This window comes from Muscardinus avellanarius (assembly GCF_963383645.1).
Source record: "Muscardinus avellanarius genome assembly, chromosome: 8".
In the NCBI taxonomy this organism is placed as follows: Eukaryota; Metazoa; Chordata; class Mammalia; order Rodentia; family Gliridae; genus Muscardinus; species Muscardinus avellanarius.
The window spans coordinates 5,824,558-5,968,736 of record NC_137794.1 but is presented as its reverse complement, the minus strand read 5'-3'; the positions used below and the strand labels follow the sequence as shown (position 1 = coordinate 5,968,736).

General features: G+C 42.5%; 3 protein-coding genes across 3 annotated transcripts; 1 reads left to right on the top strand and 2 right to left on the bottom strand.

Annotated features, from left to right (window-relative positions):
- Positions 1-212: 212 nt before the first annotated feature.
- TDRD6 (tudor domain containing 6) lies at positions 213-14,832 on the bottom strand (the record flags this gene model as incomplete). Its single annotated transcript, XM_080700048.1, has 4 exons — positions 213-260; positions 4,675-4,764; positions 6,258-6,382; positions 8,733-14,832. The coding sequence occupies 4 exons, from the start codon at positions 14,830-14,832 to the stop codon at positions 213-215; spliced, it is 6,363 nt and encodes a 2,120-aa protein (XP_080556174.1).
- A 10,042-nt stretch (positions 14,833-24,874) lies between these two features.
- SLC25A27 (solute carrier family 25 member 27) lies at positions 24,875-45,471 on the bottom strand (the record flags this gene model as incomplete). The annotated part of the gene is made up of 9 exons (XM_080699843.1): positions 24,875-24,946; positions 30,223-30,325; positions 31,262-31,354; positions 32,564-32,648; positions 34,832-34,944; positions 36,163-36,285; positions 40,257-40,341; positions 42,762-42,953; positions 45,369-45,471. The coding sequence occupies 9 exons, from the start codon at positions 45,469-45,471 to the stop codon at positions 24,875-24,877; spliced, it is 969 nt and encodes a 322-aa protein (XP_080555969.1).
- A 572-nt stretch (positions 45,472-46,043) lies between these two features.
- CYP39A1 (cytochrome P450 family 39 subfamily A member 1) lies at positions 46,044-125,854 on the top strand (the record flags this gene model as incomplete). Its single annotated transcript, XM_080700047.1, has 13 exons — positions 46,044-46,229; positions 58,167-58,302; positions 61,213-61,387; positions 62,973-63,122; positions 65,036-65,129; positions 68,768-68,872; positions 76,608-76,698; positions 96,588-96,721; positions 106,421-106,516; positions 107,324-107,412; positions 120,969-121,056; positions 125,623-125,690; positions 125,776-125,854. The coding sequence occupies 13 exons, from the start codon at positions 46,044-46,046 to the stop codon at positions 125,852-125,854; spliced, it is 1,491 nt and encodes a 496-aa protein (XP_080556173.1).
- Between the last annotated feature and the right edge of the window lie 18,325 nt (positions 125,855-144,179).

The following is a 144,179-nucleotide window of genomic DNA, read 5'->3' as shown; positions in this document are numbered from 1 at the left end:
TTCCTCAGACATTTCATTTCGTAACATCTTGCTTGTGGCTATTTACCGCCAGAGGCACATTTAAACATTTTTACCCTCAATTAAAAAAAAAAAAATTCATATGACTCTTGTCCCGGGAAACTGACATCTTGTTTGGGAGATTCCAAGTAATGGTCTCAGACGTGGCGTGTCTGGGTGATAAGAGGACTTTTCTTTCCAAACCCGAGTTACCTTTAAATGTCATCCGAGCACAGATCTTTTCCCAGCGCTTGAAATGACGCCTATCAAAAGGAACCTTTGGGTTACTATCATTTTTTAAAGACTGTAAGCACAAAGTCGTTTCTATCGGAAACAGGAGCACCGATAAGGCAGCGAGGAAGCGCAAAGCGTATTCCTGCTGAAATGACGACAGTCTGGCTAGGGTAGAAAATTCACTTCCGGTACATTTCTTTTTTTTTTTTTTTTTTTTTTCGGTGGTACTGGGGTTCCTGGAAGCCCTTCTACCTCCGGGCTACACTCCCAGACCTATGTTTACATTTTTATTTGGAAACAGGGTCTCTTAAGCCATCGCGGCTGGCTTCGAACCTGCGCGATCCTCCTGTCTCTGCCTCCCAAGGGCTGGGATGACAAGCGTGCGCCACCACGCCCGGCTACTTCCGGTACATTTCTATTTTTCAAATATTCGCGTCTCTGGAATATCTCCCCCTAAGCGATTTGCACAGGGGGTAAAGTCTCCCTTCTCCAAGCTTGGGCTCATAGTCCAAGCTTGTTGTGACCTTCCAAGGAGCTGCTGCCCAGATACACTGTCTCTTGTAAGCCACAGGTCATTCATTAAAGACTCGGTGAAGGGCAAGCGTTTCTCCTGCGTTCTTTCAGTAACCAGTAGCATCGTGGGCATGCTTGATGGGATACAGAAACCAATTCGTGAGACACTTTCTTGTGGCAAAATGAAAGAGTTCGGGTTTTTAAAATTCTTTAGAACGCAATCAGAGAGACATCCAGATCATGACGAGGTATTATAAAGCCGTGCATAATTTAATATCTCCCTCTTTAAGGAAAACTAGCTCATTTGTAGATGGGTATTTTTTAAATTTAAGAGCTCCCTAAAGTGTGAGGAAAGGATCATTTAAACCCCATTTGCAGGGCTGGGCGTGGTGATACATGCTGGTAAATCCCAGTGCTTGGGAGGCTGAGACAGGAGGATCCCAGGTTCAAAGCCAGCCTTGGCAACATAGCGAGGCTCTCAGCAACCTAGGGAGACCCTATTTCAAACTAAGAAATAAAAAAGTCGGGCTAGGGGGTATAAGAATGTAGTAGAATGCCTCTGGGTTCAACCCCCAGTACCAAAAAAATTAAAATAAAATCCCACTTGTTGAAAGCCTTATTCTGAAGTAGTTTCTATATATTATACAGATAACATATATATTTATATATCTTAAAGCTAGCGGTAACTATATATACAGATTAGTTTATACCCACTTTAAATACTCCTCATAGTTCTCTTTGGCAGATGCAGGCTACTCTACCCAACTAGAATCCTGTATGTACATACATATGATTTGGGCTCTGGACCCTTGAAATTAGTGGGTAGAAACAATCGGAATGTAAGAGAAAGTTTTAGTAAATATAGATACAAAAAGCATAACAGGCCATTATTTTTGGCGAGTTAACAAGAGTGGAGTTGGCATAAAGAATTTGAAGAGAAGCCGGGCGTGGTGGCGCACGCTTGTAATCCCCGCTCTTGGGAGGCGGAGACAGGAGGATCGCGCAGGTTCGAAGCCAGACTCCTCTGGCTTAAGAGACCCTGTTTCCAAATAAAAAATATAAAATAGGTCTGGGAGTGTAGCCCAGAGGTAAAAGGCTCTTGGGTTCCATCTCAGTACCACCAAAAATTTTTTAAAAAGTAAAAAAGTAAAGAAAGAAAGAATAAAAAATAGGGCAGGGGATGTATCTTGGAGGTCGAATGCCCTGGGTTCTATCTCCAGTACCACAAAAAAAAAAAAAGAGAGAGAGAGAAAGAAAGAAAGAAAGAAAGAAAGAAAGAAAGAAAGAAAGAAAGATGATGTTCTATGGTTTAACAAATTTTTTTTTTTTTTTTTTTTTGTGTGTGTGTGTGTGTGTGTGTGTGTGTGTGTGTTACTGGGGATAGAACCCAGGGGCATTCGACCTCTGAGCTACGCCCCAGCCCTATTTTTCTATTCTTTATTTTGAAACAGGGTCTCACTGAGTTGCAAAGGGCCTCACTAAGTAGCTGAGGCTGTCCAGGAACCCGGATCCTCCTGTCTCAGCCTCCCAAACGCTGGGATTACAAGTATGCCCCACCACGCCTGGCTGTTCCATGATATTTAATAGTGAAAATTTCCTAACGATTTAAATATCCAACACCAGTGAGGAATGACCTAATGCCTCATGGCTCACTAATGTCGTGTAATTATTCTACAGCTGCTGAATGCTGTCTTTGGCCTTCTGGCCAAGGTGGAATAAGCCTACCATATCATCTCTCTTCCACTCACTGCAATTAAAAATTCTCGCCAGGCGTGGTGGCGCACGCTTGTAATCCTAGCCTATGGGAGGCTGAGACAGGAGGATCGTGGTTCGAGGACAGCCTCAGCTATTACTTAGTGAGACCCTTTGCAATGCAGTGACATCTTATTTCCAAATAAAGAATAAAAAATAGGGTTGGAGGTGCAGCTCAAAGGTAGAAAGGTAGAATGCCCCTGGGTTCCATCCCCCGTACCGGAAAAAAAAAAAAAAAAATTCTGGATGATATAAAAAGCAGCTACCCGAAAACTCTGTCTGGAAAGCACACAGGAAGTGGTAGATGGGAGTCTAAAGTGAAAATCTGAATAATGACTCACGCTGGAGGTGAGTTTCACTGGCTCCTCTCCTCTTCCTCCTCCTCCTCCTTCTTTAGTTTCTTTACCGGATGGCTTTAATCTGAGGGTGGGCTGAATCAAAACACGACCCAGCTGGGACAGAAAGCAAAATTTAGAAAAATCCTTTAGTTCCCCAGCCAGAGACTGGGGGGCGGGCGGGGCTCTTAATGCTGGGAAATAGGGAATGCTGGGAGTAGGGAATGGGCGGGAAATCCCGTTATTTCTCTTCTCGCTTCTTCTTGGTCTTCTGGAGCTGCCCCGAGGGTAACCTGGTAACGGTAACCAGTGCCTGGACACCTGAGGCGGGCCCGTCTCTCTGGGCAGCGGAGCCAGAGGAAGGGCCTTTTGTCCCCTCAGGAGAAGGGACACATTCTTTTCTTTCTTTTCTCCAAACAGAACTACATGAGTGAACGGAGAGAAACCTTGAGAGAAACGTATATACTTTTTGGCCATAGGACCAGAGGAAGAGATATTTAGGGGCTACGATAAAAGAGACTCCTGGGAGCTGAAAAGCATAGCGGGACTCCAGGGAGGAAAGGAGACGGGAAATTGTGACCCCTTATACTATATATGAACTGGTAAACGTCAGGATCCCCCCCTGAGCAGTGCAGTGCAGAACGGGTCCACAGGCGCCCAGGGAAGCCTTTTTTTTTTTTTTTTTTTTTTTTTTTTTGGTGGTACTGGGGTTCCTGGAAGCCCTTCTACCTCTGGGCTACACTCCCAAGATCTATTTTATACTTTTTTTAAATTTGGAAACAGGGTCTCTTAAGCCAGTGCGGCGGCTGGCTTCGAACCTGCGCGATCCTCCTGTCTCCGCCTCCCAAGTGCAGGGATTACAAGCGTGCGCCACCACGCCCGGCTCAGTGAAGCCTTTGATAATCTTACTACTCTATAAACCACTTGCCCAAGTCCCAGCTAACCGCTGAGTGGCCCGGGCCTGGGACAGACTTCCGGAATTATTGGCTTTGAAAATGGAACTGACACGGGAACCATCAGCTACTATAGCAACAGAGACAGAGCCCGTGAGAGGAACCTAACTGGGTTCAATCACGTCCTAAGACAAAACAAAACAAAAACAAACAAAACAAACAAACAAAAATCAATATTTTCCAGAAGATTTTTAACAGGACTCCAGTCTTAAGATTCAAAATGTTCTGGATATAATCCAAAATTACTCAGCATACAAAGAACCTGGGAGCGCTGACTATCTCCCTGTTTCTGATAGATGCTGACTCTGAGATGAGCAGACATTGGAACTGTCTATCAAAGACTGTAATGCCAGAAGTATCCTAAACAGGAGAAATCTAAATGCCCAGATACACCATAAGAGCAAGAAAAAATGCCCACCATGTTAAATGAAGAACAGATTATAGAAGTATACACGTTATAAAACCAACTCTGTCCAAAATAATTGGATAAAATACTAATATTCCATACGAACAGAAAAACTATGGAAGAAAACCAAAACGAATGACCTGTTTTTCCTTGACTGGGTACAGTACATGTGACGGTAACTTTCGTATTTTTAATTTTGCCGTGTTTCCCAGATTTTTCACATCAAGTATGTATATCCTAGGAGAGTCGTGAGCCCCAAAGCAATTGTCATTCTTTCACTTCAAAGTGAAAATCAAGAAGTAAAGCAGTCATAGTTAACTTGCCAAAAGTGACATTCGGCATAAAGCACAGAAATGTTGGTTTGGTTATTGCTATTTTTGACTGTTGTTACAAGTATTTTTTTTTTCTTTGTTTTTTTTTTCCTAACACAAGGGCCTCGGGATAGTTTGTTGCAATGCTCTCACTAGTTAAGAGAATTCCATACCTCGGATGGACTCTTATCCAGTTTGGGTATGCCATTCCAAACATCCTCAGGGTTCACGATCTCCTCCACACCATTGGAAAGGTCTAAAACCTAGAAAGCAGAGAAATTAGGAAAAATTGGCAAGTTCCCCAAAGTGTAATTGATTTTTGGTCCATAGTGATTCTTTTTCAAATGAAACCCTTTATAAGACAATGAAAATGATTGTATTAAACTTCAGTGTTATGTTTCAAACTCAATGCTACGTCATTGAACAAACATAACGCATGTAACTTCAGATCAAAGATGAATAAAACTTAGACCTCAAGCTCAAGTGTTGAAAATCCACTAAAAAAAAAAAAAAAAAAAAAAAAAAGACCTACAGGCAGATAAGTACAATACAATGCAGGGCGTTCAGATCTCTACCGCAGGAGGTCCGTTCCAGTACGTTTACATACAGGAATATAATATGTGCATAAAGTTCTTTTGGGTGTGTGTTTGAAAATACAGAGAAATTTAGGAAATAAGGTTCAGCGAATGATTTTTAGAAGAGATAATGGCTGAAGTAAATCTTTAAAAAATAAATGGGAATTAGCCTGGTGGCGGCAGCGCACACCTGTAATCCCCAAACTTGGGAGGCTAAGAGAGGAGGACCGCAGGCTCGAAGCCAGCCTTAGCAACTTACCGAGGCTCTCAGCAAACTACCAAGACTCTGCTTCAAAAATCAAAAATAAAATAGGGCTCGAGGTATACCGCGGGGGTAGAATGCCCCTGGGTTCAATCCTCAGCACCACACAGACCCACAAAAATAAATAAATGGGAATTCACCACTTTGGGAACTGGCCAGAACACAGACAAAATTAAAACTGTATTATGAAGTCCATGGAAGCAACAGGCAGAATGGTCTCTATCTGAGAAGCCAGGCTGTCGAATGTCCATGTGGTATAACATGTAAGCGCTGAGGCTGGAGGGGAGCAGGGACACCCGGGTCCCCCATAGGATCTCCGACGTCGCATTAACGAGCTTGACTTTTATACCGTACACTGGCAGTTGTTCGACGGTAATGGAATAAGAACGCATATTCTACAATCCCGGCCTTCCCCCCCAGAAATTCTGGATCGGGGGCCAGGCCAAGGCCCAGTCGTCTACAACGTAAAACCCACGGCAGATGGTTCTGGTACAGGCGCTTTTCAAATCAGAGCAACCAGACGTCCCTCAAAAGTCTACACAACAACCACGTAGCCAGACGTGCATTTCTCAGACTTCATCCTAGCAGCGTGGACAAAGAACTGAAGGGAGACTAGAAGAGGTAGGTAAAGCAGACAGAAGACTGCTGGAGTAGTGTAGTGGTAAAATGGGGGGGGTGGGGGTACGGGCTCTAGCACGAACAGCTCCAGATAAGACCTGAGCGGCACAGCGCTTGGGGCTCGCTGACGGCAGGACTCGGGGCCTGACTCTTCCATATGGCCGTTTAAATGATTTTCGTATGACATCAAATGACCAGGGGGACATCTCCCGATTGCACCCTCTGCCCCGATGAAGCTTAGTGAAGTCCCCTCAGAGTCTGCGAGTCCATCTCGAGGTAAAAGTGCTGAAGTCTCACTCACCCTTGTGCCTTCTTCAGCTATTTCCAGAATCTCACATTTAGACCACGTGTTTCTTAGACTCGACCACACGACGCACCTGGACCCAACGGCGAATCCTTTCAGCGCGTAGGTGTTCTGTGCTGGAGCTGCCAAACAGTGCATACTTCTTAATGACTTAATATGAGGCCCACGGGCAAGCTACTTTTCTCTTTCACATTTATTACTACTATATAATCAGTATCACATAGTTACTATGTCGGTAGTAATACACTCTAAGTCTCTCTTTAAATATAAATTTTAAATCCTTCAGGTGCCCTCTCCCTATATAAGCCCTACCAATTTCCTATCCTAACAAACAAACAAAGCCACCATCATATGGATAAGGATTTTTACGTGTGTGTGTGGGGGGGGGGGGGGTTGAACTCAGGGACAGTCTACCTCGGAGCTACATACCCATCCCCCCACTTTTTTTTTTTTTTTTTTTTTGCAGTACTGAGGATGGAATCCAGGGGCATTCTACCTCCGAGCTACACCCCCGGTCCTATTTTTTTTTAGTCTTTTTTATATTTTGAAACAGCGTCTCACTGAGTTGTAAAGGGCATCTCTAAGTAGCTGAGGCTGTCCCTGAACCGTGATCCTCTGGTCTATACCTCCCGAGTGCTGGGATTACAAGCGTGTGCCACCATGCCCGGACTCATTTTTTTTTAATGATTATTTATTTATTTATTTATTTATTCATTCATTTTGGCTTTCAAACAGGATCTTCACAAGGTTGCTGAGAATCGTGCTATGTGGCTGAGACTGGACTTGAACCTGTGATCTTCCTGTCTCAGCCTCCCAAGTACTAGGATGACAGGTGTGCACCACCACACCTAGTACATTTGATTTTTCACACTCAAAGTTATTACCAAAAGCCGGTAGTTTTAATACTTGTGGTGTTGTGTGTGGTCACATCAGCCATTTCTACAGCAAAGTAGTGTCTCATGCGCGAGCAAGCAGATATGCGTGTCGCAGAGCTGTTACTTAAGGTGTGACAGTGGGGAATCATCACTAGCGCAAGGATAATATCCAGATCAGTCAAGGCACACCCACAGAAGGCACACCGTGCAATCAAAATATTTTGAAAGTATTTTTACAAGATCAAAGATGCAGGATTCCAAACTGGATGATAATATAATCAAAATTTAGTACTTAAAACTCTGCGCAGACAGACAGACAGACCAACAGACACAAAGAAGGCGAAGGAGGACAAGAAGAAAGCACACCGTGGTGTCCACAGTGCTCGTTTCTGGGTGTCGAGAGCGTGATGGCTTTAATTATCACTATTCTAGTGCTTTCCCCATGTCGTACAACGGTTCGAATTAACTGATACAAAATCGACCTTGCAAAGAATAACAATGATCAGAAACAACTAAAAGTCATTTAATATGACTTTCAAATCTTTTGTGTGTGTGTGTGTGTGTGTGTGTGTGTGTGTGTGTGTGATCCTGGGGATGGAACCCAGGGGCATTCTACCTCCTAGCTATGTCCCCAGTCCTATTTTTTATTCTTTATTTGGAAACAGGGTCCCACTGAGTTGCAGAGGGCCTCACTAAATAGTAGCTGAGGCTGGCCGCGAACCGCGATCCTCCTGCCTCAGCCTCCCGGATGCTGGGATGACAAGCGTGCGCCACCACGCCCAGCTCAAGTCTTTTCAGTACCAAAGAAAATAGCAGATAATTTATAAGAATGTCAATATCAAAAATGTTCTCTAAGCTTTAGTCATTACTCATGAATGTTAATTTTTTTTATTAACACAGGCTCCTTAAATTCGTTTTTACTTAAAGATTTCTAGATGGATGGTCAAAGGGACGAATGACACTATAGGTCCAAAAAAATATATAGGTAAAACGCTCCCTATTGTAAATGTATGCCAGTGCGGGTGCTTGCGAAGGGACTACCGTGCTATTTAAAAGTTATTGGCAGGTGGCCTGAATTTTAGGGATGATTTCCTTACATTTTAAGTGCGATGTATCTTTTGGAGGCATAGATTTTAAGCATTCTTTTTTTTTTTTTTTTTTAAATTTTGGTACTGGGGATTAAACCCAGGGACATTCTACCTCCAAGCTATGCCGCCAGCCCTTCTTTTTATTTTTTATTTTTCAACAGGGCCTCATTAAGCAGCTGAGGCTGTCCTCCAACCTGCGATCCTCCTGTCTCGAGTACTGGGATTACAGGCGCGGGGCCACCGCTCCTAGCTTCTAAGCATTTTATTTTTCAACTCAAAACTAACATCTCATCCAGTGTATCGCAGTTTACGCGGATTTCAGAAGCACTGTTTTCTATGTTCCAAAGCAAATGACCTTCCATAAAATCCAAATCTCATTCACTTTTCTGTGCGTGATCTTTCTTCCAAAAATTAAAAAAAAGCTACGACGCCCTTTCCCTCATAACAAACATGAGCTCTCCAAGGACACTAAGCTGAACTTCAGAGGGAAGGGAAACGGAGCCACATACCTGAGGCGTGACCTGGTGGAGCAGCGCTGGGTTTCCTTCCGTCCCTGGACTCGTCATCTTCAGAGAACAACGGGGTGAAGGAGCCAACGGCACCTCTGCTTTCGTGGTGCTCACATTCTGGAAGCTCTTCCTCAAACACCCTCGTCTCAGCGCGCACTTGAGGCTCGCCGCCGCTTGCAGGGGGGTGCGTTGGCACCCTGCGCTGGGCGTCAGGACGGTCTGCACCGCTGGACTTTCTCAGGTCCTCGGCCGCGGTGCCCCTGGATCCTGGGGCTTTCGGACTGGCTCTTAGAGACGCAGGACTTCGGTTGTCATCTAGGGCGAGCTGGGCTGTGGGCAGCTCTACTTGAGCCCGTGTCTCGGCCTCGCAGTCCAGGGCAAGCGGCAGCGTAAATGGCTTCAGGGTGGCTTCTGTGTCCAAGCCTTGGGGCCCCAGGCCCAGCTCTTCTCTGTCTTCCTCCCCAAGGAGAGACTGCTGTAATTCCATGGGTTCCAGTTCTAAGGAGTCTTTTGACTCGTCGTCGTCAGGGGAAAGTGGCACCTCGAGGGAATTCAGTTCCAACGCCTCCTTCGCGTCCCTAGCCTGTGGCGACAGCGTGTTAAATCTCCTGACTGGGTATTTATCCCTAAGTTTTGCTGGGTCGGCGAAATGGCACTTGGCTTCCCCTCTTAGCTCCTCGGGGCCAATTTTCTCTTTGCACGTGTTTTCAAAAGCTTGAAAAATGTTGTTAGTTCTGAGGTCATAGAGTTGGCTTGGTTTGGTTTCGGTGATGTTCAGGTCTTTTCGCACCCTTTCAGAGAGCTCGTCCGCCTGTGGGTCCGGGTACAGTGTCTTATCTTGTACGGTTCTTTTAGTTGGCTTCCCTCCGTCATCGGGGCGGAGGGGCCCCAGGGGTCCCTTTCCCTCCGGGCCACTCCTTTCGTACGGCAAGTGGCTCTTAGCCGTCTTCACTGTGGCGTATTTCTGCATTTTGTCAGTAATACTTTCACCTTTGCTTTTCAAGTCGACGACCGCTAAGGGGATGTCACACACATCCCTCCTGACGTCCAGGATTGTGACTTCCAACACATCTTCGGTTGCTATTTCGTAAAAATAATCATTTCCCTCTTGAGGACACGCGCCTTCGGAAACGTTAAACCCCGAAAGGCAACAGGGAAAGGCCCGCATGGGGGCGGACAGGAGGTCCGAAGGCAGGTTCCAGAGGGTTTTGGGGTCCACGCACTCTTCGCTGTTTCCAAAGTCCACGAGCCGGACCGACACAAGGGAGTCTCCACAGATATCAGTGATGAGCGCTCGATAGTAGTGCCCGTCCTCTCTGTACCTGACGATACAAGGGTCTCCGACGTGGGGGTCGCGGAGGCCATTTCTCCAGTCCAGCAGCTGCTTCCCGGCGGCTTCCACTTGAACTTCCAAAAGCTGCAGCTTCTCGGTGTCGGCGAGCTGGCACCAGAAATACTCGGGCCCGTCTATCACGGTGGCATACGCTCCGACCGTCCGCATCTGGGGGTCATACCAGTTAAGAAGCACAGAAGTGTCGATGTCAGATTTGGCGACGGGCTTCGAACAGCTGCCTTTGGCGCGCTGGACGGACGGTCCAACGTGAGGCTTTTCCCGGGAGGCGTACCTGCCCATCAGGTCCTCCGCTATCAGCCCGTGCTTATCCGCGAGAATGACTTCCCATCTGTCCTGAAACTTGACAAACTCACATCTGACTTGAGCCTCCTCGGTCCTTTGGGAAAAGTAACGCGTCATTTCCTGAGAGCTTACGATGTCTGGGACCCAGAGGCCCATTAAGGAGCAGCGGATGCCCAGTCCCGGGAGCAGGGCATTGACTAGGTCCAGCCTGCCCGTTTTGCTCGTGTGGACCACAGAAACGTTGCCATAGTCTATGAACTGCACCGAGAGCAGGTCATTGGGTTGTTGCTCCCTGACCACGGCCCGATACCACAGGTTATCCTCTGGAAAGATAGCACATATCGCGTCCCCGCTTTGCAGAGGTGGACCTGCGTGACCCTGGGGCCTTGTCTTCGCGTTGTTTAATCTCTCCGAGAGACGATTAATATCAGCCTCGTCTTCTATGAGCTGGACATAGAAGTCCGAAAGGTCGTTAACGTGCGAAATGTAGACGGTCGTCTTAAAGCCGGGCCGGATGGTCTTCCGTGGCAGCTCACGAAATTTTCGAGGCAAATCTTTAGCGCGCGGCGAATCTCCTGTGATCCTCTCTGGAAGGGCGGCTTCCAGTTGTGTGGCGTTCAAAGGCGGCTCGGCAAAGGTGACTTCTTCTCTCCTTTCTCTCGTTAACGGCGACACTTGATTGTTTTTGCTGCCCACGGAGTCCTGGTACTGAGTGGCCGGGTTTTCCTTCGCTGGACTTTGAAGACGCTTGAGCTCCTCACACACCGAGCTGATCTTGGGCTGGCACGGTTCTCCCAGCGCCGTCTCCGTTCCGAATAACGTGCTCTGGCCCGACTTACTTAGAGACCCCGCGCGGGGGGACAAGGTCACATTCTGGCCTCTTCCCGCCAGAGTTTCGGTGGCAGAGGGCGGCGGGTCATCGCTTTCTTTCATTTTGTCCCCGGTCCGGGTTTTGTACCCACGCAACCCCAGCTTCTCATTTATGCTGGCGTTAATCTGAATACTGTCATTATAGAGTTCTACGATCAGTCTTCCATCTGGGTCTTTTGCTACCACCAAGGCCTTCAATGGCTTGTCTAAAACAGTCTCCTGAAACCACCTCGCGACGGCTTCCGGTATATCGCCTGGAATGTCGGAGAGCGAACATTTCACCGCCTGCATGGGCAAAAGCGACACGTCGTAGGTGTCCCGGGGGATGGGGAGATTATCACTCGTCACATGAACGTTCCCGAAATCAACAAAGAAGACTTTCGTTGGCTCCTCTTCCATCACGATCCCCCGGTACCAGTTCCCGTCGGTGTACTTAGCGAGGCACAGGGTGCCGGGGATCATGGGAGATGGCTTCAGATTCAGCAAAACTTTACTTAACTGCGTGACGCTGCACGACAGCTGTTGTAAAATGCTCGCATTTCTTGCCAGTTGGCAGTAAAACGTCCAGGGGTCTTCGACGTGGGTCACGTACACCGACTCTTCACTTCCGATCTTCATGTCGTGCGTGGAGTAGTAGTAGGAATGTAGCTGAACGGAAGGCTCCAGAGGCTTCTGGAGCTTCACTGGTCTGGCGAGCCTCTTTTCTACCAGAAAATGGCAGGCGCTCTGAAAGGGCGTCAGCAGATCCACGACGTTAAACAGCTCCTCGCCGCGTATCGAGGCCAGAGCAAATATCGTGCACTTTAATTCTAGGTTGTTCTGCCGGGCGCCTTCTATGAATTCGCTAAAAGCTTGCACCGCCTTTTCATCCCAGATGAAGGGGCACTCGCCGGTTGGCTGGATTAGGTTGTACAGACTGCAGCGGAACGCCTGGGCCCTCACTTTGAGCAGCTCATCGCTGATGGAATAAAGGTCCTCCACGGGCACCGTGTCCCTGTCTCCGTAATCGACAAAGGCCACTCTGACGCGCCCCGGAGACTGTGTGCCTGTGATCAGGGCCCGGGACCACTCCCCAGTGGCTGCCCGCCTGGCCAGACAGGCCGGCGTGGCTCCGGGCTCGTAGGAGACCGCGGAGCTCTTGCAGTAGTCCTCAATATCACACATTAGGGCTTTAAACGCTTGCGCGTTCCTGATCAGCCGGCACCAGAAATAGCCAGGGTTTTCGACATAAGACACTTTGACCTCCACGGTGCTTCCGACGTCCAGCTCTTCTTTACGAGCAGGGCCCGGCTGGATTGTGGACAAATTCGATGTGAGGGGGGAGTACACAGACGCCGCCGCCGCTGTCTCCTTTTCAGGCACCACCTGTCCGGCTGAGGTATGCCTCACCCTCCCCGTGGTGTCTGCGAAAACTTCTGCAAGGGCCAGGGTTTTGGTCTCTCTCTCAGCTTCTACCTCCTTGGCCGGAGATACTCGGTCGCTCTCGGCGGCAAGGTGGTTTGGAACCTGCCCGGGGATCTGGGCGTTTTCTTTGGTTTCAAATTCCTGGTACTTGGCGTACCCGGCTTGGGCCATCACCTTACTAATGTTCTCCTCCCCGGTCCGGGATTCGTCCAGAATCTCGATGACGTACCGGCGGTCCTGCCTGTCCAGGACGTGGATCACCAGCTCTTTGTGGAGCACCGTCTTCTTAAAAAAGGAAATCGCCTCCTGGCTCCAAGTCTGGCCCAGGGGCCAGATGTCGGCCAGGGTGCACCTGAGGGCCAGCGTGGGCAGGCGCCGGAACTGCGGCAGCAGCATCCTCACGTCCGGCCAGCTCACGGTCTCCGAGTTGCCCCGGTCCACCAGGAACACGTCCACGCTCTCGTCGTCCCGCCTGGTGACGGTGGCGCGGTAGTAGCCGTTTTCTTTCCACTTGACGCAGCAGAGGTCACGGGGCTCGGGCTTCAGCACCACGCCGTCCAGCTTGCTGGCCGAGGAGTAGAAGCCACACATCCTCCGCAGCAGCCGGCCGAAGGCGCCGCCGTGCTTGCGCAGCCGGATCCAGAACTCGGACGGGCTGCGCACGAACTCCACCTGCGCGTCGTAGAAGGCGCGCATCTTCAGCCCGATGGACCTCAGGGCCGGGGGCGCGGCCGCCGCGTCGTCCACTTCCTCGGGCAGCGCCGCGGCGGGGTCTTCCTCCACCTCCTCCTGGCCCCCGTCCTCGTCCTCCTCCTCGCCCTCCTCCTCCTCGGCGCCCTGGCTCTGGAGGAACCGGTCGGCCAGGCAGCACGACCGCGCCCCGAACACGCGGTTGAGGTTGACCCCGTCCTCCCCGTACAGGGTGACGTAGTACACGTGCTCGAAGGCGCAGAAGAACTCGATCTTGGCGTTCACCGCCTGGCCCAGCAGCAGCGCCTTCAGGGCGCCCACCTGGGCCCGGGACCAGCCTCGGCCCCCGTCCCAGAGCCCGTACAGCGCGCAGGGGTAGGTGACCACGGGCATGCGCAAGTGCTCGGGCCGCAGGTGCCGCAGGCTGCTGCAGCTCACCAGCTCCTTCCTCCCGTAGTCCACGTGGAGCACCTGCGCGCAGCGCTGCGGGCGGAAGGTCTCCAGCAGCAGCGCGCGGTACCAGCGCCCGTCCAGCCCGCAGGAGGCGCACGGGGCGCCCGGCTTGTCGGGGCTCTCCTCCGCCGCCGCCGCCGCCGCCGCCGGGCCCTCCTCGTCCCCGGTGCCCGCGGCGCCCCGGTAGGCCCGGGCCATGCACTCGGACAGGCGGAGGACCTCCTGCGAGAGGCTGCGCAGGCGGCAGTGGAGGCGCTGCGGGTGGCACACCTGCGTCACCACCACGGGCTCCGTCACGCCCAGCTGCAGCTGCGGGTAGAAGAAGTCGGGGCCCGGCGGCCCGGGCTGGGGGGGGGCGCCGGGCGGCCCGGGCTGGGGGGGGGCGCCGGGCGGCGGGGCGGCCGAGAGGTGGCGCTTGAGCAGCGCGCGGAACAGGCCGTCGGGCACCTGGCGCGCCAGCCCCCGCTGCAGCAGGTGCAGCCGCACGGCGGGCGCCTCCAGCAGCACCAGGCGGTGCAGCAGCAGCACGTCCAGCACGCGGCCGCGCACCTCCTGGCCCTGCAGCCGCCGCAGGAAGTCCAGCGCGCCGGGGGCCCAGTGCTGCGGCTCGCCCCCGCCGCCCCCGCCGCCGCCGCCGCCGCCCGCGGGCACCAGCCCGGCCAGCACGCAGCCCAGCACCTCCGACGGCAGGTGGAACAGCTCGCTGCGGCCCGGCGCCAGCGCGCCCGCGCCCGCCGTCACCGTGCGGCCCTCGTCCAGCAGGAAGACGCGGCTGTCCTGCGCCTGGCGGCCCACCACGCGGCCGCGGTGCCACCGCGGCCCCACCTGCACCAGGCACAGCTCGCCGGCCGCCGGCGAGGCCGGAGCCCAGGGCCCGCGCGCCGCCGCCGCCGCCTGCACCTCCCGGGCCAGCCGCACGTACTCCGGCCGCCGCTGGCCCGCCAGGCCCCACAGCTGCACCGGGATCATGTCGGGGCGCGCGTCCACGAAGGACACCCGCAGGGCCAGCGCGGCGCCCGGCGGCGGCAGCCCGGGCGTGGCGCTCATGGCCGCCCCTGGACGGGCCCCGGCGCCGGGCACCCGGCCGCCCTGGACCGACCGGTGGGAGCCGGCGGCCGACCAACCGCCCGGGGGCCGCGCCCGGCCGGAGCGCGCGCCGCAGGCCTGCGCGCGCGGGGCGGAGGCCCGAGGGGGAGGCCCGGGGCGGCGAGGCTGGGCGGAGCCTGGGGGAGGACGCGGAGGGAGCCCGGCTCCTCCGCGGGCCCGGGGGCTGCCATCGCCTCGCTCCGGCCGGCGTGGGCCGAGCGCCGCTGGCCTCCCCCCCGGGCGCTGGCCGGGGAGTCCCCAAGACAGACTGCCGGCGGAGGCGGAGGCCAACGGCACGCTCCTGGGCGTTGCGCCCCGAATGCCGGGGCCAGCCGCCGGCCGTGCGCTTGCGCCGCGGGCCCCGGGGTGCTGGGGCCGGTGCTCCCGGGCTGCCCGGGGTGCTGGGGCCGGTGCTCCCGGGCTGGGCCTGCCCCTCGCCCGCGTCCGGGGTCGATGGCCTCGCCGTGCGCCCCCGATGCGGGCCCAGGGTGCGTCCTCCCTGGGGTGGGCCCCGGGGCTGCTGGGCCCGGCCCTGGCATCCCGACCCCCCGGTGTTCGGAGCCGGCACAGAGCTGGACCACGTAAGAAGGTTCAGAGGCCTGGAGCTGCCCGCCTGCTGCATACAGCGCGGGCACCCCACCGAGGGGCCCCTGGCAGCCCCGTCCAGGGGAGCGGCGGCGCAGGGGGGCGGGCACACTTGGGGCGCTCCCGAGAGGCGCCTCCACTGGAGCTGTGCGTTTGCAAACTCAGACACGCCCCGGAGCTTCCTGGGGCTTCCCTGTAACTTTCCTTCCAGGGCTTAGTACAAACACAGCCAGTCGGTAGAACAGCGTGACACTGCCTCCGACCTCGCCAGACTGGACCCACGCGCTCCCCAGCCGCCCGGGTTGCTTTTTCGTGGCCTTTTCCACTCTTGGTTGCAATCCGTCCTCGGTCGACCATCCCACCAGGGGCTTCCTGGCCAGGACTGCTTGCTGTATTGCTGGGATCCCGCACGGGCTGCGGGCAGTCATTTGCTAACTGGATGAATGAGTTAGATACCTTGAAAAGCTTTGATTTATTTATTTATTTATTTATTCCCCCTGGCGGACTCATCCTGGGAGATGTAATTGTTTCCTGAAGTTCCTCTAATTGCTTCATATTAATGGCGAAAGTGATCGATTTTAAAAATATCACACAAGATTTAATTCTCGTAGCATTCTCCTGACCTTCCTCTTCACCCAGGCAGATTTATTCCCTCCTTTTGCGGAGTGCTATATTATCTATTACCTTTTGCCGCTGTTTCTGCTATTTGTTCTTTTTAGGCCATTTTGAACAACTTGAAGCCTAGCACAGCGCTGGCCTGTTAGCATCCCACCAATGCTAGCCAACCGGCAAATCTAGCATTATGTCCTGGTGGACGCATTTCATTAAATTTGTTTGGTCACCGGAGAGTAAACCCAGGAGGTACAGTTCGGCCCTTTAAGTGTTGTTGTTGTTTGGTTACAGGGTCTCTCTGGGTTGCTGAGGCTGCCCTCAACTCTGCGCTCCTCCTGCCTCAGCCCTACTGAAATTGTTTTAGCGTCTCAGGGGATGATGGCGCTTTCAGTACTTCTGTATTGACCACAGGGTTGTGTGTTGTGGCTTCTCCCTCTCGACGTGCCCTTCGCCCTCCTCTGGCGGTGAGGATGGCGGTGTCAGGGTGGATCGAGGGTGTCAGGGTGGATCGAGGGCGTCAGGGTGGATCGAGGGTGTCAGGGTGGGTCCTGGCCCTCCGGCTGAGACCCCGCCCGGGCATTCTGCGTCCTACCTGTTCGGTATCTGGAGGAAGGGGCTGGCTTCTCTCCTCTTGCTCTGATGCTGGAAAGGGAATGGCGCCATGTAGAAAACCAGAGCATTGACCAGACAGCATTTCTCTCCCACTTTACTAGGCAAAATATTTTAAGTTTCATGAAAAATTTATAAAGTATTTTCCTCCTGTTACTCCCCAGAGGTCTCTGGTTTCAGAAAAGCAGGGAAAGGGGATATTCTTATCCTATTCTCAATATCTAAGGGTTAAAGAAGGCCAGGATAAGGCCGGGTATGAAGTGTGTAAGTGGCTTGAATACTGTATTGAGTTATTTTTTATGAAAACAAGAAATTGGGCAAAACAGACATATTTATCCTAAGCCATCTTAGACCTCTTTTAAGTCTCTGCTTTTTCCATATTTATTTTAGAATGTACTTATTAATTTCTGCAAAACAGAAAACTACTTGATGGGAGTTTTATTTGGATTACATGGTAGCTAGAGATAAATTTAATAAAAATGATTTCACGCTAACATTGTCTTTTAATCCATGGACACAGTTTATTTCTCCATTTAGGTCTTTCAGTAATGCTTTGCAGTTTTCAGTGAATAAATCTTACATGTGTTAGGCTTATTGCTAAGTTTTTCATGCTGTTGTACATACTAATTTTTAAAACTTTAGTGTTCAAATTTTCATGGTCAGCAGGCAGAACTGTAATTTGTATACTGGCCTTTAATCTTGTGACCTTCCTAAGACCCGATGGTAAACATCAGTAGTGTCTGGAGATGCCTTGGTATTTTCTAAACATAGAACTATTATCATCTGTGAATAAGGGCAGTTTTATGTCTTCCTTTCTCTTTTAAGACCTCCAGTGCAGACGCAAATAGATGGACACATATTCTTGCTTTTCTTTTCTGATAAAGGGAAAACAAGTCATCAATATGATGTTGACTAACTATGGGTTTTACTTAGATTGTTTTTATCAGGGGAAGAAGTTCCCGACTTTTCAAATTTTGTTGAGAACTTTTATCATGAAGATACTGCAATTTTTTTTCCCCAGTACTGGGGATGGAACCCAGAGACACTGTACCTCCGAGCTACACCCTCCCAGCCCTATTTTGTAGACATTTTAAATATTTTTTTTTTAAACAGGGCCTCCCTAAGTAGCTGAGGCTGTCCACCTGCGAACCGTGACCCTCCAGTCTCTGCCTCCCAAATGTTGGGGTTTCAAGCGTACGCCTTCACGGCCGCAAATGATGCTGAATTTTATCAAATACTTTTTTGCATTCTATGGAGACTTTTTTCACATGTATTAAGAATGAATTAAACTAATTTGGGGGCCGGGCGTGGTGGCGCATGCTTGTAATCCCCGTGCTTGGGAGGTGGAGACAGGAGGATCGCGCAGGTTCGAAGCCAGCTGCTCTGGCTTAAAGACCCCTGTTTCCAAATTTTAAAAAGTATAAAATAGGTCTGGGAGTGTAGCCTGGTGGTAGAAGGGCTTCCAGGAACCCCAGTACCACACACACACACACACACACACACACACACACACACACAAAAAAAAAAAAAAAAAACCCAAAAAACTAATTTTGTAATCTTATACCAACCTTGTATTTCTGGGGTAAGCCTTAGTCATGATTTTTTTTCTAATTCTGGTTTCAATATACTAATATTTTTTACATCTATGCTCATAAGTTTTCAAAAAGCTTCATGTCTTTTTCTGTGGTATACATAAAATGTATCATTTAAACCATTTTAAGTGTAGAGTTCAGTGTTGTGCAACCATTACCACCATCTGTTTCCAGAACTTTCTCATCGTCCTCAACTGAAACTGTCCTCAAAACAGTATCTCCTCATTCCTATCTCTATTAATTTTATCATTGTATTTCAAATAGGTAGTGTCAAGTCATACACACACAGAGAAACATACACATTTCTTCGGGGCTGGCTCATTTCACTAAGCATGTCTTAAAAGTTCACCCATGTCAGATTGTATTTTCTTTTTTTACCCAGGGGGCATTCTACTTCTGAGCTATACCCCCAGCCCTATTTTTATTCTTTACTTTGAAACAGGGTCTAAGTTGCAGAGAGCCTCACTAAGCAGCTAAGGCTGGCCAAGAACCCGTTATCCTCCTGTCTCAGCCTCCTAAGTACTGGGATTACAAGTGTGCGCCACCACGCCCGATTACTAATATCCCATTTATGGACCAAATTTAACAAATCCATTCACTTGTCAATGGATGCCTGGGCTGTTTCATGTTTGGCCAGTGATAATAATGCTGTATTTTAAGTTGCTGTTCAACTACTGGAGTCTGTGCTTTCTATCCTTTTTGGTACTGTATACCTGAAGCAGACTACCTGGATCATACGGTAATTCTATTTTACTATTTTGCAGGAACTTTTGTTCTGCATAGCAGGCGCGCCATTTTATCATCCCACCAACAGTTCATGAGGCTTCCAATTCTCCACAATCCCCAGTTGTTTCTCTCTTTCTTCCTTTCTTTCTACCTACCTACCTACCTACCTTCCTACCTACGTGCAAAAGCCACTCTAATGTATGTGAAGTGGTGGGCATAGAGTCCTATATCTATGTTCACAACAGACAATGGTCTGTAGCTTCCTTTTCTTTTTTATAATAGGATGTAAACATTTTGGATATACAAGTAAAGAAAAACAATGAGAAGTCAAAGATCACTCTGAGGTTTCCTGGCTATAATACTGGGTTGTTTTTAGGCTTCATGTGTCTAGAGCAAAAGAAAATCCTTTAGAAAGAGCAGATTTGAGATGTCGGTGGGAAGGGGGAGACGGGGGCAAAAAAATTGTGATGTATTAATGAGAAATTTGAGCTCACAAGGATTTTAGGCCATCCTGTGGAAATGTGTCTTTGGCAACTAAGAAAAAGCAAGGACCATAAATACACATAATGCGAACCTCTGACACTTAATCAGTATCAGGTGCTTGGGAACTGCCAGCCTTAGTAGCTGAAGTCACAGAAATAAGTACTCAACAACAAAGAGTCACCAGAGAATGAGGAGGAGCAATTAAACTCATCAGAAAATGGAGTCAGGAGGAGGCAGCATCATAAACAGGAAAGCAGGACATGGTATCAAAGAAGAGACCACTTCTCCAATTTTTCAAGTCATGTGAATTTTATTTTTTGTCCTCAGCCAGTGAGCGTGTCCTTCACTGTAATGATCAGTTATTCATCCTTTTCAGTGAGAGAATAACTGAGTTACTCGGGAGTATAAGTAAAGAATAATGGGTTCAAAGCAGAGGCTTCCTTTTGGATAGTATAAATATCTGAAACCCAACGCCCTGTATTAAGCCAGGTCCTACTTTCGCTGCTAAAAGTAAAGATGAAAGTTTAGGAAAAATCACCTCTACATTTTTTGTTGGCACTTTAACTCAAAACCATACCAGGAAAAAACAAAACCCTTGAATAACAACCAGTTAAGCATTTAAAAACAATTTTATTTAAAAAAAAATCAGAACACTACTATATTTACTCACATATATTCCTTTTTGTTACCAGATATTTTCAGCAAACAGACCTCTTTAAGCATCTTCATCTGCTTTTATCAAGCCTTCAAAGTGGCTCCTGCTGCTGCTGACAATCACAGCAGCCTGTTGGGGGTAAAGTATGGGGAGAGAAAAATAATCATAGATTCCTCAAATGGCAGAAATAAGAAAACACCCGAGTGGACAAAATGTGCATTTGGATGGTATCAGCGAAGGCCACACTGTGGTATAATTCCCATATATGCCCTAAAACAAAGGATACTGTAAGCACATTCTATTTATTAACCACCCATCAATCACATATTCATTAACGAGTCATCACCCAATCAAATGTTACACTACTTAAACTATCATTCTAGGTTTAGCAGAATAGTTATTAAACTGGCATAGATGATGCTTTTTAAAAATTATGTTTAAACACACACACACGCTCTTCTAAAAAGAAAGTCAGGCATTTAATATGACAAAGAATTTAATGAAGCCACATGTGCTGCCCAACATATACTGAAGGCAGGAGCAAAAACAAAAATGGCTTAATTACGTGCGTATGTTTTTCTACGTTCTCAAAAGAAAACCCTTTCTAATTCCACAAATGCCTTTTATGTGGCCATCTGAAGTTCATAAGAGATACAGAGATGTATGACGTGGTCCCTGCTTTCAAACAGCTTACCCTGGAGAGAGGAAGCTGGCATATCCATTTACGTAGTAGAGGGCGCGCCGGGAGCACAAGGTGTTGAAGCTGTTGGCTTCTCTGAGGAGGCGGCGGGTGACTTTAGAGCTTAGCCAGCCAATCAAATGAAGACACACGGGTGGTGGAGATGGTAGGAAAGTTAGGAGCAAGGAAGAGACACCGTACGAAAAACCGCCAAGTGGAGAGCGCCTTGAGGAGCCAGACAGAGCAGCGTTTGCAAGGAGGCAGCGCAGGTGTGCAGCGAAGGGGAGGCTGGCTGGGGCAGACGGGCAGGGCACGGTGCGGAATATGAAAAAGCCACAGACCACGCTGCAGTGTGCCCAGGGCTGGAAGGAAGATGACTCTGCTGCCCAGGGGCGGACAGACTTCAAGGCGAGGCCGCCCAGCCATCTCGAAGGATGAGGAGATAAACCCAGGAGGAGCCAAACCCCAAGCAAGTCTGAATTGTATTTCTAAAACATGCTACAGTGGCTCCCTTTAATTAAAGATGAGGCAAGGTTCTGGAGAGCGCTGCATCTTATCAAGAAATGGAAAATGTAAGGGAGTGAAAGGGGTTGGCTCCTTTTTCCATTACTGTTAGAAGTAAAAGCCTCAAGCCGGGTGTGGTGGTGCATCCCTGCCTGTAATTGCAGTACTTGGGAGGCTGAGACAGGAGGAGCCCAGGTCCCAGGCCAGCCTCAGCAATTTAGTGAGGCCCTCAGCAGCTTAGTGAGACTTTCAAAATAAAAAATAAAATAGGGTTGAGGTGTAGCTTAGCGTGTGTGTGTGTGTGTGTGTGTGTGTGTGTGTGTGTGTGTGTGTTATCTTTAAAGAGTCCTGGTTTAACTGGGGAGAAGAGAATCATCTAGTTTCCAAAAAAATTACTTTTAACCATCAGGTATTAAAATTAAGCATGTTTCTAAGGGAAGTACTGACGAAATCTCTTTTAACAGAAAAAGAAAACATGTGTAACTCTATTCGAAATTAACTGTGCTTGAAAATTTTAAGGTGACTGACAGCAAATTTTTTTCCATTTAAATCTATGAATTTGTTTTTATTAACAAAAACAAATTCACAAAAACTTTTTATTAAGAAAGTCAAAGGGAAATTTCAGATTTTAAGTCACAATTTTTCCCCTTTTTTCTTTTGGTACTGGGGATTGAACCTAGGGATATCATACCTGTAACGTATATGCCCAGCCCTATTTAATTATTAATTTTGTTTTGAAACAGGGTCTCAATTAGGTTGTGAGGCGAGTCTCAAACCTGTGACCCTCCCAAGTACTGGGGCTACAAGGCATTAAGCATCACACCCAGCTACAGTCACAAACTCTTAAAATAATAGACCAAGCAACTGTTTCGTGTTATATTAGCTGTGATCAATTTTTCTTGAGTACCTCAATTCTCCTTGATTATCTAGCGCAAAAGAGGGCACTAATGACAGCATAGATTCATATAAAAACAAAAGATGTGGTTCTACTCACTAGTGGAATATAATCAAATAAGATATAGAATACCTGAAAAATATCATTTCTAACTAAAGGCGAACCTATGCTGTCTCTTTAATCAGATATATATGCTAACTTATACATATAAAGAACAGAACTATACATAATTATATATAATTATATATATATATATATACATTTTTCAATAGGAAAGAATCACTTAAGAGAAAAATTGTGAAAGCAAGAGAAACTTAAATGAATTATCAATATTGAGCGGAAGAGATATAAATACCACAGAGCAGTGCTAGAATAAGAAATGAGATTAGAATTGTTAAGTTTATGAGTATGGACACAAGAATTATACAAGTTTTTTATTTACTGGGTTATTTTGGAAAGGAACGAGATGATCCCAGGTTGGCAAAAATAAAGCAAAATTTCCAGATAATGTGATTTCACTACAAAAGTGTAACTGTGGTGGAATATATATTACACAAACAGAATTCTGTCAGATTATGAAGGGTCTTAATGTTCAAGCTAATGCACAGTGACTCCATTCTAAAAATGCATGCGATTTTAAGCCATTAAGATTCATTTAAAACATATGAGACCAAAAAATACCATGAAGAAAAATCTGGTTTTGGAAAATTCCAAAGCACTGGACTGGGTTTTTGTGAAGATGATATATTTACTTGGTACCTAATCAGTGCACAGTAACTGTCGGTTATAATAAACATAATCATTAGGAGATCTGCTTTCTCACGCTGGCTCTGTCACTTATGAGCAGATGTCACAACTAGTTCTCGGAGCCTGTTTCCTAACATGTCAAAGGAGAGGGTTAGACCAGATGGTCCCAACTCACTCCAGGTGAAAACTTCTAGTTATTTATGTTGGTTCAGATACAAGAAACAATGTCAGTACTTAAGCAAGATTTTAATCCCGACTCCCAAAGAATAAAACCAAATCAACTTTTCATGGCTTACTTGGCATGTTATTATTTGATCCAGTCTTCACTTAATTTAGAATGTTATAGAACAAAAATCAAAATTTCCCCCAAAAGTGGTTCAGTGTAGAACACATAGGAACTTCAGCACGTCCTCTATTTTAAGTATACTTGACAGCTCAGTTACAGATTGACCACTGCAGGTGACAGAGGACACCCTAAAGGTCCGAAGAGGTCAAGGTCCACGTCCTGCAGCAGCAATCCGCTGTATGGTATCATGGCACGTTAAGACATATTTTAAAGTGTACTTCCCCCTCTTAAGATGGCAGTGATTATACATTAGTTAGCCACAGAGCACTTGGAAACGTTTTTCTGTCCAACCTCATCCAATTTCATATGACAAATTCTACTGGGTCAGCTCCAAGGCCTTTCTTGGCCTGACCTTTGTGATTTTCCCTATTTTCACATGATACAGCCATCCATCCAGAACTGCCTACTGCCTAAGGTTGGGGGGCAGGTGGTACACAGGTGCATCTGGAGAAATTTGCTTTTCTAAAATAAGAAAAGGGACTCGATTCAAAGATTAGAACCATGGCCATATACCATAGATAGTTTATAAATAGAACATAACAAATAGCATATAGCAAGAAGCTTGGATAAACTGAGACTCGAGCTGTTAACAGTTTTAGTGATAAGAGGTTTTTTCCTCTCTCTCCCTTTTCTGTCTCCTTCCCCCCTTCCCTCAATGTTGGAAAAGCAAGATAAAGACACATGTGAGAGCCGGCTGACTTCAGGCCAGTCTCACTTTTAAATACCACTGAAGGTTAACGGCAACAAAGGATTCTTTACAAAGGGACCTATACAGCTGCGTTTTAATCACACAGCTTGTGATTCTTATTTATTAAGGTTCTTGAGGCCAGTGACAAATCAGAGCTGTAATAGGACATAACACGAGGCAGGTGCTGTTCTCGCAGTCTGTGGCTGTCAGGGGGAGTCAGCAGTGAGCGCGGTGGTGCCAGGCAGTCAACACGGGCCTAAGGACGGGCGCTGTCAGCGTGCAGCTTTTTCCCTTGAAATCAAACATCGCCTCAACTTGACAGGTTCCATCCTCCTCACAAGAAAATGTACAACGACTTCCTGTAACACTAAGGAAGCTCAAGGTGTCTGAGTTTTCATTTACTTCCTTTAATTTACATCATGTATACGGTAACAACGGAGAAACGAACTAAGCCTCAGTTATAAATACTGACACACGCGTTGAACATATTCGTAAAGATTCTTGCACATTCCTAGCGTCTACATCAGCTCTGAGATGCTGGCTCCCTCCTTCTGCCTCTCTCCGCTATGCAGGCTCTTCAGCACACAAGGGCATCCCAAGGTTAGACCTCCTCGCCCCAGGTGAAGGTGGCCAGGCTTCCATTGTTCCTTAGAGAATACTGCGCTGGGTGTCCTTGGATGGCCTCGAGATCCAGCCAGATCACTTTTAGACAGAAAGAGGAGTCAAAGAGAACTCGGGTTTCCAGAGAACAACAAAGTGCTGCCCCCTGTAAGTCACAGTCTCTGTGCAGTAAAGTGTCTTCCTAAAGAGGTAGAAATAATAGGGGGTGTGTGCTGCAGATGCCCACACTGCAATAATGCTCAACACTGCATCTTTAAGGGCTTAAAATGGACTGACTCCACTCATTTCTCTGATTTTTTCATAAGTAAGCCAGAACACCAATGACCAAGGGGTCTGAAAGATTAACCAAAAAGATTAGTGCATATTTCAAAGCAATTATAAATATCCTATATATATCTATATATATATATATATAAACATATGCATATACATGTTTGAGTGAAAAAGTCATTCTAATCCGTTCAGGATGAAAATGAAGGTTTCTGACCTAGGTGAAGCACTTTATCATTTGCAAAGCATTTCCCTGTCTTACTTATCACAGATTTCTCTAGAAAACAATTTAAAATAAAAGTAAAAAAATAATAATGGTGTCCCCATTTTATGGACGGAGACGCGGAGGCCGAAGCACGTGCCTATGAACACGGTGCAGCACCATACCTAAGCCATCCCCGGGCTATTTATACGGAGCCCTCTCTGGCCTGCAGGTTGGGACTCGGATGCCGGAATTCTAGACGAGGCTGTTCTAGGTGCGGTTTAGATGTTCAGCATGGTACTTAGACACTTTAGAACTTGAAAGTAAGGAAGATAAAATATGTTATCCCTTAAGACTTAGGGGGTCATATAAACCCCACAACGGATGCCTCACAAATGTACATGAAGACTCACGTTAAACAGGGAAAAGAGCTTCGAGCTCAGGAAGTCTCACGGCTCACCTAAGCGAGGGCGGAGCTGCATACACAGGGATTATAAAAGAATGTGCCAGAAGCAGATACGCACACTCAGGGGTAAACGTTACAACACAGACTTGTGCCTTGGCTCTAATTCCTGTCTGGTTTGGTTAGGATCAACACTGACTGGAGAGGAACTCTATCCTCCTTGGGCTGAGAGAGAAGCCGAAGCCATTAAGAGTGGAAACCACACGCAGAGCTTTTATAAACCGATATATGTGGTCGCATGTTTAGACACGCTGAGCGTGTTATAGTGGTAAAGTGAGAATTTACTAAATAGGGGGTTTAGGAGAACATACCTTGGTCAGTTAAGGTGTGAAGCATAGATGAAATAGAGACTATAGAGCTATACAGATACCATATTCTTATGACGACAAAAGTGGCGTGAGCTAAAGATGTCACTGTGGCCAGGTCAAGGAGCAAGGTCTTGGTTAAGAACAAAGGAGGCCTTCATTCCTAACTTCTGTTCTCATGCCAATGACACCATGGCAACAGAAGCAGATAAAGTTATTAGGAATGGAGGGAGTAAAGGAGTGACACAGTACCTCTCCCTAGTGGAGGGGCTATGAGAGGGGTTAGCTGGCTTCTGAACAGAGCTGGAGAGGAAAATGATAAGCCAAAGAATCTGGGTAAGCCGGGGGGTGGAGGCACACATTTTTAATACCAGTACTTGGGAGGACCTTGAGACAGAAGGATCACAGGTTTGAGACCAGCCTCTGCAACTTAAGTGAGACCCTGTTTTAAAATAAGAAAGAAACTAGGGCAGGAGGTGTAGTTCAGAGGTAGAATGTCTGTGGATTCCATCCCCAGTACCACCAAAAAAAAAAAAAGTGTGGGTGGTAAACGAGCGCGGTTTCCTGAGCCTCTGTGGGCAAGGTTTCTTATTGCTGTCCTCCCTGGCATGGCTGTGATGGCCTCAAACAGTCCAAGCAGATGAACTCATTGTTTGCTCTGGTCTGCCTTTCCACATAAATGCTGGAAAAAAGCAGCGCTTCTCCATCAACAGAAGAGCTCTCTGGGGTTGATATTCTGAAATAGAAGTTTATAATAAGCTCTTCCCAGCGACTGTTTTGCAGCAAGCAGTCTTCCAGTGCAGCCTGGGCTCCTCCCGCGCAGCCTGGACCTGGTGGGAGGGAGCAGCTGCGGCCGAGGCCTGCGCTTGCTCGCGGGCCACCGGGTGGTGGTGTGCAGGGAGGATGTGCCAGACATTCTGGCCTAATCATCAGTTTCAATGAACTCACCTGGGTGAGTTTACTTTCAAGGCTGATTTATTCGGAAGTGCTCCTGAGTCGGGATCTGAGCTCAGAAGGATGTGCTGCAGTGAGTGGGCAAGGTACGGCCATTGTGGGGATGGCGATTTCACTGGCTGGCCAGCAGTTTTTGCTAACACCCCTCCATCTCTACCTCCTGTCTCCTTTCTATGAAGATTCCTATCCACTCTGCAGGACCCTGAGCAACTTGGCCCACCGCGTTAGTAAGGAGCAGAGCTTCTGAGCTGAATAGACCTGCAGGCAATTTTCAGCCCTCTGTGAACTCGGGCAGCCCTCTGTGAACCTGCTCAGTGCGTTAGGCCACTGGGCCGCGGTTTTTCTCATCTGAGAAATGATAATAAGACTTCCTGCTTTACTGGGTTCTTATAATATTTAAAAAATTAGCAATGCATGGAAAGAGCTTAGTAGTGTGTGTGTGTGTGTGTGTGTGTGTGTGTGTGTGTGTGTGTGTGTTACTGGGGACTGAACCCAGGGCTCTTCTATCTCTCACCTACACTCTCAGCTCTTTTTTTGTTTCTGTTTTTTTTTTTTAAAAGGGTTTCACTAGGTTGCTAAAGGACTCACTAAGTTGCTTAGGGCCGGCCTTGAACCATCTTCCTGGAACCTGCCATCCTCCTGGCTCAGCTTCCCAAGTCCTGGGGTTACACGTGTGCGCCACCACGCCTAGTGTTTAGCACATATTAAATGTGCCTTTTTGTCATCTCTGCTTCCAGAACGTCATGTATAAAGAAAATGTGCCAGATGAAGTGGTGCCATCCTTTGTACCCGGTTATTCTTCTGTCCTTCATCCCAGCTGACCTTAATTTAATGACTCAGCAATGGGTTCACCCACAATATGAACAAAAACCCATTCTCTTTTTTCTGTCCCTAGTCCTATGCAGTTAACCATACCTGTCCATAGAATCCATCTTCTATTTCCACAGGGGTGCACTGTCCAAGCTTCCTTTCCTGTATCCTGGCTTTCAACACAAGATCTCTACTACTTCCACAGCAATCTTGCTGCCAAACAAATCTTGGCGCCCTGCGTCCTCGCTTGGGCAGGGGCTCGTTGTCTGCGGGATCCTCCGGAGCCCGCCAGCCTGGCCGCCAGCCCCCACCTCTCGCCTCATCAGCCCCTCCCTGGGGCCCAGGCGCAGCCCACTGACTTCCCTGCAGCCCTCCAAACGCAAGCCTGTGCCTCGCTGCTCCCTCGTACTTCTCTTGACAAACACCTACCGAGACTTCAAAGCCCAGACCGAGTATGGGCTCTGGGCAGGCACTCGTTATTCCTAGTCAGTCAGAGCATTTTCACTGCACTATCCACGTCCCCCCGAGGACCTTCGTACCACTGACAGGTACTGTTCGCATCTGCCCTGCAGCATCAGGTCTGGGACGGAGGCCTGGAGACATTAGCTGCCACCACCCAACGGGGCCAAGCTCTTTAAACTATGATTTGTTTTCTCCTCTATAAAGGCAGGATGTGATAGTAACTCACTAAACAGATTGTGGAGAGAATTCAGTGAGCCGAGCCATTAGAAATCATTTATAGTGTTAGCCAGGTACCAAATGATGCAGACGTATTTAGAAGTTTATGTCTAGGATTTTGAATACCTGCTCGTCAACTACTACTCTGCACGGTCACCTCCTCTAGCACAGAGGCTGTCTCATTCCTTAGTACTACGTGACCTTTACTACTGTCCGATTCATGCCCAAATCGACCTCTTCAGAAAGAAAGCCACAATGTTGAGATGATGTCAAGGTATTATATATAATCAAGACCACTCAAACAATGTGTTTTCTCTTAATACAATTTTTATCAGATACTGCCAAGGGCTAGGGCTATTAATTTCACATTAATAAACATGTACTACCCCTTTATATACATGTACTCCCAAAGCTTCAATTACCTTTTCAGTACAAGCGGTGCTCAAATCTGAATCTCCAACCCTATTTCTCTCCTAAAATGCAGTCGTATATACTAAGCTGATCATCTGTGTCACCCACTAGTACTCTCCACGAGGAGGAGTAACCATTCATGCCATGGGCAGGCATCTCCAACTTCCCAGACCTAAAACTAAATTCATTTTACCCCAGGGGCTTCTTTCCTGAAAATGTTCCCTATGTGGAGAAATTAAGTAATCGCCAGCTGCTCAGGGCCTGACACTTTGCCTTATCTTCTCCAAAGAGCCCCATCCTCCTCCAGCTGGTTTTATTTCCACTCCCTTTCTACCTAAATACCCTTTAAATATGTGTTTTTCTGTCCCTCTGCCAACTCTCATTGAAGCCACCATTATCTCTCATTTCCCACTCATGGCCTTTTTCCAAAGCAGGGAGGCCAGAACAATCTTTCTAACAGTGTAGATTTAGTCACACCATCGCATCGAGCTGTGTGGTTCACAGAGCCCGTCTTCCACCTGGCCTCGGCCTCCCTCGGCCTCCCTGCCTCCTCCAGGCCGTGCGCCTCCACCTGCTGGGCCTCCGTTGTTCACACCCACCGACCAGCCCTCCACAGAGATGTTTCTTTCAGGCTCCTTTGCCTGCCCAAATGTTCCTTATTCTTCAAATTTCAGTTCCAAAGTCTTCCTCAGGGAGGGTGCTCGCCCTCCCGCGCACGCTGCGCTTTCTGCTGTACAGATCCGCAGCACCACACTGCCTTCCCGTAAGAGTCACCTCTGACCGTTTCTTATTCAAGGCTGAGCTCTTAGAACAGAGCTTTGCATGGAATGGACACCCAATTAAAAGTACATATTACGTTAGATAAAATATGCTAATTTTTACTGAATTTCTAAATGCATGCCATCCATTCCTTTAAATATTTTCTAATGTCAAAATACACGAGTACTTTGTTTTTTATTATATTTGCTATATTACTTATGCAAGTTTATCTAATTCTACATCTTAGTTCTTTTTATAAAAATAACATCTAAACCGAACAAGAATGGCATAATGCTTTCTTACAAAGCAGAGTTTTGTGGCAACAGATATAGGTGATAATCTTTGTCATCAAAGGAACAAACTTTGTTTGAAATAGCACAATTTTCGTAGAAAAGATCTCCACTGTGAAATCTGTCTATCTGTGCCAGTCCACGGTATTTTAGCTAAATAGACTTCTAAAGGTTTTGTACTAGCAAAAAGATCAGTCCACTAGCTTTATAAAAAAAAAAGTTTTCACTCTTATTGGGCTATTTGTTAATGGATGTGACTGATTTATTTTCCTTTAACCTGCCAAGGAAAGCATTATGACTCTGAGGATGTGAAGGAAAACAGAAAAATAGTTTAAACAGAAAGAACAGACCTTCATCTGGGAACAGGGACACAACAGAAAACCACAGAGAAAAGGGAAAATGTTTACAGATTCAAAGTAATCTAAATACAAAGAAAAGAAAAAGGAAGAAAGCCCCCCTAACGTTACCATTCGCAGCCAAGATGGTAAAAAGCCTTTGTACAGACTCATGAATCCTTCACCGTGAACAGCCTGAAGCAAGCAGTCAGTTGACGATTTATACAAAAGTCCCCTAGAAGGGAAACGAGAGTCCTGGTTAAATTCCTTCTGTGTGAAGAGACATAAATAAAATGGCCCAAGGAAACTAATTATAGATCAAATACTTTCTGCTCTTTGGGAACAAACAATACTCATGGTACTATAGATATACACAGACTCATTTCTTTTCTTTTCTTTTTTTTTGGTGGTTCTGGGGTTCCTGGAAACCCTTCTACCTCCGGGCTACACTCCCACACCTATTTTTTATATTTTTTATTTGGAAAACAGGGTCTCTTAAGCCAGTGAGGCTGGCTTTGAATCTGCGCAATCCTCCTGTCTCCGCCTCCCAAGCGCGGGGATTACAAGCGTGCGCCACCGCGCCCGGCTCAATTTAAGACATTTTCAAGGTTGAGTTTTTGGATTCACCCAACTCTTGATCTTAGAATTCACTCCACCTGACATCTTCCAGAGAGAACATTCTATTTCATATCAAACTGAATTCTCCATGTGACCTGAAAGCTGTGAGCTTCTAGAGAAAGTGCCCTCTGTAAATTCTCAGTAGAGTGTGCTTTCAAACGATCTTTGAAAAAAACAGTCACAATGACTATCCTGTGTCTACATAACTGTCTGTTAATTAGCTTATTTCCTCAACTACATCAAAGAGGAGGTAGTTACATAAAAACAGTTTCCTCACTGGACACACAAACACATAAGTACATTTCTCTCTCCAGAACAAGAACAAAGTCAGGGACGGCGGCTCGTGCTGGCAATCCTAGTAGTTGGGTTGAGGGCCAGCCTCAGCAACTCAGGGAGGCCCTGTTTCAAAATTAAAAACTAAAATGAGGCTGTGGAGGTAGAATGCCCCTGGGTTCAACTGCCAGTTCTACAAAAAAAGAAAAAGACCGGAAAGTCTCTCTGAAGGACCACATTGTGATGGACACTCAGGCGCGCGGCTGCTGACGGTCATTACCTTCCTTGTTCATCTCGTGGCTGATTCATTATTCGGCTTTTGATGACATCGGCTGGTGTTCCCAGAATGGAAGCCACCAGTCCAGAGCATAAACTAGAAATACAAATAATATGAATAAAGTTAAAAGACAATGTGTAGTTAATTTTAAGAAAGGGAAACTGACATGTATGCAGAATGGAATACCAAATATACCAGAATAGGATTCTTCACAATAATGCTCCCTTGGCCTAAAGTTAGTGCTAAACTGACTCAGTAAAGAGGTAAAGGAAATAAAAAAGAAAAGGAGAGCCGGCCCATAAACACGTACTAAGTACCCACTGATGCGAGACAGATGAGACTGTGACCTGGAGGAACTTAACACCCAGTGGGGAGAGGCACGAGAGCAAAAAATACTTCCAAATGCTAACAAGTGCTAGGAAAAGAGTAAGACAGAAGCTGTGACCAGGAGTAAGTGGGTGCCAGGCAGGCAGGGAGGCCCGGGCCACCCACAGGGAGACCTGGAGGAAGGGTGCGCCAGACATGCGGGACAGCTCGCGCAGAGACACCTGGGTGAGTTTATGTATACGTGCGTCCCTGAGTATCACTGACTGGACACTACTGACACACTTCTGGGGGTTTCTCAGTAGCACAGGGAAATCTAGAATTTGGGGGGAAAAATCAGAAGCTAAATGAAACCACAAGGGAGCATCTGAAAACGCGACACAAAGAGACTGAAAAGAAACCGCCTTTTCCTGGATGCCTTCCTTCCTGTTCCAGGCTGGGAAGAGTCACATCCCTTTCGCATCCAGTTCTGTCCTTCCAGGTGTTTGTTCTTTCCTCTCTCCTCTGAGTCCTCTCAAGTGCCAGTTACTTTCTTTCAGCATTCACTGTAGTGTTTCTGTACTTCTCCTGTTCTCCCTGCTGGGCTCACTGTTTGGGGGCCCACCGGGCCGTCCTGCACAGTGCCCTTAACATAAAAGGAGCTTACATATCTCTGTTGAACTGAGCTGGAGCACGAGCCATCAGAACCCTTTCCCGTGACCCCATCAACGTATAATATTTTGGGAGGTCTAATCTCAGTGAAATAACCTGCAATCTTATCTCCCTTGTTTTACCTGCAAAAACTAAAAACTACTATTTTATAATGTACTACTTACTACTATTTATAGTTACTATTTAAACTGTACTATTTTCCTTTTCTAAGGGTGATACCACTAGATTGCTGATCAAAAGACCCCAGAAGCGAGAATTTTTGCCAAAAATGAGATAAAAGGGGGAAATAATAATAAAAGGAGGAGTAGTCAAATTAAAACAATCACTTACCTGGATAAACCATGAGTCGTGATATTGTCCTCAAGTGCTGTATTTAACACCAGGTAGTGTTTCACTGTATCATAAGTGGTTAAGTCTGGCAGTGAAAAAGAGGTTTAAAGATTCATTTATTCAACAGTGAATGTCTTTTGTGTCGAGTGTCTGTGAGGCTTGGAGCAGGGGCGTGTCCCAGAATGAAAGAAACCATAGATACGAAAGGAGAGCTACCAATGGAGGGAGAGAGAAGAGGAAGACGCTGACGCTCGATTGCCTCAGCGGAGAACCTGCATCGGCTCTGCGTAAAAGCGAGTCGATTCCTGCACTGTGTAGTATTTAAGCTAAGTTAGGTTGGAGTGAGATGCTGTGGTGTGTAAGCACCTGCAGGGAGAAAAGCATAAGCATTTGAGCTACATGGGCAAGAAAGAGTTGACTGGACCTGGGGACCAATTGGATGTAAGGAACGGAAACCAGAAGTCATGCCTAGGTTCATGGCTGTGCCACAGGAAGGATCGTGACGCATTCTGAGACCGTGGTTTTATAAAGAAGTTTGGATAAGTGACACTTTTGAGATACTTAAATGATTCTGTGAATAAGTAACTGGACTGGAAGAGAAATCTAGTCTGCCGTAGAACTTGAACAACAAATTGAGAAACTGCAGTCAAAGTACCCAGCAGTGTGCTGGAGCAGACAGAAATGGCCTGAAGAGCAAGAAGGAAAAGAGATGTGCTTTCTTCAATGCTTAAATGATAATGATCAAGATAAAAAAAATGCTACTTATTATTGTCACATATTTGTACATGCACATAACTTTTATGCATAACTATAATACACCCAATTTAAAAAACTTATTAAAAATAAGGAGAATGTAAAAGCCACCAAGAATGGTACTTATCAATTTCTTAGAATCATATCATTGGTCCTGGAAAGGATTCTCTCATTGATTAATTTATTTATCAAATGTTTAATGACTACACATGAAGAACTAGAAAATAAAGAAAAATAAAAACACAGTCCTTGCCTTCCAGGGGCTCGTTATCTAGTGGCAAATACAGACACGTAGGAGAAGGCAGGGAAATGAGGTACAAGCAACAGCAACGATAAGCCCAAGAAACACACACGGAGCATCCAACCCAACAGGGCGTGGTGCGGGAACGGGGCGCTGGTACAGAGGATACTTCGGCTGAGCACGGAAGGACACGAGGAAGAAGCCTCGTCAGAAGAAGAGGAAGGAGGGCAGGAAGTACAGGGTGAAGGACGACTCTGAGTGTGTAAGAAGTGGAACTTTTAGCTCATGACATCTGCTTCACGCTTCCCAGCAGAATCAATAAGCTACCGAGTTCTCTGAAAGCACAGGACAAATCGCACGGACCTTCTATATCATGCCCCCCAATCCCCCCTTTGTTCTGTAGATAAGGAGAAGCCCGTGGAGTGACCGAAGACCATCACGACACATTGAGACCCGTGTTTCAGATGAGTAACTGTGGATACTGGGTAGCTTGTAGCGTCGCTAGCAGTAATGTGTTATTACTATAATGCCATTTCCTAAATAAAAATAAATTAGTATTTATTTGATAAATCTTGAAAATTTAAAATTTTTTCCAGATTTAGTAAAGTACAGTTGACAAATAAAATTGCTTATATTCATAGCATAGGAAAAGGATTTGGTAAAATGAAAATGAGAAGTCAAAGGTAGGAGTTCGGCCCACGTGGTGGTGCACGCTTGTATTCCTAGTACTTGGGAGGCTGAGACAAGAGGATCCAGGCTCACAGCCAGCCTCAGCTACTTTGAGAGGCCCTCCACAACTTAGACCCTGTTTTGAAATAAAGAAGAAAAATAGGACTGGGAGTGTAGCTTAAAGGCAGAATAACCAGCATCTCTCTCTCTCTCTCCCCCCCTCTCGCTCTCTTAGACGAGTTAGAAATAGGAGCAGGATTCTGGGGGAAGATTTGGACAGTCTCGATAATGCCGACCAGCAAACACAGTTAACATACTTCATTTCCAAACTTAAAGAAAGGCCTAGACTCGAAAGGATCTTAGAAATGTTTGCTCTTCTCTCCTGAAGTCACGATCTGCCTACCTGAGGAAGCTGTTTTCACATATCAATGTAGAATAAGGTGAAAATGCGCTGAAATATATTTCATTACGACATTGCAATATCTGCACAGCCTATCACTGATAATGCTGCTTAAAATAGTAAGATAAACGTGTTTCTGTTCCTGACATAAGTGCTGGTCGTTATCAAGGTGATCAGGACTTCTCCGAATTCAAGTTCTCGTTACCTCCCATGTTCACCAGTGCCGCTCTTTGTATATTGGGTATCCAGCCGGCCCACAGCCCACGTATTCCTCCTTCAGATAAGATTTTTGCAAAGGCGTGATGTACACCACGGAACCTAAGGAAAATAACAATAAAATGTGAGAACTCTATGTCCTTTTCTGGCTGGAGTGCAAATGAGTAAGCTTTACCTACTGATAAAATTTGAAGTACTATCTTATTTATCCAGAGTCATTAGAAATTAAAGAAATATCCAAACGTCTTATTTCTAGAGAAGCAACAGTCTTTCAGGCTAACATTTAATTTAAACATTTTTTTTTATGGTGGTACTGGAGATTGAACACAATTTTATTTCTTATTTGGAAATAAGGTCTCACTAAGTTGCTGAGAGCCTCACTAAGTTGCTCAGGCTGGCTTCGAACCTGTAACCCTCCTGTTTCAGCCTCTCAGCCTTCCGAGTACTGGGATGACAAATGTATGCCACCACGCCCGGCTTGACTTAAACATTTTTAATGGAAATCATTATAAATTGTCATACTCATCAAATGAGTAAAAAGATTAGAATATCTTAATATTTTATATCATCAGTACACATATTAACTAGAGGCAGAAATGGTGCAGATTAGACTTCTGGATATAATTTTATTAGTGATGCAGGGGATCTTCAAATTTTTTAACTTTGCCAAACAACATTAAAAAAAATAGTTGTTTCTTAGTGCTGGGGCTGTAGCTCTGTGGTACAGAGCTTGAATAGCATGTGCAAGATGGATACACACATATACGTACACAGTCTCATAAAAGAAATAACAATTTTAGATCAAAAAGTAGAAAGAACAATCTAAGAGTTCTTAAAACTGAGTAATTTTGGCTTTATGAAAACTTGGTATTCTACATTTATTTTGCTCATATTTATGTACACAGATGAAAAAGGGTGTTGAACCATGACCCAAATCTGTGTCTCTGGTATAAAAGTCAGGCCTTCTATATATAGTTAAAAAAACCTGGAGTCATACGCCACCTTTATCATTTACTAGCTATGGGATTTTTATTCAGGCATTATATATCTCTGAGTCTCACCAAAAAAATAATATACCATTCTTGACACCCATAACTTGTCTGACACAGAGGACATGTACACTTCATCGTGCAAAGATTTTTTTTGCATAATAAGATTCAGTTTAGTTCTCCTCTTGGTAAGTATAATTTCCAAATTAAAAGATTCAATACTAATGCCTTACCTGAATATTTGACGATAAGAATAAATGGACCAGCTGAGTTTTCGCACTATGATGGTGGCAAAGGGGAAAGGAAGGCACAAGCTCCCTGGACAACCTACCTCAGTGGCTTTCCTTCAAGTCTCCTTTTCCCTTCCATTTGCATCTGAACCTTCACAAGGTCCGTCGGGTTGGCTAAAAACTGGCCAATAACGCCAGCCATCATCCCTCCAATGACGGACTTCCTATTTGTAAACGGAGACGCATTATTTTCCAAGTTGCTATTTGTTTTGTAAATTTTATAGTGTACCAACACAAAATCAGTACAGGCCTTAGGAAAGGGACTTAAGATAAAATGAAAAGAAGGATAGACTCAAATAAACCGCAGAGGAAAGTAAATGGTTTTGTTGTTTACTGATAGAGAGTTAATAAAGCAAGACAAGCTAAAATTAAAATCTGAAGTCTTAGGCCTTAAGTGGTCTGAAATGCAATGGAAAGGCAGTTGCTTCTAAATTAAAACCATCTGAACTGATAATTTAGCTGTAGATTAACACTGACCACAGCATAATAAAGATAGCATGGATATAATCAAACTAAAAGAGAGAAACTGGCAAAACAAAATTTAAAAACTACTAATTCAGCCAGGTGAGGTGGTGTACACCTGCAATTCCAGTACTTGGGAGGCTGAGACAGCAGGATCATAGGTTCCAGGCCAACCACAGGCACTTAGTGAGACCCTGCTTCAAAACAAAAAATAAAAGGGCTGGGGTTTAGCTCAGAGGTAGAATGCCTTTAAGCTCAATCCACAGTGTCCTCCCACAAAGAAAACAAACAAACAAAAAACACCCCTCCAGGAAAAAGTCTCATTCATTTAAAAATGAACACAAAGTTAACAATATGAAAAGACAATTTAACATGACCAGGACATTCAAGATCTTTGAAATACTATTAAATGACCAAACAAAGAATAATAGGCATAGATGAGAGTCTAGGAGCACAAAATAAAGTAATTAAATTTTTTTTTTCAGAAAAATAGTATCAGAGAACTTCTCAAACAGAAAATGAGCTGGATATTTACATATAAGAGACATTCAGAACCCAATTAAATAAGATCAAAGAATTCCTCCAGAACACATAATGATTAAAATGACTAATACACAGGCCAACGGAAGACTCTCAGATGCATCAAGAGCCAAAATCAGGGTGATGCCCAGAGGTAAAACAGTCAGAATGACTCCAACATTCTCAACCCAAGCCATCAAAATCAAGAGGGTTTAGAACAATTTACTCCAAACTCTGATGGAAAACAACTTCCAGCTACTTCCAGGAAATATTACCCTGTTAAAAAAATAATAAGTTTCAAAATTTCCAGGTAAAAACATCCAAGACAAGCAGAAACTAAATGAATTCATGTTTACCAAGTCAGCATTAGAGAAAATGCTCAGAGATATAAAACACACAAAAATAAAAAACACCAGAACCAGAGAAGAGATTCCATCAGACAAACAACTAAGTGAAGAAGAACTAACACTTTATCAAACTCAGCCGGGCGGGGTGGCGCGCGTTGTCATCCCAGCATTCGGGAGGCTGAGACTGGAGGATCCTGGTTCACAACCAGCCTCAGCTACTTAGTGAGGCCCTCGGCAACTCAGTGAGACCCGGTTTCAAAATAAGGAATAAAAAAAAGTAGGGCAGGGGGTGTAGCTCGGAGGTCGAATGCCCCTGGCTTCCATCCCCGCAACTCCTCCCACACACAAAAAGATTCTAAAAATTCAATAAAAAAACTCAAACTAATAAAGAAATTTAGCAAAGTATCAGGATACAAAATCAATCTACAAATTTCAATACTTTTTCTATTGAGATAGAAACCTGGAAAATAATCCCATTCACAGTAAGCTCAAACACAAGAAAATACCTAAGAATAAACCTAACCAAGGAGGTAAAAGACCTCTACAATGAAAACTATAAAACACTAAAAAAAAAGAAGACTACAAAGACCTGAGAAGATAGAAAGATCTCCCATGTTCTTAGATAGGCAGAATAAATACAATCAAAATGGTCATGCTATCAAAAGCGACCTAGAAATTCAATGCATCCTTATTAAAATACCAATGTTGTTCTCTACAGAGCTAGAAAAATTAATCCTAAAATTCATACCAAAAAACCAAAGACCCAGAATAGCCAAACCAATTCCCAGTAAAAGAACCACACAGGAGGCATCACTATACCAGACTTTAAACAATACTACAAATCTACTGTAATAAAAACCAGCATGGAACTGGCACAAGAACAGACAATAATAGTCCAATAGAATGGAATCAAAGATTCGGAAACAAATCCACAAAATTACAACTAATTGATTTTTGACAAAGGAACTAAAAACACATGCTGGATAAAAGACAGCCTTTTACACAAACGGTGTTGAGAAAACAAGTTGCCCGTTTGTAGAAAATGGAATTCAATCTCAACCTCTCACCCTGAACCAGAGTCAAGATGAAAGATCTGGAAGGACCAGTGCGCCAAGGGCAGGGCAGGAGAGGAGGAAGGCTGAGGTTCATTCACGGAGATACTCACATCGACTATGTACATACATGTGAGTATACCAACGTCAACCTGGGTACTCTCTCTTGAGAGGGAGAGAAATGGGGAGGCGGGGGCTCACCAAGTGCTGTATTTATGCCATTCTCAGTGTGATTTACATTACGATGTGAAACTATGATACACCAATAAAAGCATTATCTATACATATATACTAATTATTGTAGGGGTGGACTTGAGTCAGATGACTACAAGTTGAGGGTCACAGCTCTACTTGTTGATTGGAGCTCATTATTAGCCTGCAGGTGCAATTAAGACTACAGGAGTGGATCACACCGAACACAAGGAGAACAGACATCCGGTTCAGCCAGCGTTCAGTGAGCAGCTGGGTTTCAGCATGGCGCTCTTGCCTGTGACTGGCGATGAGTGAGATCTGGCCCTTGCCACCTCAGTCACGTAGGCAGGGGCTTATACAACAAGAGAAGGCAATAAAGAGGAAAGAAGGAAATGAGAAGACACACTGAGAGACTCAGAGAGCACAGTATCCAGAAAGCCCAAGGCGCCGGTAACTAAAAGGAGTGTCAAAGGCATTTTCGTATCGAGGGAAACGAGGACTTGGTATAAGGTCAGTCCCGATCCAGTAATATACTTCTTTTTGAGAATGAAGTGCATTCGTTGGTATACTCAAATCCCTAAATTGTTATGTATTTTTCAGGCTTCAAATTTTACAAACTTCAGGGATAATATAAAATCATTGCTAAAATAAAGGCTAAAGACAAATACTCAGAATTTATCTTCATCATGGTGCCTTTCTTATGCTCCCCAGAGAATTAAAACACAAAGCAAAATCCTACAGTAAACTTGCCATCCTGTTATTATATAACTATCAAATTCACTCCCAAGTATTTTAAGAAATTACAAACTGAGCTTAACTACCAATAGAAACGATGATTTAAAACAAGATTTTTGCTAATGTTTTGAAGGTGACTGTTTACTGTAAATTTTTAACAGAACTGATTTTTTTTTAAAAAGTAATTGTTTATTTCCTTGGCATATGCTTAAAGAGCTGGTTACACACAAAATTCTAATAATATAAAAGCTGCACCCAGGAAAAAAATGCATTAATCTTAGGTTAGCTTGCTGGAGGAAAAGAAGATATTTTATTTTTGTGTGACTTCTAATTTCAGAGTTTTTATTATATATTTAATTCTGAGATTGGGTGATAGCTAAGTAAAATTCAGGTATATGGTGACCCAAATACATTAAACATGAAACAATTTCAGGATTTTATCAGATGTAAAGGCTTGCATTTACTAAAGCACATCATCCAAATAGCATTTCTAAAATTTCTGAGAAAGTTTAGTATCTAGAGAAAATACACAATCCAATAGTTTAATCGTGTTATAATCATGAAGCCAAGGTAACAATAAAACGATTGATACTTGAAAAAGGTCCATTAGAATTCTTTTAACATTAAAATATTAGCATTTCTATATATGTACAATTTTTATCTCTATATTCAGTAAATTATCACACATCTCTATGTAATGTTCGGTAAATGCTCAGTTATTTCGGTTTACATTGCAATTATTGTTTTAATTCTAAGCAATTTCCACATAAATCAGCTAAACATTCAGACTTCGGGGCCCACGCATATTATTTTCAAAACAAAACTCACCACAAGGGATAATGTTTATCCTCACTTTTGCCAAACACCACCTCTCGGAGATGTTCATACGTGACCATGCGGCCTCCGGAGTACACTGTGGAAAGCAGATCATTGAAGAAGCGAATTCAGTTGGAGGCCTGGGTAAATAAGAGCGCGTTCTGACCCAGCCCATCCCGTCTCCTTAGCCGTGTCTTCCTTTTGTACCCACTATGCTCATGACACATGGACCTCTTGGTATTTCTCCAAATGGGTCACTCTCCTTTCAGATTCAAGCTTTCCCCACTCAGCATTCTTTCCAGAATAGGTTTCCGCTTTGCTGCTTTGCTATCTCCTTCTTGTCTTTTAGAACTCAACGAATGTTTTTCAGAAATTGCTCTCTGACCTGCCCATCGGTATCCTGGGCAAGCACTGCCCACTCTAACACAGCAATTAACACATTGGTTAGCAACTGAATTGTTCTTGCTTTTCATCTGACCACGAACTTCTCCAGACAGGTTCTCTGTGTTTTCATTATACCAAATGTACCGGCAGACATAGCTTGGTACACAACAGGCATTCTCACCGAATAAACTAATATAATTTCATTGGTGAAATTATTATATTAACACATTTTTCAGTAAAGATTTTTCTTTTCTTGCAGGTCTAGGGATGGAACCCAGGGGCCTTCGACCTCCAAGCTACACCCCCTGCCCTATATATTTTTTTTATTCTTTATTTTGAAACAAGTCTCACTAAGTTGTAGAGGGCCTCAATAAGTAGCTGAGGATGTCCGCAAACCCTGATCCTCCTGTCTCAGCCTCCCAAATACTGGGATTACAAGCGTGCGCCACCACACCAGGCTTTCAGTCAAGTTTTAAGCTTGTGAAATAAATCTTAACTGTAAAACAGGATGTTATGGTCAACAAATACAATGGAAAAGAAGAAAAGCTCAAAACAACAATGAGATGCAAAGGTGACGATATTTTTAAAAGATAGAAAATAGCCTGGCATGGTGGCATACACCTGTAATCCCCGGATTTGGGAGGCTGGGACAGGAAGACAGCAGCTTAGAGACAGCCTCAGCAACTTAGTGAGACCCTTGGGTTAAATCCCTAGTACCAAAAATAAAAATAAGTAAAATGATGGAAAATAAAATCATTAAAGTCAGCCTATGATATTCATACAAAGAGATTTGTCTTGATATTTCAGGAAGTTTGATTACATGTTTTAACAAAAAAAAAAACTTTTTTTGTGTGGTACTGGGGAGAGACCCCAGGGGCATTTTACCTCCGAGCTATGCCCCCCAGTCCTATTTTTTTATTCTTTATTTTTTAAAACATGGTTTCACTGAGTTGCAAAGGGCCTCACTAAGTAGGAGCTGAGGTATCTGCAAACCGCAATCCTCCTGTCTCAGCCTCCCAAACGCTGGGATCACCACGCCTGGGTTAACCAAAAAACTTTTGAAGTGCAAAATCTTTAGAAATAGTAAGCCAGTAAGTATTACATCTGGCTTCACCTTCCTGCATATGAATGTACTGGAGAAAAATACCACACCTACCCTGCCTTCTTTTGAAGCCAAGCTTATGTTCTCCTCTCTATAAACTGAGAAGTCAACACTTCTTGTTCTTATGAGGATAGCTTTGGAAGCAGAGTAGAGCAGTGCCCTCCTGGCCACAGTTAACTACTAAGAGCCCATAAAATGAGTTAGGGAGCCTGGAAACTGAGGCAAAAGTCACCTGCGTGGCGTTTACCCTCTGGCCAGAGCTGCATCAGGCAGGGATTCCTGTTCCCTTTCAGAGAGCCTGGTCTTTGATGCATGGGACAGAGACTCATGAGATTTGGCATTGTAGAAATAATTTTAATTTACAGGGAACAAGAAATAATTTGTGTGTGTGTGTGTGTGGTTGTTCTGGGGTTCCTGGAAACCCTTCTACCTCCAGGCTACACTCCCAGACTTATTTTATATTTTTATTTGGAAACAGGGTCTCTTAAGCCAGCGCGGCTGGCTTCGAACCTGCACGATCCTCCTGTCTCCGCCTCCCAAGTGTAGGGATTACAAACGTGCGCCACCACGCCCGGCTAAATTCTGTTTTTAAAGTTTTTGAAGTGGAGAAAAACTGATAACAAATGTTCCTTTTAACCCCTCCCCTTAAACCTTTAAAAAAGTTTGTTAGAAAAAAAATTTCAAACACACAGAAAACTAGAGATGATAATATAAAACTCGCCTGTGCCCACCCCTGGGATTTCTCAACTGCTAATATTTTTGCAGGATGTGTTTCATTTTTTTTTTTTTTGTCTTAAAGAACTTTCCAGATATCCTGAAAGGGCATCTCTAAATCCTCCAGCATGCATTTCTATAATTTAGGCAGTGATTCCTTAATACTGGTTATTTTTTCTCTTCCTCAGAGATTGATTATATGCTCATTTGTTAGCAGGAAGAAAAACTAGCTGGTTTTGGCGAGAGCTCAAGAGAAAAACAGAGGAGACAAACACTGGACTCATAACCAACTTACCAGCTGGAATCAAGATAAATACCTACGTGTCTGTAAATGGCTGGCGTCACTCCTTGCCAAAGCTTTAGGAAGCCTTCCTCCTGGACGATTCCCAGGGCTGTGCGCACCATGCCCCTATAGGGGACAGACTCTCTCGCACTCTCTCCCAACCGAACAAGAGCTGCTTCTCCTTGCATTTGGAGTCGAGTTTTTGTAAGATCGAGGGGGAAGGTTGCTGACAAAACAAAACAACAAAACAGAGGGGGAAAAACCCACAACATTCAGAGAAACAGGCAAACGATGTGAATCCTAGTACTATTTTCCAGCGGATCAGTTTGAGAACATACTGAATGAACTAGGAAGATTTTTACACATCCGATGTCCTAGCCCCACGCCCACATATTTTAATTTCGTTGACTGATGAGTTTAGGATCAGTTGATTCTCCTGTTTCCCAAATTTGAGAATCACTGCACCCGCACATCCCAGAGTGCCACTAAAATTTAAAAATGACAACCCTTGAATTCCATTCAGAAATTCCAGTCTGCAATCTACCTCCGTCTTTACCTCTTGCTATCCAATAGGAAATGATTTACAGTAGCCGTACTCTCTGGTTTGCTTTGACCGCAGCTGTGACTGTTTAAGAATCGAATACAACTTTAGAACACTGCACTCTATATTCTTATGCACTAAAATAAATGCAAGAGGAAACTGAGTTGCATAGATGTCACAGGTGATTTTCACATTCAGGTGAAGGTCTTTTATATACGAAGGTGGTGTGCTCTCGTATGTCTCATGATGTTGTTTTTCCAGCATTAAGTTTTATGCATGATCTTCTCACTGTACCCACTGTACTTGAAAACCTTTCTCTGTTTGCATTCTGAATTAGAGATAGTTCTTTTAGCTTAAAACAGCTCGATGGGCTACCTGGCCCACATATGGAAGATCAAGCTCATAACTTTATAAACATGCCAACAGGTTCATAAACATTACTGACTTTATACAAGGCTTTATTTTTTGTACTGGAGATTGAACACAGAGTTGTTCTACCTCCAAGCTATATCTTCAGCTCTTATTACTTATTTTGTTGTGTTTTTCTTTTTTTAAACAGGGTCTCTTTAGGTTACTGAGTCTAAGTTGCTGAGACTAGTTTCAACCTGCCATTCTCCTGTCTTGGCCTCCCAAGTACTGGGACTATAGGTGTGCCCCATCCATCACACCCAGCTACCTAAGACTTTGTAAAGACTATCACCTGAGAATATTTGCCTTGTTTTTTTTCTTTTTTCTTTTCTTTTTTTTTCTAACAGCATTGGGAATTGAGCCCAGAGCTACCACCACTTTTTTGATTTTTTATTTTGAAGAGAGTCTTGATAAATTGTTCAGGCTGACCTTGAACTTCTGATTCCCTCGCCTCAGCCTCTGCAGTCCCTGGAATTACAGGAGTGTGCCACTGCACCTACCTTAGCAAGCCTCTAGGGGAGAGAGTGGGGAAAATAATATTACAGTACCTGGAACAAAACAACTGACTGTGTGCTAGCCTTGCCGGAAATACAAAACAAACTCAGATTAAAATGGGACTAACATTCACAAATGCTTAACATGTCAGAGCTGTTCTTTGTTTTTTGTTTATTTCTTAAATGGGCAAGAAAATGTAAGGGCAATCTTGAAACATACCCTTAAACTTTCACAGGGGACAAAGGCACATTCCTCACAAAACCCTTGCAAGAAATTCCACCTGATCCCACTCTAGGTGGTCTCCTAGTTTTCTACTCATTTAGCAGACCCAACCCTTCTAGCCTCTTATGATATCTCAAGATAGCTTCATCCTAATAACTAACACGATAATTACGCATATCTTGGCATGTCTTCCCACCAGCCTGTAAGAAGGTCAGCAAAGAGGACTTTTCAACTGTATCTCCTCAGGCCCGGCTAGTGGAGTGATTATAATAATGTCGCCATTAATGGGTGCCCTGCCTTTAATTTAGCCTTGCATTCTTCCTAGCTTATTTTTTAAAGGGGTTCTTTTTTTTTTTTTTTTTTTGTCTTTTTTGGAACTGGGGATCGAACCCCGAGCGCCACACCTGCAAAGCAGGCGCTTTGCCACTGAGCTACATCCCGGCCCCGGCATTCTTCCTAAAAGGCAAACAAGGTATAGATGAGTTCAACTCAAAGAGGTCAGGTACCTCTCGCATCCTAAGTGGATGCTCAATAATAAAATGATTAGTAACTGAAGTCCCACAAGATAGGGCCACAACGTGGCCCCAAAAGTCACAGCGAGGCTGAGTAGGTAAATCATGACAGAGATGATCCACGTAAGAATGAAAAATGAATTTTATTTTATTTTTTTTTAAAAAAAGGTCATCCTCACTTCACCAATGGGAAAATGATTCCTACAGAAGATGACAGCTCAAGAAGCTTCTAAGATTGCACGTTTAGGACACAAAAGGACACCCCCGGGGGGGGGGTCTTAGCCGACACGGGCGGGCAGGACCTCAGACCTGCTGACCCCGCGCCCGCTGGCCTGGCCTCCACCCGCCTGGCCTCACCCCGCGGAGGCGCGGCCTCGCGGCGCAGCCTCGTCCCTCGCTCCCATCCTCCCTCTCCCGCGGGACGCCGGCGGCTGGCCGGGAGGCCCGGTGGGCGGCCGGGTACCTAGCTCGGCCACGGTGGCCGCGCAGCCGGACAGCAGGAACTTGCTCGCCCGGGGCCATCTCTGGGCGAGCGGCAAAAGCCTCTCCTCCTCCGGGTCGCGCATCCAGCCGCAGGCAGGTCAGGACGACGATGCACCGGCCGGCCAGGGCGGCCCCTTCTCAACCGGCGAGGGGTCGAGTAAAGACCATCTCCCTCGCGCGGCTCGGGGGAACCTGCGCCTTCCTCGCCGCCCCAGCCCCCGCGCGGTCCAACAGCCCAGGTCCCCAACAGCAAGCAGAAAAACAAAGCGGGGCTGCGGGGCTTCTGGGAAATGTAGTCCGCGGGGCCCGGAGGCGGCGCTGATTGGTCGACCGGGAGGCGCCCGCCCCCCGGTCTCCGTGGCAACGGCGCATGCTCATTCTCAGCTACCCCGCCCAGCCCCGCCCAGCCCATCCCTCGCCCTGCTTACGTGGTAATCGCGTTGGGAAATTAGAAGTGGAGGTGGGAGGGCGCCGATGATGCAAACATCACCTAAAAAATGGGGCGGGGCAAAGAAGTTAGGGTTACGAAAGAACCCACCGCAAAAGTTGCCTCCCAAAAGTTTGGGAAGCCCGGAGGGTGTTCCTTCTCAGACCTCTGGGAAAGAGGACCAGCCAGGGCAGCAGACCTTTCAGACATCTCTGACCCCGGAGGAGGATGGAGAATACAGAACTCATCCCCCCAACAGTGGCGGTCGTCCTAGGTTGCGTGGCTCTCTACGCATTCCTTCGGCTGAAGAGCTTGAGTAGACCCCCGTGCATCGGGGGCTGGATTCCTTGGATTGGAGCTGGATTGGAGTTTGGCAAAGCCCCTCTAGAATTTATTGAGAAAGCGAGAAGCAAGGTATGTAGCCGTGCAGGCGGGGCTGTTGGAGGGGATGGTGCTTTCTTTCATTAGATCTCAAATGAGAGGTTAGGACACCAGGATCATATCCGTTTCCCGACAGCCTCGTCGTTTATTAATTCTCTACTATCAACAATATCCTACCCGAGATTTCGTGAAAGAAATCTAATAATGAAGCTTGCATCTGCTTTATTGAAAGTAGAGGTTAAAGTTTTAGTTACTTTGTCGAAGTTAAATTCTAAGTGTATACACGTTAAATGGAATACACACATTAACTGAAAGCAATTATTGGGAAAGGTGAAAGTGTAATTCGATTTAACTTTATGAAAAGGAGCAATAAAACCGTGTCCAAAATGGAAATAACAGCCGGGCGTGGTGGCACATGCTTGTAAGCCCAGCATTACATGTCTGGGAGGCTGAGACAGGAGGATCACGCATTACTATCCCAGCATTACTATGTCTGGAAGGCTGAGACAGGAGGATCACGCAGGTTCAAAGCCAGCCTGGGCTACTTAGTGAGGCCCTTTGCAACTCAGTGAGACCCTGTTTCAAAATAAAGAATAAAAAACAGGGCTGGGGATGTAGCTTGGAGGTAGAATGCCCCTGGGTTCCATCCCCAGTACTTCCAAAAAAAAAAAAAAAAAAACCACCAGGATATGGTCGGGAAAAATGCTTAACAAAATTGATCTTTAAAAACCTAAAAACTTTTTTTTAAGTTCCTGTTGTTGTTATTGATAATAAGGCCCCAATATCACTGCACCCTAAGAGATTGGTAGAAGTTGTCTTTGTAATCGATATATTTTTGTCCTTGAAGGATCTTTTAAATATCTGAGAACTTTGGGGAAGAGACGTTTTTTAGCCTTTTTAATTATTATTCAATTTTCAGCTACCAAGATTTTGTGGCATTTGATTATCCAGTACATTTGTGTGATATTAACCAACATCACTGTTATGTCTTATATGGCAATATTTTATGTTAGGTACTGTACTACAATACTCTATGCTGACCCCCCCACCCCACCCTACATAGCTTCCTATCTGGTTAGCCCAGTTTACAGAATAATTTTTTATATAGAAGCATTATTGGTAATGCTGGTCAGTTACTTTCAAGATTTCTGAGACTCCAATTTAGTTGAAAAGCTTGGAGAATACTGAAAAGAACTAAGATGGAAATAAGACTCACCCAGAATATCACGCCAGAAAGAAAACACTGTCAAAAATTAGTGTATGGTTCGGCTTTTATCCTATGTATTTTCAAACCATTTAGTTAACAACAATGAGCCGGGTGTGGTGGTGCACACTTATAATCCTAGTACTTGGGAGGCTAAAACTGGAGGATCGCAGGTTTGAAGACAAGCCTCAGCAGCCTTCTGAGACCCTGTTTCCAAAGAAGAAATAAAAATCAGTCTCAGGGTGTAGTTCGGAGGTAGAATGCTCTTGGGTTCAATTCCTAGTACCACAAAAACAAAACAAAACAAAACAAAAACCCCACAATGGAATAATATTGTATACTATTTTATGTGCTTTTGAATTTAATGTACAAGGTGAATAATTTTCTGATGTCATTAATACTTCTCCAGTTCTTTTCTATTGATTATATTTCATCATACGAGGTATGTGATAGTTTTCCTAAGTCTCAGTAGTGGGGTGTGTATATATATATTTAAGCTACTGGCCTTTTTCTTTATTTCAACCAATGCTTCAGTGAACATTCCCAACACGTGTCTGTGGGCAGTTGAACATTTTCCCTTATCTGATTGTTTCCTGAGAATAACTTCCTAAAGGTAGCGCCGCATGTGAGAATACTCACACTTAAATTGTTTATTGTATTGCCCTTTCAAAAAGATGTAACGTTATACACTGTTTATCTTCCTTTGAGTGCATGAAATCGCCTGGCTTCCTTATATTCTGGCTCACAGCGGATACCATAATTCTTTGTAATTTTTGCTACTCTAATAGATGAAAAACTATACTTCCTAAAAAAAACTATACCGTCCCCCAAAGCCTTATTTAGGCATATGATTTTGAATTTTTTCCTTTTTTTTTTTTTTGTGTGTGTGTGGGTCTGGAGATAGAACCCAGAGGCATTTGGCCTCCGAGCTATACCCTGTGCCCTATTTTTTTATTCTTTATTTTGAAACAGGGTCTCACTAAGTTGCAGAGATCTTCACTAAGTAGCTGAGTCTGTCCGCGAACCGTGATTCTCTGGTCTCAGCCTCCCAAATGCTGGGATGACAAGCGTGCCCACCACGCCCGGCTTGAATTTTTACCTTTTTATTGGTGTATTGTAATTGTATAGCATAGTAAGACTCAAAGTGATACATTTATTTATGTCCCCATGTTGGATGTGTTTCCCTCCGGATCCCACCTGCGCCTGTTCTTTTACCTTTCTGTATATGTTAGTGAAATTGATAGTGATACCTTCATATATAAGCATAATATTATTGTTTTCTTCTTAAAGCTTCCTTTTCCCTTCCCCATCTCCTTCCACTGTTTGGTCTCTCTCCTCTTTTATCTGAAATCCCCTTTCCCCCCCTATCTTACCCCTAAGGGATTTTGATAATTTTTAAGGTTTTTTTTTTGTACAAGCTTCTGTCAAATCAAATAATGGTTTGAGGGTTCTGATTAAGTGAAACAAGTTCTATGCATCACCTCTCACAGTATGGAGCACAGTATAAATTATCTTTTCCTAGTCCTAAAATAAAGACTGATTCCGTTCTTTCGTATTTGAGTGCTGAAAGCTAAAAGCCTCTCTCTTGCCTCTTCCCCTTGTACCACTCTTGTGGGAGGGATGGTAAGAGAGGGCGGCCACTTCTCTCCTAGGTGCCAGGGTGAGAGTTAAGCAGCACAGAACCGCGGCCCTCAAACAGGAATGCTCACACTGACTCGCTCCCTGACTGTAGCAAAACTCCAAGCTGAGACAGCTGTCTCCAGTCATTTTTGAGCTCAGCTTGAGGGGCTAGCTCCAGTCTTATCAGAGAAGCCCCACCGTGTGTAATAAACCTCTTCATAGCCTCTGGGTGTGTGTGTGTGTGGGGGGGTGTCTGTGCGTGTGTCCATCAGTCTTGGCATTTGAACCAAATGTTGGGTATGTGTGAGAGGGTGTTAATTCTGCTTTTTCCCAGTATCTGCAATAGGTTCTGATTAGTAGCTTTAATGAGAAATTGCATTTAAATGACAATACTGTATAAAACCCTATTTATGACATACTGAACCTTTAGGAAACGATTCCTAAAGTCCCAGCATGACCTATCACCTTGAGCTACTTCTGACTTTGGAGAGGGCAGAGAAAAATAAATTTTGGTGACTGAAAAGGCCTTGATTTATTTTTATTTAATCTTTAAATGGATCGAACATTGATAGAGTTCATATTTTTATTATAAAAATTACAGTTCTATATAGAACTGTTAATTAATTAGTTAATTAAGTTTGTGGTACTGGGGATCGAACCTGGGCATTCTATCTCCGAGCTACACCCCCAGTCCTATTTTTTATTTTTTATTTTGAAACACGGTCTCATTGAGTTGCAAAGGGCCTCACTGAGTAGCAGAGACTGGCTGCGGACCTGCGATCCTCCTGTCTCAGCCTCCCAAGTACTGGAATGACAAGTGTGCGCCACCATGTCTGGCCCTAGAATTGCTGTTTTAAAAAGATGCATGGATGTAGCTAAGTTTATTTAACAGGTCCCCCGAATGATAAACATGTGGTAATCAGAGTTCTAACATAAGCTACAGTGGACACTACCTTGCTGGGGGCTCCCTACATAAGCAGCTTCTCCTAAGTATCAGCAGAAACCAGTAACTTGCTTTTAATGAGGAGAAAATGGTATCAGGGCCAGGGTGCTACTTCTGTGATTAGACTTTTATTTGGCTATCGGACTCTTGTGCCTCCGGCTCTTATACTTATGATGCAGTGATCTTCCATGATAGAAAGGCTTACAAGGTAAGAAACAGAGGGAGGCCCTGGCCCACAACCAGTAAAGGACAAAGACCTTTAATCCAGTTGCCTCCTGTGTCAGCTTGGCAGTGGATCCTACCGTAGTTGACCCTTGAGATGGTGAGAACTCACTCTGTAGTTAGTAAGTTCTCAACAAAACATGTTGCAAGCCTGATACTTGGAACTTTGAGAGAGAATATTGTGCTTGTATTTCAAATTGAGCCTGGTTATATCAGTCTTATGATTTACACATATAATTTTACATACAAATTTTGTATGTGTGTGTGGGTTGGTTACTTTATATGTGTGTGGGGGGGGGGTTGGTTGAACCCAGGGGCATTCTACCTTTGAGCCACATCCCAAGCCCTATTTTTATTTTATTTTATTTTATTTTATTTTTTTGGTGGTGCTGGGGATGGAACCCAGGGTCATTCTACCTCCGAGCTACACCCTCAGCCAAATTTTGTTTTTTTCATTTTGAAACATGGTCTCACTAAGTTGTAGAGAACCTCAATACGTAGCTGAAGCTGGCCGTGACCCCGGATCCTCCTGTCTCGGCCTCCCAATACTAGAATTATAAGCATGTGCCACCACACCTGGCTCAACCTATTCTTTTTTTTTTATTTTGAAACAGGGTCTTGATAAGTTGCTGAGGGTCTTAAGTTGTCGAGGCTGTACCCCAACCTACAATCTTCCTGTCTCAGCCTCCCAGTCAATAGTGGATTAGAGGTGTGTGCCATCATGCTTGTCTTATTTACAACTTTCTAAGCACGAGACTTTGATAAACTCTTTAGGACTCTGTTATGATTAGATATAGAATATCCCCTGAAGAGCTCCTATATTAGTGTTCAGAGTTGAAGTAATGAAGTAATAAAGGTTGTATCTCATCAGTGGATAAATCCATTTTAACAGATTTCCTGGTTAATAACCTAGGCAGATGTGGTTTGGCTGGAGAAGATGGACCAGTGAGAGGAGGGGATGGCCTTAGAAACTTGCTTTTGTTTTTGAATCTCCTTGCTGCCTCTCTTGCTTCTGGCCACGATGATGTGAGAGCAGTCTCGCTCTCTCCTCTCTCTGCTTTTGGCCTCCATGTCCTGAGCTCTGCAGACTTGGCCTGACATGGACTGAACTCTCTAATCTCCAAAAACTGTGAGCAAGTAGATCTCCCTTCCTCTGAGTTGTGTGTAAGTTATTTTTGGATTATAGCAGTGAGGATGTTAACCAAGACACACTCTGATTGTGAAAATTAAAGATATACTAGTACATGTCCCAGTCTGCCCATCGTTATCTAAGATTACTGATTTGCTGACACAGTGGAAACACAGTGTCCCAACGTGTTCTAGGTCAAGTTTAGGTATTTTGAAAATACTGATAGTCAATGAATTAAATTCTTGGAAAAATCTTGGCATAAATAAGCATCACAATTTTTCAGGTTGTATTGAAGGAAATTTATTTACTTTGTAATTATTGGCCTTCTACCAACACTTAGAGAGTAAATAAATCTGTAAATTAGGGTATGGAACCCAGCTGACAGGCAGTGACCCCAAAAACAAAGATTCCTACAGTAAAATCATTTAATGAGATAACTTCTTTAGCCTATATACTTAAGTGACTTTTGCTAACACTACTTACTTGCCATAAGGGCCTTATCTGTAGTAATATATCTTGATTTAAAAACAACTTTCTCTAATATTATTTTAGTTACTAAAGTTTTCTTTTGGTTAATGTTTACATGATACACCTTTTTTCATTCCTTACTTTCAACTACTCTGATTATTTTTATATTTTAGCTTGACTTTTGGTAAATTAAAAATCTACATCGAGTTGGATGAAAAAAGTATAACATATTAAATTTCATGTCAGTAAGTGCATATATTAAAAAAAGTAAAAGTAGAAAGTCAATAATCTGAGCTTCTTCCTCAAAAATTACCCCCCAAAGAGCAAAATAAACCCAAAGCAACAGAAGGAAAAAATATTAAAAGGCAGAAATCAATGGAGTTGAAAACAGAATAATCATTAGAGAGAATGAAAGAACAGGTTATCCTAAAAGATCAACCCCAGAACTCATGCAAGACCAACAGAGAGAAGACACAAATGGCCGATCTTAGGAATGAAACAGTGCATCACTGCAGACCCAGAAGACATCAAAATATGCTAAGAGATACTATGGATAACCCTACATGGATGTAACAGCTTGGATTAAATGGACCTATTCCTGAAAAAACTATTAATTTAATTACTTTAATTAATTTAATTACTATTAAATATGAAATAAATAATGTGAGTAGCCTATGCTATTAAGAAAGTTGAATTGTAGTTTAAATTTTTTCCCAAAATAATTCTCAAGGCCCAGATTATTATACTGGGGAATAATATTAAATATTTAAAGAATATAATCTGTACAATCTCTTCCAGAAAGGAGAAGAAAACAGATTACTTCTCGGTCTGTTTTATGAAGCTGGTATTACTCTTATATGAAAACAAAGTCAAGACAAGTGAAGAAAGCTAGACAATTATTCTTTCTTGAATATAGATGCAAACATATATAACAAAATATTAAGAAATAAAATTTAGCAATAAACAAAAGGAATTGTCAAGTAAGGTCTACTCCAGGGATTCAAGATTGTTTCAATATTTGTAAACCAATCAATGTAAGCTGCTGTATTAACAGGCTACAATAAAAGTGAATGATTACATCAGTTGGTATAGAAAAGACATTTGACAAAATTTAGTATTCGTGTATGATTTTAAAAAATCTATTAGAAAGATAGGAAAAGAGAAAAACTTCATCAATTTGATAAAAAAATATAGAAATCATATAGTTAACAGGATAATGATGAAAGAGTAAATATTTCCCTTCTTTGGGAACAAAGCAAAATTTTCTGTTATCATTAATCTTACTCAACATTGTGCTAGAATTTTTAGCCAGTGCAATAAAGTAATGAACGTAAATAAGAAACATGTAGTTTGGCAAAGGAGAAATGAAAATATCCCAATTTTTAGATGACACAGTTGTTTCTGTAGAAAATAACAAAAGATTTATATAAAAAAAAACCCTTTTGAGCTAATACATGAGTTTGTAAGGTCATAAACAATTATCAGTTGTATTGCTACATGCTAACTGAACATGTAGAAACTGTAACTTAAAATACAATACCATTTACAATCACTCTAAAATAAATATGTAGCCCTAAAACAAAGGAAACATGTATATAATGTTTATGCTAAAAACTAAAAATACTAGTTAAGGAAAAAAGAGTCTAAATAGGGAGATATACCAGGTTCATGGACTGGAAAAGTCAACATAGTAAACATGTCAATTTCCCCCAAATTAAAGTCTAGTTTAATGCAAATACTATCAAATTTCCTGAAAGATTTGTTGTAAATATAAACAAGATCAATCTAAAATTTATGAGGCGAGGCAAAACAATAGACCACCCAGACAATTTTGAAAAGTTGAATAAAGTGAAAGGAATCATTCCACTCAATGTGTAGACATATCACTAATCAAGACTATGTGATATTGCAAAAAGATGGACACAGAGATGGAACAGAATGGAGATTTCAGAAAAACACCAATACAAATATGTTAGGCTGACTTTTTGTTTTGTGGTACTGGGGATGGAACCCAGGGGCATTCTACCTCCTATTTTTTTATTCTTTATTTTGAAACAGGGTCTCACTGCATTGCAAAGGGCCTCACTAAGTAGTACCTGAGGTTGGCCACAAACTGCGATCCTCCTGTCTCAGCCTCCCGAATGCTGGGATTACAAGTGTGTGCCACCACACCAGGCTTGACTTTTGACAAAGGTGTAAAAGCAATTCAGGGAAGTAAAGATAGCCTCTCCAGCAAAGGATGAGGCACTCAGAACAGAAACGAAAAGAAAGAAAGAAAAAAAACCTCTAAAAATTAAAACACGAACCTCAACCCAAGTCTCACATCTTAAACAAAAATAGACTCAAAATAGATCATAGGCTTAAATGTTAAACATAAAACTTTTAGAAAAAGACAAAAAGCTACCATCTTAATCTAGAGCTAGGAAATAGTGCTTATACTTGACATCAAAAGCACAGTTCAGCAGGGCGTGGTGGCGCACACTTGTAATCCCAACATTTGGGAGGCTGAGACAGTAGGATAGTGGACAACCTCAGCTACTTAGTGAGGCCTTTTGCAACTATGTGAGACCTTGTTTCAAAATAAAGAATAAAAAAATAGGGCCGGGGATGTAGCTGGGAGGTAGAATGCCCTGGGTTCCATCTCCAGTACTGAAAAAAAAAAAAAAAAAAAAAAAAAAAAAACCTCAGTTCATTAGAGAAAAAAATTGGTAAATTTAACTTAACCTCAACAAAAGTTTTTAAAAATTGCTTTATGAAAGAGCCTGCAGCCAGGCGTGGTGGCGCACGCTTGTAATCCCCGCGCTTGGGAGGCTGAGACAGGAGGATCGCGCAGGTTCGAAGCCAGCCGCGGCTGGCTTAAGAGACCCTGTTTCCAAATAAAATATAAAATAGGTCTGGGAGGGTAGCCCAGAGGTAGAAGGCCCCTGGGTTCCGTCCCCAGTACCACCAAAAAAAAAAAAAAAAAAAAAGAAAGAAAAAAAGAAAAAAAGAGCCCGCATGGTAGTACTCATTTCTAATTTTAGTACTTGGGAAGCTGAGTCAAGAGGATTGCGGGTTTAAGGTCAGCCTCAGCAACTTACCAAGATCCTCAGTGACTTAGTGAGATCCCATTTCAAAAAAAAAAAGGCTAAAAAAGGAGCCCTTTAAGAGGATAAAAAGAAAAGCTGCATCCTGGGATAAAATATTTGCAAGTCGCATATCTGAAAAAGGACTGTGAATAGAATACACATAAAATATTTAGAATAGAGCCAGGCGTGGTGGCACACGCTCGTAATTTCAGCATTTAGGAGGCTGAGACAGGAGAATTGCAGTTTGCAGACAGTCTCAGCTACTTAGTAAGGCCCTTTGCAACACAGTGATAACCTTAAAAAAAAAAAAAAAAGAAGCCAGGCGTGGTGGCGCACACTTGTAATCCCTGCGCTTGGGAGGTGGAGACAGGAGGATCGCACGGGTTTGAAGCCAGCCACGCTGGCTTAAGAGACCCTGTTTCCAAAAAAAAAAAAAAAAAAAAAAAAAAAAAAAGTGTAGCCCGGAAGAAAAAGGGTTTCCAGGAAACCCAGTACCACAAAAAAAAAAAAAAGAAGAAGAAGAAGAAGAAGAAGAAGAAGAAGAAGAAGAAGAAGAAGAAGAAGAAGAAGAAGAAGAAAGAATAAACAATAGGGCTGGGGGTGTCGCTCAGACAGAGTGCCCCTGGGTTCCATCCCCAGTAACTTGCACACACACACACACACACACACACACAAATAGAATTTAGAGTATATAAACTCTCAAACACTCAGTGGTTAAGGAAAATTCAATTGAGACAAAGACACAATTAGAGATTTCACCAAAAAGCATATATAGATGGCATCTAAGCATACAAAAGGATTTTAACAGTACTAGTCATTAGGGACATGTAAGTAAAACCATAGCAAGGTATCACTACACCCTTATCAGAATGGCTACAATAAAAAACATAGGGATGGTATCAAATGCTGGTAAAGATATAGAGAAACTAAATCACTTGTACAGCTGGTGGAAATATAAAATGGTACAGCCACACAGAAAAACCCTTTAGCAGTTTCTTAAACATGTAGCAGACCGTATGACCCAGCATATATATCTTGAATATTTATCCAGGAGAAATGACATTTTCCATATTCACATATTCTGAATATTTATCCAGGAGAAATGAAAACATACGTTCGCACAGTAACCTGGACTTAGATGTTTATAGGAACTTTATTTGCCATAGCCTCAAAGTAAAAAGAACCCAGTGTCTTTCAACAATCTTAAGACGAACACTTATACCATGGGCTACTATTCTGAAATATAAAGGGAGAAAGTATTCATACAGTGGTCTAAAATGAGTCTCCAGAAAATTATACTGGTCCAAAAAAGCCAATTCAAAAAGGCTGTATACTTGTATGACTTCATTTACATAAAAGTCTTGAGATTCAGAATTATGGGAGAGAAGGTTGCCGAGAGTCACGGAGGTGGAATGAGAAGGGTGTGGGCGCGGGTCTTGAAGGATCCTGGATATGGAGATGTTCTGTATCTTGACTGTACCGATGCCAATAGCCTGGCTGTGGTTCTGTGTTAGGGTATAGGTGGGAAACGAGAATAACGGATACATGGGGGTCTCTGTAATATTTCTTACAAGTACATTTTAATCTAGAACTATCTCAAAATAAAAATCGAACTGGAAAATATGTTCTTGAGTTGACTTCACAGCTCTGAGGCTGCTGACGCTGCACCCCAAAGGAAAACAAAAACCTCACTGTTAGAGAATTTAGAAAACTGCACGTGACCGTTTTGGACTGGGCAGTTATTTTGCACAAGTGACTTCAAATACTGTGTCAGCAGTCATTCTTCTGTTTCAGCGTGTTTGAACTTGGTCTATCTTGTGAGCCCTACTCACCCGTGTTACAAAAGGCCACTTTCCTGTAGTAAAGTTAATGCTTCTGTTTTCTTTCCTTCTTCCTTTTCTGTGGTGCTGAGAATTGAACATAGAGGGATTTTTACCACTGAGCTATTTTGTCTTATGTCTTACATGGAAACAGGGTCTCGCTAAGTTACTGCGGCTGTCCTCAAACCTGGGATCTTTTTGTCTGAGTCTCCCAAGTACTAGGATTACAGGCAGGGGTCGCCATTCCCAGCTACTCTTTTGCTTCCAAGGATGGATTAGTAAACCATTATAACTAAGCAATGCTTTTAAGCAACGTAGATGTCTTGGTGGCCGCCATGAATAGAGAGGACTTTGGTTTTCAGCCGTGTGATGATCCTTGGGCCCACGGCCGCCTGGCAGCACCCAAGAGTATATCACGGGATGATCGTGCGTCTTATGGTTTGTAAGTGCCTAGCAGTGAAGTAGTGATGAATACAAATGATGCTTTCGGGTACTCATGATAACTGTACTAGGATGTGAAAACATGGCTTCTTGTGACAGTGATGGATAAAGTTGTGGCTTGTCATCTGCATTCAATCAAAAGCTGCTGTACTTAGAATTCAGTGAAAAGGATCATGACCTCTCCATCCCCTCAACGTGATCACGGACTCCCTTCTGCTGGAGTGTGTGCGAAGGCAGCGAGGAGTGATCTGAGAAAGAGGAAGGAAACCAATGATGTAAGAGGGGGAAAGGCACAGGTGTCAAGCGCAGAGAAAGCAAGAGAGCACGGGGTCCCTTAAGGCAAGGGGGAGAGGTGGTATTTCCTCGGGGCAGGTCCCTGCACCCGTCAGCAGGCGGGAAGGCTTGGGGAATGGGTGCCGATGCGTGGACTGCCAGGTTTGGTGGTGAGAGGATGGGCTTTGTGCTTGGGCATCCGCAGGTTTTCCCGGTGAGTTACGGGGCAGTGCCTCCAACTGGAGAGGTGGCATAGTCATTTGGGAAAGTGAGAAAGGGAACAGATGAGAAAAGCATTTGGGATTGTAAGACACTGTCCAGTGACAGCGGATTACCTGTAAAGCCACTGGCCATTTTGCATCTTTTTCTTCAGTAATGTTGAGCTATAGTTTGCTTATAAGCCTACTGAGAGCTCGGAAGCGATGTTCAAGTGTCACAGTGTTGGTATTTTTTTCCTAAGTGTTGTTAATACCTAATGCTTTCCAAGAGTTATTTCATACTATAAGAAAAGAAAGTGTAAGTAAATTGTAGCTATCATATTATAAAATTATGAAGACAGACTAGATTGAGCCTTATGTCATTTAAAAATGTCTAGGACAGTCAGGATTTGTAGTTAATTACCAGATATAATCATTCTGGATTTTATCTTGATCATGACTTTGCATTGGAGTTCTCAAGGAAAACTGTCATAAATATATGCCCAAATTTAAAACTACATTTTATATTTTCTAATGCTAACGAATACTTACTAACATGATCTGTGTTTATGTTTTTGATTTCAGTATGGACCAGTATTTACGATCTTTGCTATAGGAAAACGAATGACCTTTGTTACTGAAGAAGAGGGAATTAATGTATTTCTAAAATCTAAAGAATTAAATTTTGAACTAGCAGTACAAGATTCCGTCTATCATACAGGTAAACTTTTTTTTTTTTTTTAGTCATTTTGCTTGAAATACAACAATGTAATCCAAGAGTAATTTTAGATAAAAATTACACCCTCATTCTTCTATCAGAATGATAAGGACCCATTACTTTATTCTTGATGTAGGGCCAGATGGGGAAAGAGTATGTGATGAATTTGGTTGTGGAAAAGCAAATTATCGACAGCTAATATATTTAGATTTTAATTACACATGTGAAAGAGATGGGGTAACCTTACTATTTTTGGGGGGGTTTTGTTTGTTTGTTTTTGTGGTACTGGGGATACAACCCAGGGGCATTTACCTCCAAGCTATACCCTCAACCCTATTTTTTATTCTTTATTGAAAAAGGGTCTCACTGAGTTGCAAAGAGCCTCACTAAGTAGTAGCTGAGGTATCCAGCTCCTCCTGTTGCAGCCTCCCAGATGCACACCCAGCTAGTCGTTTTTAAATATATATATGTATTTTGGTACTGGGGACTTAACCCAGGGACATTTTATTTCCAAACTACTATCCCCAGTCCTTTGTTCTTATTTTGAAACAAGATGTCACTGAGTTTCTGAGACTGACCTCGAAACTGTGATCTTCCTGTCTCAGACTCCGAAGTCCTGGGACTAGAGAAGTGTACCACCACGCCCAGCTTTTTAGAGATCCTTTTACTGTGAATAACTATACATCACAGTGAGACTCAAAGCGATTCATTCATACCTGCACCCAGCACTGGGCATGCTCCTGATGGTGTTTTAGCGAATCTGTGCTGCTGATGTTAGCACTTCTCTTCTTCTGCTGTGTATGTATAGTTTGCCGTGGAGGCTACAGCTCTTGTCTCTCCACGTTCTGCAAGCAGCATCCTTTCGCTTTAGGAAGCCCTTTCTGGGTCTTTTCCTTACATGATCCCAGAGTGCTAGCAAGGTGATCCAGGAGCTGGCTTGCTCTTTCACAAATTCTGCATCTAATTTAGAGATTTTTTTTTTCCACTGTCCCCGTGAGCATGTGTCTGGTGCGCCCGAATTTATTTCTTCCCAGGCTGCAGACATGGGCATTGAACCCATTCTCCTCCCCCAGTGCAGAGCTGGTCCACTTTTCTCTACTTTCAAAATGTTTACGCTAGCTCCTATTGTCCATGGCTTCTTTCTCTCTGCTTCCTTTTACTTTCTTTTTTTAGGTTCCTTTTCTTTTCTCTTTTCTTTTTCTTTTTTTGCCATGAAGACAAAAAAAAAAAAATATTTTAAAGCGATCAGTGACTTGTTTAAAAACCCACCAGTAGCCGGGCGTGGTGGCGTGGCGCACGCTTGTAATCCCCGCGCTTGGGAGGTGGAAGCAGGAGGATCGTGCAGGTTCAAAGCCAGCCTCGCTGGCTTAAGAGACTCTGTTTCCAAATAAAATATAAAATAGGTCTGGGAGTGTAGCCTGGAGGTAGAAGGGTTCCATCTCCAGTACCACCAAAAAAAAATAAAAAAATAGGCCTGGGAGTGTAGCTCGGAGGTAGACTGCCCCTGGGTTCAATGCCCAGCAACACACACACACACACACAGGCTACCAGTAACATGGTCATTTTATTTATTCATTTATTTATTTATTATGTTTTTGGTTGCATGAAAACTGCCCCATGTTATACTCTGACTGTTTAGTGCTTCTGGTTCTGTGGGCTATGGAATTCCTGACGAAGGCCTATAGATGTGTTGAAGGCTTTTAATCTGTATGGTAATATATCCCTTCAGAAAATAAAATATACCAATATGGATTAAAATATAATATATAAATAAAATATACCAATATGGAGACATATGGAAATTATTGACTTTTTTTAACCTATACCTCCTATGGGACTCTCACGTTTAAATATTTCTTTTTAATCAAATGAACTATGTTAATACTGACTCTTGAGTTCACTGCGCATATATTTTATTTTCTCTACCACCACAGAGACGCTATATGCTGAGGAAATCTAAAACGTATTTTAATTCACTTGTGCACAGTGTAACCTACATATAATAAGAGGGTGAAGTACAAAATTGAAAACTATATATTTTGAAAAAGCAACTTCAAAGACAATAAAAATATGAAGAAATGAGTTTTTTTTTAAAAAAAGTATCATCTCAACCTAACCAGAGTGTGTATTGCGGAAGAAATATGGGAGTAATAGGAAGGAAATAGTGGGATAGGAAGGAAATAGTGGGATAGGAAGGAAATAGTGGGATAGGAAGGAAATAGTGGGATAGGAAGGAAATAGTGGGGTCAGCTACTCACGGGGTCAGGAAAGTCTGGTGGAAGTAATGCTTCAGAAGACACTTGAAAAGAAGAAAGTAGCAGGAGAGACTGAGGGCTGGGGTCATAAAAAGGAGAATGTTCTGAGTGTTTAGAATAACTTCTTAAAAATACAGGGATATGAGCCGGCCGTGGTGGCGCACGCTTGTAATCCCCGCGCTTGGGAGGCGGAGACAGGAGGATCGCGCAGGTTCGAAGCCAGACACGCTGGCTTAAGAGACCCTGTTTCCAAATAAAAATATAAAATAGGTCTGGGAGTGTAGCCCGGAGGTAGAAGGGCTTCCAGGAACCCCAGTACCACAAAAAAAAAAAAATACTGGGATATGTAAAATACTATGTATTTTAAATATACTTTGCATATAGACTTGGAAACCTATATTCCAAGAAGGGCTGGAAACCCTCCCAAACCTCTAAAGTACCCATTTGTAGATCATCCTTTAAAGCGAATTGCCCTCTAGACTTGTGTGATCTGGCAGTATAGGGTAAATCTTTACCTATTTTCATGTCAGGAGGTGGCTTGATGTCCTGCGAGGACTTTGGTAATAGTCCCTTCTAATCACGTAATGGTGGTGTATTGACTGTGTGCTTTAAGGAGTGATTGCTTATTTTGAAAATAGTTTTTTTTATTTATTTATAGCATCAGTTCCAAAGAATATCTTTTTAACACTGCATGAAAAGCAATATTTTATGTTGAAAGGGAAAATGGGGACTCTCAACATATCTCATTTTACTGAAAAACTGACGGAAGAATTACATGAACAGCTGGAAAATTTAGGCTCTCATGGGACAGTGGACCTGAGCACCTTAGTAAGGTAAATAGGTAAACAGGTGTGTTAGTATGATTTAATCTTGTTCTGGAAAAGATTTTCAAACCAATACACTGGTCTTCAGGAAGCCCTTGTATTCATGAAGTCTACCTAACTAGGCCATTAAGAGATTTTTTAAAAAACTTTTTTTTGTGTGTGGTACTGGGGATGGAACCTAGATGGAACATCATTCGCCTCCGAGCTGCACCCCCAGCCCTAATTTTTATTCTTTATTTTGAAACAGGGTCTCACTGAGTTGCAACCAATCTCACTATGTAGCTGAGGCTGTCCACAAACTGCGATCTTCCTGTCTCAGCCTCCCAAATGCTGGGATTACAAGCATGAGCCACCACGCCTGGCTTTAAAAAATCTTTAAATTCTAGCTAATGTGCAATTTTAAGTTTAGCACTCCTATTTTATGGAGCCAAAACAATCATTTTAATACATTGGTAGTAATTTTTTATTACTCGTCCCAAAGGGTGTGTGTATGCCACGTGGATTGGCCCATCACGGTTGGCATGCATTCACCATCCTTGCAGTTTGTGGTTAGTAGATAGAGGAGAAAACAGAATCCGGAAGTGGACCACAGGGGTCCCGGAGATGTCCCTGAGGCCTAAAAAGGCAGCCAAGGCAAAGTCAGTGTGGGCCTTAGTCTTAGAAGAGAGTCCCAAGAAACAGGAGTCAGCTATGTTCTAATGCTCTCTGGAAAAGTTAGAGGCTGGGTTTGGAGACCATGGGAAGCCACCACACGCAGAAAGAGATTTTGTGATGCCAAAAGCAACCTTCAGTAGTTCTAACTCAAAACAGAATAACATGTAATCATGTGTTGGAAGTTAGAGAGAGAGAGGGAGAGAGAGAGAAGGGGAGGGGAAGGGGGAAGAGGGAATGGAGGAGGGGAGGGGAGAGAGGGAAAATAAGCAAAAACTTAGAAATTTGTTAAATCATGCCCAGTGTGTACAATAAAACAAAGCAAATCGCTAGATATTTTTAAAACTCTCTAGGAAGGAAGTCCTGAAGGGATCTTTGATATTACAATGTCTTTGAATATTAAATATCTTGAATATGTTAATATTCTTTTTATGTATGCCACAGCAATCATTTTATTCACTCACAGTAAAAATGATTGCTAAGTTGTATATTTTAGTGTGCAGTAATCTGAATAGATGGGCTCCTGTGAGAAATAAGGAAATTTGATAACTAATATTGCCCTTGATTTTATGGTTTCTTTCCTGCTGCCTACAAGCATGGGCCATATCTTAGGCATTGTTATTATTTTTTAAATAAATGCTTGTTGAGCCATATTGAATCAGTTGATGTCTGTTTATTATCTCATAATTGCCAGGGTCTAACCTGCTTGCCTAGAAAAGATTTAAGATCTTGAGATAAGTAAGAGCATAATTGAGCTACCCCAAAATCACGTTGACCCTGTTTGGAAAGTCTTTGACAGCTTCAAAAGAGACTTTCCCTCCAAAAACCCCTGTTAGATGCTACCTACCACTAATAAATCGCCATTGCATCTTGCCCTCTTCTGCACCTTGTGCCTTTCTTCTTTGATCGTTAGGTCTGAGTTCCTGTGTTTCTGTCTTTGTAGACACCTCCTTTATCCAGTCACAGTGAATGTACTCTTTAATAAAGATTTGTTTTCCACACATGAGAGGAAGATCAAGGAATTCTACCAGCATTTTCAAGTATATGATGAGGGCTTTGAGTATGGATCCCAGATGCCAGAATGGCTCCTAAGGTATTGTATTCCACCTCTGAGATACACCCATAGCTCATTTTATTTTCTTTCATTTATTTTCTGAAACAAGGTCTTGCTAGGTTGCTAAGAGTCTCACTAAGTTGCCGAGGCTGGTCTTGAACCTGCGACCCTCCTGTCTCAGTCTCCCAAGTATTTGGATTACAGGCGTGTACCTCCAGGTCCAGCTTTATAATTGAGTCTTTGATTAAGCCTCTTTCGGCAATTTATACACTTCTCGTTTCCAATTACATATAAGAGTAATTTGGGTGGCAGAGGAGCCATTTCAATCGTCTGTTTGTGTTTTAGTGTGCATGTGAATTGAGGGAGAAACAGAAGAACAAAACAAAAGAGATGCACTTCTTCCTAGGGTTTTTTGGGGAATAAATACATTTATGGATACCCGTTTTATATGTAGTTCAGTGAAATAATCTATAAAAGCATTTTTCTTCTGGATATCGCCATAGTCAATTTAAATGCTCAACAGCCGGAATCACCTGCAGGAAGCAGTCCAAGTCACACTGTTAGGGTTACACACCTCCACATACAGATCACATTAAACAGTGGTGTATGTGTGCTTTCGGGGCCCAGTGGCTTTGGGATATATGACTACTGGGCAAGAAAAATTAAAAAATATGAAATGCTTCGCGAATTTGTGCATCATCGCTGCTGCAGGGCCACGCTAATCTCTATCATTCCCATCAGAGTATGTGTGCTGCTGAAGCGAGCTCTCTTCTCTTTTTTTGATGAGCAAAATCAAAAGAGAATGAGAGAGAAAAAAGAGAGAGATATAGAATGAAGAATTTATTTTTAGGCCCTTTATCCACGTACAACATTACTATCTAGTTGATACAGTTGGGATCATCGCTAACTCATCCACTGTGTCCAGCGTCAGCCCACTTCTCTCTGAAATAAAAGTAGGTGTGGCTGAGTGGATCGCTCAGTCAGATAAATGTTTGTAAAATGACTCACATGCAAAGCAACGGCATGGTTTTTACATTCCTTGCTGCTTGCTCTCTGTCTTACTCCATTTGAGTTGTTAAAAATACCATGGATGGGTTGGCTTATAAGCAGTAAGAATTTATTTTCAAAGTTCTGGAGCCTGAGGAAGCCGGGATCAGGGTATCAGATGAGCTGGGTCTTAGAGAAGGATCTTCCAGGTTGCCAACTGCCAGCTTCACACTGCGTCCTTCCAGGGTAGAAAGGGCAAACACTCTTTCCAGACTCTTCTGAAAAGCTCTTTTAATCCCATTTATGAGCATCAGCTTTATGTTTTAATCACCCCAAACCCACCATGAGTTTGGGGATTAGGATTTCACAAATGACTTTGAAGAGGACACAAAGACATTCACCATTGAAGTGGGCATTGGTGACTGATCAGAAAATATTAAAAAGATGGCAGCCAGCTACAGGAAAAGTAAACCACACAAGGTGGGGCCTGTTTTCTGTCCAATGCCAGTCCCACAGGAATTTGGACACTGATTTGCAAAATATAATCAAATGTGTTTTCCTTGTCTCAAGAAATAATTCTGCACCGGGCGTGGTGGCGCACGCTTGTCATCCCAGCACTTGGGAGGCAGAGACTGGAGGGTCGCGGTTCACGCCCAGCCTCAGCTACTTAGTGAGGCCCTTGGCAACTCAGTGAGACCCTGTTTCAAAATAAAGAAGAAGTAATAGGACTGGGGGTGTAGTTCAGAGGTAGAAAGCCCCTGTGTTCCATCCCCAGTACCGCAAAAAAAAAAAAAAATGGAAATAATTCTGAAGGCAGACCTCATAAGAAATTCTACCTGAAAATGAAGATGAAATTTGGAGAAGTAATTCTAATTCCAAAGACATTCCCTCTTTCATACCAGGGACCACAACTCCTAAAATGCTTTCAGATTAATCCTTACACATAATATATTTTTCTTATGCAGAAACTGGTCAAAATCCAAGAAGTGGTTACTAAGAATGCTCGAGAAAAAAATCCCAGACATAAAAGCATGCGAATCTACAAGAGATAATTCTGTGGTAAGTATTCCTTAGCTCCTTTTACTAAAGTATGTGTGGAAAAGATAGCAATAAACTATAATTGTTAAATATATGTTTTTTAAAACCATGTGTTTAGGTCCAGTTTGGGGGCCAAGTGATGAAATGAACGTGCTTATATACATTATTTTATTATTACATCCTCACAACAGTGAAATAAACATTAATCCTCAATCTAAGCAAAACACGGAGGCTACAACCAGTAAGATAAAACGAAACTCTGATGCCCTGTGATTTACATGTTTCCATATAGCTGGTGGTGTCGAAGGATAAAATTGCAATTTACTTTAAAGATCTTAATTGGCTTTATTTTGCCATTCTAGAAAATACAGTAAATATTTTGATAGGCTGGGCAGAAGAGGTGGATTTCATAGAGAAAGTCTGAAAACACCTAACAGAGACAAAGAACAGAAAGCTGATTGGTCATTTCAGAGTTACTTTCCATGAAAGATGGCGGTGTGGGAGAAAGAACAATAGAAAAACAGCTGATTGGTCCACCACTCATCCCTTCTGGTAACTTTTTGTAAGGATTAAAGGACATAAGACTAAAGCAAAGGAAACGTCAGTGCCATGTGTACTGGCCCGTTTGGGAAGCTGGACTATCACTCTTTCTCCTGGAAGCAACTTAATTTTGGTGCTATGCAGCTTTAGCCCGAGTGACTCTCTTTTGAGTTTTATTGGAGTTTTGTGGGGCCCAGTGCTGGAGCTCAGTTAAGACAAAGGGTTCTCACCATTTTTATTTAACAGTTGTGCCAATGGCAGCAGGAGGGAGTGGTACCAATTGGGAAAGGTTACTAAAACTCCACAAAGTAGCTGGGTGTGGTGGGGCACACTTGGAATCCCAGTACTGGGGAGGCTGAGACGGGAGGGTCACAGGTTCACAACCAGCCTCAGCTACTTAGTGAGGCCCTTCACAGCTTAGCAAGACCTGGTTTCAAAATAAAAAGTTAAAAATAGGGCTGGGAGTGTAGCTCAGAGGTAGAATGCCCCTGGGTTCCATTCCCAGGACTACACACACACACACACACACACACACACACACACACACACACACACACACACACACACACACACACACACAAAGAATGAAATATATATATAGGATTTTCTTGGGGTAGAATTTGCTCTAGTAACAACTTACATTGTAAATATGATAGAGACCAGCAGTAAGTGAAATTCAGACTTACACTATTTTAAGCCTTACGCACACATTATTACAGAAACGAGACATCAGCTCACATTTTATGGGCTGGTAGTTCTGTGCCAGACACAGCGCCACATTTTACAAACTCACTTACCATTTATTTTTATAACCCCTTTAATACCAAGACATCTCGGGATTATTAAACCCAGAAAGTTGAGGATTAGAGTGCACAGTCAGTTTTGAAAAAGTATATGCCTTAGTCACAGCGACGCTCTCTGTGTTGCAATATGTTTTATTTACTAAGGATTCAGTAGTCATTTTCTATGTTACAGGATTCTCAGCAAAATCACAGTTGGGTCCAGTGCAGTTCTTTCAATACCTAAGCTGTGAGAATTAGGGATCGTGTCTCTAAGGGGTCGAATAGCATAACTGCCAGGAGTGTGGGCTCTGGAGCCAGGGATCAACCGCAGGGAGGGTTCTTGCTCAGCCACCTACCAGTCTATGTCAGAGTCCCCTAATAGCAACTGAAATAAAACAACCAGAGAGAAAATTCTCCAAAGAATAATGACATGCATTGGGAACCTTTGAGCGTTGCAGCGGACGCACTTAGGCCGTCGTAAACTACGAACATATTCAAAGGAGGGCGGCAAGGGGACATTTTTAAGGGTTTACCTCAAACATTCTGAAACCATCTTTGGCCACAGTAATTAATAATAAGAGTGCCATCAGTCCGAGATTAAACAGACAATTGCTGGGCAGATGTCCTTGTAGACGTACTTTCTGTATAAAGTTATAGTGGCCTTTGTGTGCGATGAGGGTATCGGCAGTCATTTGTGATACCATGAGTCATGCATAAGAACCCTTCATAACCTCTTGGCTTTATTTACTTTTTTTATTTTTGGTTAGGGAATGACATTAAACACTTAAAACAGTGCTTGGCCTTAGCAGCTGTGGATAGACCGTGGCTCCCACTTTCTCTGTCATCTAGACCTGAGTTACTTAAAGTGAGAAATGCACCAGTAACCTAATGAAAACGTTCTGGTGTTTGAACTTCTTTCCTATGACCGGGGAGCTACCACGGGTAAAGGCGAGTCTGGGAAAACCTCCCCATGAAGAAAATACCTTAATGGAACTTGTGTGGTGTTGACCTGGGAACACCGTAGTAGGTGCCCGCGGGCGAACCCCTGCTCTGAGCTGGCCCCAGTCGAGGCATTGCCCTCCCTCTGCATGGTTTTAAAGTGTTGTGGGATTTATAATGTACAGGTGTGGCACATCTCTCCATGCTGGAAAGACTGGGCATCTACATGGTGGCTGGAACTGGGCTTGATTCTGAGTGCTCCAGAGATCTATATGTCTGGCTTATCTGCATTTTCTAAGAGCAGTGATTAAATTTTTAAAAGATGACACATCAGAATGTATTATGTGGTGGGTGTCATGGTGCATGCCTGTAATCTCAGTACTCGTGAGGCTGAACAGTAGCAGCCTCAGCAATTTAGGGAGACTCCTGGCAACCTCTTGAGACTCTGTTTAAAAACAAAAAATGTCAGCCGGGCCCGGTGGCACGTGCTTGTAATGTCAGCATTTGGGAGGCTGAGATGGGAGGATCATGGTTTTCAGCCAGCCTTAGCTACGTGGAGTCTAAAAGTCTCCCCTTGCCGGGCATGGTTGCGCAGGCTTGTAATCCCAGTATTAGGGAGGCTGAGACAGGAGGATCGCGATTCATGGCCAGCCTCAGCTACTTAGTGAGGCCCTTTGCAACTCAGTGAGACCCTGTTACAAAATAAAGAATAAAAAATAGGGCTGGGGGTGAAGCTCGGAGGTACAATGCCCCTGGGTTCCATCCCCAGTACCATAAAAAAAATAATATGTAACAGACTTTGCTTTAGACATTTTATAGGCAACTTCATTAATTTAGTTCCTACAGCAATCGTATGAGTTGGTACTACGTTATGAGCATTCTATGTACTTATTTATTTATTTGTAATAAACACTAGAAATTGAAGCCAGGGGATTCTGCCTCCAAGCTATACTGCCAGCCCTATTTTTTACTTCTCTTTTAAAATGGGGTCTCACTAGGTTGATGAGAGCCTCACTAGTTGGTGAGGCCGTCCTCAAACCTGTCGTGTCTCAGCCCCCCAAGTGCTGTTATGACAAGCGCGCACCGCCATGCCGGCCACATTGGGAAACTGAGACAGCAAGAGATTAAAGAAACTTGAACAAGATCATTCAGCCTTTAAATAGCAGAGCCAGGGTCCAAACCAACACGGTCACTTAGTTGAGCACCATTGGCATCCCCAGGCCTGATCACCGTCCTGTCAGCGAGTTGTATCAGCCCCGTAACATGAATCACATTGCAAGCGTAGCCAGGACAAGAGTCGTGTCTTTCGGGTTAGAGAAAACCGCACGACCTTCTGCTTGTGAATATCGGTCTTTGTCACTTGGCTGCCACTTAACAGTAATTATTTCTCTTAAATAGACAGTAATGCGGGCGATGCTGGATATCCTAGAGATGGAAACCCGGGAACAAAGTCCAAATTATGTGCTGCTGCTGCTGTGGGCATCTCTGTCCAACGCTGCTCCTGTGAGTAGGTAACAAAGCGCGGGCGGCATGCTGTCTCCTGTACTTTTTCTTTCTTCATTTCTCTTTCTCTTTCTCTCTCTCTCTCTCTCTCTCTCTCTCTCTCTCTCACTCTCTCTCTCCTTTCATCCTTTCATTGATGATGGAGAGGAAAAAGACTACAATGGATTTATTTGTGAGATTAAAAAAAAACCACAAACAAACTGAATGCATATGCAATCCAGCTAGGTCACAGCGGAGCAAAGCCAGGATCCGCAAAGCGCTGTCCGAGAGGCCGCACACAGGCCCCGGGGAAAGCTCGCCCCTGGGGCCGGCTGTGGCCACGCCGCTCAGCACTGTGCGCTCTGTGACTGCCATGCAGACCAGTAAGGCTCAGCCCAGCCTTTTACAGAGGAAAGAGTGGGTTAGCTCTAGATAAAATGGAACTTCGTGCAGACCTTCTTGGCCATACCTGTAGAAGTTGGTGGGCATTTAAACTCCTGTGCCTCCATTTCCTTAAAAAGAAAGAAAGAAAAAAAAGACACAGATAATGTACATAAAACTCGTAATATGTTCCTAGGACTTGAGTATTGGTTTCTCTAAAACTTTTTTCTCTACAAAGTTGCTCTGAGGACTCTTTTCCCATGTCCCCTCTCCTGTGCACTACCATTCTTTGCATTACTTCTGGGTTCTGCCAGCTCCCCTGTGGCTGGGGCTCAAGACATCAATCAGCCTCCCGCCCTCCCTTGCTTTTCTTTCCCTTCCTTTCCCCATTCCCTCTTTCCTTCTTTCCTTGACTCTTTTTTTTTGTTTGGTATGGGGGATTGAACCTAGGGCCATTCTACTTCCAAGCTATAATCCCCCAGCCCATTTTTATTTTTTTATTCTAAAAGAGTCTTGCAAAGTCTCAAAGGGTCTCCCTAAGTCATTGAGGTTGGCCTTGAACCTGTGATCCTCCTGTCTCAACCTCCCAAGTGTGTGTGTGTGTGTGTGTGTGTGTGTGGTACTGGGGATGGAACCCAGGGGCAGTTTACCTCTGAGCTACACCCCAGCTCTATTTTTTTATTCTTGCTTTTGAAACAGGGTCACACTGAGTTGCAAAAGGCCTAAGTAGCTAAGCCTGTCCACAAACGTGAACTGCGATCCTCCTGTCTCAGCCTCCCAAATGCTGGATTACAGGCATGCACCACCACACCTAGCTTCCCAAGTATTTTTAAAAGCTGTCACAAGTTAGATGACAGCCCTGATGTGTAGCTGCTGCTTTCTTTCCAATCCACACTAGTTTCCTGGGTCAGGAGGCTCTCACCCCAGCCTAAGCTGCCACTTAACGATCTCTCAAATTAAAGGGGAAGCCATCTCTTATGACAGGATGGTCATTTTCTTCCAACAACTAGAAATGAAGATGTGTTAATTATTCTTCCTTCCTCTTACTGAAGGTCTGGGTGGCTGAAGGATTTCTGAGCCTTGATATCATAGTTTTTCTTAACCTGTTGTAAAATGTTAAAAATTTTTAAATTTTTAAATTTTAAATTTTAAATGTTAAAAATGTTAAAAAATGTAAAATGTAAAAGCAGAGATAGAAATTCCGGCCTCTGCTCAAATGTGTGTCAGCCATGAATGTATGTAAATATGTATCTATTTATACATATGTAGTTTTTAATCTGATATGGTCAAGTAAACATAGCCTAATCTTTCTCATACTCTATGTACCTCTAATGTTACTCTGAGTTTTTCCTTAAATAATTTTCCTGGAAACTGTTTAAGCTACAGCAAAGTTGAAAAGCAAACGCAAAAACAACTCCCCAAGCAGCAAGAAAACAGCCTCTGCTGTCAGAGGATTAATTTTCAGAACCTCGTTAGGAAGGCCCCCGGAAGCGAGCCACACAAAGCGCCATTGATCAGACATGGAGGGAGTCAGTTCTTTGGAATGTTCCTGGCACTGATCTGCGAGGATTGAAATCACTCATTTCAGAAAGGAAGCGTCTGATGATTAGCGAAAGTTCCATCTTGCTGGCTCTTGTTGGCACTCCAGGAGGCAGCCTGGGGTGCTAACAGAGACCTTGCAAAAGCCACGGGGTCAGATATAAAGCCAGTTCCCAGCGCCAGGTGACAGTGGCCATCGTTTAACCCCTCAAAGCCTCAGAGTCCTCACCCGTAAAATGGGATGATGCTGCCCTCCTCAAAGGAGAGTTGTGAGGACAGTACTGAAAGATACACAGGGTAGACAGCTGACAGACCCTGGAGCAGCACAGGTGCTCAGTCAACGCTGATGGTCTCTTCTTACCCAAACCACCCTACCTTCACCCAGTGGCTACCTTCAACCGCCCAGGAATAATGAATCCAGATCACGTCGGCTGCCCAACACTTGACTTACTAAAGGCCCAGAGTGAGAGTGGTTCTGCTCTCTGGCTTTTATGACCTACTGTTGCCAAGAGAGCTGTTGAAGCCCTGCCAGAGGTGTAGATGGCAGGCGTATCCTTTCTTGGGACCCGGATGACATCATTACCTCCCCACCCCCCGTTCTCTGTCTGGAGGACCATGGGACCCAGTGCTTAGATTTCAAATGGGTTTAACACCAGTTCACTAGGATGCTCTGTTGTGGCTTCGGTGTGCCTTGGTGGACTGTCTCAAGATATTAACTATAACTTGGGGAATTATTTCAGTGGGAAGACCATATCCTATTTCCAAGAAATTCCTGACTGCCAAATGGAACTTTTTAAAACATTTTTTTTCTTTTGAAACAAGGTCTCACTAAGTTGCTGAGGGCCTCACTAAATTGCAGGGGGTACTCGCAATCCTATAATCCTCCCGTCTCACCCTCCCAAGTACTGGGATTATAGGCATGTGCCACCATGCTTGGCTTTCTAGAACATGGTCTCCAAACCAATTTCAAAGCTGCCATTTTACCTTCTGGTTTCTTCTCTGAAGTTCTTTCTAAGTGTTTCCCATAGCGACTGCCTTCTGTCCCCGCTCTCAGCTGCTATATAGCATTTGTTATGTGCACCGCGGGGTGGCGTGTCCACTGGTCAGTTTTCTCCTGTATGTGTGTCTCGTATCTGCAGTAAGATAAAGATTCTTTGGGCCGAAGTGGCCTCATACGTATTTGTATTTCCCTGATTGGTAGAAAACGATCCTGTCCTAGAGGCTCCATCGCTATTGGTTAAATCTTCTTTTGGAGGCATGGAGAAATGATGCTGAGGCACACGCTCAATTCATTATCCCCGGCGCATCCCCGAGCTTTCCTCCCTGGCTCGGCTCACTTTCATGGTTAGTGCCCCAAAACAATGGGATGCTGTTATAACAGATGCTCCTGCGGCTCCATGGGTCAGGTGGTCCTTCTTTTTGCTCTGCTCTGGCCGTGGGATTGACCCCTCTCGTAGAATTCCAGTTGGTGCTGTTGGGAGCAGTTTTGAACTCCTCTCCCCAACGTGAGTGCACGATGACCTCAGGGTCACCGATTCTGATTCTTGCTTATTGATTTAGCATTACATAATACACTTTGAACTAACTCTGTGCTCTCTTTTATAGACCTTCTCTTATTTTTAAAAAGTACCTTTTTTTAAAGTAGTAACTAACAAATTTCCTGAGAAATATGTTAAGAAAAAACAGGCATTAAAATGGTAACTTAACAGCATTATTAACTTTTATTTCTCCCCTTTTAGTTATGCCCATCATGTGAATATTTGATCTTTTAATAAATAGTGTCCCCAAAATCTTGAATTTTGTCTGTACTATTTCTTTTTTTCCTCTAATTTTATTTGAATGTGATATTTCTGCCCTATCTAGTCTGGAGCAAAGCTTTCAACAGATTCTTTTTATTATTTGCAGTGCTAGGGTTTGAGCCTTGTGCATGCTAAGACTAAATTTTTGTATCTCACTTATTGAGCTCTTTATTTTCAAGACATCGGATTGTTTCTTGTTCAGAATTGCTTTGCTGAATTCATCATCCATATCCGCATTGTCTTCTTGGTTTCATTTAGCTACTTGTCTGTTTGCTCTTGGATCTTGTTGAGTAAGAATCACACTTTTGAATTCCTTACCAGGCATTTCACCCACTTCAGTATCTTTGGAATCTCTTCTTAGAGTTTTGTTCTTTAGGAGGTGCCATGCTACCCTGTTTTTGCACATTTCTCATGTTCCTATGTTGAGATTTATGCAGCTGGTGGATTGGATATCTCCATCACTTTGACAAGATGGCCTTCTTAGTAAGCCCATTTTCTCCTGCAGATGCATCTTGGGATATTGGTTTATTTCGCAATGTCAAGTTAATTTCCAGCTGGCCACTATAGAGTAACTTCCCCATAGCTTATTTAGTACCATACATTAGTGGATTTAGGGGCCGTGCATAACATATCAGAATCAGAGAGACCCACTGTCTCTACCAGTCATGCCAGAGTGGAGACACCACGCTAGCAGTGCAGGCAGGCGTGGTATAGACAACAGAGTGTGTGGGGTTCATTCTCTGTGGTTACTCCTAGGGTGATAGTGGTGGCCCTGTCAGGTGATGGAGATGTCCTCGGCACTGTTGATGTGGCTGTATTTCCTGAAAGGATCACTGGTATTGGCTGCTCCAGTGGCAGAGAGGGGATGGAGCACTTGTCCTCTGATTAGACACTGGTGCAGGCCCCAGTGCTTCACAGGGAGAGGTGGGTACAGGGATCTGAGCACCCGCTCTGTGGCACTAGCACCCAATCTCATCCACAGTCCATGATCACACAAGGGTGGTGCTGGCAGCAAGAGTTGTAAGGTTCCTTTTGGCTGCTACTGTGGGCAGAAGCAGGACCTCAGACCCCCTCTAGCTGTTCATCCCATGGGATGGGGTCTTTTCTACACTCTAGTTCTTTCCATTGTACAGTGGATCAGGGATCAACTGGGAGTGGGTCAGATCTAGAGCTGGGAAAAATGACTCCCAGTTGAGCATGCACAGGCAGCAGTAAGAGCAGCAAGCAGCTGGTATTAGTCGAAGAATTTCTTCCAACTTTTTTAGGGTGTGCACCCTGGAGCCTGAGAGTTGTTTGAGATTGCCCCAGCATGACGTCTCTGTGGGTGGGGAGCCAGGGAACACAGAGTTCCTTCTCTCGTGCCGAGAGAGGGGTGGTGAAGACCACATGCACAGTCACCTCCGGTCCTGTCTCTGCAGGAAACCACGTGAGACTAGCCATACCCCGAGTCTCAGAGGGCTGCTTCTAAAGCCTCTTTTTCCTCGGGGTCATGATATCCACCCCCTACAGCAGAGAGCTCTCAGTAGGTTTGTGGCCAAGTCATTCCACCCAGCCTAGTTTTGTTTGTAAGGTATCCACCTGTTGGGCCAGGACAGTAGAGTGCCTGCCGTGTACCAGAGATGATGCTGTACAGGGTGTCTGACCCCCGGACCAGTTCAGATTCAGACAATAGGTCCCTTAAAGATATTTCCCGAAGACAGAAATACAGGGTTGGCTGGGAAGTGAGCTCCTTTTCCAGAGTAGATATCAGGCTTCTTATGTAAGGGTTGTGAAACTTGGCAGTCTCTAGGGCTGCCGGGATCTGTGCTGATAAAGTGTGGTAGGACTCTCTTTCACCTTTACCCCTGAGGACGAGCAACTCCCCAGCCCAGCTGTGGAGCAGATCGGCAGGAGCTGGAATCTTTTGTTTTTCTTACTGTGCTGCCATCGGAAGTGTCTGAACTTTACAAGTTCTGCATTTTCCCGCTGTTGAATTCCACTGTTCTCCTGTGTTCTTTTAACTTACCGTGGAGCTATGTACCCCTTGCTTAGGCTCTTCTCCATGGGGAACAGGTGCATGCCAGGTATCTCTCTTCAGATCTCTTGCTGACCCTCTCTGAGTGGGTATTAATTACAGACACTAATTTGGCACTTTTATCTACACATACATAATAGGAGATAAGGCCTGGGCGTGGACAAGAGAATAGAGCTCTCTGAATACTCGACTTGATTCATGGTCTGTGAAAATGAACCAGATGAGCTTGAGGGCACATCTTTTCTAATCTGGACGGTGCTCTGGAGAAGGAGTTGTTTATGAAAGAGTGTTCTGTGTACATGTTCACACACCCGCACATAATCGTTGTACTGTTGCACAATTTAATGGCTCCCAGGGGAAAGCCACGGACAGTACTGAACTGGGTCCATTTGATCACTTCCAGACAGCTGTTCTTCTTTTGACCACAAAGGGGAGCACTGGGATTATTTCAAGGTACTGAATGTTACTAAACAGAAGAGGCAAAAAGGCTTAGGTTATGCAAAGAATTGCCTCTGTCGTTTCAGGACTGACTTTGCTATGTGGAGCTTCTTCCACGATAGTTGTTTATAGCAGAGAAAAATGAAAGGGAAACACAAGCTTCTTTTAATGCTTTTACACAGGTTTTCTTTATCATATAACCTTAGAAGCAAAAATAATACCTACCTGAGTGGGAAGGTAAATTTTGAGATGTCTAGCATCTTTACATTTTATGTCACAATTTTTGACATGTTTCTGTCATAATACCATATTGAAGGAAGACATGAAATCATTTTAATCAGTCAAGAGAGGACATATGTAAATATACTCTGTCCCATAGCATTCAGCTATGAAATGACCCTATTTTTCATATACAGCAGTGTCATAATTTAGTTTATGGAATTTTAGGTATAGTTTACTGGGCTTGCTTGCTTATTTATTTATTTAGTGGTACTGGGGATGGAACCCAGGGGCATTCTACCTCTGAGTGACACCCCCAGCCCTATTTTTTTATTTTGAAACAGTCTCACTGAGTTGCAAAGGGCCTCACTAAGTAGCTGAGGTTGTCCGCAAACCACGATTCTTCCTGTCTCAGGCTCCTGAATGCTGGGATTACAAGCATGCACCACTATGTCCAGATTCTTAGGCTTATTTAAAATTATCCTGTTTCATTTGTGGAAAATAAAATATTAATTCATTTGTACTTTAAAGATGTTGAACCTTGAAAAATGTTTTTGTTTTGTATTAAAATTCTTTCATGTATGGGTGTGGTGGGGATACTGGGGATGGAACCCAGGGACATTCTACCTCCAAGATAAACCTCCAGCCCTTTTTAAATTTGTTTTGTTTTGTTTTGTTTTTATTTGAAACAGCCTTGCTAGGTTGCTGATTTTTGAATCTGCAGTCCTCCAGTCTCAGCCGCCCAAGTACTGGGTTTACAGGCATGTGCTAACAATACTTGGCTTGTATTAACATGGGGTGTGTGTGTGTGTGTGTGTGTGTGTGTTGCTGGAGATTGAACTCAGGGGCATTCTACCTCCAAGCTACACCCTCAGCCCTGTTTTTTATTCTTTATTTTGAAACAGCATCTCACTAAATTGCGGAGGGCCTCACTAAATAGCTGAGGCTGGTCTCGAACCCGAATCCTGCTGTCTCAGCCTCCCAAGTACTGAGATTACAAGCGTGCGCCACCACGCCTGGCTGTATGAACATTTTTGAATGCCGTGCTTTGTTGCTTCTAAGTATCTGATGTCTATCTATATAATATATTATGCTGCTTATAATCTTATTTCTTCTATTTTTTAGGTGGTTATATGGGTATAGTTATGAGTATAGTTAAACCACAGTGACAGCGTAAATGTGACCTCTTAAAAATACATAGCATCAGTTGCGTTGATAAAATCTCATCACTCTCAAGGATGCTTTTTTACTCATTTTTATTTAAACATCACTCTTCCTTCTTTTCAGTGTTGTTCGCTAATGCCGATTATGCATTTGTTTGGCTCCCAAGAAGATCGTGACTTTGGTGTGTGTTTGTTTTTCTCAGGCTGCCTTGTGGACCCTGGCCTTTATCCTCTCTCGCCCTGACATCCACAAGACCATCGTGGAAGGCATATCTACTGTGTTTGGCACAGCAGGTACTGAACCTGGACTCATTTGATGACACTGAGGACACATCCTCTACTCAGCATTTACCACATATGGTTGGTGGAGAGTCCAGACCTTGCATATTCCTGTGTGGCTTGGTTTCTAGGGCGTCACTACTGGCAGGCAGTGGATCCTTTAGGGTCTGGGCCCGGTAGGAGGTCTGGAGGTCCTGGGGTTGTTCCCTGGAGGAGGCTTTGGGCTCCCAGGCCCTTCTCTGTCTCTTTTGCATCCAGGCCACGAGGATGTTAGGTCTGCCACACGCTCTCCAACACGGAGTCCCAAAGCAACAGGCTTGCCCAGCCGGGGTCCAAACCTCCAAAACTGAGCCCAAAGAAGCCTTTTCTCTTTATAAATAAATGATTTCACTTCTGTCATTGCAGTGGCTGCAAGCTGACTAACACAATTGGCAAAATAAACGTCTACACTTTGGGAGAAATTCAACATACGTCAAAGTTAAACAAAACTTGTTGTGCACTTCGGGATACAAATCGATCAGCTTGAATCTTAGAATTTCATTACAGTCAAGTGTTTTAAGAAACAACTAGTCCAACTCCCTTATCTTCTAGATGGCGAAATGCATGCCAGACAGACTGCGACTTGCCTAGTTATCTTACTTAAGCATATGTGCAGGGTTTTTTTTTCTCTCTCTAATCTCTTTGGCCCCTCAATTCAATTGATCTACAAATCCAGTTGTGCAGTTTTCCAGATTTATAAAAAGAATACGCTGCAGCCTGCGTATATTACATAAAGTTACTAATGGCTGTGTGGAGATCAGATAAGGTTTGCCATCAAGAGACTGTCAAATTATCATTGCCAATTCCAGTCTCACAGAAACATGGGAAAGTTCACTGAGTGCTGTGTGCACGGATGTCCGTGTCATGCTGAATTTCATTGTGGCGCACAATTACAGTGCATTAGTTTTAGGAAAAGAGATTATAAAAAAAAAAGACAGTTGTTGGGAGCTACAGGTAGGAATTGCTATTTTGAACTTTTCAGTTCAGACTTGGGCTCTTTATATGTCCTTTGTTTTAAAAAGCAGAAATAAGCTTGAATGAAGATACAAGTGCTTATTTAGTCTTTTAAAAATTTATTGAGATTACATTTTGAAAAAACCTTACTATGTCAAATTATATATTCTGATATAAAAAATTAGGCCGAGCATAGAGGCGCATATGTGTAATCCCAGCACTTGGGAGACTTGAGTCGGGAGAGCTGCAGATTCAGGGACAGCCTGTTCTTCGGTGTTCTTTTAGGGTGGACTCAGTAGCAGTTATTTAATAAATCAGTGCCTGCGCCAGTGATAACATTTGGATCTAAACAATAACACAGCCCAAAACCCAAACCAAACTAAAACAAAAAAAGTACCTTAAAAGGAAAGAATGGATTATAGGGCTGCTTGAAAAGATTATTAAACTTACTCCTAGGACTCCAGAAGCCTACCTGAATTTCTCTGGCTGTGTGTGTGCCTAGAACTGTGTGGATGGTCTGGAAGGACTGCAGGAGTCCCTTAGCTGTCCCCTCTGGCTGACCTTAGGCAGGAGATGCAGGCCCAGGCAGAGCTGTGCATGTCCTATCAGAGCATTGCTAGTTTGTGTCACTGACTCCCAGAACTCACAGACTGGGAGAGATGCTGGTTCCAGGCTTTTCTCCTGTCGTTACTGACCCCTAAGCTCCCAGTAGAGACTCCAGTGGCCACAAAGGACACACACATATATATCTACAGGGTTCACTAGAAAAGTCACTAGCAAAACAAATAGCAGTCACGGCTGTAGATAGTTGGCGGCAACTCCTGGAGCAATGAAGAGAACCCCATTTCCAGAGTCATCACATTATTTTGCTTAAAATGTCTGATGTTGCCAGGCGTGGTGGTGCATGCTTGTAATCCCAGTACGAGGGAGGCTGAGACAGGAGGATCTCAGGTTTGTGGTCAGCCTCCGGTACTTAGTGAGGCCTTCTGAAACTTAGTGAGATCCTGTTTCAAAAATAAAGAATAAAAAAATAGGGCTGGGGGTGTAGCTCAGAGGTAGAACACCCCTGGGCTCAATCCCCAGCACTGCAAATAAATAAACAAACAAACAAACAAACAAACAGCCGGGCATGGCGGCACACCCTTGTAATCCCAGCATTCAGGAGGCTGAGACAAGAGGATCGCGGTTCGCGGACAGCCTCAGCTACTCAATGAGGTCCTCCACAACTCAGTGAGACCCAGTTTCAAAATAAAGAATAAAAAGATAGGGCAGGGGCTGTAGCTCAGAGGTTGAATACCCCTGGGTTCCATCCCCAGACCCACAAAAAAAATAAACAAACAAACCAATATTTCTGATGTTTAGCAACAAAAATGTATTACAAAGAAGTAGGAAAGTATGGGTAATACTTAGCTACAAAAGAAGTCAAATTATGACTGAAATTATAATTATGGTTGAAAATTATGGCTGAAAAAGCTGAAAGGTAGGATTTGTCATCATGGAGTTTGAGGCTGTATCTCCAGAGGCAGAGGACACCTCGACTTGGACCTTCCCTGCTCTTCACACATTATGAAATGAAAAGGGATTTATTTTACATATTTATATTTATATGATATGTTTATATATAAATTATATATATTAACCTCATATATCAATTGTAGTTGTTTGACATTTCCTGTCTTCATATGTTTTTTTGAATCTGCATGCTCTAGGGGGACAAGATTCTGTCTCATAAATGTAAACAAGTAAAAAGACCAGCAAAGTATGAATGAGGCTCAGGCCCTATGGTGATATTCTAGGTAGATTCCATGTTTGCATTATTAGTTTAATTAGTTTATCAGTTTTGTTTCATCACAGCTAAACTTTTTTTTTTTTTTTTTTTTTTTGCAGTACTGGGGATGGAAGCCAGGGACAGTCTAACTCTGAGCTACATCCCCAGCCCTAGGTTTTTTTTTTTTTTTTTTTAGTTTATTTATTTATCTATTAATTTTCGCAGCACTGGGGATAAAACCCAGGGGCATTCTACCTCCATGCTACACCCCAGCCCTATTTTTTTATTCTTTATTTTGAAACAGGGTCTCACTAAGTTGCGGAGGGCCTCACTAAGTAGCTGAGGCTGTCTGAGAACCGCGATCCTCTGGTCTCAGCCTCCCGAATACTGGGATGACAAGCGTGCGCCACCACGTCCGGCTCCTATTTTTTATTCTTTATTTTGAAACAGGGTCTCACTAAGTTGAGAAGGGTCTCACTGAGTAGCTGAGGATGTCTGTGAACCACCCTCTTGTGTCTGTCTCCAGAATGCTGGGATTACAACATCTAAATATTTTTGCGTATTTGTATATATATATATATATATATTATTTATTTATTTATTTATATTTATATATATATATATATATATATATATATTGATGCACTGTAAATGCACATCTTAGAGTGAGAATCAGTCATGCAAACAGACATGCACACCAGTCTTGGTGTGATTCCCTTCAGGCCCCCCCCTTCCTACCCTGACCCGTGCATAGTAGCTGGATTGACAGTGGTAGAATTGTACTCAGCCACAAAGAACAACCAAGTCCTGTCATTTGGATGTAGGAAAATGGGTGGAACTCAAGAGTATTCTGCTACGTGAGCTCAGTCCGTCTCCAGCAGTCAGGGGTAGAATGTGTTCTCCCATTTGTTGAAGCTAGAAAGAAAATAAATAAGAAGGGGCTTGAGGAAAAAGCCGGGCGTAGTGGCGCACGCTTTTAATCCCAGTACTTGGGAGGCTGGAACAGCAGGATCCGGGTTCAGAGACAGCCTCAGCTACTTAGTGAGGCCCTTTGCAACTCAGTGAGACCCTGTTTCAAAATAAAGAATAAAAAATAGGGCTGGGAGGTAGAATGCCCCTGGGTTCCAATACCACCAAAAACAAACAAACAAACAAATAAAAACAATAAAAGAGACTTGAGGTGACTGGAGAGACTAGAATAGTGGGAGGCGATGGCGGGGGAGGTGGAGACAGAAAGAGAGGAACTAAGGAAAGAAATAGCTCGGATTATGCTTTTTCCAAGTGTGAAGGTACTGCTTTCACTTACTCTTAAGGCCATACGTATGGTCACCACCTGACCATCTAATGACCTGTATTTCTCCACTTCGACGGGTCTCCGTACCATCTTGCCAGCCAATGACGGCATTCCCGTGGCTTCCATCGCGGCCTGCCAAAGACCTGAATCAGTTCAGCTGACTTCACAAGCTCACTCGTTATGGCTGCCAGCCAGAGTTATGGCCATGATACATTTTTAGCCTCTCGTGTGGCAGATTGCCCAAAATATCGAAGAGATCAAGTCACAGAGCCAAGGGCACTCCAAGGAAGTTATGATCAGAAAAAAAAAAAGGTATTTTATTACAATTCTCTCTTCTCTCACTTGAAGCCGGACAATATGTATCTAACATGGAGATTTGTGCGGATATAACATATCATACAGGAAATCTCCCCGCCTGGCTTTCCATTGCTACCCTGGCTTTTAAGATCCTGGAATTAGACCCAAGGAACAGTAAATTATGCATAAGCTTCTCACACAGCACTTAGTTATCCACCTTCAAGGCCATCTGTGGATTGCCTGAGAAAGTATTTATAAATACAGGAGATTTTGTCTGAGACTGTTCTTTTCCACCCCAAATATAATTGTATCCTCTTTTCCCCTTGGAGTCAAAGATCAGGATAGTGTCGTTTGGAATTTAGAACCTTTGACTTCACCCGGCATAAAGAGCCGAGTGAGGTTGGTGTGTGTGATAGCTGGCTTGTGAGAGTTCCCCGGAGACCATTTTCTTAAACAAATGTCTGCCTGAAGTGCCTGCAGGTATCCTAACTCAAGAGATTTTGAAGTCACTCCATTTTTCCCCAGTTTCAACAGGCTGAAGAGAGATGGCTGCTAACTGTAGGTCATTTGACAGCCCGGCTCCAATCTTGGAGCTGTGGCCTAGCATTTCCCCAGGTCGACACCATCTCACAATAGGGCAGCACTCCTCATCTGCTCTCTTAATTTTCTACATTTGTATTTAGACATGGTTATATTTTAGTATTCTGCTGTAGAATTACTTAGGCATTTAGATAATCTCTTTTTTTTTTTTCCATTTGAGAACATGCTGAAGTAAAAAGCCTTAAAATCAGTTGACATCTCTCCAGAGACTGCAAGATAAACTTTAGAACCAATATGGTGACTTTGTACGTAAGCGGTATTGCTAGATCCAGGTTAATTTTACATTCTTATCTACTCAGTGTTGCCTTGTTTAGGCAATTCTCTCTCTCTCTCTCTCTCTCTCTCTCTCTCTCTCTCTCTCTCTCTCATCTCCTACAAAATGGACTACATCTTTTAGTTCTTAAAAATTGCTTTAAAATTTTGATGCAGGCTCTACCGTATCCCTTAGTAAAGAGAGAAACTGAAAGTCTTTTAATATAGAAGGGTAATACTTGTGAAAATGACACGAGTTTTATTTTCAAAGGAGACTCTTACACCGGTGACTTGGTATGGTGGCACTGTCCTTTGGAAACCCCACAGTAGGATTTGGAACAGTTTAAAATGTGCTTGTAGTCCTACCATTTGGGAGGCTGCGACAGCAGGATTGTGGTTTGCAGCCAGACTCAGCTACCCTGATCATCCTTCACCCATGATGCACATTTTTTTTTTTTTTGCAGTACTGGGGATGGAACCCAGGAGCATTCTACCTCTGAGCTACACCCCCAGCTCTATTTTTTATTCTTTATTTTGAAGCAGAGTCTCACTGAGTTGCAAAGGGCCTCACTAAGGCCGTCCTCATACCACGATCCTCTTGTCTCAGCCAGCATATGTAACAATGATGTGTACAATAACAAAAGAGGTTAATGCTATAAGAAAACCCCCCAAAGTATCTTTTTTTCGGTTAAATATTTAGAGGTGGGCACTTGGGAAACTGAGACAAGAGGGTTTCAGGTTTGAAACCAGCCTCTGAAATTTAGCAAGGTCCCCAGTAACTTAGTGAGACCTCTGTTTCGAAATGAAATAGGGCTGGGAGTCTAGTTTGGAGGTAGAATGCTTTGGGTTCAATGTCTAGGAGAGGGAGAGAGAGAGAGAGAGAAAGGGAGAGAGAGAGAGAGAGAGAGAGAGAGAGAGAGAGAGAGAGAGAGAGGAGATGAATTTGAGAGGTAGAATAAACTATTGATCTTTAAAATAAATTAAAAAATTTAATGGTACATTGTAGTCACACATCTTAATGGGGTACAAGACGGTAAAAGCATGCATGCATGCATGCACACATCATCAACAGAGTAAGCTTAGTGTGTTTGAAATAATAGCACAAGCCTTGTGTTTTCAAGAAGGCTGGAAATACGTAATTTTCTGTATCTGTGTCCTCAGCTCGGGAGTTTTGCTGAATGGACCTCCTCATGTTCGCTCCTTGGTATTCAGGGGTTTCTGTGAGTGAGCCAGGAACACAGGCCTAAAACCCGGGGTCCCTCCTGCTCCTTTTTTAGCCAGTCAACCTCTCTCTCCCATACAAGAAAATTATATTTACTCCCTAATTATTTTAGATGTTCAATAAATTCGTATACCATAGATATCTGCCTAAATCCAGAGTCGCCTCTACTATATGCAGAAGGACCTGGACATTCTCTAAGAGGGATAAAGAGAAAGTTTAGGAGGTGGGAAGGAAAAGCAGAGGAGAAAAGGGAAAAGACTAGCTGATTGAAGACTATCTTCTGTAGTAAACTGGATTTTTTTTTTTTTTAATACTGGGGATAGAACCCAGGGACATTTTACCTCCGAGCTATACCCCCCAGTCCTATTTTTTATTTTTTATTTTGAAACAGGGTCTCACTGAGTTGCAGAGGGCCTCACTACGTAGCTGAGGCTGGCTGCAAACCACGATCCTCCTGTCTCAGCCTCCCGAATGTTGGGATTACAAGTGTGCACCACCACGCCCCGCTGGATTTTTTTTTTTTTTTTTATAATCAACTCTGCTGCACCAGGCAACCCTGTTCGCATCCTCTGGCTTTACTTTTTAGTCTTGTCTCCATCACTCTTTCTCTTTCTTCACAAACAAAGTAACCTTTCCCTTTTATACCTGCATATGATTTTTCTTTCTCTTTACTTCTTTCTTTCTTCTTTCTTTCTTTCTTTCTTTTTTTTTTTTTTTTTGTAGTACTGGGGATGGAACCCAGGGGCCTTCTACCTCCGGGCTACACTCCCAGACCTATTTTTTTATATTTTATTTGGAAACAGGGTCTCACTAAGTTGATGAGAGCCTCACTAAGTAGCCGAGGCTGGCTTCGAACCTGTGCAATCCTCCTGTCTCAGCCTCCCAAGTACTGGGATTACAAGCGTGCGCCACCATGGCTGGTTAGACCTGATTTTTTTTTTTAACTGAAGATATCTGGTTGTGATGTGCTTTTTGCCCACTGCTAGAAACTGTCGTCTGGTCTTGTGACTCATACGGCCTGGGGAAGGTCTAGTCCAAAGCATAGTAAACACATTAGAAGATTGTGTCTTTACTGTGCTGAAGAATTGTCCCATGGAGTTCACCCCCTGCTCGACCAACTTAGCTCTACGACCTTGTTTCCTCAGTGTTATTTTATCATTTCTTCTTTTCCAATCCCTGCTGCTTTTGGCTTCTCAAGTCAGCTATAACCCTACTGTGGTCACCATATCTCAGTCCTCAGAAATAGAGTGAATTACGCATTTGAAGACAGAAAACATTATCAGGGGCTTTATCCAGAGTTTAAAATTAGCTGCCCAGTAATCACAAATCAGTTTCACAGGGTTTCTTTAAAAACTTAAAACAAATGGAAAGGGGATTTATTGCTTAACCCATTGCAAAGACAAGTTAGCAAACAAATTTTTTTTTTTTTTTTTTTTTTGTGGTACTGGGGTTCCTGGAAGCCCTTCTACCTCCAGGCTACACTCCCAGGCGTATTTTATATTTTTTTATTTGGAAACAGGGTCTCTTAAGCCAGCGAGGCTGGCTTCGAACCAGCGAGATCCTCCTGTCTCCGCCTCCCAAGCGCGGGGATTACAAGCATGCGCCACCACGCCCGGCTGCAAACAAATCTTTATCTCCGAATTCCCACAAGTCTAACCAGCCCATTATACCTATAAAAGGTAGCCCATTTTATAGGTAGCCCATTCTTACTACCCATAAAAAAATTTGAGACCTTTGACATCTAGAACCTATTGTAAACAGAAGACCTGCTTCAGCACCGTTTTTTTATATTTATTTATTTATTTATTTATTTATTTATTTATTTATTTATTGTGTGTGTGTGGTTCTGAGGATGGAACCCAGAGGCCTTCTACCTCCCATCTATATTCCTGGACCTATTTTATATTTTATTTGGAAACAGGGTCTCACTAAGTTGCTGAGAGCCTCACTAAGTAGCTGAGGCTGGCTTCGAACCAGCGCGATCCTCCGGTCTGAGCCTCCGAAGCGCGGGGATTACAAGCCTGCGCCACCACGCCCAGCTTCAGGACTATTTTTATTCACTTTTATTCTCCTCGTGTGAGATGTGCTAACCTAGTGAATATGGGTTTCTTCTGAAGAAAAAGAAGAAAATAGCTTTTAAATAAATATCTAAGAATATTTGGGTACAAAATAGTAATTTTTAAAAATGGAATACTTGATTATTACTTATATTGAGTTTTCTTTTAATTTCTGAAAGGAGGGATATAAGATTTTCCTTCCCCCAAGTACTGTAAATTTTTATTTACTGTTTCTCTTTAGCTTTCTTTATTCTCTAAACACTTATTAGAAGCTTATTTTAAAGCCTCTCGTTGAGAAAATATGCCATAAGATAAAACAGCTTTCTGCCCCGATTTTTTGATGATAATTAATGACATGGCTTCATTATTTGTGTATGTGTGTAAATCATAAAAATGTCATATTCTTCCAAGCTAGTACATAATTTTCTGAAATGACAGTCTCAAGTAAAAACCTTAAAATTATCTGATTTTACTTTATTAAAAGAAATCATTGCTACAAAATGTAGAAAATAGACCTGTTCACCACACGTTGGTTGGAGCCATTGCCGACGGTTGTCTCTCCACTTTGTGTCCTTTTCAAAGGTTACCTCCTGTATTTTTATCTGCGGTTCCTTCCCCTGCGTGTGCTCTCTGACATTTTGTGCACACCTCCACTTTCAATATCTTAAACAAGCTGATCTATGCATATGAAAGGCAACCTTTGTGAAGGAAAGCTTGCCTTCCACACAGAACAGCAAACAGAGCCGCGGGGCCAGGCTTTCCAGAGGAAGGCTGGAGGCGGGAGGCTGCGTAGGGACGCACTTCTGAGGCGTGAGGGGAGTTTATAACCTGCTTTCCTTTCTCTTTCCCCGCCTAGCTTTGTAGCGAGCACATCTGCCTCGCATCTGTGGGGAGGTGCAGGGGCTTCCTCGCTATTCCATCACAAGCTCTAACTTAGTTTCCCCACAGGTTTTCACAGGTCTGTCTACCGTTGCTTCTTTTCTGTTAAAAGCCAGATTATGTCCCCAAAGTTATGCATTTAAGTATTTGCATCTTGTTATTCCAGGGCCATAGAAACAACTCTAACATTTTTTATGATGTATGCATGTATATACATATGTATGTCTATGCGTGCCTGTGAGCAAGGATTTGGCTTATAATACTGCAAGACCAGAGATGCCATCTCTCAAAGAAGGGCTTCCTTCAGTGATTCTACTTGATTCATGGTGGTTTTTTTTAAGTCTAAGAAATCCTATTTTTATGATTGATTTTTGGAATGCCTGCATGACTCGTGCCCATCCTGCTAGGTTTAGTTTAAATTACAGCCGTAAGCAAGAGGAGATGGGCTCTACTGACCCTTTGGTTGTTTCTCCTTAGATATTGTGTCCAAGATCCTTTAAGGCCATGGCTGTGTCTGGCTCATTCCCTTCTCCTCTCTGAAGAAGCATATTGGCAAGCTTGGGGGCTTTAGGTGCAGACAGCGGTAGGTTTGGAGGCTGCTCTGACACTTTTAAACATTTCTCCTCGGACACACTAGTTCTCCAAGGCCAGATTGGCTGGTGGGGTAGCTGTAAGGAAAGAATGGAGATACCCAAAATATTTGTGAGATGAGATGGCCAATAAATTAGGATTATTTTCTTCCTGTCTTCCAAGGCATCGATGCCTGGGCTCGTGCATACCAGATAGGCAGCAAAGTGACACTGAATGAACCAGTGACCAAAGTCATAAAATTTCCATCTCTGATATAGCCTTAACAAATATAGTTTGTAGTTGCTGTGCTATTATAAGCTTGTCACTATGACTAATCTCAAAACTACATATAGTATTTTAGAATCTTCTTTTTTGCTGTTTCTGCGGATAAGAATCATCCGTTCTTTGATTTGTTTTCTAGGATCCCAAGGTTTGATTTCATTGTATTCATGCCAAGGGTTGAAGAGATGATTTGTGGGTTTTACCTCAGAGCGCCCATACTTTCTCCCCTGGCCTGTCATGGTCCTGGTCTCCATTAGGTTTCAGTCCTCTGATGATTACCGTGGCATTCTTCCAAGAAGAGCCTTCTAATTTTAGAGTCCCGAGGCTGGAAGAACAAGCCACAGATGTGAATTAAAATATTCACAGTATGGGCACAGAGACATTTCTAGGTGTTCTAATCAAAAGATCTTCTGTTCTACATATATTTAAAGACAGTGTATTTTCTTTATTTTTCTTTGTCTGATCCAAGAATACCTCTTTGCTTTTCCTCCCTTCACACAAGAATTTGAGCAACTAAAAATATTTGATCAAAATTCTTATTTTCCAACCAAGGGTAGTATACCTTTCTTGTACATTTATAGGTCACAGTTTTAAATATTTTCAACTCAAAACAAGCCTTTGTTTCTATATTATATAATACAATGTAAAATGTTTTCACACTTTGCAAGTCAATTGGTCTACTAAGAATACTTAATACAGCGGCCAGCCTCAGCTACTTAGTAAGGCTTTTTGCAACTCAGGGAGACACCGTTTCAAAATGAAGAATAAAAAAACAGGGCTGGGGGTGTAGCTTGGAGGTAGAATTCCCGGGTTCAATCCCCAGTATCCCCCTCAAGAAGGTAAAATTGATGTGAACCCCATCATCAGACTTCTAGAAATCTTTGGAGGGAGAAATGGGGGAGGCAGAAAGAGCTAGAGGCGTCTAGCCTGTCTGGACTCCTGGTCCTTGCCTTTGCTGGTTCTCATGTCCGCTCTTTCCCTTTTGTGCAGCCGGCCTTTCTGCTGCATTGCAGTTTCTTGGTGGGCATCGCCAGCTCTTCCCTTCCCCAAGCGTTAACATAAAGTAGGTGTTAGCTGGCTCTATTAAGATAATAAACAAACAAAATAGAACAAAGAAAGGTAAAATTGCATTGCAGCCAGGACAACTTAACAGACCTATCTGCCATTTGCTACCGAGAATCTTTCTTGACCTTCCTTGGTTATCAATCACCTTCCATGTCCCTCTCTTTTATCAGAGATCTCCAGTACATGGGAGACTGAGATAAAAGGATCACAGCCAGCCTCAGCAACTTAGTGAGGCCCTCTGCAACTTAGTAAGACCCTATTTCAAAACGAAGAATAAAAAGGGGCTGTAGCTCAGAGATAGAATGCCCCTGGGTCCAATCCCAGGTACCACATAAGAGGAGGAGGAAGATGAGGAGGAGGAGGAGGAGGAGGAGGAGGAGGAGGAATCATCACCACCATCATCACCATCTTCATCACCATAACCTGTTACCGGCGGGTTCAGTCCTGTGGGGGGCAAGTCCACTAGCGGTCGGGGGCCTCAGAAAGATGGGACAAAAGGCAGGCGACGTTCTGCAGATTCTTATCTGCAGCGGTTCTTTCCCCTCTATGAATTCCTTAAGTTTTTAGTTACGACGCTTTGGAAAAGAACCTGGGGTGGACAAAGGCTTCTTGAGCCAATGACACTTTATTACAAAAACCCCAAGAAATTTATACACTTCACCAGTAAAGTTAAGAGAAAAGGGGGGAGGTCTTTCAGCTGGCTGTTGGCCTTTGAAGAATTAACTTCTGTTCCTCTCCAAGGTCCCAAGGTCTTGTAGATAGCAGTTCCAGGTGGCAGCCTCCCAGGATAGTCAAGGCTTGGGAGCTTCTCGGGAACTTTTCCTGGAACTTTTCCATCTTTTGGGCTCAGTTCATATAGCAAGTGTGGGGAAATGTGGTAATTCAGGTGTTGGCATCTTATCTTCTAAATCTGAAAGCTTAAGCATACTCACAACACAGTTTGGTAGACAAAATACCGCAAATAACACCACAAGGTTCTTAGTTCTAATTGTCAGATGTATTTCCTTAACTGCTGAGCACTCTTCTTTAAACAACAAGCCTATTAAAAGAATCCACTTCCCTGTCACAAACTCTGCAGTCTGCTTCTAACTTTCTAATTTCTTTCTTTCCCAGTTGGGACTTTCTTATGATAAGCTCTTTTTCATGCAAAAATGCTTTTCTTATTCTTACAGTATTTTTTTTCCTTCATACATATATATTTAAAATGTCTGTCCTTTATTTTGTAATATTAATTTCTAATTATGCGGCCAGTTTTTCTATCTCCTGGAATGCTCACACTGAGGTAAAAGTTAACAGTCTTTTTCTTTGGGTCTATTGTATTCGGGCAGCTAAGTTGTTTCTTTAAGGTTACACACAAGGTTTCTCTCTGTCTCTAGGCAGGATTTCAAGGGTGAATAATTATTTTGAACTGAGCTACTTTTGCCGGAGTGATAGATAGTGATGAAGGTCGGAGGCCATTTGTGATTGCTGCAGCTGGGGTGCTTATCACAGTACCTGAATTCTGGCCAGTTTCTCATTATTGTTGAGCAGAGCCAAGGACGTTTAGACAAATTATTAGAGAGTTTATTTCCACGGACTCAGTTTCTTTTTATATTTCTAATTTCACATCACTGGAGCAATTCGTGTAGAAAGTTAAAAGGAATAATAGTGAAGGGTATCTAAAAGTGGGGGGTACTTTGGCCAGAGACGACACCTCCTTCTCGGGGCGTTTTTGCCGATTTAACTATGTGGAGTGGGGGTCTCAACACATAGATGCCGAGGCAGCAGGATGTCTTGGCAATCACCACCACCACCATCATCACCATCAAAACCATCATCACCATCATCATCTGCAGCCTGTCTTCCTCACTTGGCACACTTCAGCAGCCCCAGTACCTCTCTTTTCTGTCTCACCAAGGACATTCAGGGTTTCTACGAGGGCTTCATTTAATATCAGATATTGGTTCCCTCTATTCCTTCCTCTTTCTCTCAAGTACCTTCTAAAAGAATTACATATCTTCTCCTAAACCTTCAGGTTACTGTCTAATATTTGTTATCCTATGCTTAAATATTTGCAAAATCTGGGTTACCTGATATATTGCCTACATGTTCTTATTTAGAATATCTAAATATCAAAAGTTGCAGATTTAGTCCATTCAGTTATGAAAAGTAGCTGTCCTATAACCTAATTCTCAGAGCCAGTATTTATCAAACCAATCAACCAATCCAATTTATTTTCCAACTCATTTCCTTTTCCCTTTCTTTTCTTTTCTTCCCCTCCCTCCCTCCCACTTTCTTTTCTGATACTGGGGATTGAACCCCAGGAGCATTCTGCCTCTGAGCCACACCCTCTAGCCCTTTTAAAATTTATTTTCAAACAGGGCCTCACTAAGTTGCCGGGGCTGGCTTTGAACCTGCAGTCCTCTTGTCTCAGTCACCCAATTACTGGGATTACAAGTATGCACCGCCATGCCCAGCTTCCGACATATTTTCGAGCAGAAAAGACTTGACTGTTCTCATTCAGGTTGCCATGTTGACGTCTGTTTTTGTGGAACTCACCTCACTTTTGAGTTGGAATTCTAAGACTGGTGGGCATACATGGACATAGATACATGTGTTGTGAGCAAGAACTAGTGCATAAACTAGGAAGAACAAGACGTGTTGACTTTCAGTATTTCTCTCCTGTGCCTGTTTTACTTTGCTTTCAGGGCCTTTTCCCTCAGGTACACTGTGTTATCTAATTGCCCTTTTGTTTGGTACCCAAGAGATGTTTGTACCTCTGGGGGAATGCAGCAGATTGTAAGTCAGAATGGCTGAGAGGCAAGACATTTTATTTTAAAGTGAGGAAAAGGTGATTTTGTAATGGAGTTTGGGAGAGAGAACCAGACCACAGTATTTTCTTAGATCAGTTTTAGAAAAGAGCAAATGCATAAGTTGAGTATCAGGAAAGCGATTTTCTTAACATCTGTTTCCATGTATCTTCTGGCTACCTGAACGTAATTTGGAGACCATTACAGGAAAGTATATTCTAAGCAAAGATATTTGTTCCCTTGAAAGATGGTCTTTATTTGCCTTCTAAAATAACCATATTTTGTAGGGTTAATCAGATAATGTTTTGTATAAACTTGACTTGCTTATAAAATAATGCAAGCAGTGGAGACCACATAGAACCTATAGTACTTTTAATATTCAAATGCTGTAATAAAGTCTGGGCTTTTTAGCACTAGGAGGTACAATGAAGAACAAACCAATAACTCATTCCCTTTAAGCTACCTTTTCTGTGTGACAGTAAGCATGTCAGACTTTATGGAATACTCAGCTTGTATTAGTTAACTTTCTGCCACTATGACCAAAATTCCCGACAAGAGCAATTTAGAAGAGGAAGGTTTATTTGACTCATAGTTACAGAGGTTCAGTCTATTGTCATTCTGTTCAAGGCAGAAATATCATGATGGCAAGGTGTGGCAGAGAAGTAGAGGGAGAGAGAGGAAGGAACCAGGAATAGATATAACCCCAAGGTCATGCCCCCCCCCGTGACCTATACTCTCCAGCCACAGCCCGCCTGTCTTCAGCTACCACCCAGTAAGTCCCTTCAAACCATTAATCTCAGTGGATTCATCCACCCCTGAGGTTAGAACCCTTTCTCTATTCACAACACCTCTGAACCAAATGTGTGGGTTTTCCTCACCAAGAAATTATAAGATTCTCTGCAGACACTAAGTGAGTGTCCTAGAATTCAATTCGATTCTGACTTGTCTACCTGGAGTTAGCGCAGACCCCACAGGTTAAGGGCCCAATTTCACAATACTACCTCCACTTCAGATGCCAACTGAATGTACAGGTTGCCAGTTACCCACACTTCTGCCCAATTTGGCTATAAAGTGGGGGTTCTACTACTCCTTCTCTAGTGTGGATAATTTTCTTAGGGAAATGCTTTGGTGACTGTGACTCATGTGCCATAAAGGGTATTATAATGATAGAAATGACTACACGGAAGAAGAGAGGGCAAGATCTGGAAAGGACTCAGGACAAATGTTTGTTTCCCCTCGGAGGTGGGGTGTGCCACCCCCTAGCCCTTGGATGTATTTACCAACCCAGAAGCCCTCAGAACATCTTTGTTAGAGTCTTTATAGAAGTTCCATCACATAGGCATGGTTGGGCACAGTTGATTAAATCACTATCCACTGGCAGTTAACTCAGTCCCCAGCCCTCGCCCCTCCTCAGAGGTTGAAGTCAGGGTAGGGCTGAAATCTCAATCTCATGGTCAGCTCCTCTGACCCGTAGCCTCTCTCTTCCAAAGGATACCCTATCATGAGCTCAAGGGGTTGAAGGGCTTATGTATGATGAATACCAAAGGATGCTCCTCTCTCCTCCATTACTCAGGAGACTGCAAAGACTCCGTGCCATGGACCAAATATGCCTTTATTGTATCACAGTGTCAAGTTTGGAGCTTGCACAACTGGAGAGATGTCAATTCCATTTTCTGGGTATAAAAGGGTTTGTTTCAGTGGGGGAAACAGAGTTCTACGTTGGTCATTGTGTGCTCTGACATGCCACGTAGACAAGCAGAGCCAGCTGGGAAGTGACTGAGGTGAAAAATGTCCTTCTGAGTAACACCAGAATGGTGGTATTTTCTAGAAAAGGGTCTATTTGAATCCCTCCAGGGAGAGAATGTAGATAGGAGGGGAGAGCCCAGAGTTGACACCCTACATTCCTGGGGTACACTCAGAGTTTGAGAGAGGGTAAGGCACTTCCTATCATTACCTCTGGCTTCCGCAGGTGTTAGCAGACTGTGCCCCAGAGGAGCACCACTGGGAGAGAGGGAGGACCCATTCCCAAGCCATGCTGAGGCTTGTTCAGACCACTGTCCCAGTTGGACCTCCAGTCACGTTCTGTCTTGAACCCTACTCCAACCGCACGGGCTCCTGTTATTCAAACATGCCCTCTATTTCATGTATCTGAATTTTTTGGTGAGCTGGGGAGAGGGAACCTTTCTGACTTCTCCTTTCCCTGGCTGGTCAGGGCCACCACAGTGCCCCCTCAGGGAGCGGTACACTTGAATCCATTTTGAAGTGGTAGCATTTGCCCCCAGCTAGCCACTCTTCATGGTCTGCCAACTCCCAGGCTGTTTAGAGTCAGGACCACCGCCTTTTATCTCTCAGGACTTGACAACTTCCCAGAGGTGCTCAGTTCAGTGAACATCTGTGGATTGAGTATATCTTAGTTGGTCTTAGTTGCTATCACAGAATCCCTAAGGCTTGGGAAATTGTAAAGAAAAGAGATGTATTTGGCTCAGTGTTTTGATGACTAAAAACGCTAAGTAGACTCAATCTGGGGAAGGGAATGCTTACAAAAGAGGTCAGGCACACAGAACAGCCTCACTGTAACATCTGCCTCTCTTGGAGACTGATCTAGTCTTGCAAGGGGAGCATCGACCCCTTCCCGAGGGCGGGCATCACCCAGTCACCTCCCTCGGGGCTCTCCTGTGCAAAAGTCTACTGCCCTGTAGTACGTTACATTAGGGGCCACACTTCTAGCATGCAGGCCCTGGGGGTCATACGTAAATCATAGCAGAGGAATTGAAAGAATTCTTCAGACATGCTATCCAATTAGTTTAAGGTATAGGGCTTCAGTCTGTAGATTTACTCTCAAAAAAAAGTTTCAAGGGACAAAATAATTTTATTAGCTGTGGCATAAGATTAAATTAGGGAAATATGGGTTTTTCCAGAATTTTTATTAAAGTCACCCAAGTAATAATGGTACATTAAACAATGTTTTGTACTGAGCGTTTACCATATGCTAGGCACTGCTGTAGGTTGGAACGACAAAAGATACTAGCCCACAAGTTACAAACACCAGATTTTTCTTCTTAACACTGTCTGAAGAAAGTATGTACCCTTTCTTCAGTTTTAGAATTTATGGTCACTTGAGACCAAAGACCTCCTAACTCTTAAATTCCTTGCAAAGTTGAGCACGTTGGTCTCCAATAAATGCCAAAAGAAATGTTTGTTTGGTTTAGTCATGATATCTGTTGCATACGCAAAAGTCTTGGTCACTTCAAATAAAGTATTTTGTACTGTAGCCGTGGATTTTCTAAATATTGCTTCCGAATTAGCTTAGAAAATACAGGGATAGTGCGGGAAACGTATAAGGTAAGTAAAACTGGTAGTGCCAACGACTTGGCATATCGAGATGGTTTTCAGTCGGCGATAAGCTTTTTGTTGTTTTAAAAGCTATTCATAGATTAGGCCATATGTACACGAACAGATACGGGATGTGCTGGTAATACTCAGACAAATTCAAACCAGGCTTTGCTTTTTTTTTTTTTTTTAAGAGCATTTCCTTAGGAAGAATCCACGGGCATAATATAGCTATTCTCTTTCACTTCCTGGTTACATAGCAAATGATTTTCTGGCACAGAAAATTGGAGCAGACAGATTGCATGTGCAAAAATGTTCAGAGATACTGGTGTAAACCACTGCGTTCGCTGTCGGATTTCTCCAAGCCCATGATGCATCTGTCTTTTCAGTGAGTCACGGACAGTGGAGCCTTTTTCATATTTTATTGGTTGTAGAATCTTTATCCTTCAGACCTTCCACATCTTGCAACTGTTTCCTAGAACACAATTTGGAAAAACTGTGGTATTTAGTTTGTGAATGTAGAAGGCACGCTCTGCTTTTTTCCAATGCTTGCCATAGGAAAGCAGAAGTTTTGTAGGGCAATGTCGGTCTAGGCTAGAAGAAGATCAAAAGAGTGCTGTCTTTTTGAACACTAGTAAAGGTAGCAAATAAGCAGAAGGTCTATATTCATAGAGTATGTTGTTACATATGGCTATATTTTTTTTCTTTTGGGGGGAGCTACTAGGGATGGAACCCAGGGGCATTCTACCTCCTAGTTACACCTCCAGCCCTATTTTTTATTCTTTATTTTGAAACGGGGTCTCACTGAGTTGTGAAGGACCTCACTAAATAGCTGAGGCTGTCCGCAAACCACGATCCTCCTGTCTCAGCCTCCCGAATGCTGGGATTACAAGCGTGCCCATTTTCACTGTTGAAGAGTTCAGCTTCCCTCAGCCCAAGATAGGACTTCTCCGGGTTCTCTGCCTGTATTCCACCTTCCAGAAAAAACTAGACCCATTGCCATTTTCTGAACAGGCTCATGCTTTCTGCAACCTTCCTTTATTCTTCCTCTTTATCTAGAATACCCACCCATCCATCTCCACATGTTGAATTTGGATAATTGATTAGTTTAGCAGATATTTATTGAGACTGACTCTCAAGAAAGATACTTGGAATGTTTTCCTTTTCTTCTAGTTGGATGTGACCCCTACCTGTTTTACAATATTTTCCATCCTGCAGGACAGTTTTCTTGTCTGCATAATATGCCAGTTAACCATGTTAACTTAACCCCCTCCTAGACTAAGCGCATTGCAAGCAAGAGCTATGCTTTCTTTGTGGTCACCTTGGAAGAGCCTGAGTTAGCTCTGGTCCCTACTGGGTGCTCAAGAATCTGCCCAGGTGATTAGAATACATAGGCACCTCATGAGGATTAGTAGTCAGAGACAAAAATCCTGGTTCCCAGCTCACTAATCAAAGACGTTTGCTTCTGACTCCTCAGGAACTCTGCCTTGGTTTGATCAATGAGCCTGCCCTGCAGCAGTAGCCATCCTTTGCTGCAGAAGGGGCTTGCTTTAGAACAGCCTCCGGCAGGGTCAGAGAGACATGGGTGGAGACCCCCTGCCCTCCTCTCCTGCATTGACTTAGTCCCTCGCTGCCTGCGGAGCAACGCAAGAGAGAGAAGTTGGTTGACTTAATTAGATTGACAGCGCTGTTGACTTTTACTAAGCAAGGACTGTCAAAGCCAAATTGAAAGCTCAGTTGTTTGATGTAATTTTAAAAAAAGCAAACATTTTTCATGAAACATCATTATTTACGCAGTCTAATTTGACTGAAAAGCTCTGATCATACTTTGGGTAATATTCATCCCTTTTCAGGTGCCTTTGATCTAAATACTGGAGTGCCCATGTTCCCTTCAGAAAGTTCCAGGCACCTGTGTGGAGGAGGCACACGCGTCCTTCAGCTGAAGCCCTTCCTTTGCCCCCTTGTCCTTATCCTGATGTTCTTTTTGGACCTTCTGAGGTGAATGATTTTTTAAAAAATCAGAGCGGGGCGTGGTGGCGCACGCTTGTAATCCCAGCATCCAGGAGGCTGAGAAAGGAGGATCGCGGTTCACGGACAGCCTCAGTTACTCAGTGACGCCCTTTGCAACTCAGTGAGACCCTGTTTCAAAATAAAGAATAAAAATTAAAAAATAGGGCCTTGGGTGTAGCTTGAGGTTCAATCCCCAGCACTGCAAAGAAAAAAAGAAAAAAGAACATTTGACATTAAGGGCGTGCAGAGATGCCATATTGCCAGCAAGCCAGTGAGATCTACCCTCTTAACAATTTTTCAAAGACACAATACTTCATTGTTAAGTATCGGAGCTATACTGGGTAGCAGATGTCTAGGTCATCTATTGTTATAACTTTTTAAAAAGGTACTTTTATTTGTGCATTGTAATTATACATCATAATGAGGTTCAGAGTGATAAAACATACATATTTTTAATCTTTATATCTTTTTTATTTTTTAAAAATTCTCTTTATAGGTCAAGATAAAATTAAAGTGTCTGAGGATGACTTGAAGAAACTCTTGTTAATTAAATGGTGTATTTTGGAAACAGTTCGTCTAAAAGCCCCCGGTGTGATTACAAGAAAAGTAATGAAGCCAATTAAAATTTTGGTAAGTTATGGTTTTGTGTTAAAATAATCAACCTTCTAGAAAATACTTTACTTACTCATTTATTTTGTTTTGACTAATGTGCAATTTAATTAATTCATTTTAATTGATTAATAAATTACATATACTTATAAATAGAACAGGTTTTGAAACATATATAACAGAGTAGCCAAGTCAATCTAATTAACATATATAACCAAACATACAACTTTTTGTATTGCGGACACTTATCTGCTGTTAACAATAGTCACCAGGCTGTATAATAAATCTCTGGAACGTATTCCTGTTACTTACTGAAATTTTAAGCCACTTTGCCAACATTTCTCCAAATCCCTTTTTTTCTTCCCAGCCCCTGGTGCCTGCCGTTCTGATCTCTATCCCTGTGAATTCAACATTTTTTGATTGTGCCCACAAGCGAGGTCATGAGGTCATGTAGAATTTCTCTGCCAGTTTTATTTTACTTAATATCTTCCATGCCCATTCATACTTTTGCCAGCGATGGTATTTTTTTTAAAGGCTGGATAGTATTTTACAGTGGTGGTGGCGGTAGCGGTGGTGTGTGTGTGTGTAAACATTATTTTTATTTCTCTGCTGATGAACACAGGTTGATTTCAACTGTAGCTTTTGTAAAGAATGCTGCAATAAATGTGGGAGTGTAACTATATCTTTGACAAACTGATTTTATATCATTGGAATATATGCTAAGTAGGGGGTAGCTGGATCCTGTGGGAGTTTATTTTTAACTTTTGAGCTGTCTACACTGTCTTCCGCAATGGCTGTCCATACTAGCTGACAGTCTAGACCACTCGTGTGCAGGGTTTCCCTGTCCTCCAACACTTACCTTTTGTCCTTTTGATAATAGAAATTCTGACAGGTGTGAGGTGGCATCTCATCATGGATTGGGATTGGACCTGCATTTCCCTGGTGATTAGTCATATAGAGCATCTTTTCATATGCCTGTTGGCTTCTTCTGAGAAATGTCTACTTGTATTCTTTGCCTGTGTTTAATCAGGTTGTTTTCTTACTGTTGAGTTATTTGCAACACTCTCTACTTGCAAATTATGTATGTGTAATATTGACCTCTTATCAGATGGCACAGTTACAAATATTTTCTCCAGTGCTATAGTGTATCTTCACTGTGCTGATTGTTTCCTTGGATATACAAAAGCTTTTTATTTTAATGCAATCCCATTTGTCTATTTCTGTTTTTGTTGTTCGTGCTTTTAAGTTCATATCCGAAAAAATTATCACCCAGACGAACACCAAGAAACTTTAATCCTATGTTTTACTGTAGTAGCTTTACAGTTTCAGGTCTTAAGTTTAATCTATTTGATTTGATTTGTTATATGATATGAGATAAAGGCCTAATTTCTTTATTCTGCGCATGAGTATACAGTTTCCCAAACACCACGTATTGAGGAGACTGCCCTTTCCTCATTCTGTGTTTTTGGCATCTTTATAAAAGATCAGTTTCCCATAAACACATGATTTTTTTCCCTGCGCTCTCTGCTCTGTTGCGATGGTCTGTGTGGCTGTTTTGATGCCAGGCCATGCTGTTTTGATCCCCTAGCTTTGTGGTATACTTTGAAGTCAGACAGGGTGGCTCTTTCTCCTTGGATTTGGTCAGGATTGCTATGGCTCTTTAGTCTTGTCTGTGGTTCCGTGTGAATTTTAGGATTTTTTTCTCTATATATAAAAAATGTTATCTAAATTGTGATAGGCTATGTACATCATCATATAAGTCCTTAAATTCCATTCATCACTAAATGACCCTGGAACAGGTTCTTAATATAAGTTGTATAGCACCATTTTGTTAATACAGGAACGTATCTGTTGGCAATAGTTTTAGCTGAAAGGTGACGACTCTCCACTGATCATGCTTGGTCATGTGATCCTGTATCAGAGTCAGCATAACTCTGTTTAAATTGAGCCGCTGGATTGGGCGGCCTCGTGTCTGCTGACTCAGCCACAGATTCCTGGGCAGCCACAGTCTGTGGAAATCAGTAGGTAAAGAAAGTGTTTTGGATAACCCCAGGTCACAGATTACAGAATGGGGACAGATCACAGGAACGTCATAGAAAATCTCAGCTGACATTAGAAGTCAGAGCTGAGTGAGAAAGAGAGGTCATTTCTATTAAAAAAAAAAAAGTAAGAAAAAACTCTCAAGTACACCATGAAAAAGTATGTGCACAGAAGACTTCCAAATAAATAAATATTTGTGAATTAGGCAGAATACATTTTTTTAGAATGATTTGATTTAGGGCTGGCATAATTCCAAGAGAGCACATTTATTTCGACCACTTTTAATTCTTGTTCACTTCCTATTTATTATACACAGCTCTACATTTTTTTTTTTTTGGTGGTACTGGGGTTCCTGGAAGCCCTTCTACCTCCGGGCTACACTCCCAGACCTGTTTTTACATTTTTTATTTGGAAACAGGGTCTCTTAAGCCAGCGCACGAGCCTGGCTTCCAACCTGCGTGATCCTCCTGTCTCCGCCTCCCAAGCGCGGGGATTACAAGCGTGCGCCACCACGCCCGGCAACACAGCTCTACATTTTTAATTCTCATTTACTTTTTATTTATTATACACAGTTCTAGAGTGCTAGGATTCAAACCAGAGACATTTTATAGTAGAATACAAAAGAGATAAAAATCCATATTTTGTAAAAGCTACAACTCTTGCCTGTGAAGGAGACAAAGTTTGTTTACTGATCTTACATAAATTATAGGATTTAGTTTTGATGGGATTTTGGCAGTTTGTGCTCTTAATTAATTGAATTATTATTTGATTCAAACTGTGAGTATTAAAGAATGTGCTTTGAGAGGAATTAGTCTACTTGGTACAATTAAGAAGCACAGTATGTTAATTACCACAAATGCTATGACAATCTTTATTAAGCTTTCATTAAATCTCATTTATATTCTAGTTAGCAAATAATCAGTTGTATTACAGTGTAGGTATTTATCTGTCAGTGAGTATCTTGATTATTAACGGTAAGAGCACACATCCAACAGTGTTTCCTTAGGTTTATAACCTAAACGTGTCATTCATTTTAGAACCTTTTTTGTATTGTTTGGTGATACCAGGGATTGAAACCAAGGGCATCCAATCTCCGAGCTATACCCCCAGCCCTTTTAAAATTGCTTTTGTTTTGAAACAGTCTCACTGGGTTGCTAAGAGTCTGCTAAGATGCTGAGGCTGGTCTCAAATGTGTGATCCTCTTATCCCATCCTCCCAAATTCTTGGATTACAAGCATTGCCACCACACCTGGCTCATTTTAGAACTTCTGTAAATGGTATCACTTTAAGTTTGGGTTTTCAATTGTATATTGCTTATTTATAGAAATTACAGTTGATTTTTGAGTGTTGATTTTTGTATCTGCAACTTTACTAAACTTATCTATTGGCTCTAGAAGGATTTGGGTTGATGTCTTGAGATTTTTAAGCGTAGACAGTAACCTTGCTTCTTCCTTTGTCATCAGTATACCTTTTATTTCCTTTTCTTGGTTTATTGCACTGTCTCTAACTTCCAGCACTATGTCAACGCCTAGTGGTAACAGCAGGTACTGCTTGGCTCCTCAATTTAAGGGAAACACTTTTTAAAAAAATATTAAATATGATTCTGGGTGTAGATTTTTCTTGTAGATGCTCTTTAACAAACTGAAGAAAATTCTTTATTTCAAGTTTGCTGAGAATTTTTATAGTGAATTAGATTTTTTCCAATACTGCTTTGCATCAGTAGATGTAATGAGTGTGTGTGTGTGCATGCGTGTGTGCGTGTGTGTGTGTGACTAATTGATATGGTGGGTTACATTTACTGATATTTGAATAGTGAACCAGCCTTTCATACCTGGATAAATCTCATGTGATCATGGTCTATAATCTTTTTTATGAGTTGTTGGATTTTGTTTAATATTTTGTTGACGATTTCTGTTCTAAGTTCATGAGAGATAACTGATCTCTACTTAGCTATTGTTGTTTTACTGTTTTGTTTGTTTTGTTTTGTTTTGTTTGTACTGAGGTTCCTGGAAACCCTTCTACCTCCGGGCTACACTCCCAGACAGATATATATTTTTTTTGAAACAGGGTCTCTTAAGCCAGCACGGCTGGCTTCGAACCTGCAGGATCCTCCTGTCTCCGCCTCCCAAGCGTGAGGATTACAAGCGTGCGCCAACATGCCCGGCTTTGTTTGTTTTCTATATCATGGCAATCTGTTAAAAAGCGTTTTGTGTTTTAGGGCCCCCTTCCCATGACAGCTGATAATCTTTCTTCCCTTCCTCTCTCTTTCTTCCATCTTTGCCTTTGTAAAAGTCCTCCTGTCTCTTCAAGACTCCACATCCCTGTACACACGCGTAGTCCCCGGTACCCTCCTTAGTTACATCAGGCAGTTTCCCCTTCTCTTCCCTGTTCAAGAGAGGGCCAGCTCCGGATGAGCAGATAAAGCTCATTTGCCTCACAAAGTCCAGGCGAGGTGGGCTGGTTCAAGTCTGTCTACGTGAGCGATGCGGTGACAGCAACACAGGGCCTTGATGACTTTCCTTCCCTGGGGCCCTGCATCCCGGTCGTCTTGTCTCCCTCTTGATCTTTCTCTTCATTTGCGATGTCAGCAGCAGAGAAGTGGACTGGTCTGCCCACTCTGAGGCATTTTTTGATACAACCAGCTCCAACGTGTCAGGCTGCTGCCCATCAGCCTGGTACCACTGCTGCCGCAGGGACCTTCTTTCTTGTCTCCTCCTGTGGCTAAGGTCATCTCTGCCCTGAGGACCTGTTGGGAGTCTCCTTGGCTCTGCCAGCCTGATTTGTGGGCTGCAGCTATTGGCGTCTCCAAAGCATGATCACAGGTCAATGGTGGCTGAAGGGGACCATGGAAGGGGAGAGGAAGGTCAGCAGTGGCCCTGACCAACGCCTCTCCCCACGCGGACCCCAGCTCTGCCCCCCATGCACATTAGGACCTCTGCAGCCGACTTAGAGTCAGTCATGACCCCTACAGCCTCAGTTCCGCAGAGTTAAAATGATATCCCACTCTTTGCTACCATTGAAAGACCCATTTTTAATTGTAAGGAACATCCTTTTTGGATATTGTGGGAAGCCATTAAGGTTTTCCCCCAAAAGAATATTTCTGACTCAGCTGACTGTCCTTCGCGCAGAGTCAACAAGGTTTGGGGTCATAGAAGGTTCAAAGTAAAAGGTCTGAGAGAAGATCAGGTGGTGATGGCAGGAGGGTATTGACTGACCTACCTGTAATGTATGTGCTTTGGATTGGTCTTTTATTGTATTCCGGTGGTGACAGCACGAGACCTGTAACCGTATAAATACCTCAAGAGAAATAAACCCATTGTCGGCCAGTAGAGAATATTGACCCAGGAGCAGGGGTCGGCCAGTAGAGATATCGACTCAGGAGTTGGCTGGCGCTTCCCCCACATTAGAATTAAAAAAATTTTATTTTTTTTTTAATTTTATTTTATTGGTGCACTGTATTCATACATCATAGTGGGATACAAACTTTTGTAGACATACATGCACACATCGCCCAGTCAGCCCCCACCCGATCCCCACCCCATTCTCTCCCCATCCCTCCTTCCCATGCTTGGCTTAGTGGTTGACATCTAGTATTATAGCAATTTATCCAAAATTAAAAATGATAATCTCACATAACAGTTTCATTTGTCTGATACCAAGCGTTTGATGATTTAAACATAGCATTTCAATATTTCTTTTTGCTTTCTTTCTTACTAGAGCATATTTTTTTCTGTTTTTTTAGGTGAAACTATCATATATTTATATATTTATTTTTCAGAAAAAAATCTATCCTAATATGGAGTATGAATTCTAGATACCCAAAACGATCTTGAAAAAGAACAAAGCTAGCAGATATATATTTTCTGATTTCAAACCATATAAAGCTACAATAATTGAAACAGTGTAGTACTGTTCTAAAGGCAGATATATAGACCATTGGAGTTAAATACAAGCCTAGAGCTAAATTCTTCCCTATATTGTCAAGTTATTTTTGACAAGGTTTCCACGAACATTTGGTGGTGGAAATAATAATCTTTTAACTAAATATTGTTGAAAAATAATAATTACATGGAAAAGAATAAAATTGGACCTTTACCTAATCCCACATACAAGTATTAACTCAAAATAGATAAAAGACCTAAATATAAATCTTAAGACTATAAACTTTTAGGAGAAAATCTGGGTCATAAAACCTCACAACATTGAAATTGGCAGTGATTTCTTGGTTATGATTTCAATGGCACAGGCAACAGAAGAATATACAAACTCCCTAAAAAATAAAAGAAAATATTGTATATCCAAAGACAATGTAAACAGAGTTAAAAGTTACTAATAGAATTGGATAAAATATTTCCAAATGCTATATCTGAAGGTATATTAATATTCCAACTAGAAATCCTAAAAATTAACATCAATAAAGGCAAACAATACAACTTAGAGATAGGTAAAAGACTAACATAAATAATGAATCTCCACAGATAACCAATCTTAGTTGTCTGTTGGATGGAAACTCTTGTTTCTCTGGTTCTGGTGAGTGTTACCTATTTCTTCTTTGTAGTTAATCTCTTTGAGTATTTTCTCTAGCGCTGGTTTTGAAGACATAAATTCCTTCAGTTTCTGTTTGTCATGGAAGCTTCTTATTTCTCCATCTAATTTGATAGAAAGTTTTGCTGGATAGGAAATTTTTGGCTGGAAGTTGTTTTCTTTCAGAGTTTGGAATATGTTACTCCAAGCCCTTCTGGCTCTCATGACTTGGTTTGGGAAGTCTGGAGTGATTCTAATTGGTTTGCCTCTGAATGTCAGTTGGCCCTTTGTTTTTGTTGCCTTTAAGATTCTCTGCTTGGCTTCCACATTGGTCATTTTGACAATTATATGGCGTGGGGATCCTCTTCTCCGATCCTGTCTAAAGGGAGTTCTATAAGTTTCCTGGATCTGTGTATCAACCTCTTGCTCTATATTTGGAAAATTTTCTGCTATTACTTCCTTGAAGAGATTGTTGATCCCTTTGGTATCACTTTCTTTTCCCTCCTCTATTCCAATTATTCTTAGGTTAGCTCTCTTAAGATGGGCCCATATTTCTTCAATGTCAGATTCCTGCTGTTGGATATTTTTTTCTAGATTAGAAACTATGCATTCATTTTTGGATTGCTCATCTTCTAAGAGTGAGATTCTGTTCTCCATGTGGTCTAATCGGTTGTTTGTGCTTTGAATTGAGGCCTTTACTTCATTAATTGCATCCTTTATCTCTTTTTGGCTCTCTCTGAGTTCTTTTCGAAGCACCTCTATTATTTCTACAGTTATTTTCCTGATTTGATCTTCTAGAAATCTCTGATTTTCTGTTTTATCAGGTTCTGATGTTGTGGGGTTGTGCACATTCATTACTCCAGTGTTATTCCTCTTTCCCATGATTTTGGAGGTTTGTGCCTTCTCTGGGTTCTTCCCTTGGGTCACTATGGCTTCACTTAAGGTGCTCTGGATCTCGAGTCTGTATTATCTCAGACCCCACTACTTCTTTACTGTGTTGTATCACAGAGTCTCCGACCCAGGGAGTCGATAGAGGCTGCTTTAGACTATGGGTGTGCCAGGTTGCACGTTCTCCTATGGTGTGATATCTCTGCCACCACCACTCCCTCACTGGGTCAAGTCCCAGGAGGTACAGTACTGCGATTTCTCCTCTGTGGCCCGCAATTTGACTCACTGTTCTTGAGTACGCAGATGTAGCTGTACTGGACTCGGTGAATTCACTGCTGCTGCCGCCGCCGGTGGCAATATGGCGCCTCTGCCACGCCCTCGGCCATGAGGCTGGCGTATTTTTTCTTCTCTGGTTTTGTTTTCCACTCTGAATCCCTGCAGCGTGTGCTGAGCTCAGCCACTGGGAGCTTTAAATGCTGTCTGCGCCGAAAGATCCCGCCTGGCTGTTCCGCAGTGGCTCACCTGGCTTGCTGTAGCCGTCCGCTGAGTTCGCCGCTGCCGCCGGCAGTATGGCGCTGCTGCCGCGTCCTCGGGCGCGTGTGTCTCCTCTGTGGCCCTGAGCTCTGTTCTCAGTCCGCTTTCTCTCTGGAGCCTGGTGGTTTTTTTGTTTTTCTGGTGATGGTGTTTTCTGGCTATGAAAGGCGCTCTTTTTGTGGTAATGGAGATTGGTTGTTAGCGGGACTCTTAAGCCCGCTTTTCTCGGTCGCCATCTTCCCGGAAGTCTCAGAATTAAAAAAATTTTAGAATCAAATTCTTAAGAGTTCAATTCTTTCATCCTCACGCCTCTGTTCGGAACCCATACTTTTGCCGGCTGGCTCTGGCAGGATATACAAACTTAAAGTGTTTGGCAAATATGGTGAGGATGTGTCAAAATTGTGCACAGCTAAAGAGGTGTGCCGTACATGAGTAGCAAGGACAGTTAGTGCGTGCAACACTTCTGGAAAGTTAATAGCTACCTAGTGACCACACAGCTTGGGAGAGCGTCTTGGCCTGTGGTTTCTGAATATGATGAGGAGAGAGAGAGTTTATGAAAGAGATTTTAGCTCTTGAATATATATGTATGTATGTATGTATGTATGTATCCCCTTCTCCAAGAATATATATCTATAATATATCTATGCATTACAGGTCATGAAAACCTATTATAATGTAAATTAGGAAGAATCATATTATCTCCGATGTGTAAGGAAACTCATGCTTATTCTTTCTTTTCTGTTGTACTGGGGACTAAACCTAGGGGCGTTCTACCTCTGAGCTACACCCCCAACACTTTTTACCTTTTGTTTTGAAACAGAGACTCACTAAATAACTGAGACTCTCACCAAGTTGCTGAGGCTGGGCTTGAACCTGTGATCCTGCCATCTCGGCCTCCCAAGTACTGGGATTACGGGTGTGAACCCTTGCACCTGGCTCATGCTTATTTCTTAATCCCACAACTATTTCAAACCCAACCAAATAAATGCACAATACTTCCTTTTTTCTATGTTTTCCTAACCACTTGCCTTTAAATTCTTCCTGTTCTAATAGCTACTGCTGGACTGAAAGAAAAAAAAGGAAGCCTCTCTCATCAGTGTCTCCAGGGATGGGACACTACTGTCCCTGTCCTTAGTGCTACTATGGCCATCGTCTCTGTCACAGAGTTAGGTGTGTTTGTCCCGTAACCTAGAGATCCACTGTGGCTTCTCTTAAGAATACATGCTACAGCCGGGCGTGGTAGCGCATGCTTGTAATCCCAGCATCTGGGAGGCTGAGACAGGAGGATCACGCTTTGCAGACAGCCTCAGCTACTTAGTGAGGCCCTTTGCAACTCAGTGAGACCCTGTTTCAAAATAAAGAATAAAAAATAGGTCTGGGGATGTAGCTCAGAGGTTGAATGCCCCTGAGCTCCATTCCAATTACTGCAAAAAAGAAAACAAAACAAAAAAAGTGCTACAAATCCCAACATCAAAAGCTGTATTAGAGTTGACTTACACTTGTTTCTAACCCTTGACGTCACCTAATACTGCCCTTTATATAATCAAACACAGATATCAGTCACTGTCCAAGTTGGAGAATAGAAATGACCTATCAAGGAAAGTTAGATCTTTCTTTCCTCAATGATAGTGTTTATGTGATGGCCACAGATAATGGTAGCTTTACTCTTAATGCTACAAACTTTCTTCGAAGCAGATTTTAAAAAATGATCTGGAACTGATTTTTCTGCCACAGAATTACACTGTTCCTTCTGGCGACTTGTTGATGCTGTCTCCGTATTGGCTGCATAGAAATCCAAAGTATTTTCCTGAGCCTGAAATGTTCAAACCCGTAAGTTATCGCCTTCAATACATGCTCTTTGTTGATTTTATTTTGTCAGGAGTATTAATCCATACATTAATGTGTATTGTATTAAGCAGCCATATTTCTCTGGTGACTCTGAACAAAAATACAAACTAGATTTGCAACCAAGATATCCCACCATTGACAGAGCAGATAGAACAGTTTTCGAATAAGCATCCCCTACTTTTAAATCAATTTTTATGTCTAAGTAAATATAAAACATCTTATATTCTTCAGGCAAGTGCTTTTAATGCTGGTTTCCAAGGAGCACACAAAATAAAAGTGGAGAAAATGAAAGCACTGATCTGCTATTTCTTACAACCGGGTTGTTAGAGAATGAACCTTAGGTGGCCATTTCATTCATTTTCTGCCTTTAGTTACAGCTATCAAAAATGGCATCCAGATGTACTTTTTCTGTATCTCGAACTTTTTCCAACAGTCGGAGCAGGCTCTCAGTGTCTTATTACTAAATTTACTACCAAGAGCAGTTTTATGGTGGAGCCTGAGATCTTGTTATAAATAATCTTCTTCTTCTTAGGTCAATTCTGTAGTTGATTTACATTATCATTTACATTTACCACTTAACAGAATTCTTTTTAAATCTCTTTATTTATAAGTTCATGTTCCCCAAACACAATTGTGTCTGATATTAATAACAGGTTGGAAAAAATTGCCAACAACCTTGCAACTTTATATGCAAGGATTAGCTGTACAAGGTCATTTTTAGCCCAGAGAAATAAAGTTAAGCTTATTTATATAAGGCTGATTTGGAAAAAAAATATTTTCTTCCCACAGGAACGTTGGGAAAAGGCAAATTTAGAGAAACATGCTTTCTTGGACCACTTTGTGGCATTCGGAGGCGGGAGGTTCCAGTGTCCTGGAAGGTCAGTAAGGCAGTCAGGCCACATTTATCCCGAAAATCTGCACAGAGATGATGGGGTTGGGGGAAGGGACACTTTGGCTTAATCTTTGCTTATTATCCAACTACCAGGAGACCCAGGAGAGCACATTTTGCTGGGTTAAATGTGGTGTTGTGAGATGTACTTGTGGGACTGTCTGTGGCGGCTTCTGAGAGGCGACCTCATGAGAAGAAATATTATATGTACGATGCCAGAGAAAATCAGGGCTTCTGTAGTTCAAATACTCAGCTTTCAAGAGATAATTTGAAGTGTTTTGAGTGCTACCTTAAAAAGAAAAAAGAGTAATATTTTTTCAACTTTCGTGTTATCACAGGCATTACTGGGGTTACCAAACATCTTTTGCTTAGAGTTTAGGGTTAGTTTTTTTTATTTGGTTTATTGTAATTTTACATCATGTTGGGGTACTGAGTATCAGAAAAATGCATGCACCCAACTCTTGTTTGATTTAAAAAAAAAAAAAAAACCTTTCCAAGCTGGGCGCGGTGGCGCACGCTTGTAATCCCCGCGCTTGGGAGGCTGAGACAGGAGGACCATGCAGGTTCAAAGCCAGCCTCAGCTACTTAGTGAGGTTCTCAGCAACTCAGTGAGACCCTGTTTCCAAATAAAATATAAAATAGGTCTGGGAGTATACTCTCGAGGTAGAAAGCTTCTGGGTTCTACCCCCAATATCACCAAAAAAAAAAAAAACCCTTTCCTTTGATACCTTTTATAGTTAAATTAATCTGGCACCGGGGACTCCTCTCTTGCGAGATGTCCTCTTCTAGTGTAACCTTGAGGACACAGATGACCAACAGGTCATTAAGAACAAAGGTTTAAGGTTTAGGGAGGTATGGTTGTAATTCTTGTTGAAGCCAGATTACAGAAGAGAAGTAAGTGGTGAGAATTAAGACTGGAAATTTACACTGGCTGAATTGGAAATGCATCTAAATATCTCTTTTAGGAGTATTTGTGCAGCTCAAAAACTACTAGTAAAGTATCAGATGGTTTGGGGTTGAATGGCTCAATGTGGGGTATAACTTCAATTATATGGGTATGTTACTGTTCCATGCAAGATTCTGAATAGTAGTCGAATTTGAAAGATCATTGGAAACCAGGACCAATTGAGGGGGAGGGTTGAAGGTGGACTGAATCTTAATACCGGAGCAGGTGAATCAGAACTAAGAGAGAGTCTGGAGGCAAGCTTGTCAAGTTTTTCTTTGGAAACTCCTGAGTATGCGGTATAGCAAAAGAAATACGTAGTCTGACGTGTGTGGATGCATGTTTTAAAATTATTGGTTGTGGCAGACTTCCGGGAAGATGGCGACCGAGAAAAGCGGGGCTTAAGAGCCCCGCTAACAACAAATCTCCATTACCACAAAATCAGCGCCTTTCATAGCCAGAAAACACCATCACCAGTGAAACAAAAAATCACCAGGCTCCAGAGAGAAAGCGGACTGAGAACAGAGCCACAGAGGAGATACACTGGCCTCGCGCCCGAGGACGCGGCAGACGCGGCAGCAGCGCCATACTGCCGGAGGCACCGGCGAATTCACGGGACGGCTACAGCAAGCCGAGGTGAGCCACTGTGGAACAGCCAGGCGGGATTTCTCCGCGCAGAGAGCATCTAAAGCTCCCAGAGGCCGAGCTCAGCACACGCTGCAGGGATTCAGAGTAGAAATCAAAATCAAGAAGAAAAATGCCAGCCCCATAGCCGAGGGCGTAGCAGCGGCACCATATTGCCACCGGCGGCAGCAGCAGCGAATTCAGCGAGGCCAGTACAGCTACATCTGTGTACTCAAGAACAGTGAGTCAAATTGCGGGCCACAGAGGAGAAATCCCAGTACTGTACTCCCTGGGACTTGACCCAGTGGGAGAGGGGCGGTGGCAGAGATATCGCACCATAGGAGAACGTGCAACCTGGCACCCCCCACACTCTAAAGCAGCCTCTATCGACTCTCTGGGTTGGAGACTCTGTGATAAAACCCAGTAAAGGAGTAGTGGGGTCCGAGATACTACTGACTCGAGATCCAGAACACCTTAAGGGAAGTCATAGTGACCCAAGGGAAGAACCCAGAGAAGGCACAAACATCGGAAATCATGGGAAAGAGGAATAATACTGGAGCAATTAATGCCCACAACCCCACAACATCAGAACCCGATAAAACAGAAAATCAGAGATTTCTAGAAGATCAAATCAGGAAAATAACTGTAGAAATAATAGAGGTGCTCCGAAAAGAACTCAGAGAGAGCCAAAAAGAGATAAAGGATGCAATTAATGAAGTAAAGGCCTCAATTCAAAGCACAAACAACCGATTAGAACACATGGAGAACAGAATCTCACTCTTAGAAGATGAGCAATCCAAAAATGAACTCATAGTTTCTAATCTAGAAAAAAATATCCGACAGCAGGAATCTGATATTGAAGAAATATGGGCCCATTTTAAGAGAGCTAACCTAAGAATAATTGGAATAGAGGAGGGAAAAGAAAGTGAAACCAAAGGGATCAACAATCTCTTCAAGGAAGTAATAGCAGAAAATTTTCCAAACATAGAGCAAGAGGTTGATACAAAGGTCCAGGAAACTTATAGAACTCCCTTTAGACAGGATCGGAGAAGAGGATCCCCACGCCACATAATTGTCAAAATGACCAATGTGGAAGCCAAGCAGAGAATCTTAAAGGCAACAAAAGCAAAGGGCCAAGTGACATTCAGAGGCAAACCAATTAGAATCACTCCAGACTTCCCAAACCAAGTCATGAGAGCCAGAAGGGCTTGGAGTAACATATTCCAAACTCTGAAAGAAAACAACTTCCAGCCAAAAATTTCCTACCCAGCAAAACTTTCTATCAAATTGGATGGAAAAATAAGAAGCTTCCATGACAAACAGAAACTGAAGGAATTTATGTCTTCAAAACCAGCACTAGAGAAAATACTCAAAGAGATTAACTACAAAGAAGAAATAGGTAACACACACCAGAACCAGAGAAACAAGAGTTTCCATCCAACAGACAATTAAGATTGGTTATCTGTGGAGATTCATTATTTATGTTAGTCTTTTACCTATCTCTAAAGGGTATTGTTTGCCTTTATTGTTGTTAATTTTTAGGATTTCTAGTTGGAATATTAATATACCTTCAGATATAGCAATTGGAAATATTTTATCCCATTCTATTAGTAACTGTTAACTCTGTTTACATTGTCTTTGGATATACAATTTTTTTATTTTTTTTATTTTTTAGGGAGTCTGTATACTCCTCTGTTGCCTGTGCCATTGAAATCATAACCAAGAAATCACTGCCAATTTCAATGTTGTGAGGTTTTATGACCCAGATTTTCTCCTAAAAGTTTATAGTCTTAAGATTTATATTTAGGTCTATTATCTATTTTGAGTTAATATTTGTATATGGGATTAGGTAAGGGTCCAATTTTATTCTTTTCCATGTAATTATTATTTTTTAACAATATTTAGTTAAAAGATTATCATTTCCACCACCAAATGTTCGTGGAAACCTTGTCAAAAATAACTTGACAATATAGGGAAGAATTTAGCTCTAGGCTTTTATTTAACTCCAATGGTTTATATATATATCTGCCTTTAGAATAGTACTACACTGTTTCAATTATTGTAGCTTTATATGGTTTGAAATAAAAAAATATATATCTTCTAGCTTTGTTCTTTTTCAAGATCGTTTTGGGTACCTAGACTCCATATTCCATATTAGGATAGATTTTTTTCTGAAAAATAAATACATAAATATATGATAGTTTCACCTAAAAAATAGAAAAAAATATTCTCTGTTAAGAAAGAAAGCAAAAAGAAATATTGAAATGTTATCTTTAAGTCATCAAAAGCTTGGTATCAGACAAATGAAACTGTTATGTGAGATTATCATTTTTAATTTTAGATAAATTGCCATAATACTAGATGTCAACTACTAAGCCAAGCATGGGAGGGAGGGATAGGGAGAGAATGGGGTGGGGATTGGGTGGGGGCTGACTGGGAAAAGTGTGCATGTATGTCTACAAAAGTATGTACCCTACTATGATGTATGAATACAGTGCACCAAAAAAAAAAAAAAAGAAAAAAAAATTATTGGTTGTACTTGTTTGTCCTTGTTTCTGATTGGTTGTATTCTAAGGTTATAAAATTCAGAGTGTGGAGTGGGGAGGGGTCAAACCTCAACCATTTAGTGTCGAAATTTGACCCCTGGCTAGCCGGGACAGAGCTGCAGCACAATAAACCTCACTTGCATTTAAAAAAAAAAAAAAAGAAATACGTAGACAAAATGTACAAGTTAAGTACAACTATTAAATACATATGAACTCTAAAAAAAACTCATTAGGTCTAGTTTTCTATTAAGTTTCTATTTCAAAATATCCTTAATTTTTTTAAAAAAAATGTCCTTAAGTTTAAAAAAAAAGTCCTTAATTTTAAAGAAGTCCTTAATTTTTTTTAAAAAAAGTTCTTAATTTTTCTGTTACCTATGTGAAACAGCTAACTCATGAAACATTTTGTTTTTTAAAGAAAGATAAAATAAAAATATTTCAGGAAAGCAAATGACTTCATTTGGATATTAGGTGATTTCAACTCCAAATTTAATTCCACAAATCCTTAGTATAAACAGCAGAAAATTACACCCAATCCTAACCGGTGTACCAGGAGCCAACTTATTTTCTCATGCACCAAAACTTCGATGAGTCAGAGAAAGTTGTCTGTATGTAGTTGACGATCCGAGTGTGCTGTGAACACATACTATTGGGGCTTTGCAGCTTCTGCTTCTTGGAGCCGAGTTGGCCCGGGCGGCCTGACAGCCCCCTCAAGGAAGCACAGGAGGCATTGCTGATTTACCCAAAGCAGTGCCTGGTTCTGGAATCAGCTTGCAAACAAAAACGAGCATGCAAGACCCATCGTCCCGCTTCCTCGTAGTGGGGTATTCTCAATAGAGGCTTGCAGGCGTGAAGCCCTTGCTCTGGGCACTCCGTGCAGCACAGGAAGGGTCGTTCTCCTGGTTGTGCTCTTGCTAGAGAAGTCTGGTGTTTCATAGAAAAACATTCAGAAGGCCATATGAACTAACTAACTTCTTTAGAAACAGTGCAATGCAAAATAAAGACTATAATGTACAGTCTCATCTTAATGAATAAATGGAAGCATAAGACAGGGGATTTTAAGTGTTCAAGAAAACTACTCTGAGTTGGCATCGCTTGACGGTTGATGACCTTACACATAAGAGATGTGCTACACACCAGAGCCAGTAAGGAGAATTTATTTTGATCTCCACCCCTTCAAGAGGATGCCTGCTTGGTCACACCATGGTGAGAATTGACATGGATTAAATTTCAGGGTAAAGCAACCCTGATCTGTGGCCAGCTTGACCAGTTTACAAAGAAAGGCATGCTCTGAAAAGAGAAGGGTGTGATGAAAGTCAGACTGCGGTGTTTGCAAAGTGGAAGGGAGGCAAGGGAGGCGCGATTCCTCATAATAGAAAGTGGGACTCCACCTTTGTGCGTGTGTTGGGGTGGGCGGGTCCTCTGTGTATCCCAGGGCAATGCTGGCCCACGTGGCCATAGAGTTGCCTTGAATTGCTAAGGAAAATAACACCGCTACTGGAAAATTAATCAAAAGCATAGATACAGCTCAATGAATGTCTCTTGAGCATACAGTATGATTACTTTCATTCGCTAACTTTTAATATATGCTGTGTGTCGGGGTCGATTTCTAGAACTTCCCTTAGAAAATGAATCAGATGAAGCTACTTCCTTCAAGGAACTTAGACTTTGCCTCAGGTCACATTGTTAAAAGAAATTGGGGAGATTCAACCTGGTGCCATGGTGCACCTCATGGTGCGCACACCTGTAATTCCAGATACTCGGGAGGCTGAGTCAGGAGGATCATGAGTTCAAGGCCAGCCTGGGCAACTTACTGAGACCCTGTCCCAAAAGATAAAATAAAAATGGCTGGGGACATAGCTCACTGGTAAAGTACTTCTCTAGCATGAGCAAAGACCAACGTTCCGTTCCCGGTACCACTGAGAAATACAAATAAAAGTGAGATGATTCAAAGACACGAAACATTCCTGCATAGTTCGTATTGTGATGTGGAGATAAGGTGCAGAAACGTAAAAGCCAAGCCCCACCTAACTGCGGAAGATGGCTCCTAAGATGGTCCAGATGGTCCCTGTGCGTGAGCACTGCCACGGCAGCGTGAAGGATTAGAAAAGGCTTTTGGACTAGAAGAGGATAGTCAGTAAACAGCTTAGAAAAAAACCACATCTCTCCCAAATGTGATAGTATCAAACTTGGTGGAGGGGTGCAGCCTTATCAAACTTTGAAGGAAGAAAAAGAAAGTCCACATAGGAATGCAGGAGGCCTGTATATTAATATCAAAGGCAACTGTATATTTAGGACTCATGTCCTATATATTTATGTTAACGTTAATGTAATCTTAATGACCGTTCCTCATTCAGAACGTTATCTTTGCACAATCTGGTATTTGAGAAGCATTTTAGGTGGCTTTCTCATTTTGATACCTACAAATAGCTGATTGCTCTTGAGGAGAGAGCAAATTAAAATCCCCCCATGGGTCAAGTGACAAACTGAAGATTCAGTTTATTCCGAGGAATGCGTTACGTAAACAAACACATCCCTTCAACCCCAGCTTTTAAATATAATTAAAGGAGCACACTGACTTGTAGATGTGTTTTCTACCATTTTTCACTGAGTGTGCACATGTCCTTGAGGACGCGTAAAAAGACTCTAGGGATGTGGATGGATGAAGGGAGTGTGGTTGGTCCCAAGCCTCTGGGCCATACTGCCAGAATCCCTTATTCACGGTAGCCACGTACCCTTCTTCCTGCTTTGCTAAGGAGCGGCGACTCCCTCAAAGGAGCTCAGAAAACACTGGCCAAAACTTGCAGTCACTACTTCCCTGGCCATTCTTCTTGTTACTTCCTTAGGAGGCAAGATTTTACACTGTCAAGAACAGAAGTTAACTGGAGAGTGATTCTACTGCTGAAGCACAACTACTTCTAAACCCAAACACGTTCTTTCTCCAGCCCTATTTTTTATTTTTATTTATTTATTTATTTATTTTTCAGTACTGGGATGGAACCCAGGGGCGTTCTACCTCTGAGCTACACCCCCAGCCCTATTTTTTATTCTTTATTTTGAAACAGGGTCTCACCGAGTTACAAAGGGCCTCACTGAGTAGCTGAGGCCATCCTAGAACTACGAGCCTCCAGTCTCAGCCTCCCGAATGCTGGGATTACAAGCGTGCGCCACCATGCCTGGCCCCATTTTTTTTTTTCAGTTTGAAAAAAGGTCTCACTACGTTCCTGTATGATGGTCTTGAGCCCATGACTGCCCTGCCTCAGCCTCTAAAGTACTGAGACTACAGGTGTGCACTACCGCACCTAGCTGCCGAGTGACTGACCCTAAACAGTTAATTATTTCTGCTGTTTAGAATAAGAATTTCATTCCTCAGGAGAGGATTGAAATTTAAATTGTAATAAAAGCTGGTGCCCGCTTGTAATCCCAGCCTTCGGGAGGCTGAGACAGGAAGATCACAGTTCACGGCTAGCCTCAGTTACTTAGTGAAGCCCTCCGCAACTTAGTGAGACCCTGTTTCAAAATAAAGAATAAAAAATAGGGCGGGGGGTATAGCTTGGAGTTCGAATGCCCCTGGGTTCCATCCCCAGATCCGCAAAAAAAAAGCAATATATCTCAGTATTTCGTCCCATCACCTAATGGCTTTTCCTCCTTCCTAATAGTCGTAACTTTCATTTGGAAACCCATGAGATTTGGGGGTCCTGATTCTAGACAGAATTGCTCTATTGAGGTGGACCGCTGGTCCCTAAGCCAACCCTATTCCCTCTTTCCCTTCCCACAGCGATTGGTTTGGATGTGGGCAGGTGTTTTAAATGGGGCAGTTAACTACCAGGGTTTCTGTTGAGGTGTCTGAGTTAAAAGTAGTCAGCCCAGCCAGTATGGTGGAGCACACCTATCCCAGGACTTGGGAGGCTGAGACAGGAGGATGTCAGGTTCAAGGCCCACCTCAGCAACTTAGGGAGATCTTCAGCAACTGAGCCAGACCATGTTTCAAAATAAAAAATAGGGAATAGGTCTACGGGTATTGCTCAGAGATAAAAATGCCCCTGGATTCAATCCCCAGTCCAAAAAAAAAAAAAAAAAAAAAAGTCATTTCTTCTAGGATATGAATAAAGCGGTACTCGGACCCAGAAACTTTCGATTGTTATTTTGAGACTGTAAGAGCAGACAATAATACTAGGACGAAGTTGAAAGGCAAAGCAATGCAGGAGAACTAGCTTCCTGGTAATATTACTGAGCTGCTCTAGAGAGCACAGCTCTAGGATTTTTTTACTTACGTAAAACAATGCATTCCCTTCCATGTAGAAGCCAGTGTGGTGTGTATTTTATGACATTTGTATCCTAAGTCATGTAATTTCCTTAAAAGCAGAAGCTGAGTCTGGTCTAGTGATGCACACTTGTAATCCCGGTACTTGGGAGGCTGAGACAGGAGGATCATAGGTTTGCAGCCAGCCTCAGCTACTGTGTGAGGCTCTCTGCAACTTGGTGAGAACCTATTTCAAAATGAAGAATTAAAAAAAATAGGGCTGGGGGTATAGCTCAGAGGTAGAATGCCCCTGGGTTCCATCCACAATACTACAAAAAAGAAGGGCAAAAGTTGTCTTTCGAGAATTATTGAACACCATCAAGTACTGTATTAACAGCTTCTAACCACCTCGGCTAATTGATTTTTAAATTGTGCTTTTTATTATTATTTTATTTTTATTGGTACACTATAGTTTCACATATTAATGTGGATCATACTGACAATGGCATACATTCACACACTGCTTGGTGCCCTCCCCCGCTTCCTCTTTCCTCCTTTCCCAACATTGAGTGTCCAGGCTGACCAAGCTACACGCACACATACACACATAATCGAATGCAGCTCCTCCATTAATCAACCTCAGCCTTCGTCCTCAGCCATTTTTATCTCAAGTGTCTATTCAGTTCAGTGGCCCATTTCATCAAGGCTGCTCGCCTCTCTTACGGTAGAGTCAGTGCACTGTTAGAGACATCACTGAAGCTCAGCATGGCGGTGCTCTCCTGTAATCCCAGTACTTGGGAGGCTGAGACGGGAGGAACTCAGGTTTGATGCCAGCCTCATCAATTTAGTGAGGCCCTCAGCAACTTAGCAAGAGCCTGTTTCAAATTTAAAAAAAAAAAGATTGGGATAATAGCTCAGAGGTATAATGCCCCTGGGTTTAATTCCTAGTAACAAAAAATAAATAAGCAACAAGCAAAAATAAAAAAGAACATCATTGCTTCTTCATACACTGATGTTTTATTTTTTTTTTCTGTCAATGTTGCAAACATATTGGTCCATTGTTTCAAGTTGGCAGAGTTTCTGATGAAAAGTTGTGTTGACTTTAATTTTCTTGTTCTTTGTGTCTTTTTTTTTTTTTTCCTGGCTGCTTTAATTTTTTTTCCTTTACCTCTGGTTTGACTATGCTTTTCATTGTCCCGGTTTTCACTCTGTTTCTTCTGCTTAGGGTTCATTGAACTTCCTGGACCTGTAAATTGCAGTTTTCTTTTTCTTTTCTTTTTTATTTTTTGGTGGTATTGCGGTTCCTGGAAACCCTTCTACCTCTGGGCTACACTCCCAGACCTATTTTTTATATTTTTATTTGGAAACAGGGTCTCTTAAGCCAGCGCAGCTGGCTTCAAACCTCCTTGATCCTCCTGTCTCCGCCTCCCAAGCGCGGGGATTACAAGCATGCGCCACCACGCCCGGCTTAGATCACCTACTGATATTGTTTTTTCTTTCTTTTTTAGTTATATAAAATTGCACACATTTATGGGATACTTTGTGATGTTTTGATGCATGTATATAATGCATAATGTTCAAATCAATATAAAACTATTTCCTCCAGCAATTAACATTTCTTTGTGGTAAAAAATTTACTTCTAGCTTCTTTTAATAAATATATACAGTACATCATCATTATTCGTAGCCAGCCTACTGTGAAATAGAACACTACAACACTTTTTCCTGCTATTTAACTAAAGCTTGGTACTTACCCACCATCAACCTTTTCACCATTTCTTTTCCTTCTCTCCCCTTCGTAGCCTCTGGCAACCACCACTATCCTCTCTTCAGCCTACTGATATCAACCCCAACTTTTTAATCCACATACGAAAGGGGTCCCGCGGTACTAATCTTTCTGTGCCTGGCTTATTTCACTTAACATACTGACCTCCCTTTACATCCCCCTTGTGGCAAATGACAGGATAATATCCTTTCTATAACTACCTGGTATTCCAATGTGTGTGTGTGTGTGTGTGTGTGTGTGTGTGTGTGTGTGTGTGTGTGTGACTTTTTCTTTATCCCTTCATCAGCGGATAGGTACTTAGGTTGCTTCCATTTCTCAACGATGGTAGACACTGCTGCAGTAAGTATGGTGTGCAGATTTCTCTTCAGCCGACTGATTTTATTTCCTTGGATATATACCCAGGAGTGAGATTGTTGTATTATATGGTAGTTCTATTTTTAGTTTTTGAGGGGCGTTCACACTGTTGGCTGTACTAATTTACATTCCCTTGGACAGCATAGAAAAGTTCCCTTTTCTCCATATTCTTGCCAGAAGCCATATGTTTTTCCCCCCTTGGTAGTAGCCATTGTAACTGGAGTGAGGTTATATCTCACTATGCTTTGATTTTGAGTTTCTCTGATAATTCGATTATTAGGGATATTGAGAATTTTATACCTCTTGGTCATTGGCATGTCTTCATTGGGAAAGTGTCTATTTTAATATATGACATACTTTATTGGATTATTTGTTTGGGTTTTTGTTTACTGTTAAGTTGAGATCCTTAGGAATTCTGGTTATTAGCACCTTGTATGATGTAAGTTTACACACGTATCCTTCCTTTCTGTAGTTTGTCTCTTCATTTTAACGATTGTTTCCCTTTTTGTACAGAAGCTTTATCATTGATGAAACCTCATTTGTCTATGTTTGCTTGTTTCCTGTGCTTTGAGGTCTTTTAAAAAAATCCTCGCCTACCTCAGTATCCTCGCCCCAATATTCCGAAGCATTTGATCAAGTCTTCTTCAAGTAGTTTCATAGATTCAGATCTTGTATTTAGGTCCTCAAGCCAATTTTACATATGGGAGACACAGGAGTCTAGTTTCATTCTTCTGTGTGTGAATATCAAGTTCCCTCAGCCCGTTTATTAAAAAACTGTTCTTTCTCCAATGCATGTTTGTATCACCTTTGTCACATATCAGTTGGCTATAGAAATACTGGTTCACTTTTAGGATAACTGAATTTTTAAAAAATAAATGGAAGATGTGAATTTTAATTGTCTTCAATGCTGGACTTTATTGTATTTAAGTTTTAGAATTTATTATGGCATACAGTTAGTGGCTTAGAAAAACAAGTCTTCAAAATTTGTTTTTAAGCTCCGTTAAGTAGCATTTAACATAATATAACCTTACACTACTGAGATAATACCTTTAAGAACTTACCCAGTGGCTAATGTGCTGCAAAATCTTTCCTCTCTTTCTGGTGGGAACGCCAACACTTCCGTGTTCCGGGTGAGTTCTGGGCTTTATTGTTGGTCCTCTCCAGCCTCAGGAATTTCATCTCTCACATGCAGAGATCTGTACTCACTCAAGGGGATCCCCTCTATCTCTCTCTTCCCCCCCCCCTCCTCTAGGATAATATTCTTTCCTACAAATGGAATTCTTTATCTTGCCTCGCCAGGGCACCTTGGTCTCGGTCTCTGTCTCCTTGCTCTGGTAGTTCTCTCAGACTGTGTGGTTTTCCCGTGTTTGCACTGTGGTCTGGAAACTACCATAAGCCAGGTAGTCATAAGGCTCACTTCATCCCTTTCCTTTCTCTCGAGGACCCTTACCCTCTACGGTGGATTTAGCCCAGTTTATGAGCTGTGTAAGGCAGGAGGATACTACTGACCTTTGTGACATCATCATGGCCAGAAGTGGTTCCAACTCGTGAGGGTTACGACGAAGGCTTAGTTGTGGGAAATTAAGAACCCATGTGCAAAATAGAAAGATTTGTTTTTTCTTAGAATCACTACTTCATTTAATTGGCAGGTTGTATTTTACAGACATTGATGCTCTCTTGGAATAAATTATCTTTAACATTTACCAGTAAGGAGGATTAAATTTACATCATAAATACTCCCGGAAAGTTGATGGGGCGTCCAAGTTGGTTATGACAACACTTGGTGTGCTCCAGATTTTATTTAAAATAAAATAGAACCAAGATAATTTAGGAACACCAGCGGGGGGAAAATCTAATTATCTGATATGAATATCAGATCATTCATATCCACTCATTCAATCAACAAATACTGGAGACACAAAGAGGAGTAAAGTATAGTTGTTGCTTTCATGAAATCTGTTGTCTATAAAGGGAAACAGATATGCAAGTGACTAACTATGCCGTAGTAGGATACAGTCAGAAATTGTCTGTTGAGGGATGTGTAAATTGCCACAGAAGCACAGGGGGTGGGGGAATGGCAAGGATAGAAAATTGAATTTCCTTTATAGAAGGACTCATAGTCCACCATCTACTGAGTCTGAGACAGGAGGATCGCACAGGTTTGAAGCCAGCCTCAGCTACATAGTGAGGCTCTAAGCAACTTAGTGAGACCCTATTTCCAAATAAATATTAAATAGGTGTGGGAGTGTAGCCCGGAGGTAGAATGCCCCTGGATTCCATCCCAGTACCACCAAAAAAAGAAAATTTTGTACTTGTATGTGTTGTATAAAGAAAATGATAAACTAACATAGTAGTATGTGTACTTAATTTAAAATAAAGGAATATCAATATTCTGTAGGGCATGCTAACATTTTTCTATGTTCAGGAGTATTTCGTCTAAACCTTGGGTACTCTTGAGACAAGAGTGGATTTGGAGGTTTTGAAAGTTTGAGGCACTTTTAAGAATGTATGGGCAATAATTTCTAAATTCAGGCAAAAAATTGTCCAATAGAGCTTTCTGTGATCGTGAAAATGCTTTGAATATACTGCTGGTCACCACAATGTTCAGCATGGTAATCAGTAGCTACCTGTGGCTGTTGGGCATTTGAAATATGACCAGTGCCATTAACTGGGAAAAATTCATTTTGCTTAGTTTTAATGTACTGAAACTTAAATAGACACACTTAGCAAATGGCTACAGAATCTGAAAGTTCCAGATCTGCAATAGATCTGACACTTAGGAGACACTTAGGAGAATAAGCTTTCACTTATTCTGCATTTTCACTAGCTAAGCATTTTATTTACATTTTAAGGAAATTTCATCATCCCAACTCTCCTATCTTCTATGTGGCATTAATACAGAAAAGAGGAAATTCTTACTCTATCCTCTTAATAGTAAAGGATTACAAAAGAGAGTGTAATTACTGACATCTATACACATTTTAGATATTCTCTGATAGTAAATATTTATACATCTTTTACAAACAAGTAACAATTTTACATTTTCTTTCAGGTGGTTTGCTATGTTAGAGATTCAACTCTTTATCATTCTGCTACTTTATAAATATGACTGTAGACTTCTGGACCCATTGCCAAAGCAGGTAAGCATTCTCAGAATCTTAAATGTTATGATGACTTTCAGATTTGATGTACTCTTCTTTTTGTTTCAAATACTAGAGATGAGACAGGCACGGTGGCCTATAACCCCAGTACTTGGGAGACTGAGGCAAGAGGACCCATGCTCAAGGTCAGCCTGAGAACTTAGCGAGAGCTTGTTCCAAAATACAAGGCACCAGGGCTGAGGATGGAGCTTGGAGTTAGAATTCCCCCGGGTTCAATCTCCAGTACCTAAATAAATAAACACTGGAGCTGAACTGGCTGATTCCATCACTTAACTGACCTTAACATATGTCTTATAAAGTTTGCAATAAATGAATACAGTAGTATTTGTGCATAGCTTAAAATACATGCATGTCAACATATTATAGGGCATAGTTAAATGTTTTATTGCCAGGAGTAATAAACAGTGTGTCCCAAAACCCTGGAGCCTTTGAAAACCCTGGAGCCTTTGACACAAGAAAACCAGACTGAGAACACACGCAGTCCCATCTTTGTAGCCCAGTGTGGCCACGGTCTGATGGCCGTGTTGCCATCACTTTCGAGGTTTGGGGATCTTCAATGGATTTACCACTTTTTACCATTTTCCTCTGAGTTAAATAAACATGACTGTCACTTCAGCCCAGTCTCCCCAGAAAGTAATATCTTCTCTAGGTCCCAAGTGAACCATCTATTTTGGGTATAAGTCGTAACCCTTGGTCCACTGCATGAAAAAAAAAAAAAATCAGCCCCCAGTAACAGCAGAGAGCAAAGTGAAAGGCCAGGACTCCACTCTTACCTGTGGCCACCAAAGGCTCCAGTTGTTACACTCCCCTGTCGGTCTGATTTTCTATACCAGCAGCTCTCCAACTGGCAGGAGAGTCAGAATGGCCCGCGGACTCGCAGAGCAGAGTGCTGGCCATCCCCTGAGCTCTTGGTTAGTTCTTGGGGGTGGGAACCCCAGAACTTATGTTTCTAGTAAGTTCCAGATGCAAGAATCACTTGGAAGATTGTTGTCATAAGAAATAAGGTGAGGATCAATTTAATTCCAAGCATTTGGAAATCATTTTGAATACTCTAGATAAAGGTCCTGTTTGAACAGGCTGAAACTCAGAAATTAAGCACTGGAAGCCCAGGGCTACTCATATAACATTTTGTACTTTGATTCATTTCTTTTTTTTTTTTTTTTTTTTTGGTGGTACTGGGGTTCCTGGAAACCCTTCTACCTCCGGGCTACACTCCAAGACCTATTTTATATTTTTATTTAGAAACAGGGTCTCCTAAGCCAGCAGGACTGGCTTCGAACCAGCACGATCCTCCTGTCTCTGCTTCCCAAGCGCGGGGATTACAAGCATGCGCCACCATGCCTGGCGATTCATTCCCTTTTAAAAAAACATTTTGGTGGTACTAGGGACTGAACCCAGGGCATTTCTTCTGGCAAGCTACATCCTCAATCTTATTTTCTAATTTTTATTTTGAAACAAGTCTTAGTCGGTTGATGAGGGTCTAACAATTTGCAGAGGCTGTCCTAAAACCTGTGATCTTCCTGTCTCAGCCTCTTAAAAACTAAGATTACAGGTGTGCACCACCATGCATGGCTGATTTACTCTGGATATAAGGCTAATGTCTGGAGAATAAATAAAACTAGGGCAATATTTCAGTAGAAATTAGGTAAACATGTGACATAAAAAATATATTACTCACCAATATACACATTTCGGCTATTTTCATTGCCTGATTTTGCCCTTCCATTTTGAGTACAAGTAATTATTACTGATGAAAAGCTCTAGAAGTCTCACAAGGAAAGGAAACTCAAAAGCACCCCTCACAAAACTGTTCAACGGCTTGCTGTGTTGTTGGCAAAATGAAGACTGAATACAGACCTCAAATAACAATTTTTGGTCCCCCGAAATGAATATCATAATTTTGCCCAGAACTGACTCAATACCCAGCTATTTTTCTGCCAGCAAGAAGACACAGGAGGCTTCCCTATTTGTATGAGATGACGTTTGTCAAAACTACAGAGATCGATAATTTTGATCATCTTTTTTGGCGAGATTTTTTCCTAGCATTTTCTTTCTAGCTAAGAATTCTGTTACTATACTTTATTATAATAGTGTATGTACATTTTATTTATGTTTTGACAACACTACTAACATCAAAGAAGCATTATCTCAGTTTGTAAAAAGTCCAATCTTAAGTGAACTTCCGTGATCTCAAAGAGTGTCTCATCTCACAAGTCTTATTCTAGAAATGGAATGATAAATTGAGATTATATCATTATTAAGATGGTTTTAATAAATTGTAAAATGAAGTGACAAAAAAATTCAGAAAATGACCTTTGAATAACCAACCTCCTCTAAGAAAAAGGAGGGAATGGTCAGAGTGTATTCTGTAGTCAAGTGCAGGGAAATCAAGTGATCTTGGAAACCAGCTCCCCACAGGAATTCATTTGCCATAGTAGCGAAATCAAACACTAGAGTTCCCAATTTTAATTTTAGAACAGCCCAGTATTTTGTTTTACTTCTTTTTTTTTGAGGCTGGTATTGTACCCAGGGCCATTCTGCCTCCAAGCTACACCCCTAGCCCGATATTTTATTCTTAATTTTGAAACAGGGTCTCAACTAAGTTGCCAAGGGCCTTACTAAGTAGCTGAGGTTGGCCACAAACCTGTGATCCTCCTGTCTCAGTCTCCCAAATATTGGGATGACTTATTTGGGTTTTGAGATTCCGAAGATCAAACCAAGAGCTTCCTGGTGCTAAGTAAGTGCTCTCTGGCCCTGGGCTTCATCTCCAGCCCTTAGTGTTTTACTTTACCTCAAATGGTCTTAGAGATTATTTTAGTTTCATTTCCCCTCTCCTATTATTGACTAAATTATGAAGAAACACTACAGAGCTTTTAAGGATGTGTCGTTGACAGCAGTGTCCTCATGCGGGCGGGCATCAGGATCTATTCCCTTTTTAATGAAACAACTTCAAGCACAGTCTTGTAAAGACAGTGAATTTTAACTTCATTCATTGTTTTTGTTCCATTTTACCTTTTTGGAGGGTTATGGATCCTTAGAAAATCTCACAACATTTATGGATCTCCCCCTTCTAGAAAAGTGCATATTTCTTCATACAGAATCCTGGGTATTAATTTCAGTGGGTTCATGGGAACCCTGCAACTCATTCTATCAGCTCTTCTAAAACTCTTTTTTCCCAGGAGCCGATTCTGTGCCCCGCTGCATTCAAACTTAAAACTAGGTTCATTATCTAAACTGGATTCACCTTCTCTTTTCATGCTACTCATTTTCCACACACACCCCTTAAGGTTGAAAGAACAGGATACTTTTTGTTTTCAAGTTCCTGATCTTCAAACCTTTTTTTGTTTTTCTTCCTTCCTCCTCTTCCTCCTTCCTCTCCTCCTCCTCCTCTTCCTCCTCTTCCTCCTCCTCCTCCTCTTCCTTCTCCTCTTCCTCCTCCTTCTCTTCTTCCTCCTCCTCCCCCTCCTCTTCCTCCTCTTCCTCTTCCTCTTCTTCCTCCTCCTCCTCTTCCTCTTCCTCCTCTTCCTCATCCTCCTTCTCTTCCTCCTCCCTCCTCCTCTTCCTCCTTCCTCTCCTCCTCCTCCTCTTCCTCCTCTTCCTCCTCCTCCTCCTCTTCCTTCTCCTCTTCCTCCTCCTTCTCTTCTTCCTCCTCCTCCCCCTCCTCTTCCTCCTCTTCCTCTTCCTCTTCTTCCTCCTCCTCCTCTTCCTCTTCCTCCTCTTCCTCATCCTCCTTCTCTTCCTCCTCCCCCCTCCCCCTCCCTCCTTCTCCTCCTCCTCCTCCTCCTCCTCCTCCTCCTGCTCCTCCTCCTCCTCCTCTTCCTCCTTCTTCTCTTGTCTTTTCTTTTTTCTTTCTCTGTGTGGAGGTATACCGGGCATTGAACTCAAGGGTGCTCTACCACTGAGCCACACCCCCAGCTCTTTTTATTCTTTATTTTGAAACAAGGTCTTGCTGAGTTGCTGGGCACTTGCCTCAAACCTGTGATCCTTCTGTCTCAGCCTCCCAAGTACTAGGATTACAGAGGTGTGCCACCATATTCAGCATCCCTTTGTATTCTGGATACATGACCTTCTCTCATACCTTGTTTCTAACTGGGGAGAAAATCACATCATTCGGACCCCACAAAAGTCTTTGTTAAAAATTTTGATCATAAGTACATTTTAATAGTAGTTGGCATCACCAGCATCGGGTACTTTTTAAATACTTACAGCATGTGGCATAGAGATCCCAGCCAGAGGTACCATAGTTTTTAAGCCAGAAGTGTAGAAAGAACCTTATTTACAGTGTCCTCTTTAGATAAAGTGAAGACAGCAAGCAGACCCATAGGCAAGCAGGGCCATGTGAAACTGTGGAGAGATTGTCATTAGAGTCTTGTGCTCCTTGCATGGAAAGCTGAGGTTGACAGAGCTCTTCAATGCAAACACTCCCAAGCCTCACACCATAGACTCTGTGCCTTTTAAAGAAAATTGCAGTGGAATAGACCATAGGTCTCAACTGTTGGCTTATGTCTCTTAATTTTTCTGTTTCTTCTGCATTTTTGCTTTTAGAGTGACCTCCATTTGGTGGGTGTCCCCCAGCCCAAAGGGCAGTGCCGAATGGAATATAAACAAAGGATGTGAGACCCACTGTCTGGAGGAGAGACAGCAGCCATCACTAACCTGGCAGCACCTAGACCTGAGCTCTGCTAACATTCTGTTCAGAAAATTTCCAAATGGTGCCTGTGTTCCAGATCTTCAGAACCAGGAATCTGACACCACTTTCAGTGATATAGGAACCTGAATAAATATATGCTCTATAGACAATGTTTAAGTGATAAAAAAAAATTTAAGAAGTTGGAATTTGTTTTCACATACAGCTATAACTACAAAGAGAAATAATGCCATATAAGCAGAAATCTTAGTACGTTAAATTCACCATGAAGGCATACTTAAATCTCTTTTTTAAAAAGATTAAAAGTCATGGGCATGAAAAAAATATGATGATTTCTAGACGTTTTCTATTTTTATATGATTGTTAACTCATGGTTGGAATTCTTCGGCTCTATTAATATGATTCTTTATTGTAAACATGTCTAATGCTAAAACTATGAATAAAACGATAGTTTTCTAAGCTCTGTGAGGACGGGAATCATGCTGCATTCTCGTGTCTACTCTTTACCATGCCTACAACATCTCTGGATATTGGTTGATGTACTGATTTGTATCTTAATCTAGTACTCTTTTGGCTCGAGGTTTTTATAATTATAGTTGAGAGACAATATTTTTGATAATACATACAACAGTATGCTGAAGGCAAATAACTGCCTTTGAATCTATTACTTAGGACTGACAGCCAAGAAGTGTTTACCATGAAGTCCAGAGAGGAAAACCCATCGCGTTCAGGGGGAGCATAGGACACTCGTAACAGAGTAAGAAGTGATGTCGGGATTTGCCCTCCATGACCCAGTAAAACACGCTCGCCTCCTTGATCTCACAGGAAGCTTCGTGGTACATATTGTCCTTGCAACGCATTTGCTTCCCTGAGCCGGAATCATCTCATGGGGTTGATAATTATTGCTTAATCCTCTCTCTCCTACCAGCAAGCACGTGACTCCCTAGGAGAAAATTAAGTCCTCTGAGATGTCCCAACTCTTCCAGAATAATGCAGTGATTTCAAAACTTGTCCCAGCTCATGGCCTTTGCGTAGCCGGCTCAGGGATCAGGAGTCAGAGGGGACTGGAGAAAGTAGTTTACAAAAGGCCACAGCAGTTCTGAGAGTGGCAGACCACTACCTGGCAGGTTCTACCAAATACAGCAGCTGTGCTGTGAGAGAAGGCCTGTCCTCCCAACAGCACGACCGCACAATGACATGCTATTTCCTTATAGTATCCACTTCGGCTAAGTTGCCGTGGCCAGAGCTAGTGTTTATCTGCTTATTCTTGCTTGGTAAGGACGAACATTAGCTGACAAGTCTCTGCACTTTAAAACCGAATACAGGCACAGACCTATTGACCTTCAGAATAATTAAGAGAAAGAGGACTAAACTTGGAGGTCCCAGATTTTTTTTATTTCTCTAGTCCAGCATTTTATAATATATATATATATATATTATATATATATATAATAATATATATATATATATATATATATATATATATAATATATATATATATATATATATAATATATATATATATATATATATATATAATATATAATATAATATATATATATATTTATAATATATATATATATATATATATATATATATATTATAAAATGCATGTATAATATTTGTATATAATGAGGTCGTAAGCTAGACATGGTGGCACACTTCTATAATCCCAGTACTTGGGAGGCTGAGACAGGAGAATCAATCACAGGTTCAAAGCCAGCCTCAGCAAATTAGAGAGACCCTGTTTCAAAAGCAGATAATAATAATAGAAGGGCTGGGTATGTAGTCCAGAGGTAAAATGATCCTTTGTTCAATCCTCAGTACAAAAACAAAATCAAAATACCTCCTCCTGTGTGAACTGGGATTTTTCTGAAAGTTGAGCCTAAGACAAAGAGACAAAGCCCGTACAGGTAGTTGAGGTACTCCCAGGCTGCAGAGGCGAGAGATGGGGCGACAATAAGTCCAAACGGTTATGTTATTATCAAGGTGTGTGTGGTGGCATCGAGGCTCGTAGCTCTGCTCTGATCCATTGTACCACTAGAATGTGCTCATGCCTCATCTTGAGTCTGAAATAATGCCCCTCTGTCATCAAAGTGAAGCCCAGCACGCTTCACAGAGGTCAAATATTATTGTCATTGATTAAATGACTTTAATCTATCTTCACATGGAAGTTTTGTTACTGCTTAGCAAAAATCCTTGTTGGCATTTGATCACCAGTTATTGTCTCATGCAAAAGAAGAATAGGCGGAACTCAGCCCTGTGCAGTATGTTACAGGATTAAGGGCTCTTCCTGCACGGCAATCAGGAATATTGTTTAAAATCGCTCGCATCCTCTCCTTCTCACTTTCTCTCTCTCCATTTAGTCACCCCGATGTGAAATTAGTCTACCCAAAAACAAACAAAACGATTCATTTCTTCCCTCTTCACTTGTTAACTGGCCTTTGTGTGTTTTATAAATCTGATTCGCAGGCTCATAAAACATTTTCCATCATGCCTAATGTAATATTCCTCACCTGTTCATTAACACTTAAGACTGCGACAAAAGTAATTTAGCAAAGCTTAATTTCCTCCACTTCTGAATGAAAGGAAAATGATTCAAAATTTGAAATGATTCTATTCGATGCCTAGGCCCTCTGTGAGTGGAAACAGGAGCTGGGAGAGCAACGGTCATATACCAGAAAAAATATTTGTCGCATTCTGGGAAAACTCAGGTTCAAGCTTGGAAACGTGGTTCCAGATGGTCACGAGCCAGTCTCATTCCTGCTGAGCTTCAGCCTCTTCACATGTTAGATACTCTTCACAATCAAAAGAAGTAAAGAAGGACATGTGGGGAATCTCTGTATCTTTTGGTTTTGCTCTGAACCTAAAACTAATCTAAAATCATACTGTCTTAATGAAAAAAGATGAGATATATTGATAAATACAACAGAGATGTACCTTGGAAACATTATGCCAAGAGAAAGAATCCAGACACAAAGGTCCACATATCGTACAATTCCATTTATATGAAAAAAGCAAATCTGCGAAGAGAGAAAGTATATAAGAGATGATATGTGAGGGCTCTGGGTGGGGGATAGAACGACTGAGTGGGTAATAGCTATGGGGCACAGGATTTCTTTGAGGGCAATGAAAATGTGTATTTGTTGTTGTTGTTGTTGTTGTTGTTGTTGTTGTTGTTGCTGTGATATATTATCAAAGTCAACTTAGTTAATACAGCCTTACCTCACATGGTTCCTGGGGTATTTTTATTTGGGGGAGAGGTTTGGTATTGATGAGAACATTTAAGATCTTCTCTCTCAGGAAATAATGAGGGTTTTCAGCAACTCCAAATGGGGAAATGGAGAAGTGTTTGTCAAAGGATAGATGTGCCTCAACTCACCACTGTCTCACATCTTCCTTCAGCATCTCTCTTGTCCATCGAGGCCCCCTGGCTCCCGTGGGCTCTGGGCCTCACTCAACATGGCTGGCAGGTCTGGGGGCCTGTTTCCTTCCACCCAGACTCCCTGAGTGTCAGATCTGCACCAGACCCTCAAGACCCCAGTCTCCAGGACTCAGCCATCTCCCCCATTCCAGTCTCTCTAATCTAGGGAGAACCTCTCTCTGCCCCTGCTTCTCTGAGCTTCCCTGGCATGTCTCTGAGTCTCTTTAAGAGATGGGCCTGATGTGGGTCTCATAAAACCCACAGCCAACCTCCAGTATGAGGACAGAAATGGCCGGCCCTTCAACTCTGTCCAGGAAGTAATAGAAATAGTTACCTTCCACTCCTGTAGTGCAGCAAAGAAAAGAAAGCGCAGAACAATTAGCTGCCATATTTGAGCGTTCTGAAGGTGTTCGTATCTGGATATCATGACGCCATGGCTTAAAGGTAGTAATGACAGTAGGCAAATGCCAAATGTCCCTTTTGTGGTCAGTCTTAAGCAAACATTTTCTGCGCTTTTCCTTCCTTCTTTCAAGAACAAATGAGAACCATTCTCAATAAGGAAATCCCGATGTTGGCCCTCAGTTTCAAGAAATGTACTGACTGCATCATAATTCAGCATCCTGAGATTGTTGACCATACCTTATCAAGTGCCTTTAGGTAAGAAACCAGGATTCTTGCTTTACGGTGGCCTACATGCATAAAAATAAGCAATACTGTATTTTTTTTTAATCCAATCTATTTCCCATTTTCTCATACGAAGAAATGGAGGTGGAGTTTTCACTAAAGAAAAATAGCTCTAGGGCAAAGTTTTTTTTTTTGTTGTTGTTGTTGTTTTTTTTTTTTTTTTTGTAACACAACAGAAAGCAGCTGCCCTCAAGTTGAGAGCCTCAGATAGAGAAGGGAGGCCCTTTCCTGGGCTGAAGAGTGGGACCCAGCAGAGACCGTAACCCTAGGCCCTGGGGCCTGGCAGAGTTACACCTCCCGGCCTTGCTTTCTCCTCTGTTAACAGAGTTTTGACTGCACTGGAGGAGCTCCAAGAACTCCCCTGTGTCTACATGCTATGATTGCCCCACTCACACAGCTGTGCAGTAGATACTGTGTCACTAGGTTCACACTGCAGGCAGCATCTGTGGGGTTAACAAGTCAGTGCTATTGGTCTTTCTGCCTTTTTTGTCATGACGGAGACAAACGGCAAGGCAGTGCTTGCCGGACTCCACCCTCTGCATCCGGATGGATTCTAGCTTATCCATCTGCACAGACCCCTTGATGAACTGTGCTGCCTGTGGAGAGCAGTAAGACGCTTGATCCAATAACGGTTAGCACCCTTTCTGGATCAGCCATACTCTGTGCTTCCCCAACAACTCAAGTCAATATTCTCTGAGCCAGGAAACTTGTCGCTTGTCTTCTTGTTTTGCAACTCAGTCGTGCGTTTCTCCAGGAGCAGGGAGCGCTGCCAGTCTCCCTCGCCGCCTTCTTTGTCTCAGTCATCCTGATTCTCAGTTCGCAGTTGCAGACGAACACGCCTCTGATCTGAGATGCAGGTGTTTTACCTTTGCCTCCATCAGCTTGCTGTGAATAACTTTGGTTCTGTTCTCCCTCAACTTGTAGAGGTTTCTCGTTCCTCTGTTATTGGCTATGGAAAAGGCCCCAGCGAATCTTGCAATGGCTTTTCCAGGAGAATGTTCTTTTTGGAATGGTCAATATCACAACTAAACACAAAAGACAGAAACGGTGCTCGAGTTCCCAAGCGGCAACATTTTCAACATCCTTTTCCTGTGTCATGTCAACTTGTTCTTCTGGTCAAACGGAAACATAAGTGAACAATAAAATCATCTCCATATGGTCAGGGTCTGAAATACAAATGGACAAAACTATAAAAATATTTCTAGGTAGACCCCATAACCACAATTCAGTTTGTAAAACTCTTATGCCCCGAGGTTTTGCTGAGATCTTTCTGTATCATAATGCCATTCAAGGTGGTTTCATGGAATAAGCCAGAGACTAGGAGGACATTTCATTATTGACGATTGATCAAGACAGTGTCAGGCATAGACACACACACACACACACACACACACACACGTATATATACACATACATACACACATATGTACATATATACACATATACATACATACGCACATATATATACATATACATATACACATGTACACATGCATGTACATATATGTGTATAGATATATATGTGTGTGTGTGAGAGAGAGAGAGATGGGGAGGGAGCCTGCCACCGGTCCTGTCCCCTACTAGTGGAGGTGATGGACTGTATCCCTCTCAAGCATTGTTCTGACATCATGTACCTATTATAACCTACGCAATAACATTTCTTCAATTTTTCAAAAGAAGAAACTGAGACCAAGAGGGACTGGATGACTTTCTTAATGCGGTAGGTGAAAACTCAGGATTCAGTCCAGGAACTTTGGCTCCACTCCCCGTGCTCTCTGTCCTGTTTATTTCTTTTGTCCTCACTGTCACTCTTACCCTCCAGGAATGAGCCACTCAGGCATTTCAAATCCTTTGTCGAAACCTTTCAAATTTCCACATCTCTTCACACTGAGTAGGCAGTCATCTCTTTCAGTAATTCATAATTTCTAAAATTAAATGCTTTCTATCATGGAGCAATATTATCCATTAGGAAGTGGAGTTAGTGTATTTTTATTTTTGTGTTTCTATTTTGTGAAAATAGTCTATTTTCTCTAAATGTTTTTACACTTTCTATTTGCTTTCATTATTGGGAGGAAGGACATATCAGAGAATGGAGACTTAGTGATGAAACATATTCTTTTTGCTTAATTTGGTAATAATCATCTTCTCCAGACTCCTCAGTGACTTCACTCTGAAAATGTCTACTGAACTTCATCCACATCCCCTTGTCTCCCAGGAATAATCTTCACACTGGTGTGTAAGATCTGGCAAGTGAAGTGGATACTACAGGGTGTGGTATCCTCCCAGAACACATCACTAGAGCCAATAACTAGCACCGATGGTGCTTGAAGGTATAATGGGGGGGGGGAAGAAATGTCCACTTGACTTCTACAAATTCTCCCAGGCAATTCATTTCTAGGAAATATGACTTCCACCAGAATATTTCAGCCCACTGCCCACCTGCCTGCCTCCCTTCTCAACCACCATCCATTACTTCTACCAACACACACACACACACACACATACACACACATACACACACACTGTGTTGTTCCTGGGGCTTTCTGAAAGACGGGCACATATCTTTATCATAAGGCTACACAAACAAATTAGAAATAGAAGTTAGAGAAAATCACAGGCTACAAACATAATTGAACACATCAGATGCTAGAATAACTTGTGCTGTCGAAATTCAAGAGTGGCTGTAGAACTGTGTCACCGCCACATGTTCTAGAGACAGCAGAGCTGCTGCTGTCAGAGCCTGTTCCCTTTGACAGTCGCTCCCACGTCTTCTTTCAAGCTAGAAAGATGAAAGTTCACCCTGCAGGCACCTTGCTTTCTGCCAATTCACTTTTCATACCGTGTCACTTTCGTCTATCTCTGGGTTTCTTTTCCTAAGCCAGGAGGAGCCCTGTTACCAATTTCTTGAGGTCTCCCAAAATGTCTTCACTGAACAAATTCCCTTTTCCTCTTGAAGCATGGCAGTAGTACATTTCCCAGAACCCTTTGCTGTTTGGTGTGCTCATGTGACTGGATTCACCAATGAAATGTGGGCAAAAAAGACATACAGGACTTGTAGACCAATCATGTAGAAAACCCTCTGTGCCCCATTCTGTTTTTTTCCTCCATCTGCCAGCAGGATTCCGGGGTTCAATGATAGTTCTGAGGGCCTAGAGATGGTGGAACCCCATATGGAAGATGTCTGGGTTCCTGGACTCTGTAAATAAAGATCAGTTCCTCCCAGCACAGCACACATTGAAGATAATAAAGATAATAAGGCAGGCATGTCAGTATACTTTCATAATCTCAGTACTCGGAACGCTGAGGCAAGAGGATTGCAGATTTGAGGACAGCCTCAGCAACTTAGCAAGTCCCTGTTTAAAATAAAAAAATAACAAAGAACTAGGAGTGTAGCTTGGAGGTAGACTGTCTCTAGGTTCAATCCCCAGTGCCAAAAATAAATAAATAGATTAATTAAATAATAAATATTTATAATGTCAAGCCACAAAAATTATGCGTTTTTTAGTACCAGCAGACAACTTAGCCTGTGCGTTTACATAACGGTTGTGTGACATAATTTAAGTGCTGTGTGTTCTTTTGGATCAGATTTAAATAATCTTCAACATCACTTGAAAATTATTTCCATTACCATGCCATGAAAAAAAAACACTAAACTGAATCTTCTTAGCTTAGCGTTCAAGTACCACAAAATGAAAAGCAAAATTAATTTAGAGCAGATGAGAACTTTATTTGACTTCATTTACTGTAGCTCATCCATTACTCAATGCAATGTGGTGAAATAACTTTCTGTATCCTCTAAATTTGTATGCCCTTTTTATGCGGATCTTCAAGAATTTGGTGTCGCTCAGCTTGCTTTGCGATGCTGCGCTCCTTCAGAAAGCTGTTCTATATTTAATACAGCATCCTTGCTTGTTGCCGACCATCCATTTGGTACAAATTGATAACAACGCAGACACTGGCTTCAAAAGCCAAAGCCAGAAGAGGGTTGGAGAAAGGGGCTCTGGATTTGCTGCTCTCCACTCTGGAGAAACAAGGAAGTTGCTTGTGTTGACGCTTCACAACAGGTTTTCTGTTATTTTCTTTTCTGTTTTGGCTTTTGCTTGAGTAAAGAAGAAAGCGAGAAAGCGAATTTGTGACTATGTGCGCTCAGAGGTTGCCTATTTTTTTTTCCTAAGGTTCTGTTAGAAATAAAGAACATCTGCGGAATAGAAAAGTCGGACAGGTAATTAAGGAGGTCAGACCCAGGGCTGAGGGGGCTGTAGTATGAAAGAAAAAGAAATGACTTGGGGTAATTGTACCAGGCACTAGTCCTAAAAATGAAGCCAAGGATCAATTATCGAAGGAAGATGGAACATGTAGGAACTTGAACCTTAAGACCTTGAACCTGTCGAGCCAAAGGATAGAGCAGTGGAGCCCCGAGAAAGTCCAGGCTTAACAAGGATACGCATGACCACAGATCCAGTGCTGGGGAATCCCAGGCTGAGTTGGTTTAACCAATGCAACCCAACACTGAAGACTCCTCCTTGCACGCTGGAAAGGTCTCGGAAGGCTAAGAGCGTTGTGAGTGTCAGACACGGTGGTGGAGCATGGGAAAAGGGGTTCCTCGCACATGAAGGGTCAACACTGGCCAAAGCAAAGACAGACTGCAGATGGACATCACACCTGCTGACCGATAAACAGGCAATATGCTGATGGCCGCTAAAGGAAACTCTTGATCCCGTGCAGGTAAGTAGGAAAACCAGTGCGATTGTTGAGTGCAGGGTATGTACAGAGCTCACAAGTGTGGGGCTTGGGACAGAAAGTTGGGTCCTCGTCAATCTCTGGCTGTGGCCAATGGAAGGATTAATGGGATAGAGGCTGAGCTTTCATCAGATACTAACCCGGCTCCTCCATTTCCCTTCAAATCATGCCACCAGCCTTTTTCAATTTCCCCGTGACTTCTTTTTGTCATTCCCCTACATCTTTTCTTTCTTTTAGTTAGAGCATCTTTTTCTAATCTTAGGGTTGAAGTAAACAGAAGCTTCTCTGTTTCTCAAGTTTTATATATATTTTTTTCCATTTCACTGGCCAAAGAGTCGCACCCCCAGCCCAGTATCAACATGGCAGGCAACACGGTCCTCTTTTAGGGCACAGCCAGTCTCCTACCCTGAGATCCTTGGAACTAGTCTGCTGCAGATAGGACTGGACCTATAGATTAGGCCAACTTAGTCCAGATTGGAGAATCAAGGGAGAAAAGGATTGTGGTACCAAAGCTAGGTACAAACCCCAGGGATAGTTTGATCTCAGCAAGCAAGGTGGAATGAAGCTTATTGGTAAAAGTTGGAAGAACTCAAAGATTAGCAGGGACTCATTGATACAATTTAGTTAATAAATGAGCTACAGATTTGATCAAGTTAAGAAGAAAAATGTTACTGGCCCATTATATACCAAAAGAACTATGAGCCTTATGGTCTATGGATTGGGATGGGAATAACAATGGAGTGTAATAACAGAATCTTTGGGAAAAATTTTATTTAGTGAGTAAAGGGACCTCCAAGGTGGGCCACAATTAGGCAACTGTGATTTGAATGTCAGTTATGAAGATTTAGTTTATATTTAAAGGGAGTTTTCTCGTTCTTGTTGTTGGTTTTGTTGTTGTTTTATTACTGCTGCTCCTCCTCCTCTTCCTCCTCTTCTTCCTCCTTCTTTCTTTACATCTCCTCATCCGCTTTCTTTTTGATCTTAACTTCTTCCCCTTTATTGTTCTTTTCTTCAGCACTATTTACGCTATCACTTTTCAATGCTTTGAGTGGTCAATTCCCAATGGGTTATTTTAAATGTTTTTTTAATACTAAAAATAGGCAGCACTTGTATTAAGCAGGATTATGTTTGGCTGCATATAATGGAAAAATCCAAAATAATACTGATGTAGCAAACACAAGGGTTTGTTATCCCACCCTAAAGAAGTACGGGGTTTAGCAACTGGTTGTTCACTCTATTAATGTCCTTAACCTCACACGCAGAAGGGTAAAGAGACGGGATAAGCTCACACATCATGTTAGTGGACAGAACTTGTACTGCTGCAAAAGAAGGCACATTTCCATACACGGTACTGCGGTGCAATCACACACCCTGGTGTGGTGCAATGTGATGCAAACATACGCAAGCACTGTTCTTATAAGATGCATTTTTAAAAGATTGAACGATGGGGCTCTAAGCAATTCCTAAATTTAGTTCATTTTAGATTTGCCTTTACTCCTGTTTCCCTTTTTTTCTGATTTTCTTTGACTCCTTTGTTGGTTTTATCTTCTGTGTGCCTCACCCAGGTAATGAAACACATCACTTGCTCTTATTCAATAGGAAGATAGTAGGTGTTATAAACACAGAAGCTGCCATCTTGGGGGTGGGTCACACACGGAAGGTGATAGGATGAATGGCCCAGAGTGTGGAAAGGGCGCCTCAATACACAGGATGCACTGGAGAGAATTCACACAGTCTAATACTAGGGGCCCATTGACTATGGCATTTTTTGGTGTCTGATTTTTTTCTCTATTAACAACTCCTGGTTGATACTAACATTGCAAGTAGACAGTGGTTTGGGTGGAAAAGGATATGAAATTTTATTTTGGACCTATTGTGTTCATATTCAAAACTGTTTAGGTACTAGCTAAGGGTCTTGGGTAAGCTGTTTCAATTTCTACACATGATAAATGGAGTTAATAGTCTCCACGCCACTGAATAATGTTCGTGATTACATGGAATAATGTACATAAATATACTAGCCCTTCTATATCAAAGAAATAACTATAAGCCACAACAAAAACAATTCTTATTAAAATACATGTTTACAAAATTAGGTTAATCGATTTTTAATAATCCAAAATGTTAAATAAAAAGTAAATGGTTTTAAATAATTCAGTCTTCAAAGGGAATGCAAAGGCTTTTTAATTTTTAAAAATAATATCCATCCAGGTGTGGTGGTGCATGACTATAATACCAGTATTTGGGAGGCTGAGACAGGAGGATCGCAGGTTCAGGACCAGCCTCGGCCACTTTAGCAAGAGTCTCAGCAACCTAACCAAACCCTGTTTCAAAATAAAAACTAAAAAAGGACTAGAGGTGTAGCTGGGTGGTAGAATACCCCTAGGTTCAATCTCTAGTATCACACATGAAAAAAGTTACAATTAAAAATAGAATAAAATTCAATATACAAAAAACTTAAGGAAAGAATTCATGTATGTTTCACTCACTGTTGATTCACACTGAAATGGCTTTGGGTACATGCTAACTATCCAGCAAATATTTGTTGAATGAATGAAAATATGAGTAAAATAAATGTTTATTCTATATTGACTTAGTAATATAATAGATGATAGAAATATAAACAAGGGCCAAACTTTCATGAATCTCAGATCTAAGTCTAGGAAACTAATAGATGAGCTAGGCATGGTCGTGCACACTTGTGATTCCATTACTTGGGAAGCTGTCACCAGAGGATCACGATTTGAAGACAATTTCAACATCTAAGCGAGATCTTTTTTTAGAATTAAAAAAGTATGGCTGGGGATATTCCTTGGTGACAGAATGTCCTTGGGCTCAATCCTCAATACAAAAGAAAATAGACACCCCACCGCCATGTTCTAAGATCTGCTATCCCCGGCCTCACATAGACTGAACCCAGAAGCCTTAAGAAAAGAAAATTTCTTTTCTCTAAGTTGCATGGTCAGGTCTTTAGGTTATGGTTGTGAGAATGCTGGCTAGAACATTTTCCCTCTAAAAGTATTTTTTTATCCTCTTCCAACTTGGAAACTCACTGGGAAAAACAGACTGCTGCTTGTAACTACAGGGATGACCTGGGCAGTGCCGATGTATTGAATTCATTAGTGAAGAAGTAAAATTAGTGTCCTACATTATAGGTATGACGTGAGTTCCTCAGTCGGTGCTGTGGAGGATATACAAAGTTCTGATCTGAAGCTTGTCTAGATACATCATTATTTTTTTTCTTTCCTCCTCCTCCTCCTCCTCCTCCTCCTCCTCCTCCTCCTCCTCCTCCTCCTCCTCCTCCTCCTTCTTCTTCTTCTTTTTCTTCTTCTTGCAGTGCTGGGTTGGAACCTAGGGACATTCTACCTCTGAGCTCTGAGGCTGTCAGCAAACCGCAATCCTCCTGTCTCAGCCTCCCAAATGCTGGGATTACAAGCGTGCACTACCACACCTGGCATGATAAATTCTTTTCGTAACTCATCTCAGCCAAGCTAATAGGCGTCCCTGGCCAATAAAGGAGTTTCTACAGAGCTCTCAAAAATTTCCTTAAGATACAGAAAAGCTTAACAAATGATTGACTTCATCACACCAGCTGTGCAATGATAACAATGAACCATCTCCAGCAGCTGTTTCTACCCAGCCTCATGGAAAAGAGTTGGTCTGTCTAGATTTTAGATGATTACACTATTTCCAGTGGACCACACACAACCAAACACAACAACAATTTAACTGTGGTACTAACGGATTAAGAACACCATTTTAGAAGATTGTTTAACAAAAACATATTTTTAGGCTTCGAAGAATGTCCATGAAGGATTTTAAGCCCACTCATGCGGAGTGCTTCTGGGACAGAGTGTGGCAAATTCTCAGGAATTGCCTCATGAGTCATTCCTAATATTAACCCAAATTTGAACGAGTGGTATGCTCTGTTCTTTTGGTCTGATTGTTTAGTTTTCGTCTCAATGTTGATTTTAGAGTGGTGGAATGTAAAAATGGAACCATATTACTGGTCTGGAGAGGGGAAGCGGTGCATCATGGGGTAGGAGTACAGGGCATTCTTTGTTAGAGCCTTCCTTCTGGAAGAGATGTTCTATTTTACATCCTTCCTTCTGCCTCTTTATATATAATAGGTACAATTACTTGATGCATTCTGTTTCATTAGAATACTAGAGGAAGAATAAATAATGATCTCAATAGGAGTAGTCCTGGCTATGAGAGGCCAGAGGCTTGATTCTGCCCCTTATCTACCTATGGCAAGTCACTCTTTGAGTCTTTGTTCTTCTATGATATTATTATTATTTCATAGATTATTTCTAAGACATCTTCTGGTTTTGTGATACTTTAATAGACCGAAATCAATAACCTTTCTTTTCTTGCTTTTTAAAGGCATTAGTGTATCTCCCCTTTATTCTTCTTGGCTTGCTTTCTGTCAAGCCTTTTATAAGAAGCCCGGGTTACTGTAATCCCTCCAGGGTTTCTAGTGGAGGGTCAGGAGAGAGGAGAGTTGGTGTTTGTGATGGGAGAGGCAAAATCCTTCCTTTCTGAGTCATAAAAATCATGAGATTGGACCTTTAGTTTTAAGTGTTGGTCTTTTTCTGTATCTATTGCAAATGCTCTATTAGATTCCAGTTCCTGGCAAAAATTAAATTTTATCAGTAAACGATAACTCTTTCATCAATCAAAAACTGTTTTTACTGTCTTCCATGACCTGGACAATATGCCAGATAGAGTAGAACAATAAGAAAAGCTCTTTTTTTTTTTTTTTTTTTGAGGTACCAGGGATGGAACCCAGGGGCATTCTACCTCCAAGCTACATCCCCAACCCTATTTTTTTATTCTGTATTTTGAAACAGGGTCTAATTGAATTGCAAAGGGCCTCACTAAGAAGCTGAGGCTGTCCTCAAACGGCGATCCTACTGTCTCAGCCTCCCAAATGCTGAGATTACAAGCGTGCACCACCACTCCTGGCTGAAAAGCGGAATATTTTATCTTTATTGTTGAGGTTTTTATATACCAGCTACAGTGAAAGTTCGTGCAAAGAAGTGAATAATAGTACAGACAAGAAGATAGTGTATGTGTTAAGTAGTGTGGTACTGGAAATAAATGCACAGAAATTCCTGTGAAGGAGTGATTATCGTGGGCAAGATAACTGGGTGATGCTTCATGGAAGACCCAAATGCTAAACCTGAAAGAGTGAGGAGAATTAGAATGTAAGTGGCAGATGAAATAACAATTGAGAAATGTCATAAGGAAAAATATGAAAATGCTAGGGAAAAGGATGCTGCTTTCCTGTTAGCTTCTCCTCTTGCGAACTAAACCTTGGCAAAGAGTGGTTCCAAGGACCAGCACGAGGCACTGGGCATAGACCGAAGATGAGGAACTTTCATGAAACAAATGGGAAAAGGAATTCACACGGGAATATACAATTCGATCTGAAATTAGAAAAATCCTGTAATTAGCTTGGCTTTTCCTTAGGCACTGCAATGGTGGAATTTATTCCAAGACCCAAGAAACTTCTAGGATGTAAAAGAAAACCCACTGGCTGCCTTTGGCTGGTTGAGGTTAAGGCGTTTTGATGAGGAGGATGGTGTGTTTTCCTGAGATGGTAGGTGACCATCACAACCTTCTTTTGACAACAAGAGAGAAAGGGAGCAGAGATGTTATCTAGCCCCAGGACCATCGAGAAAGATACCATCCGTAGCTATTTTTTACACCTAAGAGGGATACTAAGAATATCTACATCTTCATTTTACATATGCAAAAGTAAAGACCACAAAATTTAGGTGACTTCCAACCATTTATATGAAAACAGTTGGGTTACAATTTTCCTCCTCCCTCCTCCCCCTCCTCCTCCCCTCCTCCTCCTCCTCCTCCTCCTCCTCCTCCTCCTCCTCTTCTTCCTCTTCTTCTTCTTCTTCTTCTTCTTCTTCTTCTTCTTCTTCTTCTTCTTCTCCTCCTCCTCCTCCTCCTCCTCCTTCTCCTCCTCTTCCTCCTCTTCCTCCTCCTCGTCCTCCTCCTCTTCCTCCCTCTTTTTTTTTTTTTTGCAGTACTGGGGATGGAACCCAGGGGCATTCTACCCACGAACTACACTCCCAGCCCTATTTTTTTTATTTTTCACTTTGAATCAGGGTCTCACTGAGTTGCAGTGGGCCTCACTAAGTAGCTGAGGCTGGCCAAGAACCCGGATCCTTCTGTCTCAGCCTCCCACGTACTAGGATTACAAGCGTGCGCCACCACTCCCTGTTTTATATCCTTCTTTTAATGAAAAATACTTTTCCTTCTGCCATAATGATAAAATTTCTTTTTAATATTGTGCTAAATATAGCTATTTTTAGCCTCTTGTGTGAATCCAGATTCTTATGTTCTTAGATATTGACTTGAAAAAACACCACAAAAGAATACATATTTCATATGGAAACATCAAAAAAATACAGATAAGCACAAAAGAGGAAAATTAAAGCCATCTGGAGTCCTGTCTTTAGAGAAAACCATAGCTGTATATTCTATATATCCTTCTGATGCATTATAAACACATTTATAATCTAACAATGGGATCTTAATCTTTTATGGTTTGTTATTTTTACTTAGTGTTTGTAGGCAAGTTTCTCCATGAATGCATATATGTCTACAGTCTCAGTCTTGACTCCACATGAGAAAGGAGTTGGGCCACCCCTGGTAAATTGCTTAAACCTACTAGTCTATCAAAAGCAAAATTTCTCTAAAACCACCAAACTTGCTTGGGAAAAAAAATAATGCATTTGGCTTTAGATACACAGAAATGTGAAGCTCTTTTGCTTTTAAAATCTGATGGTATTATCAATTCCTATTTAAGCATGTTTAAGGAACTAGAATACTAAACTTAGATATATAAAGGTGATTATCGCAGTCAAAGGTTGACCTTTGAGAAATCCTTCCCTGTATAAACAAAGTCTGGGATGTTTGAAAATTTATAAGCCAGTCAGTTTCATTTGTATGTATTATAAACCCAAGTCAACAAGGAATGTCTATTTAAAAAAAAGTAGGAAATGCAAATGCCATCATTGAAGGAGGTGTCTTTAGATGTCGTGTGTGTCCTGTTGGAAGCCTCTGTGTCTTGGCTGGGCAGTTGGGGTCCCGCATGTCACCTCCCTACAGCCTGACTGCTGCTTGACCCACCTGCACCCTCAGTTCTGGACAAGCAGGTGTCTTCCCTGCCCCATCCCCAAGCTCATCTCCTCCCCAAGGCCATGCTGACAAGGTTTCCCTGGACTGTCCATTGTCACTAATTCCCACCCCATCCTGACTTCCAGGCCCAGCTGCTCCACCTCTTCAGTGCAACCCCTGCTGATTCACCCCACACCCAGTACCTTTATCTGGAACTCACTGTGAGTCTAAGCCTCTGCAGTCAGGACACACCTTTTCTGTTCCTCGGTTCTTATCTCCACCAAGCCTGCTGTCCCTTTTGCAGACGCTGTCTTTGATCTTTTATTTATCTTTTGCACAGTTTACATAGTACATGCTTAGAAAATGTTAAATCATGCATGATTAAGGGAGGAACTCTGATGTGGGTAAGTGTACCCAAAAGATCCACGTGTTGAAAGCTGGCCCCAGCCTGTGGTGCTGTTGGGATGTCGTAGGACCTTGAAGAAGAGGGGCCTTCCTTTAAGTGAGAGGGCTTCAGGTCAGTGGGATCATGCCCTTGAAGTGGCAGTGCCCTGGTCCTCTCTATTCTCTTTCACTTTCTGGACAGGAAGTAAACAATTTTACTTAACCCAAGGGTCAGCCATGCTGGGCTGCCATGTCACCCGCTCAGAGCAGCCAGGTCAATGGGCAGTAGATTGAAATCTTGAAAAGTGTGGTTAAACTAAACCTTTTTTCTTTATAAGTTTATTACCTAGAATATTTGTTATGGCGATAGAAAGCAGGACACACAGGAGGCCGTCCTGTTTCTGCCTTTTGTTGTGGATTTTGTTGTTGTTGCTGATAGACTTTAAAAAAAGATCTTTGAGGTTATGTCTACTCCTGAGATGGAAGTGAAAATCTCTTGTGATGTCATCATAAAAAGAATACGTTCAACAAATGCCAGCCACCAGCAAGACAGACTAGAGGGCTTGCTCCTTCTAGCTCCATTAAAGACCAATAAAAGTAAATTAGGGTCCAGACTCTAAAAATATTATAAATTCTAACCCTTAGAAATATTTTCTAGCATTATTAAAAGTGTGTGTGTGTGTGTGTGTAAAAAGATGGCTTTATATAAAGTAAAGCCATCTTTTCATTTGTTGGTGTTATAGCCTATGGCTTGCTGGTGAGACTAGATAAAAAATGTGCCTTTGAATATTTTGGAACCCCTTCACCCCTAAACTATATATGCACACACAAACACACATTTGCACACATGTGAAAATGCTCTTATATTCAATATAGTTTGAATGAATGCATTATACATGCACTTAAGTGTACACGATTATACATGACATTAAACGCCAGTCATCTAACTCAATGAGGACCTTTTGGTGACATTAACACACTCAAGTGAAGTTTAAAGAGGAAATGTTTGAATTAGGTAGGCATCTAGATAAATTAGAATGAGATGTGGTCATGTATCATTTAAAATTTTACAAAATAATTTCCTAAGATAGGACTACATTTGTCCCTCACATGAAGGAAGTTGCAGACTGTTATCTTCAGGGTGCAGGGGCTGAGGTTTCTCTCCTATTACACCACACGGGGCTCTGATTTTACGGTCATGATGTCATTTGGGTGCCAGCTGCCACAGTTCGCCCACTGGAGGGAGGAGAGGCTGACCTCCTTCCTGTGAAGAGCCTCTCTGGAAGTAGAGGAACTGCTGTTCATTTATTCTTGGTTAAAATTTAGCAACACTGCCTTATCTAGCTACAACACCTGGAAATGTGATCCGTTAGCTGGATGGGAGTTTGTACAGGTAAAAAAAAAAAAAAAAAAAAAAAGAATTATCATATTAAAGAAGGAAAGGAACATGCATATTAGAGATGCTATTACAGTGTCTGCAACTCAAGTAGACTTCTTAATATGAAATATACTTTCTATGGCTTCTCTGCTTAGCTCAAAGGGATATAAAATAGCAAGGGAAACAAAAATATTTAAAATTTAAAAACGGAAACCAGGGTGTAGGTAAGTAAGTAACGGGAGCAAGAAATTTTACACCTGAAATTTTAAATGAGAAATATTTCAAAAATAAGTTAGGGACAGAAAAAAAATTAAGGAAATGTTAACTCAGGAAAACTCAATACAACGTCCTAAATATAGGGTTTGGCGATGCCAGTCCATGGTCAACTGAGCCCATTACTTTGGGCCTGGAGTATGTGGCAGCATTTCATGGAATGAGTGTAACACACAGCATAGCTTTTCACCTCATCCCAGAAAACAAAAGAGAGAAAGGAGGGGATGGATAGAGGGGCTCCATAGTCTCCTTCAAGGCCACTCCCCCAGTGATCTAAAGACCTCCCACCAGTACTCACCTGTTACAATTTCCACATCCTCCCCAGAGGACCACCCAAGAGACCCAGCCTTCAACACATGGGCCTTTGGGGCCATGTAAGATTCAAACTATAGATGACTTTAACCATGTAAGCAGACTAAACCATAAAGC